Source organism: Brassica napus, chromosome C1 (assembly GCF_020379485.1).
Source record: "Brassica napus cultivar Da-Ae chromosome C1, Da-Ae, whole genome shotgun sequence".
NCBI lineage: Eukaryota > Viridiplantae > Streptophyta > Magnoliopsida > Brassicales > Brassicaceae > Brassica > Brassica napus.
The window spans coordinates 1,650,684-1,789,025 of record NC_063444.1 but is presented as its reverse complement, the minus strand read 5'-3'; the positions used below and the strand labels follow the sequence as shown (position 1 = coordinate 1,789,025).

At 34.4% G+C, this 138,342-nt stretch overlaps 20 protein-coding genes and 2 pseudogenes across 30 annotated transcripts; 15 read left to right on the top strand and 7 right to left on the bottom strand.

Moving 5' to 3' along the window:
- The first annotated feature begins 15,128 nt into the window (after positions 1–15,128).
- Positions 15,129–16,740, top strand: BNAC01G02980D. Its single transcript, XM_013810433.3, has one exon. The coding sequence runs from the start codon at positions 15,674–15,676 to the stop codon at positions 16,571–16,573; it is 900 nt and encodes a 299-aa protein (XP_013665887.1). The 5' UTR covers positions 15,129–15,673; the 3' UTR covers positions 16,574–16,740.
- Positions 16,741–19,052: 2,312 nt separating this feature from the next.
- Positions 19,053–20,424, top strand: LOC106370444. Its single transcript, XM_013810454.3, has one exon. It carries the CDS (start codon positions 19,180–19,182, stop codon positions 20,020–20,022), a length of 843 nt encoding a protein of 280 aa, XP_013665908.3. The 5' UTR covers positions 19,053–19,179; the 3' UTR covers positions 20,023–20,424.
- A 451-nt stretch (positions 20,425–20,875) lies between these two features.
- Positions 20,876–21,839, top strand: LOC106354277. Its single transcript, XM_013794182.3, has one exon. It carries the CDS (start codon positions 20,913–20,915, stop codon positions 21,666–21,668), a length of 756 nt encoding a protein of 251 aa, XP_013649636.1. The 5' UTR covers positions 20,876–20,912; the 3' UTR covers positions 21,669–21,839.
- Positions 21,840–22,721: 882 nt separating this feature from the next.
- LOC106370455 lies at positions 22,722–25,333 on the top strand (annotated as a pseudogene).
- A 1,051-nt stretch (positions 25,334–26,384) lies between these two features.
- Positions 26,385–28,616, top strand: LOC106350859. The gene is made up of 7 exons (XM_013790768.3): positions 26,385–26,614; positions 26,715–26,847; positions 26,998–27,101; positions 27,174–27,345; positions 27,429–27,569; positions 27,646–27,734; positions 27,812–28,616. Exons 1-7 carry the CDS (start codon positions 26,523–26,525, stop codon positions 28,401–28,403), a joined length of 1,323 nt encoding a protein of 440 aa, XP_013646222.2. The 5' UTR covers positions 26,385–26,522; the 3' UTR covers positions 28,404–28,616.
- A 472-nt stretch (positions 28,617–29,088) lies between these two features.
- LOC106351245 (ganglioside-induced differentiation-associated protein 2-like) lies at positions 29,089–30,349 on the bottom strand. Its single transcript, XM_013791098.3, has 3 exons — positions 30,107–30,349; positions 29,766–30,030; positions 29,089–29,669 (listed from the first exon to the last, which is right to left on the bottom strand). The coding sequence occupies exons 1-3, from the start codon at positions 30,231–30,233 to the stop codon at positions 29,450–29,452; spliced, it is 612 nt and encodes a 203-aa protein (XP_013646552.2). The 5' UTR covers positions 30,234–30,349; the 3' UTR covers positions 29,089–29,449.
- Positions 30,350–30,535: 186 nt separating this feature from the next.
- Positions 30,536–32,976, bottom strand: LOC106351013 (thiol-disulfide oxidoreductase LTO1-like). Of its 6 annotated transcripts, none has more exons than XM_013790994.3 (8): positions 32,771–32,976; positions 32,468–32,699; positions 31,968–32,224; positions 31,759–31,871; positions 31,516–31,663; positions 31,290–31,427; positions 31,098–31,213; positions 30,536–30,622 (listed from the first exon to the last, which is right to left on the bottom strand). In XM_013790994.3, exons 1-7 carry the CDS (start codon positions 32,870–32,872, stop codon positions 31,124–31,126), a joined length of 1,080 nt encoding a protein of 359 aa, XP_013646448.2. In that variant the 5' UTR covers positions 32,873–32,976; the 3' UTR covers positions 30,536–30,622; positions 31,098–31,123. The 6 variants fall into 6 exon arrangements, 4 of the variants coding, with proteins under 4 accessions (XP_013646448.2, XP_013646382.2, XP_013646315.2 ...); XM_013790928.3 differs by lacking the exon at positions 30,536–30,622 and adding an exon at positions 30,768–31,021; XR_007318228.1 differs by having other exon boundaries at positions 31,098–31,427.
- A 174-nt stretch (positions 32,977–33,150) lies between these two features.
- On the top strand, positions 33,151–34,100 carry LOC106370466 (senescence-associated protein DIN1-like). Of its 3 annotated transcripts, none has more exons than XM_048745096.1 (5): positions 33,151–33,386; positions 33,465–33,655; positions 33,742–33,812; positions 33,886–33,943; positions 34,023–34,078. In XM_048745096.1, exons 1-5 carry the CDS (start codon positions 33,229–33,231, stop codon positions 34,076–34,078), a joined length of 534 nt encoding a protein of 177 aa, XP_048601053.1. In that variant the 5' UTR covers positions 33,151–33,228. The 3 variants fall into 3 exon arrangements, with proteins under 3 accessions (XP_048601053.1, XP_048601052.1, XP_013665934.2); XM_048745095.1 differs by having other exon boundaries at positions 33,152–33,386; positions 33,886–33,939; positions 34,023–34,100; XM_013810480.3 differs by having other exon boundaries at positions 33,173–33,386; positions 33,462–33,655; positions 33,886–33,939; positions 34,023–34,100.
- Positions 34,101–38,903: 4,803 nt separating this feature from the next.
- Positions 38,904–39,640, top strand: LOC106351512 (small polypeptide DEVIL 17-like). Its single transcript, XM_013791329.3, has one exon. It carries the CDS (start codon positions 39,269–39,271, stop codon positions 39,458–39,460), a length of 192 nt encoding a protein of 63 aa, XP_013646783.2. The 5' UTR covers positions 38,904–39,268; the 3' UTR covers positions 39,461–39,640.
- Positions 39,641–39,649: 9 nt separating this feature from the next.
- LOC106351347 (serine/arginine-rich splicing factor SR45a-like) lies at positions 39,650–41,675 on the bottom strand. 2 transcript variants are annotated; one of them, XM_013791186.3, is made up of 7 exons: positions 41,533–41,675; positions 41,429–41,454; positions 40,996–41,136; positions 40,816–40,918; positions 40,572–40,721; positions 40,191–40,260; positions 39,650–40,102 (listed from the first exon to the last, which is right to left on the bottom strand). In XM_013791186.3, the coding sequence occupies exons 1-7, from the start codon at positions 41,533–41,535 to the stop codon at positions 39,876–39,878; spliced, it is 720 nt and encodes a 239-aa protein (XP_013646640.2). In that variant the 5' UTR covers positions 41,536–41,675; the 3' UTR covers positions 39,650–39,875. The 2 variants fall into 2 exon arrangements, with proteins under 2 accessions (XP_013646640.2, XP_013646704.2); XM_013791250.3 differs by having other exon boundaries at positions 39,650–40,093.
- A 310-nt stretch (positions 41,676–41,985) lies between these two features.
- Positions 41,986–46,087, bottom strand: LOC106351615 (phospholipase D delta). The gene is made up of 10 exons (XM_048745093.1): positions 45,022–46,087; positions 44,768–44,884; positions 44,359–44,553; positions 43,968–44,273; positions 43,817–43,885; positions 43,559–43,706; positions 43,248–43,396; positions 42,997–43,146; positions 42,690–42,890; positions 41,986–42,525 (listed from the first exon to the last, which is right to left on the bottom strand). Exons 1-10 carry the CDS (start codon positions 45,961–45,963, stop codon positions 42,229–42,231), a joined length of 2,574 nt encoding a protein of 857 aa, XP_048601050.1. The 5' UTR covers positions 45,964–46,087; the 3' UTR covers positions 41,986–42,228.
- A 1,612-nt stretch (positions 46,088–47,699) lies between these two features.
- Positions 47,700–54,933, bottom strand: LOC106351723 (DNA-directed RNA polymerase II subunit RPB1-like). The gene is made up of 14 exons (XM_048745088.1): positions 54,651–54,933; positions 54,259–54,522; positions 53,881–54,183; positions 53,645–53,803; positions 53,416–53,577; positions 53,110–53,330; positions 52,887–53,028; positions 52,469–52,804; positions 52,086–52,372; positions 51,735–51,993; positions 48,600–51,664; positions 48,421–48,492; positions 48,080–48,279; positions 47,700–47,988 (listed from the first exon to the last, which is right to left on the bottom strand). Exons 1-13 carry the CDS (start codon positions 54,732–54,734, stop codon positions 48,114–48,116), a joined length of 5,520 nt encoding a protein of 1,839 aa, XP_048601045.1. The 5' UTR covers positions 54,735–54,933; the 3' UTR covers positions 47,700–47,988; positions 48,080–48,113.
- Positions 54,934–55,386: 453 nt separating this feature from the next.
- LOC125580863 lies at positions 55,387–58,416 on the top strand. The gene is made up of 3 exons (XM_048746110.1): positions 55,387–55,394; positions 55,619–57,985; positions 58,095–58,416. The coding sequence occupies exons 1-3, from the start codon at positions 55,387–55,389 to the stop codon at positions 58,414–58,416; spliced, it is 2,697 nt and encodes an 898-aa protein (XP_048602067.1).
- A 102-nt stretch (positions 58,417–58,518) lies between these two features.
- LOC106370484 (probable prolyl 4-hydroxylase 8) lies at positions 58,519–60,597 on the top strand. 3 transcript variants are annotated; one of them, XM_048745091.1, is made up of 8 exons: positions 58,522–58,836; positions 58,917–59,007; positions 59,148–59,245; positions 59,324–59,421; positions 59,702–59,831; positions 59,926–60,113; positions 60,196–60,284; positions 60,358–60,597. In XM_048745091.1, exons 1-7 carry the CDS (start codon positions 58,640–58,642, stop codon positions 60,267–60,269), a joined length of 876 nt encoding a protein of 291 aa, XP_048601048.1. In that variant the 5' UTR covers positions 58,522–58,639; the 3' UTR covers positions 60,270–60,284; positions 60,358–60,597. The 3 variants fall into 3 exon arrangements, with proteins under 3 accessions (XP_048601047.1, XP_048601046.1, XP_048601048.1); XM_048745090.1 differs by having other exon boundaries at positions 58,519–58,836; positions 59,148–59,421; positions 60,368–60,597; XM_048745089.1 differs by having other exon boundaries at positions 58,520–58,836; positions 59,148–59,421.
- A 4,857-nt stretch (positions 60,598–65,454) lies between these two features.
- Positions 65,455–66,983, top strand: LOC106354303 (annotated as a pseudogene).
- LOC106351933 (aconitate hydratase 1-like) lies at positions 66,932–71,918 on the bottom strand. Its single transcript, XM_013791670.3, has 20 exons — positions 71,749–71,918; positions 71,559–71,663; positions 71,314–71,474; positions 71,149–71,241; positions 70,881–71,066; positions 70,632–70,793; positions 70,319–70,463; positions 70,069–70,211; positions 69,930–69,986; positions 69,749–69,828; positions 69,594–69,669; positions 69,198–69,383; positions 69,026–69,093; positions 68,831–68,949; positions 68,618–68,739; positions 68,439–68,537; positions 67,865–68,344; positions 67,686–67,784; positions 67,346–67,588; positions 66,932–67,266 (listed from the first exon to the last, which is right to left on the bottom strand). Exons 1-20 carry the CDS (start codon positions 71,750–71,752, stop codon positions 67,198–67,200), a joined length of 2,697 nt encoding a protein of 898 aa, XP_013647124.2. The 5' UTR covers positions 71,753–71,918; the 3' UTR covers positions 66,932–67,197.
- Positions 71,919–85,685: 13,767 nt separating this feature from the next.
- Positions 85,686–87,346, top strand: LOC106352044 (NEP1-interacting protein 1). The gene is made up of 5 exons (XM_013791757.3): positions 85,686–86,108; positions 86,269–86,447; positions 86,545–86,628; positions 86,719–86,886; positions 86,961–87,346. Exons 1-5 carry the CDS (start codon positions 85,949–85,951, stop codon positions 87,081–87,083), a joined length of 714 nt encoding a protein of 237 aa, XP_013647211.1. The 5' UTR covers positions 85,686–85,948; the 3' UTR covers positions 87,084–87,346.
- A 964-nt stretch (positions 87,347–88,310) lies between these two features.
- LOC106352144 (pentatricopeptide repeat-containing protein At4g35850, mitochondrial) lies at positions 88,311–91,602 on the top strand. Its single transcript, XM_013791849.3, has 13 exons — positions 88,311–88,547; positions 88,689–88,833; positions 88,932–89,094; positions 89,234–89,299; positions 89,386–89,483; positions 89,588–89,705; positions 89,796–90,002; positions 90,109–90,185; positions 90,404–90,497; positions 90,733–90,798; positions 90,925–91,002; positions 91,091–91,192; positions 91,274–91,602. The coding sequence occupies exons 1-13, from the start codon at positions 88,520–88,522 to the stop codon at positions 91,370–91,372; spliced, it is 1,341 nt and encodes a 446-aa protein (XP_013647303.2). The 5' UTR covers positions 88,311–88,519; the 3' UTR covers positions 91,373–91,602.
- A 79-nt stretch (positions 91,603–91,681) lies between these two features.
- Positions 91,682–93,470, bottom strand: LOC106352248 (ras-related protein RABB1b). The gene is made up of 6 exons (XM_013791940.3): positions 93,232–93,470; positions 93,017–93,156; positions 92,721–92,803; positions 92,148–92,352; positions 91,957–92,025; positions 91,682–91,882 (listed from the first exon to the last, which is right to left on the bottom strand). The coding sequence occupies exons 1-6, from the start codon at positions 93,275–93,277 to the stop codon at positions 91,790–91,792; spliced, it is 636 nt and encodes a 211-aa protein (XP_013647394.1). The 5' UTR covers positions 93,278–93,470; the 3' UTR covers positions 91,682–91,789.
- Positions 93,471–96,720: 3,250 nt separating this feature from the next.
- LOC106352351 (aspartyl protease family protein 1) lies at positions 96,721–99,438 on the top strand. Its single transcript, XM_013792026.3, has 10 exons — positions 96,721–97,261; positions 97,404–97,539; positions 97,642–97,877; positions 97,954–98,178; positions 98,253–98,388; positions 98,452–98,525; positions 98,608–98,707; positions 98,802–98,859; positions 98,942–99,013; positions 99,088–99,438. The coding sequence occupies exons 1-10, from the start codon at positions 96,936–96,938 to the stop codon at positions 99,318–99,320; spliced, it is 1,596 nt and encodes a 531-aa protein (XP_013647480.1). The 5' UTR covers positions 96,721–96,935; the 3' UTR covers positions 99,321–99,438.
- Positions 99,439–101,954: 2,516 nt separating this feature from the next.
- On the top strand, positions 101,955–105,517 carry LOC106352459 (la-related protein 1C). The gene is made up of 6 exons (XM_013792115.3): positions 101,955–102,660; positions 103,106–103,613; positions 103,684–103,810; positions 103,903–103,993; positions 104,554–104,625; positions 104,918–105,517. Exons 1-6 carry the CDS (start codon positions 102,229–102,231, stop codon positions 105,173–105,175), a joined length of 1,488 nt encoding a protein of 495 aa, XP_013647569.2. The 5' UTR covers positions 101,955–102,228; the 3' UTR covers positions 105,176–105,517.
- A 2,943-nt stretch (positions 105,518–108,460) lies between these two features.
- Positions 108,461–110,812, top strand: LOC106370503 (protein FD). Its single transcript, XM_013810506.3, has 3 exons — positions 108,461–110,050; positions 110,155–110,232; positions 110,398–110,812. The coding sequence occupies exons 1-3, from the start codon at positions 109,412–109,414 to the stop codon at positions 110,467–110,469; spliced, it is 789 nt and encodes a 262-aa protein (XP_013665960.2). The 5' UTR covers positions 108,461–109,411; the 3' UTR covers positions 110,470–110,812.
- The last annotated feature ends 27,530 nt before the right edge of the window (positions 110,813–138,342 follow it).

The following is a 138,342-nucleotide window of genomic DNA, read 5'->3' as shown; positions in this document are numbered from 1 at the left end:
ACCAATTTAGGGAGTATTATGAAGTGTTACTAAATTAATTGACAAAAAATTAAAACGATGTCCATGTACCGTGAAATATAGTTTAATATAAATTAATACAAATGTAGAATGTGTTTAGAAATTTTAAAACAACACTAAAGATCATATGGTTCAGTATATAGAGCATTTACCGAAAAGTTCAATATTTTTGTAGGCTTTAACACATAGATTTTGAGAAAAATTCAAAAATATAAAAAAATTGTTTTAACGTATATTTGCATCCTTCACTAATATATGATGAAGGTCAAAGAGGTTTGGAACATTTGTTGTCTTCGTTTCTCTAGAAAATAACGATTTTATAGTGGTTACTCCACCAAATTAGGGAGTATTATGAAATTTTACTAAATTAATTGACAAAAAATTAAAACGATGTCCATGTACCAGGAGTTTAATATACATTAATTCAAATGGAGAATGTGTTCTGAAATTTTAAAACAACACTAAATATCATAGGCTTCAGTATATAGAGCATTTACCGAAAAATTCAATATTTTCGTAGGGGGTTAACACATGGATTTTGAAAAAAATTCAAAAATATAAAAACTGTTTTAATGCATAGTTGCATCCTTCGCTTACATATTATGAAGTTTAAAGAGGTTTGAAACTTTTGTTGTCTCAATTTCTCTAGAAAATAACGATTTTATAGTGGTTAGTCCACCAATTTAAGGAGTATTATAAAGTCTTACAAAATTGATTGACAAAAAATTAAAACGATGTCCATGTATCATGAAAGAGAATTTAATATATATTAATACAAATGTATAATGTGTTTAGAAATTTTAGAACAACACTAAAGATCATCGGCTTCAGTATATAGAGCATTTACCGAAAACTTCAATAGTTTCGTAGACTTTAACACATAGATTTTGAGAAAAATTCAAAAATATGAAAATATTATTTTAATGTATAGTTGCATCCTTCACTAATATATTATTAAGTTCAAAGAGATTTAGAACTTTTGTTTTCTTCGTTTCTCTAGAAAATAACGATTTTATAGTGGTTAATCCACCAATTTAAGGAGTATTATAAAGTTTTACTAAATTAATTGACAAAAAATAAAAAAGATGTCTATGTACCGTGAAAGAGAGTTGAATATACATTAATACAAATGTATAATGTTTTCAGAAATTTTAAAACAACACTAAATATCATAGTCTTCAGTATATAGAGCATTTACCAAAAAATTAAATATTTTCGTAGGGGTTCACACATAGATTTTGAGAAAAATTCAAAAATATATAAAAAAACTGTTTTAATGCATTTTTGCATCATTCACTAACATATGATGAAGGTCAAAGAGGTTTGAAACTTTTGTTGTCTCCATTTCTCAAGAAAATAGCGATTTTATAGTAGTTAAACTCCATCAATTTAGGGAGTATTATGAAGTGTTACAAAATTAATTGACAAAAAATTAAAACGATGCCCACGTACCATTAAAGAGAGTTTAATATACATTAATACAATTGTAGAATATGTTTAGAAATTGTAAATCAACACTAAAGATCATAGGTTTCACTATATAGAACATTTACCTAAAAATTCAATATTTTCGTAGGCTTTAAAACATAGATTTTGAGAAAAATTGAAAAAATATGAAAATATTGTTTTAATGTATAGTTGCATCCTTCAATAATATATGATAAAGGTCAAAGAGGTTTGGAACTTTTGTTGTCTCCGTTTCTCTAGAAAATGACGGTTTTATAGTGGTTAGTCCACCAATTTAAGGAGTATTATAAAGTTTTACTAAATTAATTGACAAAAAATTAAAACGATATCCATGTATCATGAAAAAGAGTTTAATATACATTAATACAGATGTAGAATGTGTTTAGAAATTTTAAAACAACAATAAAGATTATAGGCTTTAGTATATAGAGCATTTACCAAAAAAAAAAAAAATTTCGTAAGGGTTAGCACTTAGTTTTTGAAAAAAATTCAAAAATAGGAAAAAATTGTTTTAATGTATAATTGCATCATTCACAAATATATTATGAATGTCAAAGAGATTCGGAACTTTTGTTATCTTCGGTTCTCTAGAAAATGACGATTTTATAGTGGTTAGTCCACCAATTTAGGGAGTATTATGAAATTTTACTAAATTAATTGATAAAATATTAAAACGATGTTGATGTACCTTGAAATAGAGTTTAATATACATTAATACAACTGTAGAATGTGTTCAGAAATTTTAAAACAACACTAAAGATCATAAGGTTCAGTATATAGAGCATTTACCGAAAAATTCAATATTTTCGTAGGGGTTGACACAGAGATTTTGAGAAAATTTTAATATTATGAAATTTTTTTTTAATGCATAGTTAAATCATGCGCTAACATATGATAAAGACCAAAGAGGTTTTGAACTTTTGTTGTCTCCGTTTCTCTAGAAGATAACGATTTAATAGTGGTTAATCCACTAATTTAGGGAGTATTATAAAGTACCATGAAAGAGAGTTTAATATACATTAATACAAATGTAGAATGTGTTTAGAAATTTTAAAACAACACTAAAGATCATAGGATTCTGTATATAGAGCGTTTACCAAAAAAAAAATATTTTCGTAAGGGTTAGCACTTAGTTTTTGAGAAAAATTCAAAAATATGAAAATATTATTTTATTATATAATTGCATCCTTCACAAATATATTATTGATGTCAAAGAGATTTGGAACCTTTGTTATCTTCGGTTCTCTAGAAAATGACGATTTTATAGTGGTTAGTCCACCAATTTCGGGAGTATTATGAAATTTTACTAAATTAATTGACAAAAAATTAAAACAATATTCTTGTACCATGAAATAGAATTTAATATACATTAATATAAATGTAAAATGTTTTCAGAAATTTTAAAACAAGCTTCAGTATATAGAGCATTTACCTAAAAATTCAATATTTTCGTATGCTTTAACACTTAGATTTTGAGAAAAATTCAAAAATATGAATATATATTTTTAAGGTATAGTTGCATCCTTCACTAATATATGATGAAGGTCAAAGAGGTTAGGAACTTTTGTTGTTTCCGTTTCTCTAGAAAATAACGATTTTATAGTGGTTAGTCCACCAATTTAGGAAGTATTATAAAGTTTTACTAAATTAATTGACAAACAATTAAAACGATGACCATGTACCATTAAAAAGAGTTTAATATACATTAATACAAATTTAGAATTTGTTTAGAAATTTTAAAACAACACTAAAGATCATAGGCTTCAGTATATAGAGCATTTACCGAAAAAATTCAATATTTTTGTAGGTTTTCAGAAAAATTCAAAAATATGAAAATATTGTTTTAATATATAGTTGCATCCTTCACTAATATATGATGAAGGTCAAATAGGTTTGGAACTTTTGTTATCTTCTTTTCTCTAGAAAATAGCGATTTTATAGTGGTTACTCCACTAATTCAGAGAGTATTATGAAATTTTACTAAATTAATTGACAAACAATTAAAACGATGTTCATGTACCATGATTGAGAGTTTAATATACCGTAATACAAATGTATAATGTGTTCAGAAATTTTAAAACAACACTAAATATCATAGGCTTCAGTATATAGAGCATTTACCGAAAAATTCAATATTTTCGCAGGGGTTAACACATAGATTTTGAGAAAATTTTAAAATTTTAAAAATTTTGTTTTAATGCATAGTTGCATCCTGAGCTAACATATGATAAAGGCCAAAGAGGTTTTGAACTTTTTTTGTCTCCGTTTCTCTAGAAAATAACGATTTAATAGTGGTTAGTCCACCAATTTTGGGAGTATTATAAAATTTTACTAAATTAATTGAAAAAAAATTAAAACAATGTCCATGTATCCTGAAATAGAGTTTAATATAAATTAATACAAATGTAGAATGTGTTTAGAAATTTTAAAACAAGCTTCAGTATATAGAGCATTTACCGAAAAATTCAATATTTTCGTATGCTTTAACACTTAGATTTTGAGAAAAATTCAAAAATATGAATATATTGTTTTAATGTATAGTTGCATCTTTCACTAATATGTGATGAAGGTCAAAGAGGTTAGGAACTTTTGTTGTTTCCGTTTCTCAAGAAAATAACGATTTTATAGTGGTTAGTCCACCAATTTAGGGAGTATTATAAAGTTTTACTAAATTAATTGACAAACAATTAAAATGATGCCCATGTACCATGAAAAAGAGTTTAATATACATTAATACAAATGTAGAATTTGTTTTGAAATTTTAAAACAACACTAAAGATCATAGGCTTCAGTATATAGAGCATTTACCGAAAAAATTCAATATTTTCGTAGATTTTGAGAAAAATTCAAAAATATGAAAATATTATTTTAATATATAGTTGCATCTTTCACTAATATATGATGAAGGTCAAAGAGGTTTGGAACTTTTGTTGTCTTCGTTTCTCTAGAAAATAGAGATTTTATAGTGGTTACTCCACTAATTCAGGGAGTATTATGAAATTTTACTAAATTAATTGACAAACAATTAAAACGATGTTCATGTACCATGATTGAGAGTTTAATATAAGTTAATACAAATGTATAATGTGTTCAGAAATTTTAAAACAACACTAAATATCATAAGCTTCAGTATATAGAGCATTTACCGAAAAATTCAATATTTTCGCAGGGGTTAAAGCATAGATTTTGAAAAAATTTTAAAATTATGAAAATTTTGTTTTAATGCATAGTTGCATCCTGGGCTAACATATGATAAAGGCCAAAGAGGTTTTGAACTTTTGTTGTCTCTGTTTCTCTAGAAAATAATGATTTAATAGTGGTTAGTCCACCAATTTAGGGAGTATTATAAAGTTTTACTAAATTAATTGACAAAAAAATTAAAACGATGTCCATGTACCATGAAATAGAGCTTAATATACATTATTACAAATATAGAATATGTTTAGAAATTTTAAAACAAGCTTCACTATACAGAGCATTTACCGAAAAATTCAATATTTTCGTTGGGGTTACCAAATAGATTTCGAGAAAATTTGAAAAATATGAAAATTTTGTTTTAATGCATAGTTGCATCATTCGCTTACATATTATGAAGTTCAAAGAGGTTTGGAATTTTTGTTGTCTCCGTTTCTCTAGAAAGTAACGATTTTATAGTGGTTAGTCCACCAATTTAGAGAGTATTATAAAGCTTTACAAAATTAATTGACAAAAAATTAAAACGATGTCCTTGTACCTTGAAAGAGAGTTTAATGTACATTAATACAAATGTAAAATGTGTTTAGAAATTTTAAAACAACACTAAAGATCATCGGCTTCAGTATATAGAGCATTTACCGTAAACTTCAATAGTTTCGTAGGCGTTAACACATAGATTTTGAAAAAAAATTCAAAAATATGAAAATAATATTTTAATGTATAGTTGTATCCTTCACTTATATGATGAAGGTCAAAGAGGTTTGGAACTTTTGTTGTCTTCGTTTCTCTAGAAAATAGCGATTTTATAGTGGTTACTCCACCAATTTATGGAGTATTATGAAATTTTACTAAATTAATTAACAAAAAATTAAAATGATGTCCATGTATCATGAGTGAGAGTCTAATAATATACATTAATACAAATGAAGAATGTGTTCAAAATTTTTAAAACAACACTAAAGACCATAGGCTTCAGTATATAGAGCATTTACCAAAAAAAATCAGTATTTTTGTAGGTTTTCAGAAAAATTCAAAAATATGAAAATATTGTTTTAATATATAGTTGCATCCTTCACTAATATATGATGAAGGTCAAAGATGTTTGAGACTTTTGTTGTCTCCGTTTCTTTAGAAATAGCGATTTTATAGTGGTTAGTCCAACAATTAAGGGAGTATTATGAACTGTTACTAAATTAATTGACAAAAATTAAAATGATGTCCATGTACCATGAAAGAGGGTTTAATATACATTAATACAAATGTATAAAGTGTGATGAAATTTTAAAACACTAAATATCACAGGTTTCAGTATATAGAGAATTTACCAAAAAAATAATAATGTTTTCGTAAGGTTTAACACATGGATTTTGAAAAAAATTAAAAAATATAAAAATATTGTTTTAATTTATAGTTGCATCATTCACTAATATATTATGAAGTTCAAAGAGATTTGGAACTTTTGTTGTCTTCGGTTCTCTAAAAAATAACGATTTTATAGTGGTTAGTCCACCAATTTATGGAGTATTATAAAGTTTTACTAAATTAATTGAAAAAATTAAAACGACGTCTATGTAGCATGAAAGAGAGTTTAATATACATTATTACAAATGTAGAATGTGTTTAGAAATTTTAAAACAACACTAAAGATCATAGGCTTCAGTATATAGAGCATTTACCGAAAAATTTAATATTTTCGTAGGCTTTTTAACACATAGATTTTGAGAAAATTTTAAAAATATGAAAATATTGTTTTAATGTATAGTTTCATCCTTCACTAATATATGATGAAGGTCAAAGAGGTTTGAAACTTTTGTTGTCTCCGTTTCTCTAGAAAATAACGATTTTATAGTGGTTAGTCCACCAATTTACGGGATTTATAAAGTTTTACTAAATTAATTGAAAACAAATTAAAACAATGCTTATGTACCATGAAAGAGAGTTTAATATACATTAATAAAAATGTAGAAAGTGTTTAGAAATTTTAAAACAAAACTAAAGATGATAGGCTTCAGTATATAGAGCATTTACCGAAAAATTCGATATTTTCGTAGGCTTTAAAACATAGATTTTGAGAAAAATTAAAAAATATGAAAATATTGTTTTAATGTATAGTTGCATCATTCAATAATATATAATGAAGGTCAATGAGGTTTGAAACTTTTATTGTCTCCGTTTCTCTAGAAAATAACGATTTTATAGTGGTTAGTCCACCAATTTACGGAGTATTATAATTTTTTCTTAAATTAATTGACAAAAAATTAAAACGATGCTCATGAACCATGAAAGAGAGTTTAATATACATTAATACAAAAGTATAATGTTATTAGAAATTTTAAAACAAAACTTAAAATCACAGGCTTCTTCAGTATATAGAGCATTTACCAAAAAAAAATATTTTCGTAAGGGTTAACACAAGGATTTTGAGAAAAATTAAAAAATATGAAAATATTGCTTTAATGTATAGTTGCATCGTTCACTAATATATTATGAAGTTAAAAAGAAATTTGGAACTTTTGTTGTCTTCGGTTCTCTAGAAAATAACGATTTTATAACGGTTAGTCCACCAATTTCTGGAGTATTATGAAATTTTACCAAATTAATTGACAAAAAATTAAAACGATGTTCATGTACCATGAAAGAGAGTTAACTATATATTAATACAAATGTAGAATGAGTTCAGAAATTTTAAAACAACACTAAAGATCATAGGCTTTAGTATATAGAGCATTTACCGAAAATTCAATATTTTCGTAGGGGTTGTTAACACATAGATTTTGAGAAAATTTTAAAAATATGAAAATTCTGTTTTAATGCATAGTTGCATCCTTCGCTAACATATGATGAAGGTCAAAGAGGTTTGAAACTTTTGTTGTCTCCGTTTCTCTAGAAAATAACGATTTTATAGTGGTTAGTCCACCAATTTAGGGAGTATTATGATGTGTTACTAAATTAATTGACAAAAAAAATAAAATGATTCTCATGTACCAAGAAAGAGAGTTTAATATACATTAAAACAAATGTAGAAAGTGTTTAGAAATTTTAAAACAACACTAAAGATCATATGCTTCAGTATATAAAACATTTACCGAAAAAATCAATATTTTCGTAGGTTTTAACACATAGATTTTGAGAAAAATTCAAAAATATGAAAATATTTTTTTAATGTATAGTTGCATCATTCACTAATATATGATGAAGGTCAAAGAGGTTAGGAACCTTTATTGTCTCCGTTTCGCTAGAAAATAACGATTTTATAGTGGTTAGTCTACCAATTTAGTGAGTATTATAAAGTTTTGCTAAATTAATTAACAAAAAATTAAAACGATGCCCTTGTACCGTGAAAGAGAGTTTAATATACTTTAATATAAATGTAGAATGTGTTTAGAAATTTTAAAACAACACTAAAGATCATAGGCTTCAGTATATATATGATATACCAAAAAATTTAATATTTCCGTAGGGGGTTAACACATAGATTTTGAAAAAATTTTAGAAATATGAAAATTTTGTTTTAATGCGTAGTTCATCCTTCGCTAACATATTATGAAGGTCAAAGAGGTTTGAAAATTTTGTTGTCTCTGTTTCTCTCGAAAAGAACGATTTTATAGTGGTTAGTCCACCAATTTAGGAAGTTCACCAATTTAGGAAGTCCACCAATTTAGGAAGTATTATATAGTTTTACTAAATTAATCGACAAAAAATTAAAACGATGTCCCTGTACCTTGAAAGAGAGTTTAATATATTTAATACAAATGTTGAATATGTTCATAAATTTTAAAACAACACTAAAGATCATAGGCTTCAGTATATAGAGTATTTACCGAAAAATTCAATATTTTCGTAGGAGTTAATATATAGATTTTAAGAAAAATTCAAAAATATAAAAAAACTGTTTTAATGCATTTTTGCATCCTTCACTAACATATGATGAAGGTCAAAGAGGTTTTGAACTTTTGTTGTCTCCGTTTCTCTAGAAAATAGCGATTTTATAATGGTTAGTCCACCTATTTAGGGTGTATTATAATGTGTTACTAAATTAACTGGCAAAAAATTGAAACGATGTCCATGTACCATGAAAGAGAGTTTAATATACATTAATAAAAATGTAGAATGTGTTTCAAAATTTTAAAACAACACTAAATATCATAGGCTTCAGTATATATAGCATATAAAGAAAAATTCAATATTTTCGAGGCTTTAACACATAGATTTTGAGTAAAATTCAAAAATATGAAAATATTGTTTTAATGTATAGTTGCATCCTTCACTAATATATGATGAAGGTCAAAGAGGTTTGAAATTTTTGTTGTCTTTGTTTCTCTATTAAATAACGATTTTATAATGGTTAGTCAACTAATTTAGGGAGTATTATAAAGTATAACTAAATTAATTGACAAAAATTTAAAACGATACCCATGTACCATGAAAGAGAGTCTAAGTATAATACGAATTTATAATGTGTTATAGAAATTTTAAAACAACACTAAAGATCATAGGCTTCAATATATAGAGCATTTACCAAAACATTCAATATTTTCGTAAGGGTTAATACGTAGATTTTGAAAAAAATTAAAAAAATATGAAAATATTGTTTTAATGTATAGTTGCATCCTTTACTAATACATGATGAAGGTAAAAGAGATTTGAAACTTTTGTTATCTTTGTTTCTCTAGAAAATAGCGATATTATAGTGGTTAATCTACCCGTTTAGAGAGTATTATAAAATTTTACTAAATTAGTTGACAAAAAATTAAAACGATATCCATTACCATGAAAGAGAGTTTAATATACTTTAATACAAATGTAGAAAGTGTTTAGAAATTTTAAAACAACACTAAAGATCATAGGCTTCAGTATATAAAGCATTTACCGAAAAGTCAATATTTTCGTAGGCTTTAACACATAAATTTTGAGAAAAATTCAAAAATATGAAAATATTGTTTTAATGTATAGTTGCATCCTTCACTAATATACGATGAAGGTCAAAGAGGTTTGGAACTTTTGTTGTCTCTGTTTCTCTCGAAAATAACGATTTTAAAGTGGTTAGTCCACCAATTTACGAAGTGTTATAAAGTTTTACTAAATTAATAGACAAAAAATAAAAATGATGTCCATGTACCAATAGTTTAATATATTTTAATACAAATGTATAATGTGTTCATAAATTTTAAAACAACACTAAAGATCATAGGCTTTAGTATATAGAGCATTTACCGAAAATATCAATATTTTCGTAGGGGTTAACATATAGATTTTAAGAAAAATTCAAAAATATAAAAAAAAAACTGTTTTAATGCATTTTTGCATCCTTTACTAACATATGAAGGCCAAAGAGGCTTGGAACTTTTGTTGTCTCCGTTTCTCTAGAAAATAGAGATTTTATAGTGGTTAGTCCACCAATTTAGGGTGTATTATAAAGTGTTACTAAATTAATTGGCAAAAAATTGAAACGATGCTCATGTACCATGAAAGAGAGTTTAATATACATTAATACAAATGTAGAATGTGTTTCAAAATTTTAAAACAACACTAAAGATCATAGGCTTCAGTATATAGAGCATTTACCGAAAATTCAATATTTTCGTAGAGGTTGTTAACACATAGATTTTGAGAAAATTTTAAAAATATAAAATTTTTGTTTTAATGCATAGTTGCATCCTTCGCTAACATATGATGAAGGTCAAAGAGGTTTGGAACTTTTGTTGTCTCCGTTTCTCTAGAAAATAGCGATTTTATAGTGGTTAGTCCACCAATTTAGGGAGTAATATGATGTGTTACTAAATTAATTGACAAAAAAATAAAATGATTCTTATGTACCATGAAAGAGAGTTTAATATACTTTAATACAAATGTAGAAAGTGTTTAGAAATTTTAAAACAACACTAAAGATCATAGGCTTCAGTATATAGAGCATTTACCGAAAAAATCAATATTTTCGTAGGCTTTTAACACATAAATTTTGAGAAAAATTCAAAAATATGAAAATATTGTTTTAATGTATAGTTGCATCCTTCACTAATATATGATGAAGGTCAAAGAGGTTAGGAACTTTTGTTGTCTCCATTTCGCTAGAAAATAACGATTTTATAGTGGTTAGTCTACCAATTTAGTGAGTATTATAAAGTTTTACTAAATTAATTAACAAAAAATTAAAACGATGCCCTTGTACCATGAAAGATAGTTTAATAAACTTTAATATAAATGTAGTTTAATATACTTTAATATAAATGTACAATGTGTTTAGAAATTTTAAAACAACACTAAAGATCATAGGCTTAGTATATATAGGATTTACCTAAAAATTCAATATTTCCGTAGGGGTTAACACATAGATTTTGAGAAAATTTTAGAAATATGAAAATTTTGTTTTAATGCATAGTTCATCCTTCGCTAACATATTATGAAGGTCAAAGAGGTTTGGAACTTTTGTTGCCTCTGTTTCTCTCGAAAATAACGATTTTAAATTGGTTAGTCCACCAATTTAGGAAGAATTATAATGTTTTACTAAATTAATCGACAAAAAATTAAAACAATGTCCATGTACCATGAAAGAGAGTTTAATATACATTAATACAAATGTATAATGTGTTCAGAAATTTTAAAACAACACTAAAGATCATAGGCTTCAGTATATAGAGCATTTACCGAAAAATTCAATATTTTCGTAGGGGGTTAACATATAGATTTTAAGAAAAATTCAAAAATATAAAAAAAACTGATTTAATGCATTTTTGCATCCTTCACTAATATATGATGAATGTCAAAGAGGTTTGGAACTTTTGTTGTCTCTGTTTCTAAAGAAAATAGAGATTTTATAGTGGTTAGTCCACCAATTTAGGGTGTATTATAAAGTGTTACTAAATTAATTGGCAAAAAATTTAAACGATGCTCATGTACCATGAAAGAGAGTTTGATATACATTAATACAAATGTAGAATGTGTTTCAAAATTTTAAAACAACACTAACGATCATAGGCTTCAGTATATATAGCATTTACCGAAAAACTCAAAATTTTCGAGGCTTTAACACATAGATTTTGAGTAAAATTCATAAATATGAAAATATTGTTTTAATGTATAGTTGCATCCTTCACTAATATATTATGAAGGTCAAAGAGGTTTGGAACTTTTGTTGTCTTCGCATATCTATAAAATAACGATTTAGGGAGTATTATAAAATTTTACTAATTTAGGGAGTATTATAAAATTTTACTAAATTAATTGACAAAAATTTAAAACGATGCCCATGTACCATGAAAGAGAGTCTAATATACATTAATACAAATTTAGAATGTGTTATAGAAATTTTATAACAATACTAAAGATCATAGGCATCAATATATAGAGCATTTACCTAAAAAATCAATATTTTCGTAAGGGTTAATACATAGATTTTGAAAAAAATTAAAAAATATGAAAATATTGTTTTAATGTATAGTTGCATCCTTCATTAATATATGTTGAAGGTAAAAGAGATTTGGAACTTTTGTTATATTTGTTTCTCTTGAAAATAGCGATATTATAGTGGTTAAGTCTACCAATTTAGAGAGTATTATGAAATTTTACTAAATTATTTGACAAAAAAATAAAACGATGTCCATGTACCATGAAAGAGAGTTTAATATACATTAATACAAATGTATAATGTGTTCACTAATTTTAAAACAACACTAAAGATCATAGGCTTCAGTATATAGAGCATTTACCGAAAAAATCAATATTTTTGTAAGGGTTAACACATAGATTTTGAGAAATTTTTAAAAATATGAAAATTTTGTTTTAATGCAAAGTTGCATCATTCGCTAACATACAATGAAGGTCAAAGAGGTTTGAAACATTTGTTGTCTCCGTTTCTCTAGAAAATAATTATTTTATAGTGGTTAGTCCACCAATTTATGGAGTATTATAAAGTTTTACTAAATTAATTGACAAAAAATTAAACGATGCCCACGTACTATGAAAGAGAGTTTAAAATACATTAATACAAATGTATAATGTGTTTAGAAGTTTTAAAACAAGCTTCAGTATATAGAGCATTTATCGAAAAATTCAATATTTTTGTAGTTAACACATAGATTTCGAGAAAAATTCAAAAATAAAAAAAAAATATCTTTTTAATGCATTTTTGCATTATTCACTAACATATGATGAATGTCAACGAGGTTTGGAACTTTTTTTGTCTCCGTTTCTCTAGAAAATAACGATTTTATAGTGGTTAGTCCACCTATTTAGGGAGTATTATGAAGTGTTACTAAATTAATTGACAGAAAATTGAAACGAAGCCCTTGTACCATTGAAGAGAGTTTAATATACATTAATACAAATGTAGAAAGTGTTTAAAAATTTTAAAACAACACTAAAGATCATAGGCTTCAGTATATAGAGTATTTACAGAAAATTTAATATTTTCGTAGGCTTTAGCACATAGATTTTGAGAAAAATACAAAAAATATGAAACTATTGTTTTAATGTATAGTTGCATCATTCACTAATATATGATGAAGGTCAAAGAGGTTTGGAACTTTTTTTGTCTCCGTTTCTCTAGAAAATAACGATTTTATAGTGGTTAGTCCACCAATTTATGGAGTATTATAGAGTTTTACTAAATTAATTGACAAAAAAATTAAAATGATGCTCATGTACCATGAAAAAGAGTTTAATATACATTAATACAAATTTAAAATATGTTTAGAAATTTTAAAACAACACAAAAGATCATATTCTTTAGTATATAGAGCATTTACCAAAAAAATCAATATTTTCGTACGGGCATAGATTTTGAGAAAAAATCAAAAATATGAAAATATTGTTTTAATCTATAGTTGCATCCTTCACTAATATATGATGAATGTCAAAGAGATTTGGAACTTTTGTCGTCTTCGTTTCTCTAGAAAATAGCGATTTTACTGTGGTTAGTCCAACAATTTAAGGAGTATTATGAAATTTTACTAAATTAATTGATAAAAAAATAAAACGATGTCCATGTACCATGAAAGAGAGTTTAATATATATTAATACAAATTTAGAATGTATTCAGAAATTTTAAAACAAGACTAAAGATCATAGGCTTCAGTATATAGAGCATTTACAGAAAAATTCAATATTTTTGTAGCGGTTAACACATAGATTTTGAGAAAATTTAAAAAATATGAAAATTTTGTTTTAATGCGTAGTTGCATCCTTCGCTAACATATGATGAAGGTCAAAGAGGTTTGTAACTTTTGCTGTCTCCGTTTCTCTAGAAAATAACGATTCTATAGTGGTTAGTCCACCAATTTAGGGAGTATTATAAAGTTTTACTAAATTAATTGACAAAAAAATAAAAAGATGTCCATATACCATTAAATAGAGTTTAATATACATTAATACAAATGTAGAATGTGTTTAGAAATTTTAAAACAAGCTTCAGTATATAGAGCATTTATCGAAAAATTCAATATTTTCAATAGATTTTGAGAAAAATTCAAAAATATAAAAATATTTTTAATGCAGTTTTGCATCCTTCACTAACATATGATGAATGTAAAAGAAGTTTGGAACTTTTGTTGTCTCCGTTTCTCTAGAAAATAACGATTTTATAGTGGTTAGTCCACCAATTTAGGGAGTATTATGAAGTGTTACTAAATTAATTGACAAAAAATTAAAACGATGCTCATGTACCATGAAAGAGAGTTTAATATACATTAATACAAATGTAGAATGTGTTCACAAATTTTAAAACAACACTAAAGATCATAGGCTACAGTATATAGAGCATTTATCGAAAAAATCAATATTTTCGTAGGCTTTTAACACTTAGATTTTGAGAAAAATTCAAAAATATGAAAAAATTATTTTAATGCATAGTTACTTCTTTCACTAACATATGATGAATGTCAAAGATGTTTGGAACTTTTGTTGTCTCCGTTTCCTTTGAAAATAGCGATTTTATTGTGGTTATTCCACCAATTTAGAGAGTATTATAAATTTTTACTAAATTAATTGACAAAAATTAAAACGATGTCCATGTACCATGAAAAAGAGTTTAGTATACATTAATACAAATGTAGAATGTGCTTAGAAATTTTAAAACAACACTAAAGATCATAAGCTTCAGTATATATAGCATTTACCTATGTTGTTATGAAAATCAATACTAAAATAACTAACTATTCAATTTTCTATCTTTACTTTTTTCTTCAAAAAATTATTAGATAGTAACCATTTATAAATATCATTTCATTCACCACAAAATAAAATCATATATAATATAGCTTATATCATTTACCTATGTTGTTATAAAAATAAAAAAAATATTGTTATATACTTCGTTATATAACTATAACATATATATATATATATATATATATATATAGAATAAAGTATGAATTAATTTATCAAACCAAAATTACAAATTTATCATTTATTAGTACATCTTTGTATATATATATTAATCGCAATTAATTATCTAAAGATTCCTCCTCTGGTTATTTACTTATTTATATAAAACCATCTGCTAGAGAACTAAAAACAAAGAAGCCCAGCCTTGGTTCTTTGAAGCTGGACTTCTTAAGATCTCTTAACTTAAATCTAACCTGACAAGAAAAAGTAGTAATTTTTGTTAATCAAGAAAAAATAGGTTACTGACAAACGACCAACCAACTGACTAGAAAAAATTAGTATGTAGCCAAAGTTGAATGTATGCACAAGAAGAAGACAAAGATGAACATGACTTACAAGAGTCACTGACCAGTATGTAGCCAAAGTTGAATGGATGCATAACAAGAAGACAAAGAGGAACATGAGTTACAAGAGTCACTGGCCATTACCTGATGATTAATTCATGTTAGAAACAAACAGATCAGACTAAGTGACCCATGTTCTTCTCACATGTTCCCACGTCGTTTAACCCGAGAATTCCTCTGTTCTTGAGCTTCTCCGTACTATATATAACACGGTCAAGAACCTTAATAGAGCATCTCAACCAAAATATAGAGTTCTTAAATAATTATTCATGGAGGGTTTAGATTCAGTTTTCCTATCTGATCGAACCACACACCAGCCGGTTCGATCTGTGAGTCTTCCTACAAGAATCCATCCACTTTCTGTTAAACTCAGAGCAGCCTTGAACCGGCTCAGTATCTGGAGGAGATCCTCTTCCTCAGTCTCAGTTTCAGCTTCTTTCGGGTCCGAGACGCTTCTCGTTGGACTCGCGAACCTCACCGAGCTCTACGGCTGCGTCCACGAGCTACTCGAGTCTTCTTACGTGAGAAACACTCTTCGTCACCACCATAAGGGGAAACTTCTAGAAGATTCTTTAAATGGATCCATTGTGTTGCTCGACGTGTGTGAGGCCGCAAGGGAGGTGATTGTCACGATGAGAGAGCACATGATGAATCTCAAATCAGCTCTTCGTAGGAAAGGTAGCGTAGAGAAGGAGGTTAGGGCATATGCTAACGTGAGGAAGAAGGCAAAGAAAGAAATCTCCAAACACCTCAATGGACTTAAGAAAATGGAAACTATAGATATTTCCCCAAATATAGATCAAGATCCAGCGGTAGCATCTACGAGTGTTCTGAGAGAGACGATCGAAATCTCTGTCTCGATTCTCAGGCATCTTTTGTTGTTCCTATCGACAACACCACCACCATCACCACCTCCAGCAAGGAAAATCAAGAACATCATTGGTCTTTTTCCAATTCCTTTAGCATCGAGGTCATTGGCAGATAGATATCTGGATCTGATAAAAGAAGTGAAAAGTCTTGACGATGTCTTTTTGGGCTCTCTTGAGAAGAACAAGAGGAGAGATATTGTTGAAGAGAGCTTTGGTGATCTGGAGGCAGAGCTGGACTCTGTTTTCAAGTGCTTAGTCAAGAACAGATTATTGTTCCTTAATATCCTAAGTAACTGTTGAGACCTGAGTCTTTTTTTTTTCTCTTTCTTTTTGTCAATCAGATGTATACATCTCTGTCCTCAATCCTCATGTTGTTTCTCTTGCAAGAAAAAAAACAAGAATCTCAGTTTTGCACTATTGTAAACCGGGATTGATCTAAGTGTAAACCGATTTTTATATCATCTAGACCTCATGTTTGTACTAATGTAAAATAAAATATTAAACTCATTTAATCATATAATAAAATATTGATGTTAAGTTTAAGGATTATTTTAGGCATCTATAATATTATTTGTGAAGTTATTTTTTCAACAAAGATATCATCTAGTTAATGTTAATTTATTATGGTTGAGATGTATTATGGTTGGGTGTCTACATGTGTGACACTAATTAATGTTTTACCAAAAATTAGATTCCAACCTGGGTTTTTTTTTAAATGGTCGACAGACTGGTGATTTGCATAGCAAATACTTCTTTCAAACTTTTAAAACGATGTGCATAAAGTTCACAAATTATATATATCAAAATGTAAGAGTAAGATTACATTAGCTACTAGCTAGAGTGACGAGATTCAGTGTTCATCAATCATCACAGCTTAATTGTTTGTAGAATAGCATTTTCTGAAACACACGACTCTACTTTAGACACTTATTTTATTTCTTCTAGCTAGCTCTTATCCGAATGATAATTGGTGTAGGAATCTGATAAAGTTAAAGCAAGATCATTGGCAACTTTCTTTTGTTCTTTTGTAACCGATTTTCATAACATACTTTCTTCTAGCTAGTTCTTATCCGATTGATAATTGGTGTAAGATTCCTACAAGTTTAGCAAGATCATTAGCAATGACGTGGAACATGCAAGTACTCTCTTTATCTATTCGTAAAGGAATGTGTGTTTAGTTCTTTATACATTAAGACCATTTCCAATCCCACTTTATTTTTTACCTTTTATTTCATTTTAAAGTAAGTTTTACTCCAACTCTATTTTATTTTTGAATTCAAAATAAAACAATGAACAGTGTTGCTTCAAATTTGAAAATTTACGGTACATATCTTCATTTTTTGAAGATGAACTTTTTCATTATATATTGGTCCTTAACTTTTATTTATTTTTATCTTTTGCCAAAATAAACTATATCTTTTAATATAATCCAATTAATTTCAAAATTTCGACAATTATTTTTATCTAATAAGATGTTTATATAAAAAAAACATATGAATATTTGTTTTAAGAACTTTTTAACTCGTTTTAAAAGAATCAAAGATAAATAAACTCATTTCTTACTCTAAATACTTTTGTTAATCAATTATAAAGTTATATATGGTGTTTTTTTATACAAATTATGATGTTTTATGTTTGTTTATTCATGTTATGTAATAAATTTATTATATGAAAATATTAAATAATGATTATGTTGGATTATTGTTAAAACAAAATAGTTAGGTAAAATAGGTAAATATAAAAAAATATAAGGTTTCTATTAATAATTAATGATAAAGTGGAGATGGAATATATTTGGAATATTCTTTTTATAAGAAAGAAATGGAACAAACTTGTGGAGTGAATGTTAGTTTCATTTTTTTTATTTCGACGAAAGTGAACTTTTGAACATAAATAATAACATTAGCATAGCGTGATGGAACATGGAATAATTGGTGCCCACACACCTAAAAGCAAAACACAGTTCAACTAAAAATGTTAGGCATTTTACACGTGTACCTGGCGCAAGGGACAATATACGTGGGGCAAATCCATGATATGGATATTTTGTGATATGAATCTACAAATTAAGCATAGCGTTTATACACGTGTAATAATACAAATCAATAGTAGTCTCAGAGAGTAACCATTGCTGGAAGATTTACTATTGTTGGTCAATTTAAAGATACCGTCTCGCTTGTCAAAAAAACATCTTTTAGTTGAGAAGTCTATTTTAATTGTGTCAACTATAAAATATGATGATTCAATTTTAAATTATTTTTCAAAAATATATGCGTCTATACGAAGTCAGACATGCTAAGCGATATGATCATCAAATGTTCTTCGTTTCTAATAAATATACACGTTAGTCAATCAGATTACAGGAAAAAGTGTGTGAAATCACGCAAGTAAATAAACTCAAAACCCGTGATCCTCTTGGACGTGTCATAATGTGAGAAGCCATGCAGAGGAACTTATATAAAAACATTATTTTATTTCCCTGTACAAAAATCTCTTCGTAGTAAGCAACCTTCTTGAATATGATTGGATAATATAAGGTTGAGGAAGATCTGGATCTAGTAACCTACCGAGATAACTTTATGACCGTCGATACTTTTAAATTTAAATATAACAAAAAATGTGTATTGATAATGTGGCGAAACCAGCGACACCACAAACGATGACTCATCAGGCTTTACTCTGTGGCCAAATAATTTGACCAATATAATAACCCGACAGCTCAGAAAGTCACAGATTTGCCAGTGATAATCGGACCAATAAAATTTAACAATTCAATTATTGTTGGTTGTATAAATATGCATGTGTACATCGAATTGGATAAATCAGATCGATCAAAGAAAGGGAAAAAAAAACTCAAAACACCTTTATAAAAAAAACACAAAAAGGAGAGGAAAAAAGTGTTGAATATGACTATCAAGAAACAACTAAGATCCATCAGTTTACCTTCAAGATCACATCCGAGCACGGCAGGGATCGAGGAAGCTCTTAACAAGGTTAAAGCGATTAACACCACGCCGGGTTCTTCAGAATCAATCTTGACGGCATTGGCTGGTTTGGAGGAGCTCTATAATCGTACGGAGGAGTTTCTTAAAATGGGTTCGACTCAGCGTGTTATGTCGTCGGATGTATCAGAGTTTATGGAGGAGATGCTCGATGGGTCTTTAAGGCTAATGGATATATGCAATATCTCTAGAGACCTCATGGTGGAGACTCACGAACATGTTCGTGGTGTTCAGTCATGTGTCAGACGCAAGAAAGTAGCCAGAGGAGGAGCTGATCAACTCGATGTCGCTGTCGCTGGCTATGTCAGATTTAGAAAGAACATGAGAAAAGAAACTAAGAAGGTTCTTGGATCCTTGAAGAAATTCAATGGAGAGTCATGTTCATCGTCGTCGGGGGTAAGTGATGGCCAACAAGATGAACACCTTGCGGCAGTTATAAATGCGATGAGACGAGTAGTTTCAGTTAGCGTGTCGGTGTTGAAGTCGTTCTTGGAGTTCTTGTCGGGACGAGAAAGTAACATTAAGAGCAAGTTGTCTTCGGTACTAAAGAAAAAGAAGGTTCATCATGAGGAGACGAAGAACGAGTTGGAGAGTTTGGGTTCATCGATATGTTGCTCTCGTGATGACCTACAAAATAAGCTTGAAGAGGTCGAGATGAGCATTGACGGATTCGAGAAGTATCTAGAAGGTTTATTTCGAAGGTTGATAAGAACACGAGCCTCGCTTCTCAACATAATCTCTCATTAAATTCTAAATTATGCATGTAAACTGTAAAGTGGTAACTTTCGTAGGCATTCGACTTTAGAGAATTTGCCGAAAAAATATTTTGTACACTAATCAAACAGATAAACGTAGAAGATAATTAAATACATTTTGTAAAAATAGATACAATACAGGTATACATACAAGCCATCGTGTGAAGAAAATGCAATGGAACGATAATTCAAATGACAACACCAGTTTCTTGAATTAAAATTTAAAATTGGAATTCGTATTTTTTTTGTCAACAATTGGAATTCGTTTAGAACGCTATTATATCAGATTTTCCAAAACAACAAACTCTAAGGATTTTATCAAAATTGTACTAAAAATCAAGAATAATATATAATATATACCAACCCGATTTAATATTAAAAATAAAGTACATAGCCTAAAATTTAGAATCAAAATGTAGCAAAAAAATAGTTATACAGGAAAAAACTAGTTTCAACCTACCAGAATTCAGTTGACAAAAAAAAAACCTACCAGAATTCATAATATTCTTATGTCAAAATAATAATAAAATCATGATATTCTTAAGTAGTGGCTAAGCGAATTCAGACCATGTAATGAACATGGCCCACAAACAATACTAGCACAATCAATGATGTATATGATTTCAGTTCTCAATTTCCGGTTCATTTCGACCGACTGAAGAAACCAATTTATATATGGCTTACCATTTCATATCAATTTTCGGTTTTTAACTGGATCTAACGGACGCAACCTTCAAATGAAAAGGCGGGAGAGGCCAATAGAGAGATATAGACATCAGACACAGGATGCGGTAACGGTCATAACCGTCATGTGATCAAAGAAACTATATAAACACCATTTCGGTCTCAGCAAAACTTATTACTCTCAACAAAGTCAAAATCATGAGTGATCCCGAGAAAACAAAAGTGAACACTGAGGAAAGAATTAATGAAAATTCTGATGAAAGTGATTACCTCTGGAGCGATGAAGAAGAAGAAGGGGAGATGCGCGAAATAGTTCTCGCCCTTCCCGCACTGAGTCTTAGTGATGTGGATCAGGTAACCCGTCAAAAAGCCGTCGCTGCGGCTGACTTATTGATTGCTGCCGCTCAAGAAGCGGCGGTGACAAAAGACAACATGGAACAAGAGGTTGGTGGAAGTGGTGGAACAGTTAAGAAGAAAAAGGCTCGTCGTCCAAGGACGGTTATGTTGGACGACTTGGCAGATGTGGCCGGCGCGTCCGGTTCTGAAGCCACCGTGTCTGCTGGAGAAGAAGAGCCGGCAAAGAAGCCTAGGAAGAAAGGTTCTCCTAAGTTGATCAACCCACCTGAAGGTCCTCCTAAATGTAACGTTTGCGGGAGAAGTTTTCTTTCTTGGAAAGCCGTCTTCGGCCACTTACGGGCTCATAGAGACCGTGGTTACTCTGGCTTCTTACCTCCCCCCACATTTAATGCGGCCGTGGAAGCATCTGGCGGGGATGTTGCTGCTTCTTGCGGTGGTGGAGGGTTTGGTTTAGGCACTGGGGGATTGAAAATCGATTTGAACGCTGACCCAATCGATGAGGAGGAGGAGGAATGTGGAACTACTACTCCAAAGTTTGATCTCAACAGGTCACCACCACAAGATGAAGAAGATGCAAAAGAGGACAAAGCCGAGTGAAGGCTCTGCGTGACCTAAAACATTTGAATTTTCTATTTTCTTGCTTAATTTAAGGTTCTGCATGCAAACATTATTCTTCCTTGTCCACATTGTTTTCTTCGGTTTGTTTCGTTGAAGTACACAATAACTACATTCGTATGGATTTTTTTTTTAAGAACCACATTATTCGTATTGTTGCTTCTTAAATTATCTCGTTTGCAAATCCATTGTTGTAGTATTGTAATATTTAAAAATTGCAGCACTGGAAAGGATTGTTCAATACGCGAGAGTCGGAGACTTAATTCTTTATAGCATTTGTAGGCATGTTTTGTTTTGTTTTTTTTTTTTTTTTTTTTTTTTTGTAGGCATGCTGCTTCAAGTTAATATGTTTCTGTTTGATAAGTTTTATTATTTTATTTTTTTCCTTTTTTAATACTTGTCATTAGACAAGCGAAATAAAAAGCAAATATTTTATCTGACGTAAACATGTGAAAAAAATATATTTATGAAAATAAAAGACTTAAATATTATTAAAAACAATCTTAAGTAAATTTTTATATTCTGATCGATAACATTTCATTATTAAATATAAATTAAAATAAAATAAAATAAAGAATACGGTTGGATATGTGAACCTATGTGTACCATAATTTGCACTGAAAATAGAAGAAATAAACGTGAGTTATACAAGAAAAAACTCGTAGTTTTTCAATGTAGTTATTTACTTGAAAAGTAAAACGAAGTAAAAACACATATTCCATTTTCTTCGCGGCTGAGAGATATATCCTAGCGGCGCTGAGAATTCGTGATATTATGTCAACAAATTGAGCAAACATAAACAGTTCGAATTCACATATAGTATGTAAATGGAGCAAATCTAAATAGTTCAAATTCACATACAATACATGGATAAATATTAAAAATTATATGCATATTAATATGTGATATCTTTTTTTCGTAAAAAACTTTTTAATGCATATTGATATAGTATATGTATTGATTGATGAAAGCTAACTTCATACTCTTGAATTACAAACATAAATGCAACATAATGAGTACCAGTATTTCATCTGTCCTGATTAGACTGCCACAAGAACGGCTGTTATAGTTTCGCGGAATGATTGGTACTATATGTAAATGTTAAAAAAGCTCATTTCTACGATCAAATACATCTGTTACGTATGAATGTTTGCAACTAGCAAACATATAATCTGAAATCATATGCTCCTCTTACACGTGTTGTAATGCAAGACGCAATGCATTAGGCAATCATAGAGAAACATTAGTCTATTTTTTGACGAATATGTCTTTTCATTATTTAGAAAAACTACATAGGAGGAAGATCTGGATCTCGCTACCTACCGAGACGATTTGGTGACTATTGTTTATTTGAATAACTCGAAAGGTCAATTGATTATGTGGCGAAACCGGAGGCATTACAGACGATGACTCATTAGGCTTCATCTCTGTGGCTAAATAAGTTGACCAATGATATCGTCCGACAGCTCAGAGTGTCACAGATTTGCCAGTAATAATCGGACCAATCAAATTAAATATTTCAATAATTGTTGAAGTTTTTTTGTTGATGATGTTAGAAGACCCTATGCTATAAGATATGGTTCCGACTGTGATTCTCCAGCGTGTCTGACACATGTAAGATATGTTCAATACTGTGTTCTCAGCTTTTTCTTTATAATTTTTAAGTGCAACTTGTGGCATGTGTGATTTTTTACTCGTATTAAGTAATCTATATATAAAACGGCGAGTGGAGACCGAGACTTCTCTCTCTCCTCTGTGAGATGAGATGAAGCTTTCACGGGGCTCTATCGACGGTTTCTGGTTCTTGGCTTTGATTCTGGGAAGCGCTGCTTCTTAGGCAGGCTTCACCGGCTCTGTTTCCGGGAGAAAGAGGCTTCTATGGCTTCGTTCCTCGCCGGCTTATGAGTCCGAGGTGTGGAGGTTCTGTGTCTTGCACCGTCGGTTTTTGATTGTCACCCCTTTTCTTAAGGGTGTGACTTTAGCTTTGTTCTTGATTCATCTGTTCTTCGTTTGGTCCCCTCTGAAGAAATCTCGAATAGATCGAGTAATTATCTTCGATGGTGTTGACGACAAACAAGATGAGATGTGGGATTGATTAGCGGCTTGGAGGCTTAGGAAGAGATCTCGACATGGTTCGACAGAAGCTTTCCGTCAAAGGAGCTCGGCCGTAGGTGGTGGTGGTGAGATCGGGTACGGTTTCCGGTGTTGGGTTGCATGTTTCCTCCGGCAATGGAGGTTGGAGAAGGGATCTGGTGACACGTGTGCCTCGCAGTTGAGGTCTCAACACGTGCGCCGTGCGTTGGCGTTTGGGGCGGTGGCCTCCTGTTTTTTGGGCTTGTTGTTGGGCCGGTTTTAAGATTTTCGTTTTGTTGAAATTAGGTTTTGGGCCTCTTTTGGGCTTTAGTTGTTATGGTTGGATTTGGTCCAGTTTAGCTTTTTCATTTATAATAATATCAGTCGGCAAAAAAAAAGAAGACCCTATGCTATATATATGCATGTGCAGGGCAAGTTGTATCAAGCAGATATACCAAAAAAAGAAAGAAATAAAAAGATCAACACATTTATCGACCAAAAAAAAACACAAAAGATGGAGAATATGCTAATCAAGAAACAATTAAGATCAATAAGTTTACCTTCAAGTTCGCATCCAAGCACGAGTGGGGTGGAGGAAGCTCTTGCTAAGGTCAAAACAATAGACACCACGAAGAGTTCATTCGAGTTGATCTCGACGGGGTTGGCTGGTTTGGAGGAGCTCTACGATTGTACGGTGAGTTTCTAAAAATGTGTTCAACGCAACGTGCCATGTCTTCCGTTAGATCAGATTTCATGGAAGAGATGCTCGATGGGTCTTTGAGACTAATGGATATATGTAGCGTCTCGAGGGACCTGATGGTCGAGACTCAAGAGCATGTTCGTGATCTTCAATCATGTGTTAGAAGGAAGAAAGTAGCCGGAGGAGGAGACCAACTCGACGTTGCTGTCTCGGGCTATGTCAAATTTAGAAAGAACATGAGGAAAGAAACTAAGAAGCTTCTTGTGTCCTTGAAGTCCATCGATGGAAGGTCAAGTTCATATGATCACGAAGACGAACATCATGTGGCGGTTATATATAGATGCGATGAGACGAGTGGCTTCTGTTGGTGTATCCGTGTTGAAGTCGTTCTTGGAGTTATTGTCGGGACGACAAAGTAACATAAAGAGCAAATTGGCTTCTGTACTAAAGAAGAAGTGTAATATTGAGGATGCCACGAACGAGTTGGAGAGATTGGATTCCGCGGTTAGGGGAGAATCATGCACTCGTGATGATATACAAGAGAAGCTTGAGGAGGTTGAGATGAGCATTGGCGGGTTCGAGAAAAATTTAGAAGGGTTGTTTCGAAGGTTGATAAGAACAAGAGCCTCGCTTCTCAACATAATCTCTCATTAGAAGAATTTAAAGCATGTAGACCTCATTGGCATCCGACTTTAGAGAACTTGCCGGAGGGATGGATATCTAAGATTTTTGTATACTAATTAAACTGATACATGTAGAGAGGCATTTTCCAAAGAAAATAGAAACAGTTTTGCAGTTATTTACCTATGACAAAAAAAACTTTGCTGTTATATATACCCATGAACGTTATGAAACAACTTAAGAGCAATCTGGTTGCGAGATTCTTAGAGCATCTTTAAACCTACTCCATGATGAGATAAAATAGAGTATGAAATAAACAATGCTCCAATCTTATCATATTTTCATTCTATCATGTAGTAAAATAGAATATATTTTTTTTTGTTCATTGCTCTAGTATAGAGTAAAAAATAAAATAGGATTACAATTTTTAACTTTATATTCCATTTAATTTCATTTTGGAAAAAATGAAGTTTTACATTGAAAATATTCTTATAAATTAACCGGGACTTCTAGTTCTGGTGGTAAAGAGCCCACGGCTGTGAGTTCCGCTATTGGGTTCGAAACCCGGCCACTGGGGAAATCACATGCGGACCCTCCAGCGCCCGAGACCGAAGACCGTTCACAGTGAGCCACATGGTGACACCCTGGCAGTGTCCTTGCTCGCTTCAGTCTCTAGTCTGGATCACCTTGGTGAAGTCATGATACTCAGTTATCAAAAAAAAAAAATGTTCTTATAAATTTCTCACAAGCTTATATTTGAAAACCTCATTGTATTTACTTTCTTCCTTTCTATCATCATTTTTTATATCATAAAATACTTATATGAAATACTTTCAATATATAGAAGTGTGCTAAGACTCATGCGATCGATAAGATCATAATTATATACTGGACAATGTATAAAGTTATACTGAATAGAAAAGTGTGATAAGGTCAAAATTTTATATATGGTAAAAGAATTAATATAACATTGAACAATAAATATGAAATCACATAAATTATCGCATATAAGTATATAACTAAGGGATAGTCAAATCAAATTACACATAATTTCGTAAAATCTCTGTATAGAGTTAAATATGGAAAACCTTCCAAATATAGACAGGCCAAGATTTGTACGTTAGTTTAGAAAGAAAGGCTCAAGACAATGGTCCAGCCCATTACATCAAACGCAATTATATTATCAAGTGAAGCTAAACAAATGATTAGGCGTTGCTTAGGATACTCCTTCGGTTCGAGACTAATGAGTAACGCGTGTCAAAGATAAAACGGCTATATTTGACAATGTCAAAAAAAAAAAAGGTGGACCAGCTAATAGAGTAAGTCGGTGGGTTCTCGTGGGACCCAATAGAGCGTTAATCTCATTTACATACACACTCACACCTTCCTTCTTCAGTCATCGTCCTCCAGTGTCAGAGAAGAAACGTTGGTGGTGAGAAAAAATGACGGCGGCCGGAGTAGCCTCGGTTCAGACGAAGAAGCTTCTCAAGTTCAGCCTTTCTCTCTTCCGCCGCGGCTTCAACTCCTCCAAATGGTAAAATCTTGAACATTCTTATAGATTCTCTTACATAGATAGCAAGATCTGAATCGTCTGATGAATCTGTTTTTTATTTATTTGGTCGGAAAAAAAAAAGCAAAACGGCGGCGAAGATGGCTGTAGCTAGAATAAAGCTTCTGAGGAACAAGAGACAAGTTGTGGTGAAGCAAATGAGACGTGACATCGCTCTTCTTCTTCAGTCCGGTCAAGATGCCACCGCTCGAATCAGAGTATTTCACTTTCTCTCTTGTCTGAAAGACCAAAGCTCTTTACCCTTTTTCTATTGTCTGAAAAAAAGACCAAAGCTCTTTATTTTTTTCTATTGTCTGAAAAAAAATCTGCAAAAAAGACCAAAGCTCTTGACTTTAATGGCAATTCAGGTTGAGCATGTGATTAGGGAGCAGAACATCTTGGCGGCTAACGAAATCATTGAGCTTTTCTGTGAACTCATTGTTTCTCGACTCACTATCATCACAAAACAAAAGTAATGTTTCATATTCAGTTTCAAAGTTTGTGTCTTTTTACCTAAAACTCAATTTGGGGTTTTTTCTTTTAGGGAATGTCCTGTGGATCTGAAGGAAGGCATTGCGAGTTTGATATTCGCTGCGCCTAGGTGCTCGGAGATACCTGAGCTTGGAGATCTGAAAGACATCTTTGAGAAGAAGTACGGAAGAGATTTCGTGTCTGCTGCTACTGAGCTGCGTCCTACCTGTGGCGTGAACCGGATGGTAAGGGGAGAGAGTTCATTCATCATATCTGATTTGCTTAAACAATGACATGACGTTTGATGACTCTTGTGATTGTTTTGTAGCTGATTGATAAGCTTTCGGTGAGGCATCCTGGTGGAGAATTCAAACTTAAAATCATGAAGGAGATTGCCAAGGAGTTCCAGGTTGATTGGGACACTGCAGAGACTGAGCAAGAACTTCTCAAACCTCAAGAAGCAACCATTGTATATGTCTCTCTTAATCTCTCTCATTTTTCTTCTTAGAATCTTTTAAAACGTGTAATGTCTCTTGTATGAGCAGGATGGTCCACGTGCGTTTGTTAGCGCGTCAAGCTTACCAGTAAACCGTGCTTCTGATGAACCCATTGATCCTACCAAAGCTGTGCCGAGGTACATATTCTTTTTTTGTTTCATCAATGTTCAGAAAAATGTAAGTCCTTATGTTGTTTTTTTTTTGTTACATTCAGATCGAGTAGTAGCATGAGCAGCATCAACACGCATTATCATGACACCGAGTCAGCAGCTGAAGCAGCAGCTGAACTAGCCAAGCAGGCGGTTGCAGCAGCACAAGTAGCCGCCTTGTTAGCTAACAGAAGAGACAGCAGTAACAGCAACAAGGAGTTCTCTGTATCCTCCTTTTCGTCTTTGGATCATTCAAGGAGACGATCTGAAACAAGCTCCTACTACTACGCTAAACCTTCCGTAGCAAACAGAAGATACAGCTGCAACAATCCAGGTGTAAATGAAGAAGACTACGCCAAAACGGAAGCAGAAGCGAAGGGAACAATGAGGAGGAGACACACACTTCCTCCTCCTGCGACTACTGAGGTCAAGTTTGATGAGTCTGACTACTACGAGGAAGATACAGAGCCGGAAGAAGGACCTTTACAGAGACGTGCTTCTTCCCTCCCGCCAGACAGAGCACCACCTCAGGCTCCTCAGTCTGCTGAGTCTAGAAGGGACTCGAGCGGTCACCATGTTCACCCAAAGCTTCCTGATTATGATGAGTTGGCGGCACGTTTTGACTCTATCAGACAGAGTAAAGGGCCACTGATCTGAAGCGGGGAACTACTTTTACTATATAAGTAGAAAGAATATCACGTATGGGGATTTAATGCAAGTATTGTGTTTTTACTACATTGGTTGGTGATTGTGTATGAAAGAAGAAAGAAGAAAGAAGCATTACTTTTTTGTTGTTGTAATCAATAACGCTTGTAATCAATAACGCGATTCGCTTTTGTTGTGATTTTATCAAAGACTGAAGTTAAAAGAGACAGAAATCGAAATAAGAATTGGATACTCTCTACTCACAATCTTATCTTATCTCAAGATCATTGTATGTGAATGAACATTCATATAAACCTTCATGTAGAGTACAATCAATAGAATCACCTCTAGTGAACAAAGGCACACCCTCCTTTTGCTTGTGAAAGAAACTAACAAACTGATCAAAACATTTTGTTCATCTTATACTATTTAAATAGTACTCTTAGAATTAATTTTGTTCATATGTGGCATATTGTAAATTATGTCTGGGCTAGTGAATATTATGAATGTTTGGAGAATATGGATGTATGGAGAATTGTATCTATTTTACAGATGAGGAAGATAAAAACAATGTTAAAGTGTTCCAGCTTGATGATGGTAGGTGGTGTATCACTGAGATGGTGAAAGTCCTCCCTTTTCTATGAGAATGTTGTTGTAAGAGGTATTTTATAACAACTAATAAAAAAACTTGTGACACTAGCATAAATTTTTGTTTTTTTGAACTAATGTTACACTAACATATTATATTAACATATTTACACAAGATTTTCGACAGCAACCCACAACGACCACCACTAAAGAAAAGATCTGACAAATTTCTCAAAAGAAACACTGAAAACTATTAAAAACATAAAAAAGAACAGGTTCAAGGAAAATCTAAAGATTCACAACCTTTCCTTATCCAAACACCAACAGCTTTCTTTTTCTTTTTCCGTAAAAAAACGCTCACTGGCTGCGAGAAGCACCATCTATTCGTGACTTCTTTTTGATATTTTAATCGGTATATTATATGGTTTTAAAAGATACGATCAGAGGATCTGGTGGGTGTATTCTACACGCTACGAGATACACCTCATGGAGAAACTGGAGACCGATGAATCTACGGCGGCTCCGGCGTAAACCCTAGCGTGATCGCTCTCCTGACCGTAATCCATCATCGGACGGAACTCTAGATCGTCGTCGTGGTCGTAAACAAACTCCGGCATCTCTACCTCGTTCCTCCTCACGTGTTCCCACAAGTAGTCAACTCTGCTTATGTACCTTAGCTTCCCGTACAACCTACCGTAGCCAATCACCACACCAAACAAACCAATCAGTATGCAAAAAAATAAAATATATATATTCGATTTCGAGGATCCAAAACGAGAAACTCACCCGCCGGAGAAGAGGAATCGGCCGCAAGTGGCGAGGAAGAGACGCGACTGGAGGCCTGGGTGGAGGAAGTAAACCTCCTGGAGATTGTCTCTGACGTTAACCGGAATCGCGTCGTAGATCGCTCGCAGAGCTGAGATTCCGGGGAAATTCTCGCTCCTCTGCACGCCGGTGTGGACGTAGAGCACGGCGAACGGTTTTCTCCCTAGTCGAGGGAAGATCTTCTCCTCTAGATACTTGTTCAACACATCCAGTGATAGAAACCGAGCTGATTCGAGAAAATTTCAAATTCAGATGAAAGATAGCAGATGAAATCAATATAGAAAACGAAAACAGATCCAAACCTGGAAAGAATTTGCCGATAATCCGAAGGATCTTACGGCCGCGTTTGTCTCTGCCATGGATCTTGAAGATCTCGAGCTTCTCGATCAGCTGCTCTTGCTCAATCTCCGAAATCTGAGGTGTCGTCATCTTTGAAAAATCAGTTGAAGAGTGCGGCGAGTGAAGGTGGATGAAGAACTGATGGATTTTAAAGAGATTTCAAAGGGCGAAAACTAAAAATGTGTATTTACTGGAGGGGTTTAATGTGAGAAACGACGTGACTATTACGAATATTCTATAGCATCTTCCCTTTTCAACGTGATCGTTCTCACCTCTTCCGTGGGTCCAACACTCATTACCTGTTTTGCCCTTTTTATGAGCTTTCTTGATAAGCAACTAATCTGACCCCTTCATTCTCTCTACATCTAACGGCTACTGCTTTTTTTTCTTACTCTTTTCCCGCGCGAGCGTTACTTTACGTTACGCCTCGTCACATTCATTAGAGGTTTGGATAAAGATTAGCCTTATTTTTGGCTCATCTGTTGTTCAACAAAACCCAAGTTAGCAATTTAGTAATAAATATCTGGATGTTCATATCTATCCAATATTTTAATCTTTAAAAAAGAAGAAAATAGAATATATTGCCTATCCAACGAGTCATGTATCTGCCATGGATCATCTATCTACACGCATATATAATTCATTATGTAAATACAACATACATACATGTGTGCTCTTAACCTCACTTCTATTCATTACACATTTACACCATAATACACCGATTTACATTCTAGGCTTATACCATAAAGACATGACTAGATGACTGCAGGTTCTCGGATTGCTAGTAGAACCCAACAAGTTTTGGAACCTAATAATCTTTATATGATAGTGTGATTCTCTGGTGATGGCTAAGTGATAGAACATGGAGTTATAACCTCCTGTGGCAATAATAATAATCACTTGCAATGGCACAGAGCATCCTATAACCATCGGTATCAATAAAAGAGCATTCACCTCATATTCCTGCAACTATACAAATTTTACTGAAGTGGTTTGGCCTCAGTTGCCTGATCAAGGCTGAATCCAGACATCTCCGCTAGTTCAGCGAGTTCTACTTCTCCGCTTAATACCTAAACAATAAAAGAGGTGAAATAGGAACTGACATGTGATGAAAACTCGTGCCAAGGATTCAGAGGATTTACTCACCTGACCATTTATCATCCATGTGGGGAATCCTTCGATCCCAACATCTGAACATGCCTTGAATATCTTAGTTCCTTTCTTGTAGCCTTCGGGAAAACATTCCACGTAATTCAGTAGCTTTGCTGCTTCTCTTCCAAACATCTACAGATGGAGAGAACTTACATAGTTACATGACAAGCGCATAAAACTGATTACTTGTAAACCAATGTAAGTACCTAGTAGTACCTACCTCTTTTTGCTCTAAGCAGTGAGAACACCAGAACGCTCCATACATTTTAGCTCCAATGGAGTTTAGATGTTTTGCTAACGCTATAGCATATGGGCTCGATAATGTAGTGATCTCTGTTGAATAATATGGCAGCTCAATGTCACCTGAGCTGCAAGGAGTGAACACCAAAGACGTATATTGGAGTTAAGAGAAACTACTTGTAAGAAAGGATTAATACATGCCATCGGACTCAACCTGGATTACCTTGAAGGGATTGGTCGAGCAGTACTATATGAAGCAGTCAAAGAGGCAACTACTATGAGTGCCAAGCATATCTGCAATCCCACAACTTGCTGTATCTCTTGCAACTTCACATCCTACCACATGCACGGAGCAAATAAACATAATCCTAACTTAAGTAATCATCTTGACAATTTACACAAAATGTAAGAGAAACGGATATAAAGGGATACCTTTACAGCGAGGAAAAATAGAGTAAACGATAGGAAAGCAGATACTAGGCAATAGAGGCACGATGATCCTGAGAGTTTTGTGTTAAGTATATACAGGAAGTACGCACTAGCAGATGCCATCGTAGTTGTGGCGGCAAATAACGCAAAACGCCCATTGGTCTTACTAACTCCAAAGGGTAGATTCCCTTCCGCAAGCTGTGCACTCAAAGCTGTTACTAAGCCATACATAACAAACCCAATCACTGGCAGAGGAACACCTGGCAAAATGCAAAAGAACAGTCACTGAGTTCAGCTTTCAACATGGAGCATGCTATTCATTGACACAGCTCATAGCACAGATTCAATATTATCACATTGAGAGTGATTCAATCAGAATCTAATCATGCCTATGAGATCAAATACCATGAATACAAATCTTGAACTAAGCTACATACAAGTTTCCAGGTTAGTCTAAGCTCAGGACTATACATTAATCACACATTAAAGCGATGTATAGTTACCAAAAACAAGGGCGTAATCGCTGTTCAATACATCGCCGCAAGTACCACCACCAACGGGGCAAAAGGCATCGGATCCGGTCAGTTTCAGGTAGGTTAAATACGCGGTGTCTAACATCCCGATACCGCCGAGTCCGGTGAACCAGCTGTACATCGAACTGTTAATAGATACCGAATCTACACCATCATCCGACTCAGACGACGAGCATTTGATCGGGAATCTCCGGCGAGAGACCTGATTAAGAACATCTGACTTCAATTAACCAATCACACTACCATCACACACGAAAATGAAACGAGATTTACCTCGAACCGTCTTGGATTGAGAGCCGACGACGAAGGAGGAAGCTCGCGGAAGCCGAAACGAAACTGACAAGACGATACAGGGATAAACCTCGCCATCATCATCGGCGTCGTCGAACAATCGCTAATCCGCCATCATCACAAAGCTTCCCTTACTTTCACTCTCTTCCGTTTCGTTAATGGGCCTAAGGCCCATATATTATTTAGATCTGGGCCTTAATAAGAAACGTATAGTAGCATCTAATCCGAGTCAGCAAGTTATCCATATTACGACTTACGAGGTAACCGAGTTGGACTTATCATCCATACTCCGCATGGCTTACATGTTGGACTCGGATAGATCTTCTAGAACTGGCTGACGTGTCACTTGTTCCATATCCTTTGGCTTTGCGTCTGTATATATATACATAACATGCACGAGAAGTATAACTCAAAGTATCTACAAACACAAGAATAAAAAAATGGAATCTGCTTTAAACACAACCACACGAATCGGAAGCTGGTCATCGGTTATATCTCCACCTCTAGAAGTGTGTAGATCTTTCAAGTGGAAGCTATCAACGGCAACAAGGAGAGTCGTCGTCGTCGTTGCAGATCGTCAGAACTCAAACTTCCGATGGTGACCTAACGTTTTGTAATCTCTCTTAGCATTAGAGGAAATGACTTAATTTATTAAATTGTTTTTTTTTTGAAGAAGGAAAGTAACAACAGGCAGAGCAAATATTGCAGCGGAAGCAGCTAGAGTTCCAACATCAGTACCGGTGAGAGTTGCGCGTGAGCTAGCTCAAGCAGGATACAAATATCTCGACGTGAGGACACCAGACGAGTTCAGCATCGGACATCCGTCTAGTGCTATTAACGTGCCTTACATGTACAGAGTCGGATCAGGTTCATTTTCAAACCGACCTTTGGTTTCCTCTCTATAGTATAAAAAATAGTTGAAATTAACACCAAAGCTAAATAAAATGTTGCAGGAATGATCAAGAACCCGAGCTTTTTAAAGCAGGTCTCGTCCCACTTCAGGAAACACGACGAGATCATCATTGTAAGCTTATACTTTAGCAAATTTCTAGTAATAGTTATGAACACAAAATCATATTATAAATGAAATATTATAGGGTTGTGAGAGCGGGGAAAGATCTCTCATGGCTTCAACTGAACTTCTCACTGCTGTAAGTATGATTCATTTATGTGATAGTATTTGTTAAAACAGAGAAAGCGGTTTTAATGATGCCTCGTGTGTGTGTATGAACAGGGTTTCACCGGGGTTACAGACATTGCTGGAGGATACGTTGCCTGGACAGAGAATGAACTACCAGTAGAAGAGTGAAAACAAAAACAAAAACATAAACCTATCCCTTTGTAAATTGCAAATAAATAATGTATATGTTCTCAACAAAAAAAAGTGTATGTATCTAAATGGCACTACCAATTGATATAAAGTTTCACTTGGAACAAAATATCATTACCGCTCAGTGATTCGTTTCTCAAAATAACACTGTTATGAAAACGAATACAGTGAGAAAAAAAAACAGAAGTTATAAAGAGATTCCTCTCCGTTAGATACAAAAACTACACAAAGGAAGATGAGAATAGGCAACATGTTTATTTTACTTGAGCGGAGAGAATGGTAGCTCACGGAGTAGTTGCATAAGCATTTCTAAGATTTCTCCAAAATTGGGCCTTTGAGCTGGATCTTGTTGCCAGTATTGTAATAAGAATCTCCCTAGGATAGATCTCTGGATGAATGGAACAGATTGGATAATCCGTGCAGAAACGAATCCGAAGACTCAAGCTTCTCAAAGCCTGTGGATTGATGTGGGATACAAGAGAGTTGGCTCTTCTCCTGATACTCCTAGATACTCTGGTTCAGATATGACACATCAAATCAGAAAATCCTTGGGTTGCTGGATATTACACACCAGCCATGAAAGTCGATTTAGAGATTTCAATAAGAAGAGACATGTTTTAAAAATGAAAGATGGTTATCTCATTACTGATTTTCGACCAGAACATATAAGACCAGTCTAGACAAGGACTTGTACATGCACAAGGCCTTGGGAAAATAAAACAACTTAACTCCTTTGTCCCCCCCATACCTAAAGACATAAACTAAAGACAGTCTGAAAATTTAAATAAAAGACATAACATGAACTTAGATAGACTATAGGAACTTAGGTAGATTAATACTCTGGCCTTGAATCTTGATTTTCTGGACTCCTGAGAGGTACCCCCCTTTAATTCCCAGCTTGGTTTACTCGAATATCTCTCCTGGTTGGGCTGATAGATGCCTTTTCTTCAAGAAGTGTTAATCCGGATGCAGTGTAGGCGGTCGGACTTGTAATTGGCATATCTCCTAAACCATTAATCCTTTTGGTATGAAACCAATTCGCCGCGTGCTCTGGTTGAGTTGAGAATCTAGAGAAGTTGGTTTCACGGATAAACTCTTCATGGTTGCTGAGATATTCTCTTTGGACTGAACGTATGTCACTGCTGGCTCCAATGTAACTGGTCTCTGCAACTTGATGAAGGTCTGGCCCAACTACAGTTCTGAATGCTGCTTCACTGGTCAGGATCATATCAGGTTGTGTTCGGTTGAAGTCCATAGGACTGTTTGTTTGGCATACGCAACTTCCTGTAGCTGCGGCTGTGTCTTGTTTGTTTGGTTGTTGTTTGTTTTGCAAACACAGCTGCATGAGGGTCTGCCAAACGAACATTCCTCAATTATATAACAACCTTCTTTTGTCAAAAATCTTAAGCTAAATTAAAACAAAAATGATATATCAGAATATCTATCACAAAACAAAGTTAAATAATACACAAGTCTTAAATAAATTAAACAAATATTTCAATATCACATAAAAATGATAATCAAAATTATAAGTAAAGACAAACCAAGTCACTGACTAAAATATTTAATATTGTAAACGACTTCTACCATATTGATGTTCTTAAGCAAAGTTTCCATCGTTCTATCAACAGGTCGGTTCACATATACAACAACTCAGACTCATTGTACAACAAGCTCTTAAAGTATGGAGGAAAATAGAGATACTCTTTGGAGAACGCCAACAGCCGCTTCTGAGTTCTTACAAAGATACTCCCTCCGTTTCTAAATGTAAGTAGTTTTAGCAAAAAAACGTTTGTTTCACAATATAAGTAGTTTACATATTTTAATGCATATTTTTCATTTATTGGATATTGTGTGACCAATGAAATAATGTTAGGTTTTTAATAATTGGTTGAATTAATTGGTTAAATAACATATTCTTTTAAATAATAATTTTCTAAATATTCGTGCTTTTAAGCAAAACTACTTACAATTAAAAACAGAAACAGATGGAGTATTTGTTAGGGCCATATTCGTTCGGTGTGCCCAACTAGCCAACTAGAGTCTACAGGAATAAAATGAATCAGCAGAGATAGAAAACCTACACTCACTCTCAAGACTCTTAACACAAGTAAATAAAGTGGTAACATCCGCAAAGTTAAGATATAAGCTTTTAATGACGACAAGAAAAAATGTGAATGGATCCTATAACCTTATATCCATATCTCGGTTCTGTAATTAAGAATCACAAAATGTATTTGTATAAAATAATTTTATTCTTTTTCAAGAAAAAACAAGAATGGAGGAATATTCATAGCTGTCAGAGGAAGTGTTCATGCGTGGCAAAAATCAATCAAACTATCAATGATTGTTCACTGATTTTTTTTCTCCTCCAGGTACTTTATTCTCTTCCACCAGTTCATGCTTGACGTTTTTCTGCGTTCCTGACGACGCCCTTCTTTAAAACTAAAAAGCAAATTATATTAATCTCATTTACAAATTATATTAATCTCATTATTTATAATTAATTACCAAAAAAAATTATATTAATCTCATTTATATATACTTATAAATAATACAAGTAGTGCGTATTTAAAAATGAATAGTAAACGTCTCATTACATTTATCATATGGAAACATCTTATTTGATCTTCAGTTTTCTTTATCACATTACTTCTCCCATATACAAATTAACGCAAAATCATTTGTCGAAGAATTAACGAATCTACACAGAATTACTAAACTAATTAACAGAAATTAATGTTCAAAAAAAAAAATTTAACAGAAATCCATTGCTAATATACCCCTAAGAAAAAAAATACTACCGGTCAGTGAGCTTAAGCTATCATTATAATCAAAGGATGATCACGTGTAAGGAAGAGATAAGCCGTTGTCTCATCGGGTACGCTAAAACCACCTGACACGCGTTTTTGGTAGGTTGATAGAATCCTGAAAAAAAAGTTTTAACAGTTTTTTACCAAAAAAAGTTTTAACAGTAAATTAATAACGTGAAAGAGTGTATAAGAGCAGCTTCATCGGTTGGAATCTAAAAAACGTTTTTGATAAAAAAATATTGTTATTTTAATTAATTTTGCTTAATTAATTAAATTTAAATGTGAATTAAATACAAGAGCTATTTATATGTTGACAAGTGGTATGAAAAGTTTTAATACGGTTCCCATATGTTTTTAGTTTTTTTTTTTTAACACTGGTATTTTATAATGTGAAGTTTAGAAAGAACAAACTGCCTCCCTAACAACACATACCTCATTAACAGAGGATTAGAGTAACATGTTACCAAAATTAAAAGAAGAAAAAAACAGAAAATAAAGAACACCAGTAAGTGTCCAAACAAAGCATGAACAAAGGAAACATGCTAGAGGCTCGTCAACCAGTCATGGAGACTCCATTGACAGCCTCTGTTCGGATAGTGGATTAGTAGCCAGTGGGGACCCAAGTCGCAAGATAAGATTGGTAGCGATGAACCCGCGTAACGCTGATAGCAATGCTCGTAGCAACACCATTTTTATCGAGAGATATATGCTCTAAACTCTAATCATCAGATGAGCTTAGCTCCTTTCTCCGGCATGAAAGAAGGAAGCTTTATGTAGTATGTTTGCCATCAAAGATCCAAGATTAGGGGACAAACTATTAAAGCATAAACGAACTTTTCAAACAGCTTGGTTCTTCTAATATCCACAGTAGCAGCCTGAGAAGAAACCAGCTGGAGATCCGTATCTGCTCCGAAAAAATTGCGGTAGAAGCAAATCGACACAAACCGTTGCTCCATAAGGATCCGGAAATAATGACAAAACCGTCGCTCCCCCAGGAGCACAACACCTTCACTAGGTAAATCATACAGAGCTGAAGCCAAACCAATTCCACCCTTGTAGTTGATCGAAGAGAAGCCATCATCCAAGAGATTTAAAGAAGCCAGAAGCTAGAAACAAGACACTTCAAAAAAGAACCACACAATACTGAACTAACCTGTAGCTTGAGAAAAATCAAAGCAGAGTAGCTAAACCCATGGGATCGAAGAGAACCCCTTACCCAAACCGGACTCATTCAAAAGGAGGAATAAAGCGCCGCATAGAACCGCTTCAACCATTGAAGCAAATGGAACAGGAGCGAGGTTGATTGACGACAACGAGGATCCAAAGAGACATGTCTGAGCAAAGCTTCAACAAATCCGATGGAAGAATTAACACCCTAGATCAGAGCCGGCTTAGTACTGCACCGCGCACCAGAAAGAAGATCCGGATCTGTTCAAACCAACAAACGCATCACTGGGTCTTCGACGGAAACAAACCATCACTCACCATCTCATAACCGCCGAAACACCTCAGATCGAACAGAAGAACCTACTATAAGACAGTAACTACCCTCTCACGGCACCGACGAGACTCGCCGGATGCCGGAGAGGGCCAATCGGAAATCTCTTTTTTTTTTTCTCTCAGGCGGCTGCTAGGTTCTCGATTTTGTTTTGACCGAATGTTTTTAGTTTAGAACTCTTCTCGTTCTCTTTCCTATTTTCTTTTGTGTTTTGATTTTTTTTTAATTATTAGAACCCTGTAAAAACTCTGGGACGGAGGTGTTGTAAAAATGGTATTCATTACATCATAGCTGTCAAATGTTTCCTTGCACGTAAAAAAAAAAGAAAGGTTTCCTAGCATTGTCATTGTATATGATTTATCCACGTTGACAGCCGTAACGATGTGACATCATTAATATTGACAATATGCAAGAAGAGTGCATACGAGACTTTATAGTATCTTTTAGTTATGGTATATATTTACTCAAAGACAATGATTCCTACATTAATAACCCGGTTTAAAACAACAATGATAAAGCGTAGTGTGGAATTATATAATCGCGCAAGTACAGAAGCAAAATGAACTAATGGGTTTCTAAGAGGATACGTGAAATTTTTAAAGAGAGGTTAACGACGTTTAACGTCATCGCATCATCATTGCTCCACCACTCTTCTATTTATAGTCTTTTTTATCATTTTATTTATTTTCCTCTCCACTCTTTTGGTCTCTTTCATTTGCTTCTTCTTCTCTTCCATCATTTCTCTGTTAAAAGAAAATATCGTCTCTACAGAAAAAATAAAATAAAGAAGAACATAAAAAGTGTGAAGAAGCCAAGTAAATAAGAGAAGAAGAACAAACATGGGCCAATGTTCATCGACCACAAAGATGAGGAGAAAGAGGAAAAGAGAAGAAGAAGGTTGTAGAGAATCATCATCAGTGGAAAGGAATAGAGGATGTTTAGCGATGGTGAATGAGAGGCGTTCTAGGTTCTACATCGCCAGGAGATGTGTTCTTATGTTACTTTGCTGGCACAAATACGCCAACTCTTGATTATCAATCAGGTTTTGTGTTTTTATTACAAGTAAAAATAAAACACACGTACATATAATTCGCTGTTGATAACTTTTTTGTTGTCGTCTCTGTTCATAGCTTGTGTTTTTGAGTTTTGATAGTTTCAAGCTTTACTCTTGTAACTCCACCCTTTTGTTTCAAACAATTATTTGCAAACAATCTCAAAAGTAGCATAGAGAAGATATTACATTATAAGTTTCACTTCATTGTGTTCTGCAGCATACATAAAAGAGAAAAGGCACATAAAACCATACTTGTCACACAACAGAATCTCTGTAATAATTTAAAGATGATGAACAATCACACAACCTAAACCAACAATGAAGTTTTTTGGATTACTTTGTTAAGAGAGAGAGCTACACACACAGGTCATTTCGAGCCACCACGGACGGGGTTAATACCTTCTCTCGGACCTTCTCTCTGGGCTTCTTCCATAAGGAGAGTAAGACCGATCTCTTCTAGAACTTCTTCCACCACCACGAGGCGAATACTCACGTCTTGGTGGTGACCTCCTTCCACCACCACGAGGTGAGTAGTCGCGTCTTGGTGACCTACGGTGTCCGTAATCATCACGATCATAGTGCCTCCCTCGACTGCTACGGCCATCTCGGTCTTTTTTTTTCCACAGCACGAAAAAGAAGAGTACAGAACAGTTAGTAACCTTTTCATTTGCTAAGTGCATCAATAATTTTAATAGTTGTTGACTTACCATTGTCTCTGGAGCTTTTCAAGCCAAGATAGTGGCCAGGGGTGGGAGTTCTGGGGCGCTTTCTTCGGGACTGAAGATAACACAAAGTACATAAACCTCATGTAAAAAAAACAAGATGCATCCTAGGCTGAAGAAACACTTGACTTGTACTAATAGTTGTTGTCACTTGATAATGTCCTTTGATTAGTTGATAGTTGAAGCAATATAGTTGATTAGTTGGATTTGGTAAGGATGAGTAGTATCATCTTTGATTGTTGCCAACACTAGCTTGACGCAATATTTTTTTTCTGATTAGTCAGAAAATCTCCAAGTTAAACAAAATAACTATATCAAACTTATCATATTGGTACCAAAATGAATTGAGCATGAAGTTAATGTTACCCTTTCAACAGTGATGTAACGGCCTTCAAGTACAGATTGGTTGAGATACTTGATGCAACGGTCAGCGTCTTTAACGCTATCCATCGTAACAAAGGCAAAACCACGAGACTCACGGGTGCGCGGCTCCATTACAAGAAAGCAAGACGCTACCTGTGGGCAATCAAATTAGTCAAATTAGCTTAAGACAAAACAGATTAATGAGGAAGGAAGGAGAAACAGGGTTTTAGATATATGGTTATATCACCTTGCCTTCCTTGGAGAAATGAGCTTCGAGATCCTTGTCAGTGACTCTTGTGGATAGGCCAGTCACATAGAGAGTGGTACCAGGGTTTTCAACTTCAGACCTCCTGTTCACCAAAAAGCATTAGAAACCACCAATGACAATGCAGACAGAGATGGAGAAAAGAAGGCTAGAGCAGCTAACCTTCCACGGTTTCTTGATGGAGATATAGGCCTTGGCAAAGATCTTGACCTTGACCTTGACCTAGCCCTCGGCACGGATCTAGACCTGGACCTGGACCTGGAAAGGGACCGTTCTTTTCGAGGTGAAGGAGACCGTGAATCTCTGTTTCAGAAACCAGGCAAAAAAAAGTATTACAGAACATGTGTTTTGTTGTCTGTACAAAACCTCAGTAAAGACATGTTACTTTGACACACCTAACATGACAAGGCATCGACAACATATGATTCAAGTACAGAGAATCTTTAACAGGTCAACACTCGCAAGTCTATTCATCAGATTCGAATTCTTAACCAAGTGTTAAATGAAATTCAACATTTTAGAAATAGTTTGTAGTTTTACAGCTATGAACAACGCGAATATATTAAGAAAAAAAAAATATTTGAATCTCTCTAACCTTTCTTCGTGACGGCGAGAATCAGCCTGCAAAAACGAAACAAGTACCTCAAATTTCGTCAGATATATCAAACTACGAAGAAGAAGTGTGTACTGTAAGCTTACCATTGCGGGAGAAGCAGGTAGACAAGTCTCAGGTTGCGATCGAGATTGAGATAATTAGGGTTTTTACTGTAAACTCCAGTTCCTTTCCTTGTCTTTTAGATTCATTATTATTCTTAAAATTTTTATATTACATTAGTAATTGCATGTGGCAAGCCTCACGTTTCTTATGGTGTATTCCGTAACCAATCCGGTTTGTTATTTATTTTATTTTTTTTTGGCTCTAGCGCATTCTTCCACTCGGTTTGGTTTAATTATCGTTACACTTGATTGAATGATAAACAGAATCGAACAAGAACCTCTATTTTTGTTTTTTTTTCCAAATTGAAATTCATTCCTAGGATAGTTTAATACTGGCAGATAAAAATATCTCCAGAACCAAGAGCCCAAAGAACATGCACTTAGAAGCGGATAACAATAATCTGGATAAATTGATGCTACCCTCGGCACGACATAAGAACCAAACACTTGTAGTTACATTCATTTGAAATTATATTACAGTTTTATTATTAATTGAGAAAAATAAGAAACACAGAGAGCATCCTTACGTAACTGAGATTTGCCTCCATAGTCCACACACACTACTTTTTTGACGACAAATCACAAAAGAATTAAACAAAACAACACAGTTAAATGTACACAAATCACACAACACTCTCAGCTTCTTTTTTCTTCAGGATCGAAACGAACAATGTTACATTACGTGGTTAGAGTATCAGGGAGGGCCATGGAATGAGCTCCGATGATCTTGCCACCAACATCTGGGAAGCTGTCGTAATCTGGAAGTGAGCTCACTTTACCATCACTGTCTACTTGTAGAGGATATTTAATCAAGTGACCTTGCAGCTCCGAGAATTTAGTATTTGTGAACTTTTTCCAGTTTCCTTCAGCGATTTCGTTCACGTTCTTGACGCATTCTAGATCAGAAGGTTCCACGAACTCATCTGCGGTTTTGCCTAAGTGCTCTGCCCATAGTGACATTCTGTATCCATACACCTGTGGATAGAGAGATATCAACGCACCTGTAAGTTAAATTCAAGTTTCTATACTTGATTACTTTACAACGAGCATAAACACAACGTCTCTAGCATATCTGAAGCTAACTTTTGAGGTTTTGTTAAGGTATATATGATGATGATGATGATAGGAAGAAGGCAAACCTGGCCACGTGGGTGTCTTCCCTTGTTAGTCCATGTATGATGGGGTTGATATGCACCCATGGCTATTTCTGTATCTTTCGTGCCGGCCATTGATCTTTGGTTGATATTAGCAGATCCCATGAGTACATACTCATCATCTACTATCATCCCCTTCGCGTGCACATAGATCATAAAACGCTGGAACTTATACGAATCCGATACCTGAAAACGCAGTCAAAAAGATCATAAGTACTTTTGATCCACTGATTACTACAGGAAAGTGTATATATATGACTCCTCTTCTCTATGAATGATATGAATATTATACCGCACTGCCATTTGTGGCTGGCATATTCTCTGGAAGTTGCTCTCGTTTACCAAGGCAGTAAAAGTTAAGGTAATCGAGAGGATGAGCATCTGACTGCACTGCTTTCAGTTCTCGTACTATGACATCATACATCATCTGCATAGTTTGGCTCTGCAAACAAGATGGTTTTTAGCAAAAAATGTTAGTTTCTCTTGTAAAGAATTGGAAGAAACTACATTATAATATCAGTGCTAAAAGTCTTGAAGTAATACCTGCCAATACAGAATTTCTTGCACAGGTCCAGACTTTGGGTCCCCCTCAGGCCACAATGGTATAACGACATATACAGCAAATCTTTCTTTAGCTCTGATTTTACTAACAATCTTTAGTGCCAACTCCATTGGAATAAGATTGTCAGCTCCTGCTCATTCAAAAGAGAGGGAACATTCACTTCATTCACTTTTGTATACACAGGAGAAGGAGAATCCATCCCAGATGTTGAGAACTATGCTAGAATACAGCCTATTCTAAGTGAGCATTTTAGTTCCTAGTCTAAGAACTTTCTTCAAAGATCAAGACGTACCTGCATCTTTATAATTAGGCCAAGCATAAGACGAACCAAGGAAATACTGATTCTCGATGTATATGAAATGCTGAGCAGATCTGATTGTCTGGATGTATGCAGTCTGGATGCTTTTATCTACTACAAGACGCTTGGCACATTCCAGATTCTGCAGTCAAAAAGAAATTTTCAAAACTTAGTACACAATGTGGCGACAATAACTATTGTATTGTCAAGGAACATTAGTAATAATAATAGCAACTAAGTTGATCTACTAACTTGTGCCTCAGCCTCGTCTTCATATTTCGGAAATCCTTTCACGGATCCTGAGTCGATAGAACGGAATACCTGGAAGTCAAATGGTTGAATCAAATCGCCATAACAATTCATTACATGATAAAGTATTGTTTGGAAAGACATTTGTGAATACCTGAGCATGCCAATTCTCAGGATCATCTTCTTTGGAAACATAAACAACTGGATCGTCCTCCGGGACAATTGAGGTACCATCCTTCAGAAACTTAAACACTGGACTTAGAATCCATGATATACGTCCTATCCGGATCAATGCATCATCTTGCCAGTGAGTTTTTCCCTTTAGACGCAAGCTAAACTCCTTCCATCGGGTCGCTTTTCTCCACCGCTGCTCAAAGTTTATGAGAACATCATACGCCGCAGGGCCGTCTAGCCTACAGTGCAAATCGTGCCACGGTTGCCTTGGAGCCTTGGTAGCAGCCTGAGGAAGTTAAGCAGAAAACGAATCCAAATCAGGAGTCAGTACGGTTAAAAACGACCAGCCAATAATTACATACTGTACTCACTGGAAATGTAGGATTGTGAAAATCATCCTTGAATACAGTGTCAAGATCGTGTAGTATCCGGTGGTCAGGTGTGTCGTAGCGGCCGTCACAAAGATCAATACCTCCAATGAAAGCTGTGATCTTGCGATTGTTACCAACAGCCTGAGTATCTACAAGAACACACTTCTGATGGTGCGTGAAGAGAGTGCCAACAACCTGACAATTAAAACGAAGAATCAAACCTGAGAGAGATTAAAGGAAAGTCCATGAAAAGAACATGTACATACGATAGCCAACACTAACTAGATTCAGTGCATTTCCAAGAACATCTCTTATAATTGACCGCAAACATACATATTCACTAATCCTATCTTTGCAATTAGCATCACTAAACTATCATGAACATATATACTGAAGAGCTAGGACTTGCCTGTTGTTTAAACAAACCAAGCTTACTACTAGCATAACGAGGTGACAACACACATATCACAGAAGAATGCTTGAAAAACTTCCTAGTCTCTTCATCATGCGTCCCCATAACTCCAGGCTGCAACACAAAAAATGCCATACAACATACTTAACATAGGTAAATCACCAATTGCGTCATCATATAATCTCTAATTCTATTAGATACGACGATTAACATAGCCTATCGAAACATAAATGATATAGCCTAACACTCACCGTGCTAATCCCAAACTTATCATGAGAAGTCTTATCATCCCACACAAGCAGCAAAACTCGAACACCTTCTTCGGATTTATACTTCAGCAACTCCCCAAGCGTCAAATCACCACCTCTCGGTAACTTCCTCGTAGGCTCCCTAACAAGCCTCACCTTGTGGAACACCGACCACCCCACGATGTAAATCATATGGTGCGCCTCGGAGACGGCGTAACAAATATCCTCCCAGCACTTGCCGTGCTTGTAAACCTTCCCGTTATCCAATCCAACCTCCGGCAACGTCCCGTCCATCACGTGAGCGTCTTGGTAAAGTCTCACCTTGCTCCCTTTCCTCACGGGGAAGTAAGTCCGTTTCACGCCTCTCCGATCCGGATCCCCGGCGATTCCGCTACGGTACGTCTCGATCTGGTGGAACGGGGTGAACTTCATGTCGACGTAGAGAGCCGTCTCCTTCTTCGGCGGTTTCCCCGACGCGCCGAGGACGGGGAACCACCCGGAGATCCGCTGCCCCGAGGCGATCTGGTGTACGGGGATCTTCGCCGTGCCGATGATCTGCGCGCCGAAGACGTCGTCGTCCTTGACCTGGAACTCGAGGTGAGGCATCGGATGCGCGACGGAGATGTTGAAGTGCTCGTCCCAGAGAGGATCCTGAGAGTTTTTCAAGACGCGCGTGCGAGCGAGAGTCGCTTGAGGGACGACGACGGTTACGTAGGGATCGCTGGTGATGACCTTGCGGTGGCCGCGGATGTTGCGATCGCCGCCGTCTCTGTTTCTTGGATCTTCGTCGACTTCCGGAGGTTTGGCGCATGAGTTGCAAGCGGTGAAGCAGCGGCGCATGCGATCGGAGAATAAGTCCATGTTAGGTAACCTCCTCGCCTGAACGATTTTGAGATCGAGGTCGCCGTGGAGAAGCATCACGTCGTCGGATACTTTCTCCGCCATGGCTAACAATAAACCGAGAGCCCTAACGAATAAGGGCTCGGTTTGTTGTTGCTGCTGCGGAAACACAGAGATGAATTTGAATTTTCTTTTTTTGATTAATTATTATTAATAATAATAGTATTTGTTATTTTTAGGTGATGATGATATGAGGGAGAAGAAGGAAAGGGACGGAGGAAGAAGAAGAAGGGACACGTGGACGCACGACGTGACGGGAGTTGTTTACCTCCGTGTAGATCTGTTGAGAGAGTTTGTTGCACACCTTCTGCATTTTTGGCTTCTTTCGAAGACAAATCTCTAAAATAGCATATTTCTAAGTTTATATCACAAAAATAGCACTCTAAAATTAAAATGACTAAAATAGCACATTTCTAAGTTTATCTTTTGAAAATTTTAATTTTTTTATTTTTCAAAATTTAAAATCTTATCCTCAAAACTTCATTTCTCAACTCTAAACCCTAAACCCTAAACTCTAAACCCTAAACCCTAAACTCTAAACCCTAAATCCTAAACCCTACCCTTTAACTCTAAACCCTAAGTTTGTGACTTTTGATAAAACATTAAATGCTATTTTTGTGACTTTTGACTTTAAATGCTAGTTTGAGAACAAAAACTTGATTTAGTGCTATTTTTGTCTTTTTCTCTTCTTTTAATTGGTAAGAGAGGGCTTAAACACTTTGTTTAATTAGTTCTTAATTAGTTCAGAAGATCCACCGATTTTAGAATGTTGTGCGAAGATCTTTCTACATTCCTCTTAAGTGTAATTTAATAATGGAAAAGGGTGAGTCAAACACAACAGCAATGCGATTATCTCAGATGTGTCCACCATATCCATTAAACTATTCTTCAAAGGTTATAATCATTATTAACCAGACTAACTCTATAAGATTAAGTAAGTGGTGGTGGATCTAATAAAAACCCCTTTAGTTATGGCGAATGTAACTAGAAATGATTTTGCTATCTGTCTTTTCTACGATCAATTTCACAAAACAAATATAACATGGCTACTAAAAATTGATGACATGGCTTCCGAAAAAATATGACATGGATAATCTCATTTAATGTTGATTTATATTTTTGGCAAATTTATTAAAATATGGTAATAATTCATATATTACATTTAATATTTATATTTTTTTTGTAACTTTTTTTAAATATGTTAATAGCTCATACATCATCTATAAATAAATATATTCATAAATAACATTTCAAATTTTGAAATATTATTAATATTGTATAATTATACAATTTGTATTACTAAAACTTTCAAAAATTTCTACAATTTTTTAAAGATTTAAATATCTAATCGTAATATCATTAGTTTTTTATATATCTACAAATTTCAGAATGTTGCCTCAATATCTTTCTGCATTCCTCTGAGTGTAATCTAATAATGGAAAAGGCTTGAGTCAAACACAACAGCAATGCGATTATCTCAGATGTGTCCACCATATCCATTAAACTATTCTTCAAAGGTTATAATCATTATTAACTAGACTAACTCTATAAGATTAGGTAAGTGGTGGTGGATCTAGTAAAAAACCCCTTTAGTTATGGCGAATGTAACTAGAAATTAATCGAATAAAACAAATGTAGAATCTGCGGATAAAGTTTTTGATTTTTTTAATTCACATTGGAAAATCCAGTCGTTTAAACTTCAAAGTGGGGCACATGCCAATCAAATACTCTTGTCGGAACAAAGTATTTGTCCGATTCAAATCATCTCAACGAAGCAACAGTAACATAAAAGAATCCTTTCATAGAGTATTACTTTCTGAAATCGAACAAGCAAGAAGTACTCAACAACCAGACGAGGAACCCAAATCCATATGAAGTTTTCCCATGAGAGGATTGTATCCATTGGGCAAATATGGGTTTTTTGGGGCGATGTTACATAGCTTTAATGGTACGTTTAGAACAAATTTAGAAATCATGAAAAAGAGGATACTAGGAAAACAGTGTCACAAAGATATCCACTGTGGAGATGCTTTCGAAACGCTCTTTCTTCCTTTTTTTTCTCAACATGCCCTGCTGGTTATACGAAATAACATGTGGCTCAGATTGTGGCTAGTACGAGTTTTAAACCCAATGGTTCCAAAAGGTTTAGACGTTACGTTACCTAAAACTTATATATAACGTCTCTCCTCTCCATTTCAAGGGCTGCTTTTACCATCCTTGCTGGCATCTTCTCCAGTCTTGTCATTTTCATAGCCTTCGTGTGGTGTATACTGACCGGTGGATGAAGAAGAATAGCCAGGAAGTGTTGGTGAGTAGCCTGCGCTTGGGCTGTAGTCAGGGCTTGCTCCTGAGCTGTATGGGCTGAGACACATTTAACAGCAACAACAACAACAAACCGGTTACACTTTATTACACAATTCAAATGCCAAAAGACAATAGTTGGTGAGCATTTTCAAATAAGATCGATGCATACAACGGATTAAAGTGTATTAAAATTCGAACCTGCTGGGACAGTGTGTTGGACTTGAAGGTGAATACGATGGAGAAGTGGGCGAGTACGATGGTGATGTAGGGCTGCAGAGTAAAATTTGATCAAAAGAGTTAACAAATTGAGAAACGACAAAGCATTAGAAAAGTTTTACAGAAGTTGAAACACTGAAGAGCGGTTTACTACTACTCACCTGTAGTTTGGTGATGTAGGACTGTAGCCAGGGCTAGCTGGTGATAGCCTTGCATCGCTAGGAGAGTAAGCCAAAGATGGACAATATTTAGCAGACTGAGGATTGTAGCTTGGAGACGTAGACCCGTAACTAGGTGAGGTTGGACTGTAGCTTGGTGAAGTTGGGCTGTAGCCAGGAGATGTAGGGCTGTATGCGGGTGAAGTGGGACTGTAAGAAGGCGAAGTTGGGCTGTAAGATGGTGAAGTAGCGATGTAAGATGGAGAGGTGGGGCTGTATGCAGGGGAAGTAGGGCTGTAAGCTTTGTGAGCCGGTGATGTCGGACTGTAACTTCGGGATGTCCGACTATAATAGCTAGGGGAAGTGGGAGAATAGGAAGGACTTGTTGGGCTAGAGCCAGGAGAACTGGGACTGTAGTAGGGCGAAGTGGGACTGTATGTGGGCGAGGTGGGACTGTAGTAGGGCGAAGTGGGACTGTAGGTGGGCCTGTAGATTGGCGAAGTGGGGCTGTAGGTGGGCGAAGTGGGACTGTAGGTGGGCCTGTAGTTGGGGGAAGTGGGACTGTAGATGGGGGAAGTGGGACTGTAGTAGGGAGAAGTCGGGCTATAACCGGGGGAAGCAGAACTTTGTCCTGGGGATGCTGGGCTGTAACCTGGAGATGAAGAAGGTGAAAAGGCCATTCCACTAACATACGGAGAGAACTGTGCGTCTGACGTTGGCGACGATCGCACATTTGGAGTCAAGAGGTAGTTTGGTGTCATCATCATGCTTTCATGATAAGGAGTGCCTGAAAATGGTGAGCGAGCAGGAGTCATTCCAACAAACTCCAGGCCATCCATATAGCTAGGGAGCTGAAGTTCAATAGCATTCTTCAGCATCTCATCGTTCAGATACAGCTCACAATCTCCTGTTCCAATTGGTGCAAGCTGGCCAAGCATTATATTCTCGGTCACGCCACGCAAGCAGTCCGTCTCAGCATAAGCCGCAGCATCCAGTAGAATATCAACCGTTTCTTCAAACGAGCACCTCATCAGAGGGCCAGTGTCGTTTCTGTTGATCCCATGTCGAGTGATCGCCATCAGATGACCACGATAGGTCATCGTATCACACAAGATGGCAAGATGACGGTAGTTCACATAGGAGCCATCAAAGGATATCACAACTCGAAGCTCATCCAACAAAGCACGGCGAACCGCCTCGATTCCGAGAACTTCCATAATCTCAATCAAGTGATTGCTGGTTGTCCTCTTTGGATCCACATCTTCGTGGCACATCACAGCCAACAGATTAACACCTTCTGTATCTAACATCCACTCTTCAGACGTCTTGAACCCTTCCTCCTCATCAAACTTGCTTTTCCTAACCTGTTTGATGAACACCTTGTTGATGTCTGGAATACCCCTCAGCGCCATCTCCGTCAGCATGTTGCTCTCAATCTTTTTAAGGAACACATCATCCTCAGCTGATTCATCTTGCCCTTCTCCCTTTGCTCCCTCATCGTTCATAATACGAATCCGAAGGATCAGTTTCTCAGCATTGTCGTCATTGAAAATGCAAGTCAGATCATCATCAAACTCAAGGTTGATCTTCTCAGCAATATCCGCCATACTCAGCTTCTTATCGACCATCATCTCGCGGTTCAGCTCTATACGAAGCAGCCAAGGAGATATTTTATCCGGAGAAACATCTTCATCAGGCATTTCGTAGTATGACCTCACAAACTCATAATCTTCTTCTATTATAGTACTCATCGGATCCGGGTCATACCAGACCTCCGTAGCTTGAGTGACACTCCTGAGAGTAGTATACTCCAAAGCACATTGAACAGTTTTGGCCCCTTCTTTTGATCTGCTAGCTTCCGGTGTGAGGTAGACAGATAGAGAAGGTGTCTTGATCCGTTTAGCAACGTTAATAATCTCTCGCAGCCTTGGAACACCGAGGGTAACATTCTTCGCACTGACACCAGCGTAATGGAAAGTGTTCAGAGTCATCTGCGTAGCAGGCTCTCCAATAGACTGAGCAGCAACACAACCAATCATCTCCCCGGGAGATACAAGCGACTGCACAAATCTCGATTCTATCTCACCAATAACCCACTCAAAAGCCTCGCGGCTGAGCTTGTACTCCTCCAAAACTCTTTTACTAGCGAGAGTGCTGCGAAGCAAAATGTTAAAGAACAGCGTGGCGTTTTTCTGAGCTTCTACACTCAGTGCATCTTCACCGGGAACAACCAGCAACCTCTCCTGTAACTTATCAACCGCATCAACGATTTCAACCGGGTGCAAATCCGAGATCTTGCGTAAATCAATCTTGAAAGTCTTCTGCGCATTCCAGATATGCCTCTTGATGTTAACAGGTAACGGCCAAGTGCTATCACCGTTTGTAGCAATCTCAGTGCCGAGTTGGTATCTGTCAGCCTCAAGCTTCTGATACTCAGCATCAAACACGTCACGCAGCTCCCGGATCCCTTTCAAGTCCTCAAGATGTTCGTCGCTTAGGTAAGCTGGATTCCAGTTGACGTCATCAATCTCGTACTTGAACGTCCTGTCGAACTCAGACTTCTTCATTTTCAAAGAGTCCAGCTTCTGTGACTCGATCCACACAGCGTCCATACCATCTTCCCCATAGAGAAACTGAATAACATCGCCCAACGAGTTTCTCACCGTCCCGTCATATTTAACCATAATATCCTCCATGGCCTTGACCAACCGCCTCTGGATGTATCCAGTCTCTGATGTCTTCACAGCGGTATCGATAAGACCTTCCCTTCCTCCCATTGCGTGGAAAAAGAACTCCTGGGGAGTCAACCCACGCAGGTACGAATTCTCCACGAACCCACGGCTCTCTGGACCGTAATCATCTTTGGTGAAATGAGGCAACGTCCGCCCGTCGAAACCAAACGGGATCCGTTTCCCTTCCACGTTCTGCTGACCAACGCAAGCAGTCATCTGAGAGATGTTAATGAAACTTCCTTTGGATCCTGCTGTCACCATGGCCTTGAGGTTGTTGGTTTCTGCTAAACTCTTTTGAGCACTGCTTCCAGCATCGTCACGAGCTTTATTCAAGACCTAAAATGAGCAGTAAGTGAGTCAGCATAGATCAGAAAACTATATTATTATCAAGCTATATTTAATATACCTGATTAACTCTGTTCTCAAACGTCTCTGTCATAGTTCTCCCCGGCTCAGGGTCCAGTTTCTTTTCCTGGAACTGACGGATAAGATCTTTCACAGCAGTTTTGGCAGTAGATATAGTCTCGTTAATTTTCTCCATCGTCGACGAATCAGCAATAGTGTCACCAATTCCAATGGTGAAACCATTCTGCAGTAGCCAGTAGTTGACAAGCCATTGAGTATGGCCAAGGAATTTTCTAGCTGCATCAGGTCCAACTTCTTCCCTACAAACCACGTAATAAAAAAAACAAATGAGCGCATGAAACCAATTAATGTTAATATTTTTGTGATAAGTTAAGAAGATGCATAATCTTACCAAATGACATGCACGAGACTTCCGTTACCGGTACCAAGGGTCTTTTTGCAGAGAGTTCCAGCGAGAAGCTCCCCTCTTTCAATTCTCACTTGAGTATCCCCTGGACTTATGTATCCCGTCTCTTGATCTGAATGCCATGCAGAGTACCTGAATAGATTTATCTGCTTTGGTATGATAAGATTAAAGACTTGTTTGCCAGTCCAAAGAGGACGAGGCTTCAAAATTGCGGGAGCTGGGACTTTCCCATCGAAGTCTTCCCACCACATAAGCGTATTCATGAATACATCCTGAAAAAATGGAAAAAAAAATTTAGCATATCCTTTCATTAAACAGAGAGATTTTAAAAAAAAAAATAGAGAGATTTTTAAACAAGAAGTGGTTACCTTCTCAATGAAGGTATCTCTCTTTGTAATTTTACGGCATCCTAGAAGTGTATCTTGCACAATACCCATCACAGGCCGATTCGCCTGGGGGGAGACTATACATTTGGGAACCATCATCAGCTCCAACACCTCGGCTCTAGTCTCGAATGACTGTGGTACATGCATGTTCATCTCGTCCCCATCAAAATCAGCATTGTAAGGAGAAGTGACAGACAAGTTCAGTCGGAAAGTGGAGTATGGCATGATCCTAATCCTGTGACCCATGATAGACATCTTGTGAAGACTTGGTTGACGATTAAACAGAACAAAGTCACCATCAATTAAGTGCCGCTCCACCTGTGGAAATGAAAGCATAGAAGAATTAATACTTCCAAAAAAAAAAAAAAAAATTTGTGCCTTGAGTGGAAAGAATAAATACTTTGTATCCAAGTTCCAAATGATGATCACTGCTCTTCTTAAGGTAACGAAGGTCTAGTCTTTGGCCATCATCTCTAATGATATATTTAGCTCCAGTCTTGCCAGGTGGAGGATGTGACCCATTATCCACCAGCTCCTTTAATCTGGCAATAGAAATGTTGTCAACAAACATGGAGAAAAAATACTTTCTCAAGATAGAAATAAACACCAGAAACAATAATAACCTTTCAATGTTATATGGAGTAACTGTTTCAGGGTATGTGAGATTCAAGGCTATACTCCACGGTACACCAAGTTCATCGATATTTATCGTTGGATCCGGTGTAATAACAGTACGTGCAGAGAAATCAACTCGTTTTCCCATCAAATTTCCCCTGATTCTGCCTTCCTTCGCCTTCAGTCTACTACATATTGATTTAATGGGCCTCCCTGATTTTTGAGTAGCCTGAAAAAAAATAAAAAATAGGCCAAACAGATCAAGCAACGTCTGTATGTTTCAGACCAGATCTTGAGGGATATAAAAGCATTACCCTTGGCTGTCCAGGCAACTCGTTATCAAAATAAGTTGCTATATGAAACTGCAAGAGCTGTGTGAACTCTGATATAATATGAGCTGGTGCTCCACTTTTCTCCTGTCTTTTCAAGTTTTCGTTGTGTCGGATAATCATTGCAAGCTGATGAGTCAAGTCATCCTGCACCAACAACAACACATTCAGTTGGCATAGTGAAAAGGCAAGTTGAGATATGAAAGTGACTTACCTCACTTCTGGAAGTAGCATCCATCATTACAGATGGTCTAACAGGGGGTGGAGGGATAGGAAGCACTTCTAGAATCATCCAGTCAGGACGAGCATACTTGGGGTTGAACCCTAGGAGTTGACAATCCTCATCGCTAATCCTCTTTAAAACACTCAAAACCTGCAAAAAAACTCACATGCCATCAGATTAATTACCCCCAAACATTACATTCTAAATATAGAAAGAAAAAGACAAACCCTGTCAGCACCAAGCGTCTTTTTCATTTCTGCACGCTCTGGAAGCTGGTCCTGCTCGTCGTTCTTCTTCCTCGTTATTTTATACTCAGCAATCATCTTCATGCCCTCGATAGTCAGCTTCGGTTGCACTGCACCACATCCACCACGGATCTTCTTCACGGGTCCGTCCATGTCTTGGCTTTGAACGTCCTCGAGATTATCGTCATCAGCACATTTAGTCTTGTTTTTGCACGCTTCCAGAATCTTCTTAAGTCTATTCTTGGGGTTCTTTATCTTCATAGCCTGTTTAAACTTATGCTCCTCCTTCACGAAAAAAAAGAAGAATAAATTAACACAGATGCAAAGCAAAACAAGATCAGTTTCGTTTCATCCATATACCTCATGAGCTAAGATCTTGGAGCAATTGAAGCAAACGCAACGCATGATACTCAACACCGTTTTCATAAAACCGACGTGGTACATAGGCTTAGCGAGCTCAAGATGCCCGAAATGCCCAGGGCACTCAGCCATGTTAGCCATACACGTCTCGCACTTCACCTTCCGATCAATCGTACCGAGACGAGCATCGCTCAATCCTCCAACCTTGGGTTTACCTTTCTCGGTGGTCTCACTATGCTCAACGTGCATAACAGACATTTGCCTCTGAAATAAAAACAAAAGGCCGTTAGAAACGAACTTTCGTTACTGTTCACTCTCAGTTCAATTTCTCAGCCGTCTGTTAGACGGCGGAGCAAATGAGCTTAGCAAATGTAAAGAGAATGGAGCATTACGATCTCATCGGGGCTGAGAATCCCAAACTGGACCACACGGACTTTTGAGACCTCAGCCGGAGAGAACGGGAACCGTGTATCCATGACGGCGAAACTCCGATCAAAGGAAACGGAACCCTAGAAATTGGTTATCAAAATCGATTAAAAATGTTCTTAGTGTTTCCCTCGCTTTTTGAATTTGTTTGAATATGTGAAGAGTCAGTTTTACAGTTTACTTGAGCTTAATTTTTTTTTTTTTTGTCTGACACGACCAGATCTGGATTTGCTCTCGCGAAGATGCGAAGAGAGGTATGAACAAAGAGAAAGAACTGATACCCTAAGCCTCTTATTTATAAAGAAGTCAGCTCCTCATTAGTCGGTTGTTGTTAAATGGGCCGCAAATGTCTTAGGCCGGTTAAATGGGCCGCAAATGTCTTAGGCCTTCGTTTCCTTTTTAGAAACTAGGATCCAAAATTCTACGCTGACCAAGGAAACATGACTTTGGTTTATCAAGATCTCTATCGGTTTAGTTTGTTTGTACTTACTATTCATTTCCGGTTTAGTAAACCGATACAGAATATTTTTTAAGCAGACAATAAAAATTTAACATTATCAGAAGACAGTTAGTAGATTTCTCAAAAGAACAATCAAGCTCTACACATCATAATTGGTTTCTCAAACTAAAAGTGTTGCTGGACTTAGTCCATATTCTTAACACTACAATAAGTAGGGTTAATTATAATATTTTTTTAGAACAATGAGCAGGTTAAACTAAGAGCAGGTTAAACTAAGAAGTGGCTACAAATCTACAATACCTGATTTTTTTTTTTTTTACAATACAATACAATACATGTTTTTTTCTGTATCAATTGACAAGTTTAATTAATACATGATATTCAGCTACTAGTTACTACAAGTGTCTCAAAACTATAAATGAAGGAAATGATCTTTATGCTAGAAACAATAACCTGATAAGTATGCACTTATAGGTTGAGAAGCCACTCTCTGTATCTAACTAACACGTTAGATACAGAGGAGATCAAAGCTGCTACCTTTACTATTCATCCGGACAAAGCTCCTGGACCCGATGGTTTCTCTGCCAGCTTTTTCCAAGCCAATTGGGAGATTGTGGGACCATCAATCATCAGGAAAGTTCATCTCTTCTTCACCTCAGGAAGTCTCAGACCCTCGCAAAATGTTACTCATGTTAGACTAATTCCAAAGCTGGTGGGAGCAAAAAAGATGACAGACTATCGTCCTATAGCGTTATGCAATGTCTTTTTCAAGATTATTTCAAAACTCCTAGCACTACGTCTAAAACAAGTTCTCCATCTCATTATCTCAGAGAACCAATCAACATTTATTCCTGGAAGAGCTATTGCAGACAATGTACTGATTACACACGAAGTTCTACAGTTTCTAAAGACATCACAGGCACAAAAACGATGCACAATGGCAGTAAAGACAGACATGTCTAAAGCATATGACAGAGTTGAGTGGACTTTCATCTCAAAGGTGCTTCAACGCCTAGGTTTTCACTCTAAGTGGGTAAATCTAATTATGCAGTGTGTGTCTACAGTTTCTTACTCCTATTTGATAAACGATTCAGTACATGGTCTTGTAAACCCTAAGCGAGGAATAAGACAGGGAGACCCACTCTCCCCGTATTTATTCATTCTCCGTGGTCAAGTATTATCCGGTCTATGTCAAAAGGCGGAAAGAGACGGTACCTTTCAAGGTATCAAAGTGGCAAGGGGCAGTCCAAGGGTTAATCATCTGCTTTTTGCAGATGATACCATGTTCTTCTGCCAAACGTCCCAGGCCAGTTGCAACAAGCTGAAGATCATCCTTGAGAGGTATGAGAAAGCTTCGGGGCAGAAAATAAATGTCGATAAATCCTCCATCACGTTCTCATCAAAGACACCACCTGAAACAAAAAGAAGCGTTAAAGAAACTCTAGGAATTGACAAAGAAGGAGGATCAGGAAAGTACTTGGGACTACCTGAACATTTCGGGAGGAGGAAAAAGGACCTATTCACGGCCATAGTGGATCGCATCAGACAACAAGCTTCAAGCCGATCAACGAGACACCTATCCAGAGCTGGGAAGCTCACTCTGTTGAAGGCGGTGCTGACAGCAATCCCCACATACACCATATCTTGCTTTGAGTTACCTGTCAGTTTGTGCAAAAGAATTCAGTCAATTCTAACTAGATTTTGGTGGGACTCATCGGATGGGACAAGACGAATGTGTTGGGTAGCATGGGACAAGTTGACCAAACCAAAAGACAGAGGAGGACTAAGACTTAGAGACATACAATTGTTCAACCAAGCTCTTCTTGCTAAGCAAGCTTGGCGACTGCTTACGAATCCGGAATGTCTCCTAGCCAGGGTTCTACTAGGAAAATACTGCCACAAGAGGTCATTCTTAGAAGTAGAACTACCGGCAGTGTGCTCTCACGGGTGGAGGAGTATTTTACATGGCAGGGACCTACTTAGAGGAAGAGTAGGTAAAGCTATTGGTAACGGGATCAACACTAAGATTTGGAAAGACTCTTGGATTTCTCTAGACTCAGAGCTGAAACCATACGGACCCATACCAGATCATGCTCTAGACCTAACAGTGGCTGATCTCCTTACGACAGACATGAAGTGGAACAAGAAGAGAGTGGAAGAACTCTTACCTCAGGTGGCTACAGAAGTTCAACTCCTTCATCCTGGCCATGCAAACACAGAGGATATCTTCATATGGCAACCGCTACAGTCTGGTACCTATACCACAAAGTCTGGTTACTACGCAGTTTCTACAAAGGAGTTAACACCTCTCGATGAGACCACAGAAACATTTGGATGGATAAAAGATGTCTGGTCTGCAAAATGCTCACCAAAGATGAAGCTTTCCTTGTGGTCAATCATCAACGAAGCCATACCGCTGGGAGAACAACTGCAAAAACGTGGAATTAACTCAGATGTGCAGTGTATCAAATGTAAAGGTAGTGAAACGGTGATGCACACCTTTTTCTCTTGCCCTTTTGCCCAAGAAGTCTGGAAGCTAATCCCCCTGAGACAAGTAGTTCACCTAGCTACGGACATAAACTTCAAGCAAGCTCTAGTTGAATTCAGGACCGCAGTCTGTTTGCCTCCATCAGGGATTGCAACGACGGTCCTCCCTTGGGTCCTTTGGGCAATTTGGTCGACTCGAAACTTGCATGTCTTTGAGAATCGGATTCTATCACCTATGGAAACCGCGACAAAAGCTCTGAATCTAGGAAGAGAATGGAACAATGCACAACAACAGATTCAATTAATCGGTGAAGAAAGTGATACTTACATCAAGAAGATCGACAGGAAACAATGGTGAAAGCGGCACCTACACGACATGTAGATCAGATGCGGCATACGATAAGAGATCAAAACGGGCAGGAATCGCTTGGATCTTCTCTAATGGAAACGGAACTCACCTCAGCCATGGTTCAGCTACGCTTGAATCGATCACCACACCACTAGTAGCGGAAGCAATTGCGCTCCGATTTGGTCTCCTCTCTGCATTGGAACTTGAGCACCATAAGCTCAAAGCTTTCTCTGACAACCTAACGCTCATCAGAGCCATCAACAACGACATGCAGGTAAAAGAGATCTTTGGTATTGTCAAAGATATCCAAAGGATCTCATCTGCGTTTGTCGAGATATCGTTCTCTCATCTCTCCCGATCGCTGAATGTGGAAGCGGATCGTTTAGCAAAACTCTCTCTATTTTCTTCTCGTGTATGTGACCCATCCATGGACTAAAACTACTTTGGGCCTGAGGCCATTTTCTAATTTAAAAAGCAAGTGTTACAAAAAAAAAAAAAAAAAACTAACACGTTAAAGAAGAAAACAAATTCATTTACTCATAACTTAGCTTTCCATATTCAAATGCATGTTTTCAGTGTAACGTCTTTTCTTTCGGTTTCATTAGATTCTCTACGGTTTTTTGAAAACTTGTAGACAAAAACAAACAATCCAATCAAGAATGGTGAAGAAACCGAAGCACCTTCGTCCTCAGCCGCGTAAATCTTCATTGACGACGCATGCTTTCACATTTCTCATACTTGCTCTCTTCTCCATTCTCATCCTTCTCGGTCTCGGGATCTTTTCACTGCCCAGCACCAGCATGATCTCTTCAAGGCCGGACGATTTCACCACTGTTGAACGGACTAGCGAGGATAGGTTAGAGAAAAGGGTGTTTTTGAGTTTTTGTTTGCACATGTGGAAGTGATTGAGTTAATAACTTTGGTTTTGATAAGCAGGGAGAGTTATGGAGACGAAGAAGGTAATGGTGAGCGTTGGCTTGAAGTTATATCGTGGGAGCCTAGAGCTTTCCTTTACCACAATTTCTTGGTAAATTTGTTTCTTCTCTAAGATAAAATTTAGACTTGTTATGTGCTTAATATTCGTGTAGTTAAGATATTTCTTGCAACTCAAGCTATTAGTCTTTGTTTTTTAACCTTAGGCTCTGTTTTTCTTTGAATTTTGTAAAGACGAATGAAGAATGTGAGCACTTGATTAGTCTCGCAAAGCCTAATATGGCGAAGTCAAAGGTGGCTGATGTCAAAACTGGAAGGAGCAAAGACCGCAGGTTCTGTACTCTTTTTCCCCTTCAAGTTGCATCTGGAAACTTCCTGAATTTTAAATATCAAAATGCGTTGATGTGCAGAGTACGAACAAGTTCAGGAGCTTTTCTTAAAACTGGGCATGACGAAATAGTGAGAGAGATTGAGAATAAGATTTCAGATTTCACATTCATACCTGTAGGTATGTGGCTTTGCTTCTAACTTGTCCAAAACATGATAAATGTTTAGATTTTTGGAATTCTTGAAATTTTGAAGGCTATAGGAACTTAGTAGATGTTTCAATAATAAAAAATTAAAAATAAAAATTAAAAATTTGGAGGACATATGTTTATGTATTTTTTTTTCAAAAAAGTTAGAGGGGTTATAAACCAATGTTTGACTTGACTATGTCCAGGACCGGCCATGTAGCTAGTCTGCGTTTTCTTGGGGAGCTAACTTGTAAATTTGCAATGTCAGTGCAGAAAATGGAGAGAGTCTACAAGTTTTACACTATGAAGTTGGGCAAAAATATGAACCTCACCATGACTATTTCACAGATGAGTTGAACGTCAAAAGAGGAGGGCAAAGAGTTGCTACTGTCCTTATGTACCTGTATGTAAACTAAACCATTTTCATGCATGCACAATCTTTCCTACTATCTATGCGTTAGTTAATCTTCTTTATTTGCTTCTATACATTACTTTAGCTCGGACGTTGATGAAGGCGGTGAAACAGTTTTCCCTTTAGCCAAAGGAAATATTAGTGATGTCCCATGGTGGAACGAGCTCTCACAATGTGGTAAAGAAGGACTCTCTGTTCTTCCAAAGAAGAGAGACGCTTTGCTCTTCTGGAGCATGAGGCCTGATGGGTCACTAGACCCTTCGAGTTTGCATGGTCAGAGGGAGATATAGCATGCCTTTCTATGAAATTTAAAATTACTAGAGATCTAAAACCAAAACTCCTTTGATTGGTTCAGGTGGATGTCCAGTGATTAAAGGAAACAAGTGGTCATCAACTAAATGGCTTCACGTTCACGAGTACAGGAATTGAGTAAAAAAAGAAGAGGTAAGCTCTTAACCTCACTTTAGTGATGATTTTTTTTTTTGCACTGTCTCAGATTGTTTTATTGTTTCTGTAGTCTTTTGCAGGTTTCCATGATCTCATCTCACCAACATCATCATGTACTAGTATGTGTATCACCAGCAAAATCACGTTCTGGGCTTTAATTAAGTAAAACTTACTTATGTAGTTAATGTTACCTTTTTTTTTCTTTTGGAAACACAGTTAATGTTATACCTTATGAAGTATTTTATTTCTTACCTCTATTATTATATATAAAAAACGGTCTAATGATCAATTTAAATACTGTTTTTAATTATTGTATAAAGAGATATATAGAGTTGTGTAGCTATCCTCTTTTTTGTTATTATCACTCACAAAATTCAACTTAGAAAGTAAACCCTAGATAATATATAAAGCCTCAATCGTTTTCTTCATAAAGTTCGCGCTTCATGTACGAGTTCATACCCTAATTCGATTCTCTTGCGAATTCACCATGTCTACGTCGACTTCACCGTCTACTACCTCACTGTATCTGAAGCAGAGGATGCACAAGCTAAAGATATATGGAGTTTCAGACCTTATGCAGCACATCGACACGTTCAAAGAAACAATGGGTGGTTCAGTGACCGTGAAAATTGATGACTTTAATAATTCATCAATCTTGTTGTGTTCTCTTCCCCCTCTGTTGACAGCACTTACGTGTAACATGGAGAAGGTTGATGCTTCCTTGCGCTTTCCTCATGAGCGTTGGCCTGAAGTAATCTCAATGAAACCTAGAGCTTTCCTTTACCACAATTTCTTGGTAATTCCTTCCCTTTTTTTTAATTATTCTTTTGGGACAAAATTTCGATTTTAGATACCTTATTTGGTAGATGAGACTTTGCTAGTTCATATAGCTTGTCAGACAAGTTAAAGAAACTAGAACTTGTCTAGGGTTTGTGCTTTAGATCTTCTTACTTACAACTCTCCAGTTAAAAAAAAACACATAGGATCAACTCTTTCTATCATGAGAAAGAATGTAATAACGTAATCTTCGGGTTCATCTTTTTGGATGATTTATATGAACTTGAAAGGTTTAGGGTTTGATCTAATGCTACATTTCTATAAATTTTATGTAAAGAAAAAAGCTTCTTAATTACAACTTTCCAGTAAAAAAAACACATATGATCCACTGACACATGTTTCCCTTATGAGAAAGAATGTAATAACGTAAATCTTCGGGTTCATCGTTTTAAATGATTTATAAGCACTTGAAAGGTTTAGGGTTTGATCTAATGCTATGCTTTCTATAAATTTTTATGTAAGAAAAATGAGGAATGTGAGCACTTGATTAGCCTCGCCAAACCTTATATGAGGAGGTCATTGGTGAGTGGTTACGGAGGGGGAAAACAAAGCAGGTTCTGTAAATTCTTTTCGTTTTGTTTCTCCCCCTCGTCAAGATTTGAGATATGGAAGTGTCCATTAATGTGCATGCAGCGCGAGAACGAGCACGGGAAGTTTTATTAGTAGAGGACATGATAAAACTGTGGAAGAGATTGAGAGGAGGATTTCAGAATTCACCTTCCTTCCTGTAGGTGTGTGATTCTTTCTAATTAAGGATATTGTTGTTACAGACTTCCCTAAGTCCAGTGGAGGACTATCTGTTTCACCAAAGAAGGGAGACGCTGTACTCTTCTGGAACAAGAGGCCTGACGATTCTCAAGACCCTTTGAGTTTTCATTGTGAGAGAGACAAACACATTGACTTTCTTTATGCGTTTCGTAAATCATAGTACTATTACCCTTGTTAACTTGGTTTGATGAGGTTGATTGATTCAGCTGGTCGTCCAGTAATCAAAGGAAACAAGTGGGCAGCAACTAAATGGTTTCACTCTCAGGAATATAAAGGCTCCTACACTAATACAAAACAATCAAAATAGCTTGTTTTGAGAGGTAAGTAGGCTCTTGACTTCACTTTTTGATGACGAATCCTTTGGATTGTATTTAATGTTTCTGTCGTCATTTGCAGGTTTTCATGATCTCAAACATGAGATGTCACTGGAGTTAACCTCTTTCTCAGTTGAAAAGAAAATAAGAAACCCATTATTTCTGTGCTTATCTAATTAAGAAAATATATTTTTTTTCTCAGTTTTTACGCTATGAAAACATGATTTATAATTCTATCAATGCGTCTTACCCATCATTTGGGCCGGGTCGTAAAACAGAAGAGTTGTCATATTTATTTTAAAACGCATTGACAGTGACAATGGTTCTAGTTGACTAGCAAAAAGCAAAAGATGAAGTAAAACAAACGAAGCACAGTTAAATTAAACGCAACTCTCCAGCTGGTATAGTGGCATAGGAGGTCCACCTGGAGTGCCCGCTCCTGGATTCGAGTCTTGGCCACTGTAGATTTTATATGTGGGCTGCAGCACCCGAGACCGAAGACCGTTACACGGTGAGCCACATGGTGACGTCCTGGCAGCGTCCATGCTCACTTCGGTCTCTAGTCTGGACCACTTTGGTGGGGTCAGGATACTCGGTTAACAAAAAAAAAAAAAAAAAATTAAATTAAACGCAACTCTCATCCTCCTTCATGAAAACTTTATTATTGCAACAAACCTTCTGGGTACAGAAAGCTCTCTGGGCGCTTATCAGTTTTAAATAATATCCCTCCGTGATTGAAATAAGCCACTCCACCAAATCTTTGTTTGATTCAGGTGGCTGTCCGGTGATTAAAGTAAACAAGTGGTCATCAACTAAATGTCTAAATGGCTACACGTTCACGAGTTCAAGAATTGAGTTAAAAAAAAAAAAAAAAAAAGAGGTAAGCACTTAACCTCACTTTAGTGATGAATCCTTTGTATTTTCTCGAATTGTTTTAATGTTGTATGTCGTCTTTTGCATGTTTCCTTAATCTCTTGTCACCAAGAACATGTACTAGCAAAATCGCGTTTTCTTGCCTTTAATTAAGTAAAACTTAAAAAAAAAAAATTAAGTAAAACTTTCTTATGTATTGTTAGAGCATTCCTAACTGTGGGTATATATTACCACTAGGTGTCTTCCTGCACCATGTGCAGAAAAAAAATTTTAAATACTTTTTAACAGATAAATATAAATTATATTTTAAAATAAAATTTTATTAATATTGTAAATTTTCTTTTTCGTATCAATATTTTAATATAAATTTGATTAATTAAACATAAAAACAATATTTAAGAATATGCATGTATATATTTGAAATTATAATCTTAGATAGATTTTTCTATCTATTTATTTTAATTAAATATATTAAATAAATTTGTAAAAGTAGCATAATTACCAAAAAATTAAAATTAATCAATATTTATAAAATTTGTAGATATATAAGAAAATAATAATTTTACGATTAAATTTTTATAATTTTCTAAAAAAATTGTATACATTTTTGAAAATTTTAGTAATAAAATTGTATAATTTAAAAATATATAATTAAATTATATTTTGAAATTTTTATAATGCCATATTTTAATATATTTATTTTAATGATGATTTATGAGTTATTTCCATATTCTAAAAAATTTCCAAAAACATAAATTGACATTAAATGTAATATATGAGTTATTATCATATTTTAAAAAGTTTACCAAAAATATAAATTAGTATTCAATGCAATTGTCCATGTTATATTAAGCTATAAGACATGTCATCAATTTCAGTAGACATGTCATATTTGTTTTGTAAAACTGATTGTAGAAAAGATATGTGACAAAATAACTTCGCAAATATAGTCTAGGGATCTATATGTAAGATCTATAATTTTGTTACAACTTAATTAATAAATAAAATTTAAGTCACTAAAAAAGCTAAGCCAATCATTGAATAACATTTATGCGGAGAGTATGTAAGTTTTTTTTTGTTGAGGTCCTAGATAGAGGACCATTCCTTCCTTTCTCTCCACTTTTTTCTAACACATTCATTTATTTTACCATTTAAAGAGTTTAGATATCTATCTAAAAAACATGGGTTGAGGTTGCCTTTACCTTTTGAGAAACATTACAATTTGTTTTCGTTTAGAAATAAGTTGATTCATTTAATTATATAATAAGCTTTTTATTAAACTAACCATAAATTCATTACTAATGTGCTTTATTATTTTCTTAAATAAAAATTACGTAATTGCCTAATGTGGCTAAAGTATATATGACAATTAATAATTTTGAATAATAAAAATTTGATAAAAAATAGTTTATCTTCTATCATATTTGTTTAATTATATACTATTAAAATAAATTAAACAACCACATTAACCATATAATAAAAATTGACTATAAGTTATTAAAAATGTTAAAAGTCTCAAATTCAAATTTTGTGATTCATGGTTTAAGAAATTTGTTATGACAAAATACTAATGATTACAAAATCATATAAGTAAAAAGTCCAATTTAATTAATTATTAAGATTAAAGGATATATATATCATTTTAAAATAAACTATATACCATAAAATACATAAATATTTTAATTGCAAAATTTACTTTGAAATTGTTTTTGATAAAAGTTTTGAACAAACATTGACAAATTAATTTTTTTTTGAATTATAAATTAGTAAAACTATTAGTCCCACAATAAAAAAATTTATTATCCGTAATTTAAAATTTTTGCTATAAAAGATACAATTGATAAAAAAAACTATTGAGTAAAAATCATTATTTAATAGACATTAATATTAAAAATATACTATGTATGTTAATATTATTTAAATTAAATTATATATCCTATCAAATAAAAAAATATTGGTTGGATTAATAAAATTGATTTATATGTTTGCACTAATTTAATTATATATGTAACATTTACTGATTTTTAATTATTTAATATATATATATTTATTATTTTATAGTATGTAAAAATTGTAATACATAAAATTATTTACATATAATGTTCATCCCGCGCGGGTCTTATAATCTAGTAAACTATTAAACAAACAAAAGAGGCATGTCTTATCGATCAATTTTACATATTGTTTTCAATTATTATATAAAAAGATATATAGTGTTGTGTAGCTGTCCTCTCTTTTTGTTATTATCACTCACAAACTTAAAAAAAAAAAAAGTAAACCCTAGATAATATATAAAGCCTCAATCGTTTTCTTCATAAAGTTCGCGCTTCATGTACTGAGTTCATACCCTAATTCGATTCTCTTGCGAATTCACCATGTCTACGTCGACTTCACCGTCTACTACCTCACTGTATCTGAAGCAGAGGATGCACAAGCTAAAGATATATGGAGTTTCAGACCTTATGCAGCACATCGACACGTTCAAAGAAACAATGGGTGATTCAGTGACCGTGAAAATTGATGACTTTAATAATTTATCAATCTTGTTGTGTTCTCTTCCCCCTCTGTTGACAGCACTTACGTGTAACATGGAGAAGGTTGATGCTTCGTTGCGCTTTCCTCATGAGCGTTGGCCTGAAGTTATCTCAATGAAACCTAGAGCTTTCCTTTACCACAATTTCGTGGTAATTCCTTCCCTTTTTTATTATTCTTTTGGGATAAAATTTTGATTTTATATATACTTTATTTGGTAGACGAGACTTTTCTATCTGCATGCTAGTTCATGTAGCTTGTCAGACAAGTTAAATATACTAGATCTCGTCTAGGGTTTGTGCTTTAGATCTTCTTACAGTAAAAAAAAACACAGAGAATGTAATAACGTAATCCGGCTTCATCCTTTTAAAGGATTTATAGCAACATTAACAGCTACAACCTCTCCAAGATTCTAAAACAAAAAAAAAAAAAAATATTATTATAATATTTTACTTATACAGATTCTTAAAATTCCTGCAGTGAGAACCCTTTGCTATTCTCTCTAATTTAATTTATTTTTCATTTTTCTTTAATGGTGAGAACTCCTTTTATATTGGAGGTACTCTAAACACTTCAAAGGTTTAGGGCGGCTCATTGATCTTATGCTCTGTTTAATATGTAAAGAAAAATGAAGAATGTGAGCACTTGATTAGCCTCGCAAAACCTAAGATGGTGAGGTCAATAGTGAGTAATGCGATAACCGGAGTGCAAGGAGTAAGCAGGTTCTGTATACTCAAAATCTTTTTGTTTTGTTTCTCTCCCCTTGTCAAGATTTTTAAATAAGAAAGATTTGAGATTTGGAATTGAAGTGTCCATTAATGTGCATGCAGCGGGAGGACGAGCACGGGAAGTTTTATTAGTAGAGGACATGACAAAATTGTGGAAGAGATTGAGAATAGGATCTCAGAGTTCACCTTCCTTCCTGTAGGTATATGATTATTTCTAAGGATATAGTGTTGCTACTCTTTGACCCCCACTTTGATGGATTGGGAAGAATTGCTACTTTCCTTATGTACCTGTATGCTAAACCATACAACCCCTTTTTATATATAATAATCTTATATGTCTCATGATCAGTCACAAGAAGCGATATTATCTAGTGAGTAAGCAAGTAAGTTAGTAATCTTCTTTCTTTTAATGATTAATTAGGTCAGACGTTGACGAAGGAGGCGAAACAGTCTTCCCTAAGTCCAGTGGAGGACTATCTGTTTCACCAAAGAAGGGAGACGCTGTACTCTTCTGGAACAAGAGGCCTGACGGTTCTCATGACCCTTCCAGTTTGCATGGTGAGAGACAAACACAATTGCCTTTCTTTATGCGTTTCGTAAATCATAATATTATTACCCTTTTTGACTTGCATAATGAGATTTAAACATTTGATTGGTTCTCAGCTGGTCGTCCAGTAATCAAAGGAAACAAGTGGGCATCAACTAAATTGTTCCAATTGACTAGGAAGAAGCAAAACAAAAAAGAAAAGAAAGCAAAGTTTAAATTAAACGCAACTCTCATCCACCTCCATGATAACATTTTTATTGCAACAAACCTTTTGGGTACAGAAAAGCTATCTCTGGGGCTTACCCGTTTTCTTATTGTTTGATCAGGTTCCTGATCACGTATTGCAATATCCCTCCGTGATTGAAATAAGCCAACTCCACCTGCCATTCCGAATTCATCTTTAATAATACTCATTACCACTCTGCTTTTAAAGCTAGAAAATAGATCATCTTGTTTTACCTCTGTGTCGAATCGAAGTGTACATGTGAAGGATTTGCCATTGTTTGTGACTACCGTTACATCTTGTCCTGGTTTGATCTCACTAACATTGTTTGGGAGCTCAATGGTGTAAAGCTCCTCCCCCGTTAGGCCTAGAGTCTCAGCATCCTCTCCTGTCTTGAAGCACAACGGTATGATTCCCATTCCCACCAGATTGCTTCGGTGGATTCTCTCAAAGCTCTTTGAGATCACAGCTTTCACCCCCTGTAGTCAAAATATTAAAGAAAAAAACACATAAAATGTAAAAAAGGTGTTTGTTATTAATGAAAAAACGAAGCATATAAGAAAACCAGAAACGTACCAGAAGCATTGGACCCTTAGCAGCCCAATCACGAGAACTTCCACTTCCATACTCAGCTCCAGCCAAAATGATTGTGTCACGTCCTTCGTTCCTGTATTTCTGGTACACCACACAAATAGTGAATCATCAAGACCAGTAATTGCGATCAAATAGAGGAACAAGGAAGTCTGGGAGTGTACCATGGCAGCATCAAAGACAGAAAGCTTCTCTCCACTGGGAATGTGAACTGTCTTGGGACCAACTTCTCCTTTCAAGTGTTTGTTGACTATACGGATATTGGCGAAAGTGCCTCTCGCCATAATCTCATCATTACCACGGCGACTCCCGTAAGAGTTGAAGTCTCTTCTATCCACACCACGTTCCATCAAGTACTTAGCCGCGGGACTGTCCTTGTGGATGCTACCAGCTGGTGAGATGTGATCAGTGGTAATACTGTCTCCGAAATTGAGCAAACAGTAGGCGTCCTTCACACCATGTGGACCTGGTGGAGACATGGTCATGCCCTTGAAATAAGGTGGCTCGTGAATGTAAGTTGATTTCGGATCCCACTCGTAGAGTGTGCCTGAAGCGACAGATAACTCGTTCCACATGGAATTCCCTTCGGTGATTGCTTCATAAGTGGCTTTGAACATATCAGGAAGAACACTAGCTTGCACAACCTGAAAGAAAATTACGAAACAGAGAATTGACTTCCCTTCCATTTATAAAATTTTATTGTTTATGTATTACACGAGCAGTCCGCAATATATTTACCTCGGCCACTTCTTTGTTAGAGGGCCAGATGTCCCTGAAAAATATCTTTTTGCCGTCTTTACCAGTTCCAATGGGCTCCGTCTCGAAATCAATGTCAACCTACAAGACCATTCATGGTATTCATATAACATATCAAGAATGCTTGATTGTTAATGGTTTTAGAGTTAGCATTAACGTACAGTGCCAGCCAGTGCATAGGCTACAACAAGCGGAGGGGAAGCTAGGTAGTTTGCTCTTGTTAATGGATGAACACGTCCCTCAAAGTTTCTATTCCCGGACAACACAGCGGATGCCACCAAGTCTTGTACACATACAGTATAAAAACATATTAGTTTAACCTTCGAAAATTCAAGTGAATAAGTATTTTCATCATCAAGTACTTGAGGATTTACCATTATCAACTATTGCTGAAGCCACAGCTTCATGGATATCCCCTGAGTTTCCGATGCATGTGGTGCACCCATAACCAACTATACTGAATCCAAGCTGATTCAAGTACTTCTGCAAGCCACTGCAAGACTTGAAACTCAGGACCACACGATACAGAGAAATATATAGCATAACATTCAGTGGTTTATTTGCAGTACCTCTTTGCCAAGTATTTTGTTACAACTCCGGAGCCAGGAGCAAGACTAGTTTTAATCCATGGTTTAACCTAATATTGGAGAAATTTCAGATACTTTTATTACTTCCACTGACAGAAAGGTTTGAGAACAGGATCACACAGAAGAAACAGCCAGAAAGGCACAGTAGTCAAACCTCCAGTCCTAGTTCGCAGGCCTTTTTTGCAACCAAGGCAGCGCCAAGCATAACACTAGGGTTTGAGGTATTTGTGCAACTGGTGATTGCTGCTATTACAACATCTCCATGTCTAAGCTTTGCCGGGGTCCCGTTAAAGCTGAACTCTACAGCCTTGCTCTGTGCTTCTTTTCGTACAGCAAACCCCTGAAAATATCATGGATTCGGTTGAATCACTAACCACAATTTTTGTGTACTGGGACTAAATTATAAAACCAGAAGTGTTGCAGGACACAGTTGTCTATTGGAGCCATTTAAAGGCTCAAACACCTCGCCATAACACCTACTATTGTTTGAAAACCACAAGTAATCTAATTAGGAATTTCTTTTGAAAAGAAAGGAAAGGAGAGTTCTAACCTTGAATCCTACTCTGCTATCCAAGCAAGAATGCCAGTCAGCTTTCATTTCCTTCAAAGGAACGCGATCATGTGGCCTGTATTGTGAATAGAGAATAAAGGTTATAAGTAGATAGATCCTAGAAAACTTATATAAAATAGATTCGCTACTAGTACCTCTTCGGACCAGAAACACAGGGCTCAACATCCTCGAGATTCAATTCCAGATTTGAGGAGTATACTGTCTTACTCGCCGGCTGAGATGAGTAAAGAGTTTCCGAGTGGAGAATATGTTATGTTCTATGATAGACGAAAATAGACATAAGAAATGAAGCATCAGAGATGCGCAAGGTTTTACCTCACTGTAGTCCACAAACATCTTGTTTGCTCGCAGATATGCCTCTATCATAGCAACCTGAAATCCAACTCATAAATCACTAACCTGATGAAACGCAATATCAAAATAAATTATGGAGATTCCCCTCGCAACCCCTTACAGTTTCATCGCTCCTGCCTGTCAATTTGAGGTACTGCAATGTGACATGATCGACGGGGAAGAATCCCATGGTTGCACCATACTCAGGAGACATATTAGCAATTGTAGCACGATCAGCTAAAGATAATTCTCTCATCCCTTCCCCTGTTGTAGTAAAAAAAACAACGGATGCATATATGAGTTAGCCTAGCTCAGTCAAGTACTGGATAGGTACAGAAATGACAAATATCAAATATTTTTCAAAAATGTACCGTGGAATTCAACAAACTTTCCAACTACTCCATGTTTCCTCAGCATCTGAGTGACTGTTAAGACCAGATCAGTGGCCGTCATTCCATCCCTCAGTTTTCCCGTTAGCTTGAAACCCACAACACCAGGCAGGACCATGCTCATTGGCTAAATAGAAAGAGATAAATTCATGTTACAGTTTATGAGAGAAGAAACTTCAACAAAGTGTTAAATTTTGAACTGCCAGAGAATCATCCCTTAAATATGAACCAAAGTTTCAGAAACAGTTCAGGCAGTTAGTTCTGAGTTTCTGACAGAAAGAGCATATAATTTCACCTGACCAAGCATGGTAGCTTCGGCTTCAATACCGCCAACTCCCCATCCAGCAACACCCAGTCCATCAATCATAGTGGTGTGAGAGTCAGTTCCAACAACACTGTCTGGGTAAAGAAGTCCATTTCTGTTGAAAACAACTCTGGCAAGGTACTCTAGGTTGACCTGTCAATCGCAAAATAATAAAAACTTATTCTATCTAAGCATCAAACAAAAAACTAATTCAGTTATTTCTGAACCCTTATTGCTTACTTGATGAACAATCCCAGATCCAGGAGGTACAACAAGCATGTTGTCAAAAGCATTGGAACCCCACTTAAGAAAAGCAAACCGTTCTTTGTTACGCTGGAACTCGAGCTCCATATTAGCCTGCACTGCGTTCTCTGACCTCGCCACATCCACTTGAACAGAGTGATCAATGACAAGATCTACAGGGACCTACATGCATCAAGACTAAGAATCAAATCTTGTATCATACCACAAGGAACACTATGATATCAACCAATCTAAATCAACTAACCAGAGGATTAATCTTATTAGAATCACCACCGAGATTGTTCATCGCATCTCTCATGCAAGCAAGATCAACAACCGCAGGGACACCAGTAAAGTCCTGGAAAACAAACAGAAATCAATCACAAGCATTATCTCATAAAAGATTGTTCATCTAATAAGCTGCGTTTACCTGAAGAAGCACACGAGCAGGCTTGAAGGGAATCTCAACCTGTTTGGGAGAAGTATTCTCCCAATCAAGAATCTTCTCAACATCTTTGCTCTTAACTTGAAACTCATCGCAGTTACGTATCGCCGATTCGAGAAGGATCCTAATCGAATAAGGTAGCTTATCTGCATCATCCACAACAACAACAACAACATTTCTCTCGATCAATTTTTTGTTCGTAGCAAAGATCAGGATCGAAGCAGACTCACCGATCCTCGGATCGTTGAGAGCAGGCAAGCTGTAGTAGTTTCCGAACTCGCCACCACCAGGCTTATCCAGCGCCTTCAGTATGCTGCGGAAAGGATTCTCGGAAGCTGAAACGCACATCGCAAACAAGAGATCGAATCATATCATATTGGATCATAAACAAAAAATGGAGAAAGCAGATAGATCGTTTACCCATGGATGGATCGTTAGAGCTCGGTGTGGAGAAGCGAAGCAGAGAGAGATCTGTGTTGAGGGGAGAGAGGAGTTAGTGGAGTTGGTGAGGCGATGAGTCAGCAGCTGAGAAGGAAGGATCTTTTATTATATGAAAGATCCGTGGCGCGTGGGGGGGGGGGGGGGGGCTCTTCTCGTCACAAGTGTGGCTGCTTGCTTTTTATTTTCCTTTTTTTGTGAATATTCATTGCTTTTCTTTTTGGAACAAGTGAATTATAATATTTATTTTAATTTGATTTTTATGTATTTTTTTCCATCTAGAAATTTATATTAAACAGAGCTAAAGCCCAAAATTGTTTTATACATTATGTATTATTATCCTCCGCTTTTTTTATGTATTATTATCCTCCGCTTTTATTTCCTCAAATAGATAATTCTTCCGATTACCTTTGAATCATGTGCAAATAAAAAAAATATTAAAAAAAAGTTAAAATTGTTTTATACATTATGCTTTAGTAAATTTGGGCCCATTACAGCAAATCAGATTAGCAGATCATTTGGGCTTAGTAAAACAAAAACCTACCCAATCTACAGCTGAGGGCTGGGCTTGTTTAGCCCTCCTTGTTTAGGATATGATTAGATAAATGTGTTCTTAGTAATCCATTGAAGAACATAGTCCATCAATAAGAATTATCTAATTTATAATTATTAATGCATGATCCATCATTGCTCAGTTTATCTGCATTTTTTAAGAAAAATCTCACCAGTTTTGTAAGTCCATAATCTTAAGCACTTCAGTGTATTTATCTAACAAAATGCATTAATGGTTTGGTTAGTTTCTTTTTTTTACCAGACTAGAAAGAGACTCATCTGATTTCATCTTCTCTGTCGGTGGTGTACTTTCTTTCAGTCTCCATCTCGATAGTTTGAATGTGAATAAACTCATATATGTACAAATATGTTTAGATTCATGGAGTGATTTGACTTGGCGATGATTGCATACAAATAAATAAAGGAGTAGATATGCAAGTGGGGCTGGGTTTTTTTTTTTTGTCAACAGTGGCTGGGTTAAATTATCGATCACGTCAATACAAAGATAGTACCGGTAAAACGTGACCTGGGTGGGTCACCATGTAGATAACCTACCAATCATATATACTTATTTTTCTCTTCTTTATTTTCAGTTGGCTTTTATCTTCAGTTTTTTTATGGATCAAATCTTCATTTTTATTATAGCCTTGTAGGTCAAACTTATCTGTTACTTTCACTTTTCAATCGATTGGCCAAAAGAAAAAAACTTTGTATAAAATGCTAAAAAGTCATGCTGAATCTCAAAATAACAAAACATCACGAACACACCGAATAACCTTTTTTATTATTTGAGAAGCATTTTAAACAATTAACTTTATCACCGTGTATGATTAACAAAAATGTCATTTCCTATGTGTCATTATGAGAATCATTCTCACACTCTTTATTAAATAGTCCTCTATTGCCTAGACTAATTACATGTAATACAATTTCTCATTAAATTTAATAATATGAAGAGATTATATTACTATACTATATGAGTTGTGATTGCATTACTAAAAACTTAGACAATACCCGAGATAACCATTGCATGAAAACATAAGTAAGCTAAATTTCGTTCTTCTATTGGTCAAAGCGAGACGTAACCGATGGTTATGCCTACAACATTATCTCTCTTTGATCAGTGAGAAGAAGCCTTGCATATATAACATGAAACATTTCAAGGTATAGTTACTCACTTCAATGGATTTTAATAATTATCGAACAAAACATATATAGCCACAAAATGAATGGCAAAATATAGTTATCTGTATTTTTAGCATAATATTAGTGGATTGAGCGATGTGTATGCTTCATTATTTTACAAATTTTTAGTATAATATTAGTGGATTCTTCGATGTGTATGATGTATTATTTCATAGAAGCTATCATACATAATTTTTTTTTAATAAAAATTGGTGGGATTTTGACTATATATATACAATTCATGTTTTATAAGATTCATGTTTTTTACAATTCATAAATAAAACATGACATTTTTTTGGACTGGAAAATATAAACGATTCAGAATTACGTTCTTCTATAAAACTTCCTTATGTGACATTTATTTTGATTAATATTTTTGGATTATTATGGGATACATGAAATTTATTTTGGGAATTTATTTTAATAGCATCAATATAAACGTTTTTATATTGTAAAATCAAAATGTTGTCTATAAAAAATCTATTGAATATCTTGCTTGATTGTAAAATACATCTGAAAAGGAATTTCATATTAATTTTTTTCAATTCCTTAAATTTTGCAACAAGACTTTTGATTTTGAAATTATATTAAATGGTAACAGACATTAAATTTGGTAATTTATATCATTCATCTCTGATTAAGTTTAAAGTCAAATATCATTTTATTATGGACTTCCTTTATTTTCCCTCCTTGCATGTAAGACTTTCTACAATTGTCTGGAAATCTAGGATTATAATGTTATGCGAAATTAATAGGATTATCTGATATTTGTAGTCACAAATGATAGGGTTTTGACTATATATTCGATTCATATTGTTATAATTTGAATATTCTTTACGATTTATGAATGATACATGACATTTTTTTGGGTCTGAATGTATAAACGATTCATAATTATGTTCTTCTATAATTATTTGGTTTGTGACATTTATTTTGGTTTATTTAGAGACAGTTATATATGTGAGTAAAATTTAATTTGAAACTGGAAAATATAAAAAAATTATATTGTAAAATCAAAGTGTCATATATAAAAAAATTATAAGCAATCTTGAGTGATTGTAAAATACATTCAAAAATTGGTGAAACTGTATTAAAAATTTCTGGGTTATCCCTTAATTTTGATTACAAGACTTTTGGATTACGTAATTAACATAAATGTTGACAGACATTAAATTTGGAAATTTATTTTTTTTCGATTCAGTTTAAGGAATATGTCATTCTTAATGTAGACTTCCTTAATCTTTTCCCTATGCATATATTACTTTATATACTTGTATGGAAATCTACTAACAATTAGGGATTTGCAACATTGCTTTATGGCGAAAATTATTTATTTTTTCAAATCTCGTGGGTCAAAACCCAATCAGTTACTATATATATATACCATATCATCCATATAGCTACAATATCACAAACTACACGTTTCAAAACTAGCCAAAATATATTAAGCATGAATTGTATTTCTGACTTGAAACCAAAAAGTCTTTGTGGAAGATTATGGTGAATGTCATAAAACTTTGGAAGCAGTACTAGGCTGCAACTGGAGAAACCATTGAATGGTTTTCGTAGACGAAAAAATTAGGTTTTTTTATGATGTATATTCTTTAAATCATAAGCAAATTATGTGTTTATTATCTGATGCTTTCATTTGTTATTATATTGTAGGGAGACAAAATTCATACATCGGTTAGAAATGACTGGTTTCACAGTTTGATCTTTTAATGAGACAACAACGTTCTAAGATTCTGTTTAATTTTTCCTTGACACCCTCTTGCGATAACATATAAAGTTATCTGAATCATATGTTGTTTCCAAGATTGAACTGATCAATGATTGTAACTACATTTGTCTAGCCAACTTCCGTTAGATCATTTTTGGTCTTTCTCATCCAAAGTTCTATGTTGGTATGTTCATGATATTTGACTATGTGTATATAAACTCATCTTGTCTATGTGTATATAAACTCATCCAAAGTTCTATGTTGGTATGTTCGTGATCATTCTTGGAGTTATATTTTATTTCAGTATGCAATTGCTGCCTTTTATTGATAACAACTATTTATTTTAAGTTTACTACTATCTTTTTATCATCAATTATCAACTTTATCTTCCATGTGATTGTTAATAAATTTCAAGCAATATATATTAACCATAAACGATAAGGTCGGAATCTAACATGTGATTGTTAATAGATTACTTGGTTGACAAGGTAATCTATTGTATTTATTGTATATACAATAGATTAATAGGAGCTGATATTATATGTATATTTTGCTAATATTTTTCATATTTCATAATAAGGCCGACTTAAAAAGGTTACTAACATTGATAAGATTTCCAAAATTGTCTTCGACCCCATTGGTGTTCCAGAAATTGATGCTTTAAGATTGAGGTAATACATGCATTCACATATTTTGTTAAATAATATTTTTAAATTCTCTAGATGATCTCTTTGCTATTGCTCATAATAGGATTGCAAACGAAGACTTCTGAAGACATTATTGACAGCAGTTACTTTGTCTATATTTTTAATTTTCTTTTGTTTTTTATAAATTGTTCCTTTTATATTTTATTAGACTATTGCTTATGTTTCATTTAATATTATATTTATAATTTACCCGCATGCAAACAAATATACAATTTAATTTTAATGGCCATCGCATATAAATTTATAATGACATACTAAAATTTCTAGCTATAATCCGTATTTTCTTACATGTATTTTTTTTACTATGCCTTTAACTTTTATTATGTCTACATATTAAAAGTTATAATACTTTAATAATTTCTTCGCTCCGTACGGACGCGGATTATCACCTAATATTAGTATTAAAATACATGTACATGTACACGACACGCGACGCAACCATGTATCATGCATACGCTTAGATTTGAATTTAATCACTGCAATACTCATGGGACCAGCTGCCGAACCAGTGATGAGAATATTAAAAAATGCTTGCAATAAAATGATATCGGGGAAGATATTTTTTCGTCGATTTTTCGTCAACTATAGGAAACGGTGGAGTATGTATTTTATAGGACGTGTTGAAAAAAAAAAACTGGAAAACTGGAGTCGGTTGGTATAACTTCTTTAGTCAAGAATAAAGACAATTTTATCATTTATGCCCATATCCTGACAGAAAAAAAAAATCAATAAAATATGAGCTATATATTTTTGTAACTTAATAAATGGTCACCTAAATTTGGGTATTCAAGATTGTTATACAACAATTTTGAATAGGTTCAAGAATAAATTTCATATATCAAAACGATGCCACATTTTATGTATGGTGTACCAACATTCATTGTCTCAGATCGGTTATTAATTTATTATTGATGATTTTTTAAGAACATGCATGGTATACGTGAAAAAATATTAAAGTATCTCGTTAGCAACGGATTTTCGAAAGTCTTCTAAAAAAATCTACATCTACGTTTACACACACAAACACAAGAAAAAATCTGCATCTACACGTATTTGGACTCAAAAATAATTCTGAGTTCTCTAATTATATGCTGAACAGAAACAGGTAGAAGCTCTCTACTTGATTTAGAGACATGGCAGGTGATGCAGAAACACAAATATCAAGCATCAAACGCCATGGTGAAGTTGTTTATAGCCTGCTTCACCTCAAACACACGGCTCAGGTTTGATGTATTCCCATACACCTTCTTCAACGTATCCCACAGCTCTTTAGCTGATTCACAGTAGCTGTATGCATCTAGAATCGCCGGCTCAAGTGAAGCATGCAACGGGTTCTTGCTCAACGTCGGATTTGGCTTCTTCAAGCATCTTGAGCCAGACATCACCACCGTCCAGGGAGTTCGAGACTTCTCACATAGTTTAGACCATGATTAACCCAGATTCTTAGTTAAGAATCCCGCTCTAAAAACTTCAGGTTAATCATGCTTTTAGCAAAAGCAAAGATGCTTTACACATGTGAGATCAGCCATTGGATCGATTTAAACCTGGTCTTGCTCCTGTATTGACTTCACATGCTTAGCCTTATCCTTAGAGTCTTGGAAACCCTTGTATCCTGGACAGCGACTTTGGTTCCATCGTTTAAAATCCCACGATACACAATCCCATAACCTCCTTCTCCGATTACATTCTCTGATTTTCGCCACGACATGGTTGATTTTGCCACGACGTGGGTGATTTTCGCCCACGAGGACTGTCCGTGGGTGATTTTCGCCCACGAGGACTGTCCGTCAGTACACATATCAGCACGTTGGCCCTTCCCGTGGACTATCCGGGTGATTTTCAGCATTCAGGTACAAGTGCAAACAACATATCAAAATATAAACGTGGTGTTTTGCATGAAACCCTACGAAATGTCTGAATATAAATGGATTGGTAGACCACGATACATACACGTACCTAATAGATATATGGCAATACAGAAACGGTAAGAGAAAAGTATTTAAATTCCTTGAAAATGCGTACACGTATGTAAATAACTTTATACGTAAAATACGTACGTACGATATACAGTCATATTTAATCTGCAGTCATTTAGCTAGCTTATTGTTGAGAATGGTAAGGTGGTTTGGTCTGGTTCAGTGGTTCGAGTACGCAACCAAGAGATAAGGATGAAGCTGGTATGGATAAGTCCCGATGATTATGTGATAGAGTTAAACTGTTAGAGTATCTTGATAGAATATCTCTCTGTAACAAGTATATATGTATGACTCTCAATCATGGAATACAAACACGATTAAACACAAATCATTCTCTCTTAGTTTTCTTGGTATCAGAGCCACTCTGAAGATCTATTTGGGCTCGTCTGAGAGAGAAAGAAACGTAAAACAAAATGTCAAAAACAGATGTATCAGTGGTCGCCAGTGGTAGCGTGGAGTCGCGTATGACTTCACCGTATTTTCTTGCATCATCAGACAATCCAGGAGTGTCAATCTCGCCGGTGTCGCTGAACGGTGAAAACTACGCCGAGTGGGCGTCGGAGTTGGAGAACGCGCTTCGTGCCAAGCGCAAGTTCGGATTCATCAATGGTACCTTGTTGTTGCCAGATGAAAAGGAGAACCCAACGGAGGCAGAAATGTGGAGAACGGTCAACTCAATGATCGTGGGGTGGATTAGAGCATCGATATCCCCTGCGATCCGTTCGACGGTCACGTTCACAGCTGATGCTTCGAAGATGTGGGGAGACTTGAAGAGGAGGTTCTCTGTTGGAAACTCGGTTCGGGTTCATCAACTCAAAACTGAACTCGCGGCGTGTAAGCAGGAAGGCGCGAGCGTTATGGAGTACTTTGGGCGCTTGTCTCTGAAGTGGGAGGAGCTCCTCAACTACAAACCTCTTCCCACCTGCACGTGTGGAGCATCAGACAAGGTAACGTCTGATTACGAGGAAGAGAAAGTGCACATGTTCTTGATGGGGCTAGATGAAGCAAGATTCGGAAACGTATGCACAAACATCATAGGGCTGGAGCCGTTACCGGACCTAAACTCTGTGTACCAGAGAGTAGTGAGAGAGGAGAGACGCCTCCAGACATCTCGAGTCGAAACGAGACAGGAGGCAGCAGGGTTTCTGGTTAAATCGGAGTCATCACAGTCGGAGAACCATCCTAACGGTGGAGCTATCGCGGCTGTTGCAAGAAGCAGAGGAGGAATGGTGTGCTCTCACTGTGGGAGGACAGGCCATGACAAGAAAGATTGCTGGCAGATCATCGGTTTTCCAGACTGGTGGACCGAGAGAAACCAAACGGGAGAACGCGGAGGTCATGGCAGAGGCAGGGGGCGTGGCCGAACTCTGGCAAGGTCCAACGCAATGCAGGCTGCAGGCACCGCAGGACAAGGAGTTCCAAGCTTGACGAACGAACAGTGGGCTTCGCTAGCTGCGCTCCTTGAGCAACAGAAGCTGACTCCAATTCCAGATAAGTTGAATGGTAAGATTCAAATTGGAGAAGTGATTCTCGACACTGGTGCATCTCACCACATGACGGGGGATGTACGTCTACTTACAGATTTACGTAAGATGGTAGGCTGTCCAGTACATTTCGCAGACGGGAGCCAGGTCCAGGCTACTCAGTCTGGAATGTTGAAATTGTCAGATAAGATTGTCTTAGAAAATGTTTTGTTTGTGCCGAACTTGAACTGTACACTCATGTCAGTTGCTAAGTTGCTCAGACAAACAGGATGTCTGGCTGTGTTTACTGATACCTTATGCATTTTGCAGGACCGTTTTACGAGGATCCTGATTGGAGCAGATGAAGAACGGGATGGTATCTATGTTTATCGGGATGTGACAATGGCGCGAGGACTCTGAGTTAAGGCTGCAGAAGACAAAACTCTTTCGCATCGTAGATTGGGACATCCTTCATTTGGTGTTTTGGGATTTTTGCCTTTTGTTTCTGGTGTTCTAGATAATACTGATAAGTTTGGTGGTTGTGGAATTTGTTTTAAGTCAAAACAGACTCGCGGGGTGTTTTCCGAGAGTTTTAATAAAGCATCTGTTCCGTTTGAACTAATACATGTCGATTTATGGGGTCCTTATCGAACAAAATCATCTTGTGGTGCTGTCTACTTTCTCACCATTGTAGATGATTTCTCTCGAGCCGTATGGATACACCTACTCCTCGAGAAGTCCGAGGTAAAGACGATTCTGCCTAACTTCTGTCGTCTAGCACATAGACAGTTCGGCAAGCTAGTCAAGACAGTCCGAAGCGACAACAGCATAGAATTCATGTGCCTCTCGAGATACTTTGCGGAGAATGGAATTCTGCATCAAACCTCGTGTGTAGCAACCCCACAACAGAACGGAAGAGTGGAGAGGAAACATCGTCACATCTTAAACGTTTCCAGGTCTATTATGTTTCAGGCCAACCTTCCGATCAAGTTTTGGGGTGAGAGTGTGCTTACTGCTGCCCATGTTATCAACATAACCCCCTCGAGCTTGTTGCAAGGGAAAACCCCATACGAGTGTCTGTTCGGAAAAGCTCCATCCTATGCCAACATCAAGACATTCTGATGTCTTTGCTTTGCGCATAACATGCAGCAAGACAAGGACAAGTTCAAGGCTCGAGGCAGAAGATGCGTGTTTGTGGGATACCCCTTCGGCAAAAGAGGCTGGAAATTGTACGACCTAGACAAGCACGAGTTCTTCACGTCACGAGATGTTGTATTTGACGAAGCAGTCTTCCCGTATCACACTGATGCGGCCCATGCAGATGTCGAACTGGTCAGAGGAACTGAAACCCTGGAACCGGTGCTCGAGTTGAGGGGGAGTGATGATCTCGATCACGATGAGACGATGGTGATCCCTCCAGCTACTGCAGGTGCAGAGCGAGGTAACACATTAGCCGTAGAACCAGCGCACGTGACTGCAGCAGAGGAGACAACTGGTAAAGAAACAGAGGCAGTCGTGGTAGCAGAAACTGAGACCACATCAGTGAGTGAAGCTGCGGATCCAGCTTTAGGCAGAGGGCATCGTGTGTCTAAACCATCAGTCAAACTACGCGACTATGTCACCTACAATGCGCATTGTCACCCTGATAAACACCAGAACCGTTCGTCACCAGCTCCGTCAGAGCCCCCTGAAACGCGTCCAGGTATGGTTTCCTCATACCCACTCTCTGCTTATGTTACTGATGTTGTTTTCTCTGAGAAACATCAGGCGTTCCTGGCGGCAATCACAGAAGCATCACCACCGCATAGTTACAAAGAGGCCGTGCGTGATCCTTTTTGGAACAACTCCATGGGAACGGAAATGGCAGCATTGGAAGAGCAGAGAACGTGGGATGTCACCGACTTGCCGAAAGGAAAGAAAGCGTTGGGCTGCAGATGGCTATACAAATACAAATTCAACCCCGATGGCACAATTGAGAGAGGCAAGTCGAGACTGGTCGTGTGCGGTAACAAACAGATAGAAGGAGAAGATTACGAGGAAACCTTTGCGCCGGTGGCCAAGCTCACGACTGTGAGAACGCTGTTTGAGGTGGCGGTTGCAAGGAATTGGGAAGTGCACCAGATGGACGTGCACAACGCATTTCTACACTGTGATCTGGAAGAAGAAGTGTACATGAAGATGCCTCCTGGATTTGAAGCTAGTGATCCCAATAAAGTCTGCAGGCTAAGGAAATCGCTGTATGGACTGAAGCAGGCTCCTCGGTGTTGGTTTGCCAAACTGACGACTGCACTCAAGCAAGCCGGGTTCAAGCAAAGTTACTCAGACTACTCCTTGTTTACATACATAAGACAAGGCAAAAGTCTGCGCGTCTTGATATACGTTGATGACCTCGTCATTGTGGGAAGTGACCTCGACATGGTGACCAAGTTCAAGGCTCACCTGAGCAAATGCTTCAAGATGAAGGACCTTGGTAAGCTGAAGTACTTCTTGGGCATCAAGATAGCTAGAGGACCATAAGGCATGTTCCTTTCGCAGAGAAAATATGCAATTGACATAGTATCTGAGGCGGGGCTGCTAGGATGCAAGCCAGTGTCAACGCCAATGGAGCATAACCATAAGCTTCTCTCCGACAATGGACCTTTCTTCAAGGATCCAGCAAGGTTCAGACGCTATGTAGGCCGTCTCGTGTACCTGACGATAACTCGTCCTGAGTTAAGTTACGCAGTCCACGTACTCTCTCAAGTGATGCAGAAGCCAAGAGAAGCACACTGGGACGCGGTCGTGCGAGTGCTGAAATATCTGAAGGGATCTCCAAGTCAGGGGATCATGCTGAAGGCAATCAGTGACCTGCATATTCGAGCGTTCTGCGATGCAGATTGGGCGTCATATCCAGTAAGCCACCGATCATTGTCCTCCTACATTGTCTTACTAGGCGACTCACCTGTGTCATGGAAAACGAAGAAACAGAACACTGTGTCGCACTCATCGGCGGAGGCTGAGTACAGGGCAATGGCTGCTGCACTGCGTGAACTGAAATGGTTGAAGCGGTTACTGTCGGATTTGGGAGTTGTACACAAGTCACCCATGGACCTGTTCTGTGATAGTAACGCGGCATTACATATAGCCGCAAACCCAGTATTTCACGAGAGAATGAAGCACATAGTGATTGACTGCCACAGCGTCAGAGATGCAGTCCAAGATCGACTCATTGTTACGAGACATGTCCACACCACAGAGCAACTGGCAGACATAATGACCAAGGCGTTGGGGAGTGTACAGTTTCATTACCTACTCAGCAAGTTGGGCGTTTGCAACTTACATGCTCCAACTTGAGAGGGAGTGTTGAGAATGGTAAGGTGGTTTGGTCTGGTTCAGTGGTTCGAGTACGCAACCAAGAGATAAGGATGAAGCTGGTCTGGATAAGTCCCGATGATTATGTGATAGAGTTAAAGTGTTAGAGTATTTTGATAGAATATCTCTCTGTAACAAGTATATATGTATGACTCTCAATCATGGAATACAAACACGATTAAACACAAATCATTTTCTCTTAGTTTTCTATCATTCTCAACACTTATCGCTTGCACGCACAAATATTATCTGATCCATTTTTTGTTTCGTATAACAATAAACTATTGTTCATATCAACGGAACTTCCTATAAAAGGAAAGGCAAATCAAATAAGTTTTTCTTTTTCCTAATCAACATTATTTCCGCGTGGTAATTGAAAGTGAGTTATAACTAACGAGTAATTGTTGTCCTAATCCGAGAATAAATGACTGCCAGAATAATATAATAATATATACTATCTTGTATTTTATGTCACCACTCACCAGGTGCCCAAGATCATCAGGCAACCAATATTACGTCAAAAACCTTTATTGTGTTTATAAATATTATGTCATGAGGAGTATTTACTAGTATCTATTCTGTTAAAATGAACATTTACTAGAATGTATGCATTTTAAAATGAACCATTACTAGAATGTCATTAATTTTAAACATATCACTTAATTATCATCATTTTTTTTTGTTGAATATAATGTTAAATTTATTCAAAAAAAAGCTTTTGTACATCATGTGTAACATCTGTGTTCTAAACTGAAAGAGATAAACTTTCCTAAAGCATATTATCCTTGAGAAACAAACCAGAACTGCAGAAGAGCTTCAAGTCTGTTGTTTCCTATAGTGTCGATGGATAGACATTTGTTCTTCACTTGGCGAAATGCCTATCCATCGACCAAGAAACATCCTATCTATTATACCAAATAAAATCCTATCTATTATACCAAATAAAATCTCTTTCCCCGTTTAGGCCTTAGCCACCAAACTATATTTAAATATTTAAATAATTCATTAATTATTTATTATAGTCTGACCAAATCGGTGAAAGTGGGAACGGTTTACCACATTCTTAAATAATTAAACAACTATAAACATGTAAACCAAGTATAAACAATTATATATGTTTATAAACAAGTATAACCATGTAAATAATTAGCTCTTTGTTCATCATCTGAACAAACCGGTTCAATGTAACTTTGGGAGCGATTTAACTAGCTGTGGACATTTGGTTCTCAGTTTCGATTCCAATTCGGTTCTTCGGTTTTCTAAAAAAAATTCTAAAGACTTATGATCCGTTCAAGTATTTAGAAAAGTTGGTTCGGTCTTTTTGGTTTTTGATTCTGTCTGGGTAATAAAGATAAGAACCGGATTTTACCAAAAAAAGATAGGAACCGGCTAATATCTGATATAATTTTGAACCTCATTTAGTTCCAGTTTTTTATGGTTAATCCGGGTTAAAAATTCAAAAAATTAGACTTTTGAATTAGATATCAGATTTTTTCGTATTTTCAAAAATAAATTTTGGATAATTTAGACAATTTTAAGTTTTCAGATAAAGGAATTATATTAAAAAAAAATCAGATAAAAATTCTTCTGGAAATTTGATTTTTTTTTTATGTATTTTGGTTTATTAATAGTATTCTTAAATTATATGAGTATTTTAAAAATAAATTTAGTTAACATTTATAAGTATGTAAATTATATTATAGAAATTTGGGTACTTATTTGATTCTTGGTTCGGTCCGGTTTTTTGGTTATAGAAATTTAAGATCATTCGATTAATTGGTAAGATCCAAATCCAAAGCAAACCTCTTTTTGGTTCAGTTTGGTTTGGTTCGGTTCCGGATAAATGTGTCCATACCTATATTTAACATATTCTTATTTGTACACAAGAAGATTTATATATATACCCAAATAAAAACTTCAAACTTTTTGATCTCATATTTTAAATTAAGAAAATGAGATACACACATCAATTTATATTTTCCACAACAACTCCAAACTTTTTATCCCTTTATATAAAAATACCCGTGAAACAATAGGATATTCCATAAAAATATTGATTATCCTATAGAAATAAATCACTATCTTAAAATACCATAAAATCCTCATTTTGTTTTCATATTTTAGTTTATAACAATTTTAATACACGAAATCAAGTTAGATTTTCCATAGCATAACAACTCCAAATATATTACGCTATTGTGTTTGAAAAAATATATATACATTTTAAATATGGTTAATGTTAAAGATATTTGCTACTAATGACGTAAAACAAGATTTCTACGTTTATAAAATTGAAATCAAACATCTGTGCGGTTGCGCGGATCAAGATCTAGTTAATTATTATAGTACATTGATAATATGTGTATAAAAATTCATAAAAAATAAATAAAACGCAAAAGACTAAAAATAATATATCTAGTTTTAGCAACAAGATTTTCATTTTTATGTAAGTAAATAAAGTAATTTAATAATACATACTATATTCGAACTATAATAAATTAAATTTTGCTATTACACTAAGCAAGTGGTTTAAAAACATTTCACTGGGTCATAACTCATAGGTATAATTTCTAACTACTAATTAGTACGTACTCTCTCTCTATATATATTAATTTTAGCTAAAAGCATTAATATATAAAAAAATACATTTAAAAAGAATCATTTAATATATAAATTTAACTAATTATAAAAATCTTACACAACTTAGTTAGTCACGTAATAATCAATAAATACAAAATCTATATTTAAGATGTTAACTACTTATATTTTAAAACAAACAAAAAAAATATTTTAAAAACTATTTATACAACAAATCAGAGGGATTAATTATATGTTTTGTAAGAGTATTACAAAAAGGTAATGTCCGAATATAATTATAAGTTAAATATTATTATTATTTTTCCGCTCAGCTGAGCTTGCGCGATTTTTATATAAGTCGTGTATTTTAAACACACTGGATCATGGCAGGGAAAAGCCTAGAATTTACTTCACCTACTTTGAGGTAAAATTTCTCGAGCAGAGCTTTAATTGCAAGTAGGCCAGTCATCGGATCTTCTTCTCTCTTAAGAGCTAAGCAATAACCAACCCCATCCATCTCCCTCTCTCTATTTCTTGAATAAACTCTCTCATCTCTCTTGAATAAGCTCATCTGCTCTGTTTCTTTCTTTCTTTCCTTCTCTTTCTATACAATAGGTTTAATCTTTGGAAGGTTCTGAAACGAAACACAGAATGGCATCTTCTTCTAGATCTCAATCTGGGTTTTGTCCTCTCTCCCCGTGTCCCTCTCTCGGTAACTTCGTCGAACGGATCAAAGACGCGTGTCGTTTCCTTGTCTCTGCTGTTCTTGGCACAGTTCTCTCGGCGATTCTGACCTTCTTCTTCGCTCTAGGTCTGCCTCTCGTCTTCTATGCACATTTCAAAACTTGTTCTTTCCGTCTTTAGTCTCTATGTGGTGAAAAGTATATTCCTTTTGGATTGATTTGATCAGTTAAAGTCTTGGGGTTTATGTAAAGCTTATAAAGTTGTTTCCTTTTTGATCTTCTTCTCAGTGGGAACATTGCTTGGAGCAGTCACAGGAGCCTTGATAGGCCAAGAAACAGAGAGTGGTTTCATCCGAGGAGCTGCGGTTGGAGCCATCTCAGGAGCTGTTTTCTCCATCGAAGTCTTTGAGTCATCTCTTGTTCTCTGGAAATCTAATGAATCACGTTTCGGTTGCCTCCTCTACTTGGTGAGAGCTGAGTTCCTTTCTGAAACAACTCCTTCACTCTGTTTTTTTTTAGTAGTGTAGATTGATAAATGATTCTTTGTTAATGTTTTGGTTGTAGATTGATGTCATTGTTAGTCTTATAAGTGGTAGACTCGTACGGGAACGCATAGGTCCAGCTATGTTAAGCGCGGTTCAAAGTCAGGTACATTTGATATATGTACTATTATTGGTTGCATTAACACAATGAGATGAATCTCTCTGGACTTCTTGATCTTATTCATGTGTTGATCAGATGGGAGCTGTGGATGCAACTTTTGATGAGCTCTCTAGTATCTTTGACACCGGTGGCTCAAAAGGATTAACAGGAGACATGGTTAATAAAATTCCCAAAATCAAAATCACTGGCAAAAACAACTTGGATGCTTCTGGCAACAAAGACTCTTGTTCTGTCTGTCTTCAGGTATTTTTTTTGGTCCTAATCTCTTTATGTGGGAACCAAAAAATGAGTACTAATTTATTGTGTGAATATTGCAGGATTTTCAACTTGGTGAGACTGTAAGAAGCTTGCCACAATGTCATCACATGTTTCACTTGCCTTGCATAGACAATTGGCTACTCAGACACGGATCATGTCCTATGTGTAGACGTGATCTCTAATCTCTCCCTTTCTTACCATTTGCACAGTCTCCATCTCTCTCCTTGACCTTTCTCTTGTTATATGTATGGTCGTGATCATGTGGTTAGTCTCTCTCTATATGTACAAAGAAAAAAAGAAGTTTTGGAGCTTTGAAAACTAGAAAAACTCAACCAAATCCATTTAATAGATTGTGTGTTGGTCTCACCAAACTTTTGAATATGGTTGATTTTTTTTTCCGCAATATTCTTTAAGTTATGACGTGAAGGAAATACATTGAATTCTATGTGTGGAATCTGTTGGCTCGTGGGCCTCCAGGAGATAATATCTTGCCAAATCATTTTTTTTTTCTTGATTTGCTTTGTTAATTAGCTCTAGCATTTAAGCAAACATGTTTATTACTCACCAAACACGTCATTAATTACAATGTCAGTTTTAGCTAACGCACTCATTACGTGAGACTGCCTTTCGTTGCCAACTATAACTTGTAAACATAATTGGATATATGGTTTATGTTGATCAGTCCGTTTAATATTTATTTTCTTACACCATCAGGCATCAGTATGTTGTCTTCTAATGATGCTTGTTTTTTTTTCCCTTACATCTTCCTCATGGTTCTTGAAGTTTTAGTAAAAAGGTTTAAATCCAAATGATCCAAAACCACAATAGCCTGTAACTCTTCTAGGACTTGAAAATATGGACCAGATGTTAAAAGTTTCCTATTTCCTGTAAATAATTCTATATTTAAAGACTTTTTAACGTTGTATACCTAGGACTTTTATAAAGTTAATTGATTATTTTTTAAATGTGAACCACATCTTTTTAAATCACGAGGAGTAAACTAGCACCTCTCGAGTCATTTTACAAAAAATCTATGTCTTAAAATGAAAAGTGTTTTTATAAGGAAAAGTCATCACAACAAAGTTATTTCTAACATTTGTACAAAGACTTGATGAAATAAATGTTTGAAATTCGTTTATCAAAACTAAGTTGTTTCATCAGTTCCCACGAGCTTTGGTTAGAGTTATTTTCTTGGTCAATAATTTGCACAAATTAGTTGTATTCACGTGATATTCCGACAGATTAAAAAATTATAGTTGGGGAGGTCCCCCTACTGTAAATATCGTTTTCTTCATTCACGTGGCGGAATCGCAGTTTGATAAACCGCCACGTCATAATTTTGGATAATTGGTCCACAAACTTAGTCCATTAAGGGCCCATATAAACTCCGCGTTGATAATATCAAAATCTATCTTATGCTTTAGAAAGCGCGATCCGTTAAACTAGAACCGGTTAATACCCGGTTCGATAATTTTATTTATTTCCCGAGTTATTGTTAACCACCTAAACCCTGAGCTGCTATTATATCCTCTTCTCCGACGGCGGAACTCGATTATACAACTCTCCTCCATCTCGTCGCCTCAGATTCACTGAGCTTCGCCGGAAAATCTCCTGAGCTATGAAGTTCCTCATTCAATCCATCGCTGGTACGCTTCCCTGTACATTACCGATAGATCCTTGTGGCTAAACCAGATAGATCACATTTTCATTTGTCGATTGCTCGATCCTTCTTCGTCGCTACTTTTTTCGTGTGCGTTCGATCGAATGTATTTACGTATTGCTTACAGGGAGGAATCGATCTCTGGTTCGAGCTCTGGTTAGTCGGCGTTTCTTCGCTTCTTCTTCATCGCCGGAGGAACTCGCGAAGAGAAATTACGCCAACGATCTGTCGGAGTACAACTCGGTTGTCAACTCCGTCACAGCTCAGCGCAGGTTATTATTTGGCTAGCTTGCGTTTCATTTTTGTATTTGATGGATTCTTGAGTTGCTTGATTGATCCTTGCGTGTGTGTACATGTTGTGTTTGTGTAGGCACTATCTGTTGAGGGATGTGTATGATGATATGAAGATAGATGGTGTGCAGCCTACAGCTGATATATTCCATTCGTTTGTTGTGGGAGTGATGAAGGGTGCTCGTTTAAGTGATGCTTTCTTTTTCCGTGAAGAGATGAAGTCCATGGGGATTGCTCCTGATGTATGTCCTCTGATCTTCCTGGTTGGATTGTGTCAGTTCTTGAGAGTCTAGTATCAGCAGATTGAGTGATTCCTTGTCCAACTGTTTAGGCTTTATAGAGTGAGTTTGTTCATTGTTGACTGAGCGTTTCTTCTTGTAGGTGAACTTGTACAACTTCTTGATTTCCACTTGTGGTAAATGCAAGAATGGAAAGGAGGCGATCCGAGTATGTTTATCTTCCCCTTTGCTTTCGTATATATATCTTAATCTTTCATTCATATACCAACCTTTTGGTTTGTCTCTTTTTGTAAGGTCTTTGACGAGATGAAGAGATACGATGTAAAGCCAAATGGACAGACTTTTGTTTGCCTCCTCAATGCCTGCGCTGTTTCTGGCCATTTAGATCTTGTGTAGGTTACTGCTAATAAACCGATTCGATTCCTATTTTCTCTATTATAAGTAAGTTATGCGTGATCTAACCTTTCTTTCGTATCTGACTTGGAATAATGGTTAGGTATGCGATAGTTCGAGATATGACTGCTGCTGGTGTTGGTTTGAACCAGTTCTGCTATGCAGGACTCATAACTGCACATCTAAACAAGGAGCCTAGACCAGAAAACCTTTCCACCAAGGTAACCTGTGAAGGTTTCCTGTTGATATTTTCATTTTAATTTTTTTTCTTTCAGTAGGTTTTCTCATATCCTCTCTTTTTTTCTCAAAAGATTCTCGAGTTGGTGGAGCAGTCGAAAGGCTGGTCATCAATTGATTCATCAAGGAAGAGTGCAGAGGATATGATGTTTAGCATCAGCGAAGAAGAGCTATACAATGTTCCGACCGCTGAATATTCCCACAGGAGCAGGTTTCTGCAGAGGAATTTGACCGTGTACCACGTAGCATTCAGTGCGCTCGCTGATATAAAGGATGTACAAGTAAGATGATTTGTGTTTATTCCAAAATGTCCTTATTTTGATTTTTGAGGGAACGTTCTGTTGTGGGAGTAATAAAAGCATCTGACCAAGTAACTCTCAATGGCAGGCAACGGAAGCTCTTCTTGAGATGCTTAAGAAAGACGGAAAGAATACGGATACTTACTGCGTGGTACAAATTATGAGGTACAAATAACAGAGCATGCAGTGTGATTCTTTGACTGAGTGTATTAGACTTCACTTTTCTGTGCCAGTATATATGCCCACAAAATCAATTGGCCTAGTATATTAATATGCGATTATGTAGAATGCATTTAGATGTTAAAGCATTTGTCATTATCATAGGTTTAGTTACCAATTTAACTTTTTGTTACTTGTATATTAACACCATAAACTCTACGCAGGTGCTACCTACACTCGAAAGACTTTAAAAATGGTCTTAAATGGTTTCAAGATTACATGAACTCAGACAAAACCCCTGCCATGGAACTCTACACGGTAACTATCATCTGACCTCATCATTGGTGTTTCGAATTTTAAATGAAGAGGAAACTTTTTCTTTTCTAGTGCGGGAATGACAACTTTGATAAAATAATTTTATCCTTTTTATAATCTTATTCCCAACAAATGATTACGAAGATGGATCCATATTACGCTTCTATGTCCTGTTTTGCGTTCAGCATATCTTTGGGTGACCTATATAAATTTTATTTGTTGTTGCTCGCTTCTACAGACTCTTATAGAGGGAGCAATGACAGATTACACCGAGGAAGGAATGAAGATTGCTCAAGAGACTCTGGTAAATGCTTATAGTCTCGGCTGTACTGAAAGACGAATCCATGCGATAAATTCGCTCTGAGTATATGGCCACTGGCCAATGATAGATCCTTTGCCTGTAGAACTGACGACAAAGTCATAAATGCAGGTCAGCATGAACGATCGAAATTTCTTCTTAGATGCAAGAACTGGAAGTAATCTGCTACTCAAAGCTGCTGGTGAAACGGTAAGACCCTTTGGAAACAAACAAAAAATTGCTGTAAAGAGTTTCGCTTAGTGATAGTCAAAAACTCTGTTCTTTTTTTTTACGGCAGACCGGAGGGTACACGGTTGCCAACATGACCTGGGATCTTATGCAAGCTCGGAATATTCCACAGACACTAGCTTCTGTTGAAGCTTACTACAAGGGACTGAAAGTAATAAAATTAAGAACCCTTTTTCTCTCAATCTTCGAAGGAGAGGATTAGTTATTGATGTGGGTTTTTTTTGTGGTACAGGAACGTGAAATACCAGAGGATGATCCGAGATTGATGCTAGTAACGCGTACATTCAACACCCTGAAGCGTCAGCAAGGGACATTTCTTAATCGACGTTAAAGCACAGGGACCAAGAGGACAGTTTCTTCGTTTTCTGCCTTTATTTGATTATTATGACCTCTGTAAACCTTCCCGGTATGCCTTTCAATCAGTCTTTTAGATGAATAAGGAGACTTTTCATAAGAAGAAACTTTAACTATAGGATTCTTCAGATGTTAATCTGATTTCAAATTGCTCTTCAACCTTGGAGATCTTTGTCTTTACGTACAAAGTAAGAAATTGATTTAAAAGATGCAAACGCCTGTTTGGTTTATAAAGATCAGGCTGTACGATCTCAAATGCACCAGTTTGGTATTTTGGCAAGGAAGATACGAGAAAAAAAAAACTATACAATCTGGTGTATCCATTTGCAGAGATTAATAAAAGCAAAGTAGTTTCTGAATCACCAAATTACATGAGATACATCTCGAGGTCTCTTTAACCACAACAGCCACCTCCCTGTGCGATCGCACCGTCTCTTCCTCCAGCTGCGCCTTGAGGACGCCCGTAACCAACCTTAATGCCCGATGACTGCAAAATCCAAAAGAGATTGCAACTCATTGTAACACTCACAAGATTACAACACTAGAAGATGTTACGGTTACCTCGTTGGATACATCAAAGACACCGTCCTGAATATTCTGGAGGATCTTTCCTGCAGTCTTTATGAAGGCCTGTAGATATACACATAGTACATGTTAAATTCAGTAAACGGAAGGCATATTCTCCATAGCTCTCTATTATGACAGCTAAATAACGGAATTCGGATAGATAAATTGTAAGGTAGTATCACTACCTCCTCAACGTTCTGAGCAGTTCTTGCAGATGCTTCTAAGAACAAGAGCCCATGTTCTTTGGCAAACTGTTCTCCTTCCTCTTTGCTAACAGCTCTCTTGTGAGCAAGATCGCATTTGTTCCCAATCAGCATAATACTCATGTTAGGATTAGCATGTTGCCTAGCATCCTCTAACCAGCTCGCCAGATGGTTAAACGTCTCTCTCCTAAAACCAAAAGAACAAACTTTTGAGAACAAAAAGATCAAAGAATGAAAAGCTCCAATGATTAAACTCTCCAAATCCATCTTTTTCGTCGTATGCTCTTCTCAAAAATCCAAAACAAAGGAGAAATATATTATTTTTAGAAAGATTCCAAAACCAATTGTTTTGCTTAACATTCTACTGCTAGAGCATTGCCATTATAGCCAAGAACTTTCATTCAGATCACAAGTAACTCCCTAAAACAGTTATATCCAACCAATTCTCCTGAGATTCTAAGCTTTAACCCTTTAGCCAGGAATATAGAAGCAATAAATTCCAAAAGATTCAGGCTTTGAGAAGAAAGTATATCGTGATTAAAAAGAGTAGTAAACCTGGTGATGTCGTAGACAAGTAAAGCTCCAGCAGCTCCTCTGTAATACGACCTAGTGATGGATCTAAACGACTCTTGTCCAGCCTACAACCATCACACGTTTCGTTAAATCATAAACATACACAACACAAACACATACACTTAATGAAAAGAACCGTCGTGTTAGTGATTAACTTTCCAATTATAAATAATCTCTCAATCAATAATATAACCTATTAATTACGACAATTAATAATCATCTCTCAATCAATAATATAACCTAACTAGACGAAACGAAAGAGAGAGATAGAATCGTACGGTGTCCCAGATTTGGAGTTTGATGGGACGACCATCGACGGTGACCATACGAGCACCGAACTCGACACCAATGGTGAGATCGTGGACTGGCTGGAACCTCTTGTCAGTAAACTGCAGAAGCAAGCACGATTTCCCCACACCTGAAACCGAAAAAACCACATGTAAAATTAGCAACCAAATCGATCTAGTATGATCGGTGGTGGAGGCTGGCTCACCTGTGTCGCCGATGATTATGTACTTGAAGAGGTAATCGTAAGACATGGCTCTGATGATGATGAATGATTGTTTTCGAAGAAGAGATTGAGAGTTACAAGTCACCGACGCACGCGCTTTTTCGGTTTTTTTATTTGGCGAGGCTTCTCGATGGGGAAGTCATCTCCTCCTCCTCCTCATCTTTAACTTAATTATTAAACAATAGAGGGACCCGATGGAAAACAAATAGTTATGTAATATGATAAATATTATAATTAATCATGTAAAACAAATAGTTATGGGGAAGTCATCTCCTCCTCCTCCTCATCTTTAAATTAATTTTTATATAAATAGTTGAAATATTTGAATGGTCCAAATAAATAGCTGAAATATTTGAATAGTTGAAAAAATAATTTAATAGTTGAAAAAATAATTTAAACAACTTTCTAAGAGGGGTCCAAATTAAAAAATCACATATGAATTAAGTAATGACTTCTATTTTAACAGTATATAGATATTTTAAAAACTTTTAGAAGCAAAAATGAAAACGTATCTCTGCAACTGATTAGAGGATTGGTAATTATGGACAAGCTGTCCTTATCCAGCAAAATAGTTTGATAAATGGGTTAAACATATATCAAGATAACCCACATTGATCAAACTCGTTTCACTTTCATTTAACCTAACTAAAATTGCATGCTTGACACATTTTAACCCAACTTGGACAGTGTCGACGGAGCAGTTTAATAGGCCGGCCCAACAAATTTTAACCCAACTTGGCCAGGACCGATTCTGAGTGGATTACAAAGCTTATTCTCAACCCAACTTCGACTGGGAAACTTACACGGTTACAAACCTAGTTACACCAGAACCTAAGCTGGACTTATAATCTACTAGTTTCGTAGTTCCGCCCAAGCGCGGAGCCGGAGACAATGATGATGCTTAGATGGGATTTTGATGTTTGTTTTGTGAATATTTTTTGTTCGGGTTTTAACCAAAAATGGTCAGGATTGAAATTTGTAAATCTCCCAGCATAATTGAATTGATATAAAAATGATTAGGAATTCATATACTTTTGATATTTCTATATATTATTTTAGATGATGTTATCGAGTATTTGTGTTATTAGTGCTTTCATGTTCAAGAATTTTGATCGACATAAAACATAAGAAGATGATAATGGAGTTGAAGAATACGAAGATTCGCTGGTGACGAAGCTCTGGAGGCTCCCCGGAGATGAATCCAAGGCGGAGCTCAAGGTCGACTTCACGCCATCATCTCACATGTGCTCAAGCTCAACGTCACACCATCTTCGCAATCTCGCCGTCATGCCATCAGCTCGAGTTCACCGTCAATCTAGCCTAACAGAGAGCATGAAGATTCTTCCCAAATCTCCATTATTCTTTTTCGTTTCTTTCACTTTTAATCTGCCGACGCATGGATCTCATATGTTTGTGATGGTGAGATTTAATGTTCTTTTGTGAGTTTGATACCTAGAAGATCTGCATATATTCTAACGGTTTAAAAAGCCTACGACAAAAAAAAAAGAAACTGCGCAGCTGATATCACTCAATATGCCTTCAATTTGAAATATTCAAGTTTTAAAAAGATCTTACCATTGCTTCTTATATATTTTCATCATTTTATTCTCACGGCATAATGAAGCAACTGTTTTTGTGCTTCTAACGACATCGGATCTCCTTTTTTCTAGTTCAACTCACTCACGCTGAAATGCACGATAAGTCGAAATTGAACAATCTGCTGATGTTACCAACTTTCGTTACTCTGTATTCTCCCTTAAGCTGTAACCAGTAGAGGAATTGTTGAGAGTTTTAAAGATGAAGGGATTCTTTGTTTAAGATGAAGTATGTATAAGGAGGATTTAAGGAGGTGTTACGAATCAAGACCATTAATAATGAATTGATTTAAGATGGGGAAATGGAGAAATTGACGAAGAAAAGCTGTTTCTTACTTTCTTGGAAACTCAAGAGTCAAAACCCATTTATCATAACATAATATCGAACCTTTTTTATTTTTTGAAGAAGTCCATTTATCATTATCATATGACATTATATCGAAAAAATGAAAAAATAATTTATTTTGAGTGAGACCCATATAATATGGCGGTTGCGTGGCTTGAACCCACAAACTGGCGAACTTAATTAGAAACCTTAGACCACTTTGTTAAAGTGTATTTTGTTGTTCATAGCCATTTTACCAAGACTATAGGGTTTTAAAAAAATAAACGCGGGTCCACAAACCTGCTGACATGGCACACCGAAGAGGCTTGAAATTGCCTCATTATAATGTTAGATTTTCCAAAGTTCCAAGTTCCCCCTGTAAGTTTGTATAATCTATCCCAATGTTGAAGAAATCACTAGACAATAAATAAGCATTCTATACAGGATTATCGATTAGGCAGATAATACAGAGTTTATACGGAGCCTAGACGTTAACCAATTATTAATGTATTTTATATCTATTTTACATTTATATAAGATATTTTAATTTTTAGATTTATTTATTAAACTATTTTTATAAATTAAATATACAAAACAAGAGAAATTAAATAAATTTATGGATTTATACCTAGGTCGCATAGAAACGGAAGCGAATACTTGGAAACGAAACGTTTCAAAACGTGGATCATGCTTTTGAGTTTTTTTTTTTGCTTTGGAAACATTTTAGAAACATCTATAAATATATATGTAACTGATTAATAATTGCATTCATTTTTATTATGTTTAGTATATCTTAGAATACAAATAAACAAATAGTCATTCTATTTAATCATACGGAAAAAATCATCATTGTACATCAAAATCATATAAGAAATTCAAAATAACAAAAACTCAATACTTAAAAAGAATGAAGAGTGCCCTGCCCCCAGCAATCACCTACTCAGTTCTAAATAAAGAAGCGTGACTTTACTAAACAAGCAAGAAAAACCCTTTCGCACTTCTTAGTAAAGCGTAAGCGCCTATTAAATAGTTTAACTAAAATACAAATCATAACCAATTGGAAAGTTCTAGCGTTTTCATAACAGAAACGCAAGTTTCCAAAACAGAAACGTAAGTTTCCACTAAGTTTCCAAACTGAGATTTTTAAGAAACAAGTTTCCAATGCGTTTATTCGAGTTTCCGAGAAATTACGATTCCGAAACGTGAAACGTACATTCAACCGAGTTTCCATGCAACATAGATTTATATTAACATTATTACTTAATTTAACAGAATTGAATTGATTTAATCCGGTTAAAATCGATTTTAAATCAGTTTAAATCAGATTTTAAGAAAATTATCATTTAAACCGATTTTTTAGAACCATGATTTACGGAGAGTATTACATTTGTTTTTGGTTACAGCAAATAAATCAACTGGATCCACCATCATCACTTTAAGCATTAATTAATAATCATTCATGGGATTAAGAAGTCAGAATAAAAACAGAAATTAGCAGGCGGGACCCACTTTTCTTCCAACACATGGACTGTTACTCACTCACCTAACGAAGAAGACGAATAACAAAATAGATCTCTCTCTCTCTCTCTCTCTCTCTCTCTCTCTCTCTCTCTCTCTGTTTCTCTTCCTCGCAAAGTCTACATCTTTTTTCCTCATTCCTCAAAATACCTAACTTCGATTTTCAATTTACTCCTTGATTTTACCAATGTCATGATTTTTCCCGAGAAAATAGCACAATACTAGAAGAAAACGAGAATCGATTCACAATGTCGGCGTTTTTCTTCAAGACCACTCTCTTCTTGATCCCGGTTCTGACGCTGCTACTAACCTCCCCGAGCTGCTCCAAAGCTCGAATCTTCACCTTCGAGATGCACCACCGATTCTCCGACGAAGTCAAGCGCTGGTCCGATTTAACCGGACGATTCGGTAGCACTTTCCCCCCTAAAGGAACCTTCGAGTACTACAACGCCCTCGTCCTCCGCGACCGCCTCATCCGCGGCCGCCGCCGCCTCTCCGATTCCGAGGAATCCGAGTCGTCCGCTCTCACTTTCTCCGACGGAAACTCCACTTCTCGCATCAGCTCCCTCGGATTGTAAGTTCAAGAGATTCTCTGTTTTTTTCAGTGATAAAGTTTGATCCTTTCTGATTGTAAGTTCGATTCTGTTCTCAGATGCTCTGTTTTCAGTATAAAGTCTGATCCTTTTTTTCACCTGTTTGCATGTTTTGATGTTAAGTTTGCATTACACGACGGTGAAATTGGGAACTCCGGGGATGAGATTCATGGTGGCGCTCGACACAGGGAGCGACCTCTTCTGGGTGCCTTGCGATTGCGGCAAATGCGCACCTACCGAAGGACCTGCTTACTCTTCTGTAAACGTTTTTTTTTTTAATTCAACGCTTTAACTTTACTCTGCTGCTTACGTGTCTTTTACCCACTTTGATTGATTCTATGTGTGTGTGTGGGTTTAATAGGAGTTTGAGCTGAGCATTTACAACCCTAAACTCTCGAAAACAAACAAGAAAGTCACCTGCAACAACAGCCTATGCGCGCAGCGTAACCAGTGCCTTGGAACGTTCAGCACTTGCCCTTACATGGTCTCTTACGTCTCCGCTCAGACTTCCACCTCCGGTGTTCTCATGGAAGATGTTATGCACTTGACTACGGAGGATAAGAGCCCTGAGCGTGTCGAGGCTTACGTCACATTCGGGTTAGTAGCAGCATCTCTCTCTTCTTGTGTGTGTGTTTTCAGTTTTACTGAAGAAAAATGTGGGATGTGTGTGCAGATGTGGACAGGTTCAGAGCGGTTCTTTTCTTGACATTGCGGCGCCGAATGGTTTATTCGGTCTTGGTATGGAGAAGATATCGGTTCCGAGTGTGTTGGCGAGGGAAGGTCTGGTTGCTGATTCTTTCTCAATGTGTTTTGGACATGATGGAGTTGGGAGGATTAGTTTTGGGGATAAAGGTAGTTCTGATCAGGAAGAGACGCCCTTTAATCTCAACCCTTCTCAGTAAGTGGTGGTCTCATTCACTACTTTTATCAGATTTTGCCAAGAATGCACATTTTTAATTTCATTTGTTGCAGTCCGAACTACAACATCACGGTGACTAGAGTACGTGTGGGGACAACTCTCATAGATGATGAGTTTACAGCTCTGTTTGACACTGGCACTTCATTTACTTATTTGGTGGATCCCATGTATACATCAGTCTCAGAGAGTGTAAGCATCTAAACGCCAATAATATTTCTCATAAGAGTCTATGAATCACATTGTTTTCTTCAGTTCCATTCTCAGGCTCAAGATAAGCGCCATTCACCTGATCCGAGGATTCCCTTCAACTATTGCTATGACATGAGGTATGAGTTTGTATCTATCCACAACATTCAATGCGTCTTTGTCTCCTCCACTCATATCTAATCTTGTAAACTGTGTTATCAGCTCTGATGCGAATGCGAGTTTGATACCGAGTTTAAGCCTCACAATGAAAGGAAACAGCCACTTCACCATCAACGATCCTATAATAGTCATCTCTACCGAGGTCATTCATTAGTCTCTCTCTCTCTCTCTCTCTTCTATACTTCTTTCTCTATCGTTCACTCTCCTTCTCAACAGAAAATTTGCATTTTTCACAGGGTGAGCTTGTATATTGCCTGGCCATTGTCAAAAGCTCTGAACTCAACATAATCGGACGTAAGATCAGCTTTTCTTTTTCATGGATCATGAAATATCCTTTAGATAATGAACTCACGTTGTGTACTCTTTAATGAAACAGAAAACTACATGACGGGGTATCGTGTAGTATTCGACAGAGAGAAGCTCGTATTAGCTTGGAAAAAGTTTGACTGTAAGTTTCTTTCTTCCTCTAATGTTTTTGCTAGAAACACTTATTTGTGTGTACTGACTTATCTCTTGACGCAGGCTATGATATTGAAGAGACAAAGACAACTCTTACCGGAGCAAACAAAACAGAGGCGGTGGCTCCGGCAATGGCAGCCGGGATAAGGACTCATAATAACAACTCCTCAGAGGAGCTACACAGAACAAACCAAACCAACTCCGAAAGTAGCTCATCTTCCACCAACCAAAGATTTAAAACAGTAACGCTATGGTCTTTCTTCAGATTTTTGTTCATATTATTTCCACTTTTATAGAGTTTAGTTTGTAGTAGTAATCTTCTTAAAAGTCCAATCCAAAAAACACACATTTTGTTTGTATCATAATGAGATTATAGAGATCAGCCTCTTCAGGAAATATATGTTCTTCCTTCCACTCCTACCACTCTTTCGACTCTAGCTTTGACAGTTTCTTACACATATCACTCTTATTCAACTCTATTAGAACATTATTGTCAGATAACACATATCCAAGGCGTAAACATGATTGCACCAACACGAGTCCATGACCATGTCTGTACAGATAAGGGAGAAGATTCACATTACAGATATTTGTATTTCACAGAATGTTTTGTATACTGTTTTTAAGAAATGTTCAATTTGGTGTAATATTGACATTATTTTGGTCAGCAACCAATATACATTTTAAACCAAGATGACAACATTACTAGGCTAGTAATAATCAACTAGGATAAGAAATGCGCCTTGCGCAGGATGAGTTTATTTGTATATATTATCGATAGTTTATTTTATATATTTGATCATTTTATTTATATAGATAAAATATTTTTGTTGTTATTATATAATTTCTTTCCGATTGATCAGATCAATTTTTATTAAAAATAATGGAACAAAACTATAATTAATACATCATGGGTTGATCGGATTGAACATTAAACAAATTATCACATAAAAACTTTATTTTTTCCATCGAACACATTCTTGAAAAAAGTGAACAGTATTGTTTTCACACTTGAATTATTTTGACTTTTATCTTCCATATGATTTTGAAAGCTTTCAAATCAACCATCGAATTGATAGATGTCATTTTAATGTTTTTAGTCGTATACTTAAGGAAAACTTAAATTTTTTTAATTTAAAGTTGTTTTAAAAAATTCAAAATATAACATATAAGAAAAAATCTAATTTTTTTATTATATAGTTAATGTGATTGTTTATTTTTTTAATAATATAAAATTAAACAAAAATGAAGATGGATGCAAAAATTGTTATCAAATCTTTATTATTCATAATCATTAATTGTCATATATATGTAAATCATATTAGGTAATTCTGTAGTTTTTATTTAAGGAAAGAATACACACTTCTTATATTTTAGGTTAATATAATGTTCTCTAGTGGGACATTAAACAAATTATGACATAAAAACCTTATTTTTTCCATTGAACACATTCTTGAAAAAAATAAACAGTATTGTTTCCACAGTTAAATTATTTTGACATTTATATTCCATATGGTTTTGAAAGCTTTCAAATCAACATTCGAATTGATACATGTCATTTTAATGTTTTTAGTCGTATACTTAAGGAAAACTTACATTTTTGTAATTTAAAGTCGTTTTAAAAAAATTCAAAATATAACATATAAGAAAATTCTAACATATAAGAAAAATATAACATATAAGGTGTCCTCATTTTTGTATTTTAAAGTCGTTTAAAAAATATATATATAACATATAAGGTTTCCTCATTTTTGTAATTTAAAGTCATTTTAAAAAATTCAAAATATAACATATAAGAAAAAATATAATTTTTTATTATATGGTTAATGTGATTGTTTAATTTTTTTTAATAATATAAATTTAAACAAAAATGAAAAATGATGCAAAAATTGTTATCAAATCTTTATTATTCATAATCATTAATTGCCATATATATATAAATCATATTAGGTAATTTTGTAGCTTTTATTTAAGGAAAGAATACACACTTCCTATATTTTAGGTTAATATAATGTTCTCCAGTGTTATATAATTATGAAATAATGTGACACCATTAGATTAAACTATACTTTATATTAGATGCTTTAGAATTTTTTAAAATGGAATTTAGAAGGCATTTAGAGTGCCACCTAGAATTTAGGGTTTTTTTTAATTAATACAAAATTAAAGTTCTAATTTTTCAAATGCTTCTCAATTAATATACAGGGGATGATTTAATAGTAGTCAAGTTACTTATATTTGAAACAATAAGAAGTCTTTTTCTTAAACTAATAACTAACAATTATCAATAACCATGGATGTTTTCTCCCAAAAGTCAATAACCATGGTCCATGATATATTCACTGCCAAAACTGTCTAAGATTATAGTTAGTAACATTTATAAATGGTAGGTACAACAAATCTCCATCATAAAAGTAATAAATTTAAAACTTTGAAAATATAATCGTCAAGATTAACGTTAGAACAGTAAGAATTTTTTTTTTTTTTTTGAACACAGAACAGTAAGAATTAGAACCACATCTTCTGAACTAATTTTTTGAAAAAATTATAAAAAGGTCAAAAGTTTTATTTTTAGTTTCGTTTTTTCACACTACAAACCGTTTTGACCAATCATTTAGTGACACGTTTGATGATTGTCAACTTACTAATCCTCCCAGAGGCTCATCAGCCAATAAGATTCAGAGTAAGACAATGTGTTTTTCTACTGTGTTAATAAACAAAGGGTAAGTTAGTAACTTCCACGGCGACGGGTAAGCAAACAAAAAAGAAGAAAATGTAATAAAAATGTGTTTTTTTCTACTGTGCTAAGACAAAGGGTAAGTTAGTAACTTACTACTTCCACGACAACCGGTAAGCAAACAAAAATCAAAACGGAAAAGAAGAAAATGTAATAAAAATGGAAATATATATAAAAAAAAGAATAAAAACGGAAGAAAACAAAAAACTAAAGAGAGAGACTAGACTTGCTCTTCTTCATCGTCTTCTCCTTCTGTGGAAATTAAATTTTTGTTTTTTGGAAAAAAAATCGCCCAGTTTCCATTTTCGTCGCGCATTTAAGTCAAATCATAACGCTAAACTCTCTGAATCACACGGAGGCTTCGTCGGATTATTATTTCACAAGCTAACTCTCTTCTTCTCCAGGGTTGTTTAGATATTTTACTATCGATCGGAGCTCATTACCAAACCCTAATTTTTGCCCCGTTGATGATGGCCTCCGCCGCTTCTTCTACGAGCGAGAATCGCGGCAGCCCCGCGCAATCACGCCGTCCCTCTCCGTGGAGTCAGATCGTCCGCGGCGAATCAGAGCCGCGGACGATCTCCTCCTCCGCCGCTCCTTCCTCTCCTCAACGCAGAGATCCGATTCCTTCTGCGTCCGTTGCTCCTCCACCTGCTCCGGTTGCCGGAGACGATAGATCGGAGGAGTCTGGTGGTGCTCAGGGAAATGCAGGGAAGAAGCCTGTTTGGAAAAGGCCATCTAATGGTGCTTCTTCTGAGGCTGGACCTGTCATGGGAGCTTCGTCGTGGCCTGCTCTTTCGGAGACTACCAAAGCTCCCTCCAGCAAATCTTCCTCCGATTCGTTAAAGAGTCTCGGCGATGTACCTTCTTCCTCATCGGTGGTGGTTACCGTTTCTCAGGTTTGATTGATTCTCATGACTCTGGCTTCGTGTGATTGATGAAAGTATTTATCTTTTTTTTTATCCGTTTGTTGCGAAAATGACTAGAGATTGATGAAGCTTCTTTGTTGTGTGGTTGCTATCAACTTTTATAGCTTTTGATTGTTTCTTAATCTTCGCTGCTGTTGGATTTTTACTGCAATGTATCATCAGCATCTGCATATGTGTGTGTTTTAATATCTTCCTATTGGATTGCAAATGCAGTTTTAATCCACTGAGTTCTGTACCATCAACGGATATGAAACTCTTTAGATGTTTCTTCTGTTAAAAATCTTTTCTTTTGGATTTGTAATGTCAAAATTCTTTCTTTCTTTTTTTTTTTTAATGTATGCCTTCACTTATTCATGTGGATGGTTCTTGTTATCCTGATTTAACAATGAGAATGCTTGTGTGTCTTTTGGTTTAGGGAAATGCAAATGCTTCTGTTCCTGCACCAAAGCAAGGTGGTCGTGCAAACCCTAACCCAACACCAAACACCTCGCGCCAGAGATCATTTAAACGGAATAACAGCGCTTCTGGATCCGCTGCTAATGGTTCTAATTCTCAACCATCGCCGCAAGGTCCACTTGTCGAAACGCCTTCGCACAACCCTTCTCCTAGAGGTCAAAACCAGAGGAATGGCTCTGCATCGCAAACCCACGGTGGTGGTAGTGACAGCTTTTCACCACGAGACTCTCACAGGAACCAGAATGGTAACCATCACCACCACCACCAGAGTCATGGTGGCAGGCGCAACCAGGAGCACGGGAATCAAAACTGGAATTTCAGCAGAAGCTTTAATGGGAGAGCACATTCACAAAGAGGTGCCCCAGCATTTGTAAGACATCAACCTCCACATATTCAGTCAATTCCTCCTCAGTTTATGGCAGCTCAGCCTATTCAGCCTTTTGGCGGGCCTGTGCCTTTCCCTTCTGGTGAGACACATTGAAAGATCACGTCTTTGAATTTTTGTTTATTGTTTTTTCTAATGCGTCTTCGTTTCAGAATTGGCATCTCCATATTATCCCCGTATGCCTTTCATCGGCCCTCTCTCGCCTGGTCCAGTCTTTTACCAAGTCCAAGATCCTCCTCTAAACGTTAAACTACAGAAGCAAGTACATTATTATTTTAGGTAGTTCCTTTTGTATTGAATCTCTCTTATTCGTCTCATTTCTCTTCTGGGAAGGAGTAATTTAGATGCCATGTTACTTTTTTTTGTTACAGTGAAGAGAATTTGATTAGAGACACGTATCTTCGTGGGCACATGGATGATCAGGGTTTTGTTCCGCTACATGTGATTGCTGGTTTCAAAAAGGTAAATTACTTACTGGATGTGCCGTCATGCATGTTGGCCTGATTCACCTAGCTCTGATAATGATATCTAACCACTGCATGTTGTTTCATTTCAAAGTTCAATTACTAGAGTCTGTAAATTCACCAGAACTTTTCTTAGGCTCAAAACTGAGGATTAGGGTGAACTTGTATTCAGTCTAGTAACACCTTACATACATTTTGTGCGGTTTTATATAAAGCTGTTCCATGCATGTACATACTCTCAGCAAATGGAATCTGATCTTTAAGACAGGTGATTCGTATTACCAGTTGATGAACTATGTCCCACATTTAGAAATTCGATCATGAATGCTTTTGCTCCCGTATAAATGTGTTTTTGTACTGTTAAACTTGAAAAGGCATGACTAATTCGCTGCTCACATGACTCTATCTCATTCTCACCAATGTTCACTGCTTTCGTTCTTCCTTCTCTTAGTCTAGTTACTATAACACTTTGTTGCTGAGTACCATATGTCCAGGGTTTTTGTGTTATTCTCTATGAAGTGTAGCTATCTGTGTTGCCTCTTTTTTCTCCTTATTCAGGTTGCAGAACTTACAGATAGTATACAGCAAATAGTGGAGGCTCTACAAGGTTCACCATTTGTTGAAGTGCAGGTACCTATTGTCTATATATGTCCTTTAGTGTGTAAATTTTTGAATTACATTGTCTTTCTTGCAAAGTAGAATGGTAGTGACTAAAACATTTTCATTAGGGCTTTTGTTCATTATGAGAGAAAAAGCTTATAATAACATGCATTTTAACTGTTTGAAGCTGAAAATATAGAATTATTGTTCGTCTCAACTCTCAAGGCATGTATATTGTATGGCATTGATATTTGGTTTCCTTGTTTGTTTTGAAATTATTTGCTTTTATTTGATTGCAAATGCTTTTGTTGCGGCTTGTTAGGGTGACAGAATAAGGAAGCGCTATAATTGGCAACATTGGTTGCTTCCTGAAGATGCGAGCCTTCAGTTTGTTGATGCAGTAGCAAGCGGAGTTGGAAACTTGTCGATTGGTCAGAGCTCGCCGGATCCAATTGGTGGTCCAAGCAGCCAGTTGCAACCTGCGGGAGCAGAAAACAAAGCTGCTTCAGATGGTCAGCAGCAGTTTTCTGTTGTTAATCCAGTGAACAACCTCAATGGCTCAAATGGTGCAAACCGTTGAACCATCATGTTTGGAGCTGTTGGTTAGTGTTGGACATGAAATATATTATTTTGTCCTGCTCGGAGTCAGGAAAAAACAAAAATGAAGGGGGATCAAAAAAGAGAGAGTAAAAGGTAAGGCATAAAACCAAAAAGAGAAGAGACCCCACATGAAAAAAGAATCAAACATTTCATAAACTTTGGCATATTTATGGTTTCTTTTCTTCTTGGTTTTGGATGTTTTTTGGATGCTAGTAACTTTTTTTGTGTGTTAATGCTTACTTTGCTACATATGATGGTCATTGACAGTTGCTTGGAAACCATTGTTATGGTCTTGGGATTTATCGGTTTTGCTTGCTTAGTACCTTCTCGAGTTTGTTCCCCTAATCATCAGCTTTGTTTCTATTTCAAAATTTCACTTGTTGATGAGAACCGTCTAAGCAAAGAGAGTTAACTTCAGAGTCCTCGTGAATCTCTCATTCCTTCCTCAGCAGATTAAAATGCGTCGGAAAAAGTAAAAAGTTGGTAAAATGAAGCAATAGCAAAACAAGTGTACCTTTGGTCAGTCTTTACCGGTAAAAGTGTGGACAGAAACAAGATGCCATCAAAAACATGTACCAAATGGCATCGTCTCGTTTGCTTGTGTATTGCTTTGATGTGAATAATGCAAGCACGTGTTTCACGCTCTGCTTACGTTGCATTGTTATGTAGGTATGAAATGAATCTTTGAATGGGCAAGTCGCTATATAATTAAACAATCTAGTAAATTGTTCACAGAGTTCTTAGTAATTAATATTCTATCGTTCCAAAATAAATGATGTTTTGGAAAGTTTTTTATATTTCAAAATAAATGATTTTTTGATATATTTATATTAATCTTAGTTTTATTGTAGACAATAATGTTTTATATTTATTTTTAAAGATTGACTGAATTTATTTTGATTTATATTTTTAATGTTAATTTTTAGAAAAAATGTATACTTTATTTTTTGTGAATTGAAAGTATACGCCAAAACATCAAGTAATTTGAAACAGAGAGAGTATCAACGTAAATAAACATGTGTGACGTAGAATCTCGTATTTCATTTGCAAAAATGAAAAATAACACTCAGTTTCTTTCTCATAAACTCATAAGTTTGATATACATCGATTTTAAAATATTACTAGACTATCGTGAAGTATTCAACTATTCATATTTCAAAAGTGAGAATAAGCTTAATAGCGTAGACCGTGACCTTGTTACTTGTTTAGCCTTTTACATTGTATGTACGAACTCGTATTAAGATATTTGGTCTTCCGCATACTATTGTAGGTTAGGCAGTTTTCTTAAGAAAAGTTCTATATAATTGCAGCGAATTAAGTTTTGCGTACTAATACCTAACTAACATAACAAGATATATATATCTTTCTTCATAAATGAAACTTAGACTTTACTCGGACCTCACTCTCGCGACTTAGCTGAAGCCTAAATGATCTAGCAGTTACCACCATTCAAACTTTCAAAGCCATATAGGCTCTCCTTAATCTAGCTAGCCATTTGTACACAAGCACAGAAACACTTCACATCTAACAAAATATTCTTTATGTTCACCCAAATGTGGAAAAATAAAATGAAACAACCCAATAGATAACCCAAAATCAGAATTATTATTGATTCTAAAAACTCTAATTCACAAAACAAACCAAATGTATAGAAACTTGCTCAATTCTTCTTTGCCATTTCGAGATGTCAAAGTACACATATCCAAGCATTTTGCAGTTTCCAACGGTTAGCATTCTTTTGAATCTTCCAACTCCACGTTTTTCGTTTATTTATTTTATTGCTAATTTTAGTAGTAAATTATTACAACTACTGTATATGTTCGTACAGTCTATAGACAACCTACGGACAGGTGATTATTGTACGGACTAGTGGAACTAAAAGAATCCAACGGTCATAAGCTCACGGCTCAGTCGTATTGTTCGTTGGATTATAAATTCAATGTATAAAACGAAAATCGATAAATACGAGTTTATATCATCACATCAATTCACTTGTCCTGACTTATTTCGAGTCTATCAACATCTTTTCTCTGCAGATAACTTTACTTTTGTAAACTATTTACATCCCCCTTATGTCTATCATTTTAATTTTCAACCAACTTGAGATAATCTTAATATAGCATCATGATAGTTCAAAAACTGGAATATGAACTTAGTAAGGTGTTATTTTAAAACAATTTGGTAATAACCACAATTATACTGGCAAGCAAATTATCCGTTTTATGTGCATAGTTTTAAAGCAGCTCAAATAGATTTGTATGTAAAATTAGTTAAGTAGAATAGATGGTTTATTCAAAAAAAAAAAAAAAAACTAAAGAGATTTGATGGAGTTTGGGACAGAGCATCATCGTGCTAACACCTGTTCACTCCCCAATAAGACATGACATGTCACACTCAACTTTATTTTTAAAAATGATAATTACTCCCCAATAAGACATGAGCATCATCGTACAGCTCACAAGCCTGCATAGTTTAATTACTCAACTTTATTTTTAAAAATGATTTGAGAATATATAGTAGTATAATACATATATAAATTCCTTTTATTTAAATGTTTCATAAATTGTTGGCTCGAATCTAGAGAAATTATCAAAATCTTGATGTTGACAAAAACATATCACCCATTTGGTGTTTTATCCAACAACGTTTGCAAAAAATTACTACATTTTAAAAATATAGTATGTTGAAATATGTAATAAACTCATATATAAACTGAAAAATAAATTTACATAGTCCCGCTGACCATCCGGACTACCTTAAATGATAAGAATACATGGATGCTGTGGGCTTCGTGAAATTAGCCGGTTGACCTCGATCGCCGGATATCAAAAGTTATAAAAAAAAGTAAAAAAATTTTACATAGTCGGGAAAAGAGATCAAATCCAGGTGTATTGATCTTTTCTTGAGCAGTAGAACTGTTGTATGTGCTCCACCGTAATGGAATGTGTGTATGTTATACAATGGCTAGACAAGTTGTGCCTAATATAGTTTTGTTTCTTTATGCAAAAAAAAATATAGTTTTGTTTCGCGAATGTTTATATTAATAAAAAAATTGTTTTAGAAATCATGAATTACATACATAATTCTAACACGATTATTTTAAAATATTTTTGAGATTTTATCTATTCTTTTTTTTTGAACTACCGATTTAGGTATTCTTATTTTCAAAATATCGTTATTTCAATATTGTTTTGATATTTTATCATTTCTTTTAGAATTTGAAACGTATTCGATCAACTCAGTGGCACATATGATTTGTTTTCACTTTTCACTAACTTCATTAAGAAACTCCTTCATTTATGGTTAATTTACTTGTTCGAGTAAAAAAGCAGATTTTGAAGCTTTTAAAAATGAGTTAAAAATTTCGGCCACGAGATGAACATGTATTTCTTCCAACATTTTTAAAGATGATGATTGAGTTAATTTGTTCAATAACAGCTTCCAACGATGAGACATTTCCTTGAGAGCTATTTTTCATTTATAAAAATTTGCTCAAGACATCTTATCTATTAAAATCATATGTGCAAAGAGATGAATTATCATGTGGAACAGAATCTCAAAAAAGAAGAAGCTTATACTGTGTCTATTATACTATCAACTTGTGGTAGATAAAAATGCAAGACTAGATATGCACTTGGAGACTGAGATATACGAGTATCTAAATATCTGGAGGTAGATCATGTAACGTATATAATTAATGAGCAAACGATTATAAACATATAAAAGTGACACTTGAAATTGATCCAAAAGGATGTGATCTTTAAGATGGTGTTCAAGAAAAAAAAAGGGTTGTGATCTTTAAGAAAAGAGGTGAGATTAAACGAAAAGTTAATTATCTGCTTGCCTTTTCTCAAGCATCTCTTCCCCACCCATTCTTTACATTTAAGGATCATGACAATAGTTAACTAACTTCACTTTGAAATTATTAACAGCTTTTTATCTTTACACAGCTTTTAAATTAAAGACATCAAAACCTTACTTACATAGTTACCATTTTTTTTCCTTCTTATCTTAACATATTTTTTTTTATATTTGACTAGTTTAATCTCTCTTCTTCTGGACCCCAACCATCATTCAAGAAATGACCGAAGAAAGTCAAGAAGCTCTCTGAGCTCTCTACTCACTACTCTCTCTCTCTCTCCGCGTAGGATACAAGACTTTTGACACCAAAGCCTTAAAGCTGTGTGCCTCTGTGTTGTTTTGGTTCTCTATTCCAATGATGTCATCAGCAAGGCATCAGAGAAACCATAGAATCTCTGCTACAAACAAGAACAAGATTCTCAACACTGTTTCCTCCATCTCATCCTCATCATCTCCTTTACACTCATCACAAGACTCTCAAGAAGCCCAAAAGAGTTCTTTAGTCACCATGGAAGAAGTTTGGGAAGACATCAACTTTGCTTCCATCCACCACCTAAACCGCCACAGCCAACATCCACCAGACAACCATCAGCCAAGATTCAGGAGCCATAACCACCAGAACCAAAACCCTAACTCCATCTTCCAAAATTTTCTCAGCAGACCTTCGAACCAGGAACCAACCATACACACAAGCCTCAATGGAGATACCACCACTGTCTTCAGCAGCTCTCCTTTGGCACCTCCTGCAACTGTTCTTAGCTTGAACTCCGGTGCCGGCTTCGAGTTTCTTGATAACCAAGATCCTCTTGCTACCTCTAATCTGCATAGCCACAATCATCTCACAGACGTTCCTTCATTCAACACTTCTCTTGAGGATTTTACTTGTTTTGGTAAGAAAAGAGGTCAAGAGTCCAATGAAGGTTCAGGGAATAGAAGACACAAGCGCATGATCAAGAACAGAGAATCTGCAGCTCGTTCCAGAGCTAGGAAACAGGAATGTGCCTCTCCTCCTCTACTAACCCTTCTACTCCAAAAAGAAATGTGGTTTTGCCATCAAAATGCTTTTGTTTTTTAAAAGGGTTTGATTATCATTTGCAGGCTTATACAAACGAGTTAGAGCTTGAAGTTGCTCACCTGCAGGCAGAAAACGCAAAACTCAGGAGACAACAAGATCAGGTAAACAAACAAGCAGAGAGAAAGTTCTTATTGTTTTTTGCCCTTAAAAGGAAATAGACATTCTCTGCATTACTTGTAGTTTCATTGTTTTACACATGTTTTAGTCCAGTGACATGTTCAGTTGTTAGATACTAATACTTAAGTTCTGTATGTGTGTGTGTGCAGTTAAAAATGGCAGCAGCAAATCAGCAACCCAAAAAGAAGACACTTCAACGGTCTTCCACATCTCCATTTTGAGAAATCTACAAGTCCTTATCTCTCTTTTGGGGATTGAGAATTTTTCATGAAGAAGTGAAAAAATGGAAAAGTTTGTGTACTTTTTTTTTATATTAGACATAAGTATAACTAAGCTAAATTTGTAGAACTAAGATCTTGCAGGGTAAGGAAGTAGTAAAAACAGAAAGAGAAAAGGATCTTTCCATTTCGTAAGGCACAGGAACACCTGTCCTGGGCCTCTCTCCTCCTTGTTCTGTCATTTTCTTATTCAAATCCCTTTCCACTTCTGTACTAACTTGTATTTTTGTAGTAATGCTACTTAGTACTCCCTCTTCTAATGCTAGTTTGAAAATTTTACCTGTTATGTTTTACTGTTTAACCCATTTGGTTCTCAAAAGAAGCAATGCTTTCAAGTGACCAATAGATAAAACAGTGTCCCACTTAAAAGAAAAGCTAGAGGGTGACCTATCACTGAACATTTATGTTTCTCCTTGCCTCATTCACAAAAAAAAAAATCAAATCCTTTGGCTGGCTACCATACCATCACAACAACTTGCACTATGATACTGAAACCTCCAAGCCAATGGGAATTAAGTCAGCCCACATTATTTGGTTGGTCCAAGAGAAAACATGGTAGGGTTGGTTATGTTCTTGGTCACTACTCTCTTCCCCCACGTTTTACTTATTCATTGTACTGAAAAGCTTTTGCTATACTAGTCATCATCAAAACACTATGTGTGTTTGTGTGCATTTGGTTCAAGTTGAAAAGAGAGACTGATGAGATTTTAGAGATTTACAAAGAGAATGTGAGGAGTCTTCATCGCTCACTAATGGAGATCTCCATCGTTGGCTCCATCAAATGACTCAAGAAGATGCAATAAACGTCTGACCCCCTCCTGCTTAAAAGGTTACTGGCTCAGGCCGCTCATAACCTGGTTCTGATCTCTCTGATCTTTATAGTTCAAAGTACCTACTGGTACCCTCTTTCTTTCCTTGTCATTTTGCTTTAGCTTGGTTCTCGGTTTTTACTTGTTCTTTTTTCAAACTTTGTATCTTAGGGGTTCTTCCTGACTCTTGGTCCTTTTTGGATCCTAAGACCAATTTATATGAAAATTATTTAAGAAATATCGTATGGAAAAAATATATATTATTGATCGAATTAATATATTTGGCTCTTAAACAATTTTTAAAAACTTTTTTTGTTAATTACATAATTTGTTTACTAATGAACTGATCCCATTTTTTCAAATATTTTAGGTCAAAAAATTATTTATCGCATAAAAACCTAACGTTTAGGCCAAAGAATCTTATACATTCTATTTTGTTACAATGAAACTATGCCAGCTCGGTTTTATATCATGAATTAGCAATTTAAAAGTTAATTATGGTTATGAGACGTTTACGTTCACGTTCCAATCCTATCTATCTTCGATATGTTTCTCCTTTTTGTGTCATTTTGGTTATTGCTCGATATAAATATTGATTTTTGAGTTTATTCTCATTTCTTTCTTTTATTTTGGCATGGGATTTAGAAAATGTTTAAGATTCAAAATTATTAAAGAGATACATACTTAGGTTAAGATCTGCGTCTTGTGTAGAATAAATACTTATTTTATATTTTTCTACATATTATGAAATAATAAAATAATAATAATATATCAAATAACTAAGAAATCAGTTACTATTATGTTATAAATTGGCTTGCACATATAAATCAAATGACCGCTCTTGTTTATTCGCAATCATTTTAGAATAAATAAATCAAAACAATCAATTTTATCTATCGTATATGATATATAATTAAATTTAAACGATATGAAGTATATATATATATATATTAACATAAACACCTGTTAAAATAAAATTATTTATTTATATGATTTTATTATCATTGTATCTTATTGTAGAAAAAAATTTAAACATTGATCACAAAAGTTTATGTGAGACTTTTAACAGTTTAGTAATTTATACTCGTTTTGAAAAATTTAAAATACAAAATATACAAAAAAACTAAATTTTTAATATATTATTAATGTAATTGTGTAATTTATTTTAATTGTAAAGAATTTAAAAAAATGATAGAAAGCATACAGATTATTAGCAAATCTCCATTATTTAAAATCATTAATTACTATATATATCATAATCACATTAGGTAATTCCGTAGGTTTTATTTAAAGAAATAATATATAATAAATAGCCACTTTGCTTTAGTTAATATCATATGATATCATATAGTTGGTATTAAATGTTTCTAGTGAGATATAAAAATTGAATTGGACCAACATATTTTTCAATTTCAATGTGAGACTGACACGTATGACTAATTAACTACCTAATTGATTGATACATAAGTAATGAGTCTTTTTAATTATTACAAAAATGATGTTACATCTTTTCAAATGTTCCTCAATTAATATATATGAGATTTAGTGTTAAAAAAAATGGAGATCTCCTTTTAGGGGGTGTTATTAGATTGTGTTTTATAAGGAGTTTTAAAGATTTGAGAGTTATAATAAGTCTAGTGTTATTTAATTAAGACTTTCTAAAACTTTGTTAAACTCTGGTGTTATTGGTTTATAAATTTGTAACAAGTACTTAAAAGTTTTTAAAAGTCTAGAGTTACTGGATTCATTATTTTACAAAATCAGTAAAAGTCTTGTGTTATTCAACAAAAATGAGAGTAAATGACTTTTCCACTGTTTTTAAATCTGTTGTTATTAGTTTATGATTCTACATACTTTTCTTTATAAAATCTACTAAGCAAAGTATGGCAAGTTAATCATGTATTGTGAAAGTCTTTTTAAAAATTGGATGAGATATAATTAAATAGTAGGTCAGCATTGTTTCTTCTGAAATCATCCCAAGTGAATCATTTTGCTTTGTGCTCCTCCACTACCAAGTCTGGTCTCCCACCATACAAAAAAACAACTTACCATATCATTAGTTCGTTATTCTTGCTTTCATGATCGGAAACCTGCAAGAATATCTCCCAATCCTTTGTGTTTTTCTCTGTTATTACAACAACTACAATTTGTCACAGGACACAGCCCATCACTTTTGCAAAATCTTCCGTCTTTACTGAACCAAAGGTTGAAGATCCAAATGGTTTTGGTATTTTTCTCTCAAATATTTAATCCTACTTAGGTAATGCTTGTGTTCTTTTTGGCATCCAAGTTTTTCATTGAGAACAAGCAATTTTTTTTTGCTCCACCGTGAACTTGTTTATTAAACCATTAGCACCACACCAATCTCGATGAATTGCATCAACAAGTAAATCGATCAGAAGTTCTGTTTCCTCTGGTCCCCATTGACTATACCCACCTTTTTCTTTATTCTTTTGTGAATCCTCCATTAGCTAGTTATATAATAATAATATCACAATATCAAATATGAATGAAGAACTAATGCATATAATTATAGAATTATACATGACATAAATGTACATCAAATAACTAGAAAGAAAGTCAAACTCTAATACGTACCTCAGAGCTGCAAATTTTGGAGAAGCTTCTGAATTGTTAAGTCTTCACATGGATATAATTTATAGAAAATGAATAGTCAATGCAACAAATAATGGATAATTCCGAATATGTTGCAACACAATATTGTAACACGATACTATCTATATTATGCAATACTTCAAGATAAACTCTACAAAAGTTTATAATTATCTCCTCCCAAAAAATCTACACTAATCTTTAAAACTTGTTGGTAGAATTTTTAAAAAATTTAAATTCTGTTAAAATTTGGTAAAAATTGTTTTTATAATAATAATAATCATCAAAACTCTACTAAACTCACAGACCAATAACAGCCCCTTAATTTCATTTCCTTTTCTTGTGTCTGCATAAAGGAGGGAAAGAGAAAGTGGTTTTACAAAAAAGTCGAAATCATTCTCTTTAAGTTCTTTACTTTCTTTATCATCAAAATCTAACATGTGGGTTTGAATGTGTTAGTTGCTACTACAAATATCTTTATTTCATAACCAATACAGTTCAATTTAAACGAAATGAGAATTCTTATATCGTAAATCATCACAATTTATTACGAGAATTTGAAACATATTTTTACTGATCATGGGACCACTTGTATTTATGTGCGTTAAAAGATAAATACAAATTTTAGAATGGTCATATGATCATCTGTCAGTTTCATGTAAGTTTGTAGCCTGAAGAGTAGATTTACTGACCAGACAACGACAAAGAGATAAACTTGACTACTTATGAGTAATGTCAAACCGACAAAAAGAAGATGACTTTCCCGTCCCCTTTTTAAATATTGGTATTTTTCCCCATTAGCAATTTAGCATTAATGTCATTTTAAACTGTAGAGATACCTTCCTTTTCTTCTTACTAGATTTTTTAACCGCGCTACGCGCGGATAAGATATTATATGTATTTATCAATTCTAAAAAATAATGTATAATATTGTATTATATTATTTAAAGAATAGAAAATAAGACTACATAACATAAATATATTTTTTATATTTTCTTTGTGGAAATCATTATGTTGTTTGATTGTTGTACTTAATTCACATATTTGCATAGATATTTGTGATAGATGAATAACTATATTTTTATTATCAGTAAATAATATATATTTATTATATAATATAAGAAAAATAGAATTATTTACTTTTTAACAAACTTGTCTCATGTTGGGGACTCGGTTATAGACATATCATATTCGAATGAAACATTTTTACACTTATCAATCTTCTTAACAATCAAGAAACAAATCTGAATATCAAAACAATATCTCATACGATCTCTTTGTGGAATAACTGCTCTGAAAAAATTGAATTTATGCATAAAAAAGGACTGGAAATGGATGTGCATATGTGTTATCTAAGTCAGCTTTACAAAAAACTATTTATAGTTCATATATCATTTATGTCCATCCTATTTTTTTGTCCATCATTTCTTAAACATCTTGAAATAAGTAATGCTAATTAATAATAAATTTTTTGCTCACAAAATAAAAATCAAATTTGTCTAATTATCGCTTAATTTGTCTAACTGATATATGTATTTCTCAATTCTAAAAAAATAATGTATAATATTGTATTACATTATTTAAAAAATATAAAATATGACTACATAACATAAATATATGATGACAAAAAAAACATAAATATATTTTTTAAATTTTCTATGTGGAAATCATTATGTTGTTTGATTGTTGTACTTGATTCACATATTTGCATAGATATTTGTGATCGATGAATAACTATATTTTTATTATCAGTAAATAATATATATTGATTATATAATATAAGAAAAATAAAATTATTTACTTTTTAAACAAACTTGTCTCATGTTGGAGACTCGGTTATAGACATATCATATACGAAGGAGACATTTTTGCAGTTATCAATCTTCTTAACATTGAAAAACAAAACTACATATCAAAACAATATCTCATACGATTTATTTGTGGAATAACTACTCTGAAGAAATTGAATTTAGGCATCAAAAAGAACTGAAAATGGATGTGCAGATATGTTATCTAAGTCTGCTTCACAAAGTACTATTCATAGTTCATATATCATTAATGTCCATTCTACTTTTTGTCCACCATTTCTTAAACATCTTGAAATAACTGATGCTAATTAATAATAAACTTTTTGCTGAAAAAAAATCAAATTTATCTAATTATCGCTTAAATATTTTATTAATATGGTCTAAGAAGCTTTTAAGTGATATCATAGTTTAATTTATTAGTTTTTTTGTTAATTTTTAGAGGTTTTTGTATTTAAGATTTTTTTCCATATTAAGCTTCTATTTCTTTCACGGAATTGATATATATATATATATATCATAAAAATTACCATCAAATCAGTTTTACTTATTTATTATTTTGTTTTAACGAAAATACACTTTTTAAATAATTTAATTTAAAATAAAATTATATATTAATTTGCTGTATTTTAACAATTTCATTGATTTAATTAATTTGCTTTGGTGGATAACTTAAAAAGTTTTCATATGAATCAGGGAAAGCAAGCTTATGTTGTTATATTATATTTATTTTGTGTATATAGAATCTATATATAATGCTAGTGTAATAAAGAAAGAACATTATTTTTTTGTAACTTCAAAAAGATACATTATTACAATTTAAAATGAATCAAAATTGAATAAAATGGTAATTAAATATTTGTAAATCTAATTGTTTAGTTGGATTCTCATGAAAAAAAAATCGATTGGTTAAACAAATGTTTCAAAATTTGTTGTGGTATTGTTTTGTCTATAAATTATAAAATTTATTGAATTAATATATTTAATTATTGCATCCTTAAATAACATTTTATTAAGACATTAGAAAAATATGTTTTGAGTTGTTTTGTCAAATTGTACAAAAATCTATGCTTTTTCATATTTGTAACTTCAAAAAGATACATTATGACAATTTAAAATTAATCAAAATTGAATAAAATGGTAATTAAATATTTGTAAATCTAATTATTATTTTTATCTTGTTTAGTTGGATTCTCATGAAAAAAAATCGATAGGTTAAACAAATGTTTCAAAATTTGTTGTGTTATTGTTTTGTCTATAAATTACAAAATTTATTGAATTAATATATTTAATTATTGCACCCTTAAATAATATTTTATTAAGACATTAGAGAAGTATGTTATGAGTTGTTTTGTCAAAATTTTACAAAAATCTATGCTTTTTCATATTTGTCACGAAAATTTATATGTTAAACTTACTTTTACAAAATCTTAACTTTATCACGAAAACAAAAATCTATGCTTTTTCATATTTGTCAACGTTCTCACACTTTCTAAGAATATATTAGCTTAGTCACTTACTTTTTTTTTTTACAAAACAAAGTATCGGAGTCTTGAAAGTTGAATTCATATTATTGTAAATGTACATAAGAGTTTGTGATTATATACTTAGTGGTTTTTGTATATGTGTTCAAGAAAGTTTCAATGGCTTAGTGGTAACTGTCCTATATATATATCATACTATCCCGGGTTCGATTCTCACCTTCGCATTGTTTTTTTATTTTTTACGAAAAATAAATGAGATGACATGGCAATTTCGGGTTATCTGATTGGTTGATTTTTCTATCCTATGTGGACACCCTCTCCATGGCTTATATCTCCCTTTTAGTATAGTATAGATTTGTTGTCCGTAGTAACAAACAGTTGTTTATGTAATGATTAATGAAGATGCCAATACATAAAGATAAAGACACTCTTACACTTTACAAAGTCAACGGATCTAAATATAAAGAAAAAGCTAAACTAAACACAACGACGCTTGTGGAAGAAAGAATTTCGACACTACTCTAATGTTTAGACAATCTAAAATGATTTTTAATGTATGTTTACACCTATGAGTGTTAATGTGTTATGACATATGAGTCATCAGTGATTCGTCATATATAGACTTCAGTTGCATCATATAACTCTTAAGTTATAATTTTAAAAATCAACATTAATTGATAGATACAACGAGGACTATACTTCACATGCAACCCAAATGCAACCATTAAGACTAATATGGCAAATAGCATGATGCAACATATACGAGTGTGTAAATGTTTAAAAGTTCTATTTGAGAAATATCCGCATGCATGTGGCACAATTTCAGTTGGATGATGATCAAGTTGACCCAGAGGAAGGAGATGTAAAAAGAAATAGAAACAAACAGAGACCAAGAAAACAAAAATTATAAGGAGAACGAGAAGTTGAAAAGTGTTTGTATGTTCGCTGTGGGCGGTACTGGCCTTGAGGGGAAGCCAAAGAAGCATTAGCTTCCGGCCTTCCATATTATTAACAAATATCGGCCCTAATTTCATTAAAATGTCTTTAGTAATGGTTTACTTAACATTGCATTTGAGTAAGGGGCATAGGTTCAAATAGTGGTGGCAGCCTATTTTTCATATTTTGCTTCCAGCCTTCTCAAAGTCAAGACCGGTGCTGGCTATGGGTATAGTCATATGTTCAAAGTGCATGTAACTTCGTATATTCCTTCGTTTCAAAAAGATAGGTGTTTTTAGAAAAAAATTTAACAAAAATATTTTTTATATGTTTTCTATAAAAAATTGTAAATTTTTTAAAAATTAATTGGTTTTATCGAATTGTTATTGGATAAAAATTATTGAAAATTAATTTTTTAAAAAAATAATACATATATTATAGTGATTTAATGCATTTTCTTAACATGTGTGAAGAATTAAAAAATCTATCTTTGTAAAATATAATGTAGATTAATGACATTAGTCAAATGGTTCGATTATTACGATTATCACCTTGATCCCAATCATGCTTTTATTTATTTTGCAATCGAGTATGCATTTATATCAACAATAATCTCTAGTATTACCAATATGGTAGTTATATCCCCCGCCCTTATGATAAACATAAAGATGATTATCTTTTTTTCTGTTCAACCATAAAGATATTAATCATTTCTTCAATAAACGACTACATGTTGTCACATTAATCAAAGCATAAGGGGATATTACTTGAACGCTTCTCTCTCTAATTTCAAAGTTAATGAGAAAAGAGAAAAGGACTCATCTATGGCTAGTTTCAATGAAACTCAGCCCGAGAGTTGATTAAAAGGCGTTAGCTACCGGATAAGACTTTTAACGGTCCAACATCTTATGCAATTATTTCTATTTTGACAACGAACTTAACTCATATGCTGAGTCAGTTGCACTTATTGTGGTTTAGTGGTCATGTGTGTTGTGTTCCTTTTTAAAAAGTGTAAGAGAGTAAAAAGATGATTTGCTTCCAAACGGCCCCATCAACCAATCTTCCGTCCATTCTCTGATTCTTAATTTGGGCTACGTAATTTTTAGAATAGTTTGAGCTGCTGCAAACATTCTTGGCAAATCGGACACTAACGGCTGAAAGAACGTGCACTCCCCTTGGAGTGAGCGTTCTGAAACTAGCGCCCCAAGAACCACCTCTTATTCATGTGTGCACTATCGAGACTGGTCTGGGGTCCAGGCCCGTCTCTGGGGTGTGCCCAAGGTGCTTTTGCATAGGATCCAAAAATTTTTAGACAATTCTAGTTATAATTTAGGGTCCGTTTTTCAAATTTAGGGTCCTTTGTCAAATAATTTTGTATTGTTCATACAATAGGCCTCCTAAAACTTTGAGACGGGGGAATAAAGTAAATATCTACGTTGCACAGAAGCTTCATCGGACGCCTGCTTCCCGCTTCGAAACCAGAAACGGAATCGGAACCTCATGGAAGCTTACGGAATCTCGCTTCCAAAACGCTTCTAAATATTCTCTTTAAAAACACGCTGGAAGCTTACGATTCCGTTTTGGAATCACGTTTCCATTTAAAAAAAAATACAATGTCTTATATCAATAAAAATATAAAAATATAGTTTTTAATTTATATAAAATCCAAAATTTTAATAGTATTGAATAGAGAGAATAAAAATATTAAAATTAATACTATAAATTATCTTTTACGCATTGAGGTTTATATTAAAGATAAATCATATTTTCAAATATATTATGTCAATTAATTATAAAGTATTAAAAATAATTAATATAATAATTTATTTTAAATTTAATTTATGTGTATTTTCACAGTTTTAATATGAAATCATTTCAAAATTATTATATATGAATAAATATTTTATTTTAAATTTAAATAATGTAATTTTTAGTTCTAGATTTTTTTAAAAAAAATCTTATATATGTGTATATATATATGTATATATATATATATGGATATACTTCCAACACGTACTCGCTTCCTAATTTTTCAAAGAATTTCTCTTATGCACTTCTATACGCTTCCGATTCCACGTATCCGCTTCCGTTTACATGTAACACATGTAAATGTGCTGAAATATTAAAGGGTGAGTTTTGACTTTGAATGGACAGGTAATCTCTTAATGAGATGAGACATGGATACACGCAGGTAGTCTCTTATGTCTGTATTCCTTTATTTTTTTCTATTACCGTGACCGGTCATAAAATTTTAGGACAGTAGGCGATTTAGTAAAAAAATTGATAATTATAAAATTACCACAGAACATTGCACATTTTCTTCATAAATAATTATAAAATTTGAGTTGATGTTTTCATCGTCAGGTCTTCATGTACTGCACCTGATGAATTCACCCCAAGAGAACAGGATACGCTTGTACGGCTGAACAAAGGTATGGTCCTCCAGGACCTCAATTATTATTGGTCTGTTACATTAGGGACTTACTTTAAAGAGAAACTAATCACGTGATAAGCACAAATTTCTAATATGCGATTTTTTTAATACAAATTTCAAAATTAAAATAATAAAGTTTCAATATTTTTTCAATACAAATTTAGAAATTATCATATTTAAGTATTTTCTATGTTCTATAGTTTAATTTTAAACTATATTAATATATAATATGAATGTCTAATAAATGAGATTTCATATTCATACAACTTATGATCATTTGTATCTTGTTATTAACAAAAAAATTAAACCATTGATCACAAAATTTTAGTGTGAGACATTTAACATTTTTAGTAATTTATAGTGGTTTTAAAAATTTAAAATATAACATATAAAGAAAAAAATTATTTTTATTATATGGTTAATGTGGTTGTTTAATATCCTTTAATAATATAAAATTAAACAAAAAAGAGTTAAGATACAAAAATTATTATCAAATATTTATTATTCATAATCATTAATTATCACATATACGTTAATCATATAAGACAATTCCGTAGCTTTTATTTAAGGAAAGTGCGAGAATATTCTTTTGTACACTATTTAACAATTTAATAGTTAGTTAATAAAAAATATAATATAAGTTAAGATGGACCAACTTATTTCTCTAATAATTCTGAATTTTATTCTCATGGTGACACGTGACTACAAAACAATGTTGTAATGTTTCCAATTAATATATAAGAGATTCTATTATCTTATATACTCTTGTTGTAACTTTACATTTTATTTAAATAAAATAGTTGTTAAAAAAAACTTAAGTTGTTAAGGAGGTTATTTCGGTTAATTCTATATTTTTTTGTGAACTTTATTTCGGTTAATTCTCCAAATTGATAAACTTTGCTTTTCTTGATTGTCGACATAAACGTCTGGCTCGATAAGAAAATGAACTTAGATAACTTTTTTCGTTTATTCACTTTGATTTTCTTTGGAAACAAAAAAAAAAATTTCAAGCTGGAAAGTGTTGAGGAATCAAAACAGATTCCACCGATCTTGATTCACAGATTCGTAAGCTATAAACGCACAACGATATGTTTTTTTTTTTTTTTTTTTTGAACTTCACAACGATATGTTAACCCGGTTCACCGTATTAAAGAACGGTTATATCCGGAGGGGATAACTCTCGCTCCCCAACTGCCTCCACTATATGTCACCGGAAACCACTTCCGGTGGTGGTGTGTACAAGCCATCGCTCACCCGCAAACCACAACCCGGTTTGCTTACAAGAGGAACAAGAAAAATGAAAGAACCCTAGAACCCGAGAATGAAACCTCCTCACTCTCTCTAGATCTCTCTTATCTCTCTCTCAAGAATCGCCATTGAAGAAGTCTTGAAGAAGCTTTCTTCGTTACTCTGAAGACGTCGTCAATCTCTGTTTTATTCCAGAAGAAGAGGCTTCCCACGTGACTCCAGAACAAAGCCCAAAGACTCTAAGTCGTCCAGTATCTTTCAAATATCTCTTCCACTTGAAACCCTTTTGTCCAGTTAGAGTATCTGATGCACATAGGCTTGACCACCAGCTCGTCTCTTCCTCTTCAAAGCCAACGACTTGTCCTCAGCACGAGATGCTCCTGAGATGAACTAAAGACCAAACCCAACAGAAAGTCCACAAAAAGAATAAAGAATTTCTGAAAGGCCATTATGGTTTGACTGTTTTTATGACCTTAAAAAAAAGTCAACTTTTAGTTATTGTAAGTAGGCCTGGGCATTTCGGGTATCGGTTCGGTTCGGTTCGGGTATTTCGGGTTTCGGGTAGTTCGGATAGGGGCTAGAGGATCCATTTAGTACTTGACCTATTTTCGGTTCGGTTCGGTTCGGATAGTTTCGGGTTCGGTTCGGTTCGGATAGTAAATGTAGGAACCGGAAAATATCCGAAAAAAGTTCGGTTCTCATTTGGATCCGGTTCGGGTTCGGATAGTTCGGGTAGTTCGGATAATTTGGATAAAATATCGGTTATTTAAGGTAAAATATCAAATAATTAAGATGATTTACATAAAAATTTGGATATTTTGGATTACTTTGGATATTTCAGATAAAACTATCCGGATACTTTCGGATACTTTCGGGTAGTTTGGATACTTTATAATAATTTAGTTATCATAAACTATTTTCAGATACTTTTAATAGAATTTATAATTTAAAATATATATTTAATGATGTTATATGTATATATAATTAATATTTTTATATATTCGGGTACCCGTTCGGTTCTCGGTTCGGTTCCGGTTCGGTTCGGTTATTTCGGATATAAAAATATAGGAACCGTTCGGGTATTTGAGGGTATTGGTCCGGTTCCGGTTTCGGATATTTCGGTTCGGTTCCGGTTCGGTTCTTCGGTTCCGGTTATTTTGCCCAGGCCTAATTGTAAGGTGTAGTCTAAATTGACAATAAAAGTATATAACTTGAATTGCTGGTCTAATGAATTTTAACTCTTATTTTTTAAAAATAAAATAAATATCTTACCTATAAATATTTTAAACATTCATCTTGTACTTGTTTGAAAATTCTTAAGAAATTCAAATAATTATTGTATTAATTATTACTTTCACCAAAATGAAAAATGTTAAAAGTTTTGAATGCAAATTATCCATACTTAGACGAGGGTTACAAAAAAACATAGCAACAAACAAAATCATACTAAATTTAAAAGAGGAAACGGGAGATGACCATCTCGTCGCTCTAGCAAAACTCGTGATACACAACAAACATCCAGAGTGTGTGTGTGTGTCTGTCTCTCTAAATGCAAATTGCCCACGTCTTCGAACCGTAGATCTGATGTTTGGATGGCTTTTTGAAGTGATTTAAACGGCTGAGATTTCTAGATAGTGTGTGGGACCCGAGGAAAGGGGTTAAACTTTTGTATACGTGCTGTAGGGATAAGAGAGAGAAGACATGAACCAATTGACCAGACTGATCATCCAGTAATAATCAGCAAATCTCTTTTTTATTATTCCACGACCATTATATAAAACTAACTTTTAATTTATGTGTTTATTACATGTGTGTTATTTCATACGTATCAGCACCATAAATTCTCTCACCTCATATATTAAAAAACCCTTTCTTAACTAGACTAATTACAGAATTTGCCATTACTCATTACATTAAAAATTTGGTATATACTTTAATCTTATTGACTAACAAAATAATTAAATCCGCGCCCTGCTTGGTACGCTTCAATTAGAAACGGCAAATTTAAATATGCAGAGATTTTATTGCCATAACCTAAGATTCTTCGTAATGATTGATTTCATTATATAGCCTGACTTAAATATTAATGTCTTTCTACGTAGTTAGACTACATAAAATCCATTGTGTATGTATGTATCTACATATCTACTTATATACTAGGTATTTTCTTGCACCATATGCAGTAAAATATTTTTTAAATCTAATTTATATTTAAAAATAAATTTTATTAAATATTATAGATTTTACTATTTTCTTACTAATATTTAATATAGATTTGATATATATTAAATCAATTTGTATAAAACTAATAAAAATAATATAAAATTATATAATTATCAAATATTTAACCTAAACAATAATATAAAATTTGTAGATATATAAGACTAATGATCTTACGATTAGATATTTAAATTTTTAAAAATTTGTAGATTGAAAACTTTAGTAATACAAATTGTATAAGTATACAAAATAATAATATTTCAAAATTTGAAATCTTATATATGAATATATTTATTTTATAGATGATATATGAGCTATTACCATATTTTAAAAAAATTTACCAAAAAGAAGTATCAATATTAAATGTAATATATGAATTATTACCATATTCTAATAAGTTTGCCAAAAATATAAATCAACATTAAATGAAATTATCCATGTCATATTTTTCCGGAAGCCATGTCATCAATTTCAGTAGCTTGTACAAGTATAAAAAATAATAATATTTTGAAATTTGAAATGTTATATATGAATATATTTATTTTATAGATGATGTATGAGCTATATATTTTTAAAAAGTTTACCAAAAGAAATATCAATATTAAATGTAATGTATGAATTATTACCATATTCTAATAAGTTTGCCAAAATATAAATCAACATTAAATGAAATTATTCATGTCATATTTTTCCGGAAGCCATGTCATCAATTTCAGTAGCCATGTCATATTTGTTTTGTGAAATTGATTGTAGAAAAGACATGTGGCAAAATCATTTGGCAAATATACTCTAGCGGATATGTTGCAACAACTCTTCTCCGTATTAGATAAAGATACCAATCACAATCGCAATGTTCAAGAATTATTACATAATGGCAAAATCTTATAGATATATACATACACCTTTTTTTTTAAATGACATAAAACTTGTAAATATATTATATTGTTAAAAGCTAATAATAGTTTCAAATCTCCTCCATTGCATGTTAACCATGTTTATCGTTTCCATAATTATCAATGCAATTGTAATCGATGATCATCTTATGATAGTTTAGATTCAAGGCAACACAAGTTAATACATTACATTTTCGATTTTTTCCATAATATATGATTCAAATTTGAATTGTCAATCACAGGATCAAATGAATTATTGTCAATGGCAATGTTAGCTTGATAATGGAAACAAAATTGACGTGAAAAGAAGAGTTTTCTATATAAGGGATTTAACGGATATTGCATCGTTATTATTTGAATACAGTTTCACCACGTCAAAGTTATTACGAATACATAATTATCCATCGTTGATTTATACATACTTTTTACAACAGAGGATATTTTTACATTAAATTTGCGTGACCAGATCTTCGTATTGTTACTTATTTTACGTACAAACATAGCACTGATTATCCATCGTTGGTTTTTTTTTTTTGAAAAGATCAAAATTGGTATGGTAATTATTAAATTTTTTTAATGAATTGATATTCGGGGTCCCTTGATATTTTTGGATAAACGCTCTAACAAAAAAAAGAAATTATTGAAATCATAAAACATGATGTACAATCTTTTTGGTTTGATTGAAAAGTCAAATTAGACTATTAATGTAACAAATCATTTATAATTCAATCATATTCGGTATTCAAACCTAAGTTTCCTTATCTTATTCATTTAATTTATAAAATTTAGTCTCCACATAAAAGTTGGACTACACATCGAAACTACTATAATCTTTTTCAACTCTAAGTTTATTTTCTTTAACTTTTGGACTATGATAAAGTTTATTCAAACCTAAGTTTCCTTTCCTTAATTTTTGTTTTGTTTTGGGTGATGGCACTAAAATTAAAAGAACTTAAATTGTGGGTCAGTAACACTTAGAGACAATCATGAGCTTATTTATGCCCGTATGATTTTCTCTATTCTTTTGTATATGTTTAATTGTGAGAAAATAAATATTTTTTCTCATTTTTTTGTATATGTTTCATGTACATTAAGAAAGCTGACCATATTATTTTCAACAATTAATGATTTGGTTAACTAATACTATGTTTAATTGTGAGAAATATTATATTCAGTTTTATTATTACTAATACTATGTTTATATATGTTTAGGTGGCCAACACGTACATCAAAATAATCTCATATATCATTAAAATTAAGTATTTTTCAAAATAAAAACAATTGTTTATATTAGTCTTTGCTTATTCTTATATATTTACTTCTACAAAATATACTTCAATTACACAAGTTTTTTTTAAAGTTGAAGCCTACTTTATATAAACTTACATGCAAAATTTCGTTCAGTTTTTCATTATATAATATATAATATTTGTTACTATGATTTTTAAATTTCTAATATCTATAAATTAAATTTTTTAATCTATTCTATTTTATTCACCCTACGCAGGGGGCAGGTTACCGCCTAGTAATAATATAAATCATCTGTATTTGTATTCTTTATATAAAGAGGCTGGAAATGGGGATAAACCCTAGTCCGTCTCTGTCGTCCGTCCCCACTGCCTCCACTCGTCTGTCTCTTGTTGCGTGTGAGAAAGTTACCTATCCAAGTCCGGAAAAATGGTAATTATAATCCTTCCTTATCTGGTGCATATACATTGATGAAACATTTGACTGTTACTGCTTTTATTCGATTGTCTTTTTCTTTTGTTAATAGTTTAATTGTTGTTGGATGTTAGTCGCATTTTGATATTAAATGTTTATTACCTTGGTCCTTGAGATATACACTGACTGTTTATTTATTTATACTCTTTTATTTTTGTTAATAGTTTAAGCGTTTTTGGAGAATCTTGTCAATAATATTTTAAGTTTTCTTTTTCGGATCTACGTGATATGTGTTTTATATTTTATTTTCTTCCTTATGGACTGACTGTTTAAGAACAGAATGTTTTGATGAGATCTCATATCTGATTTTAAACTGTACAGACTTCCTCCTCTGCCTCTGCTATGTCGTGGGATTTTGCAAAATCAGAAGGCACGACTTGTGAGTGGACAGAAGCCAAAGCCCTCTATCCTCTTCGAAGATTCATTCAGCTCTGGCCTGCAAAGCTTTCTCGGAGACCTACACCGGGTACTCTCGTTACCCTTGGGATTGTGATCTCGACTTTCTCGATCAACCAATCTGTCAGGTCACATGACAATGAAAAGGTTAAGGAAGAGTGCAATGCCCTCAGAGTCCTGGTTTTGAAGAATAAAAAGGAAATTGGTGATGTGGAAAGTCGGTTTAACCTTGCTGAGGAAAAGCTCATCAGTGTGGTGAAAGAGCTAGAGGTTGAGAAGGAGAAGCTTGAGAAGCTTGAGAAGGAGAAGCTTGAGAAGAAGAAGTAAATCCCTATCAGTCTCGTGTTCTTTTCTTCCCCCCCCCCTAAGTAACTGTGATTGTGATGATCTCTTAAAGACCTATGTAATAATTGTGATGATCTCGTACTTATGAAAATGGATAATGGTTTAGTTCTTTACGTCCGGTTATCAAAATTTGTCATGAGATGGACAAACTCTTCAATTAGAGTTAATATGAAGCATGAAAATGGACTTTTATAAACAAACAGGTTTGGTATTTGTTATGTACCAAGAAAAAAGAATGGAGAGTGGTTTAGCTAAACTAAGTCATTTTACAATCACATACATTTGAACCATGATCTCAATAGTATGAATTAGTTTTTCGTAATATTAATTGAATAGATTCAGTAATGCACTAGAGTTTGCTCACTGGTTTGGTTGTGTTAAAAGAAAAATTATAATGGGTCTTCTTTTTGTGGGTCTTTTTGTTCAGTGTAGTTGTAATCTTTTCTTTTTGAAGTGCTTCTTTTGTGCACCTCTCTTATTGCTTCCTAGTCACTGAGGTTCATAACGCTAAGCAAACTTGCTTATAGACAACTCTGATGAGGATGCAACGAATTGGAGAACCTTCTGCACATCATCCAACTTTAATCCCGCCACAAGTATAGTCTCTTGTCAAATTTTAAATGTTGTCTCAACCATCATTATCTATATCTTCATTATTCTTCATGATACATCTACTTATACTTATGAAAATGCTTTTGCTTTTTACCCGGCCTTTTCATCATATGCAGCGACTGATAGATAATCAACCCCTTCATTTTGAAAACGAATACACCAAAAGTCAGCTTAGAGAATCACTTCACCATAAGATGGCATAAAAACATGGAGAGATAGATTATTACCAACAAGTTTGATGTCCGTGTTGTCTACCAACCATTGTGCGCCATCCTTCTTGAATCCGACATAGCTTGTATCAAACTCCTCCTTGAACATAAGATGCCTGTAATCTATTGGTGAATGCAATTTTAGTGATGAACCATTGTAATTTTTTTGTGATGAATCATTACACTTGTTGCTGATTGTAGTCTTTAATGATAAATCATTGTAACATTTAGTGTTAACCAACCATCACAACCCTTACTCATCTATAAAAGGAGTTGTGGACATTGAAAAATCACAATAAAAAAAAAATCAAAACAATCACAAATAGACTAGGAAAGGGAGAGATTCATTGTAAAAAGATAATCAAAGATCTCTGAAGAATAACATAAATGTGAAGAACTAATTTTGTTATTCTTGTATCTAAATCTAAGCTTAGAAATTTTGTTTGAGAAACTGATAACATTCCAAAGTATTTATACTCAATACCACTTCAACTTTAAAAATGCTACTTAAAAATCTAATAAAAACCATTGATGATATCAAAAAGGTAAATATATAATTTAACAATGTAGTTAATTTTATTTGTATTAGTTTAATATAATAAGTGTTGGTGTTATTTAAAAACACTCCCGGAAGTTTAAGGTAACATTATAAATGAGAAGAGTCATATTAATATAAGTCAACATATGTTTATTACGATATCCATTTTTTTGATATTCTTTCCAAAAAACAGGTAAATAAATAAATATATAAAAATAGTAATTTTTTTTTTTGTTATTGACATAGAACTAGTAACTGTTTAAAAAGAGTACATAGTATGTACTACATACTGGTAATTATAATATTGTCTTTTTGATAGAAAATTTGATAAAATGTCATGCAAAAATAACTGAAATTTGTTAAAAATGTGGACCTAAATATTGTGTGAAAAATTGAAAATTGAAAGAAGAAACCTTAAAAGATAAAAAACGCACTTTTATTCAATAATTGTTCTGATAGAAATATTACTGGAACATAAATTTTTTTATAAATAACTTAGCTAAACGGGTAACAAAACATATTTTATTAATAATTTACTAAATGATTAGAAATAGAATGAGTTTCATTTTAATTAGTTTTAAATATTCAGTTGTTTTGAGATTTTAAAATAACTTAGTTAAACAAATAATAAAATATATTTGTACTAAATTATATTGCAACCAAAACTATAAACCAAATATAGATTTTTTGTATTATTGAGAAAGAAATATAGTTTCATGTAAGATAATTTTGTAACACATGTATTTGTTCAAAAGTAATTGTAATCATTTTTATATAGAAAATTATATAAAATGTAGCAAATTTATTTTTATAAAATGAGCTCATGTGCTATATGCACGAGTTCCTGACCATAATAGAAATTGGAAAATTACATGGCATAGAAAGGAAACCAATTGCACCGATCTTAAACCGGCTAAGTTGCTAAACCTACACGTAATTGTAGTTACCGCGAAAGGGCCCATCAATGAACAAATGCGACCCAACAGCTTACAATAAAAAGCAGGCCCAAATTGATCCTATATATAAAGAATAGATCTAGAACCAAGATCCCCAAATCAATCTTGAAAACCTAAGATTCCCCCAATTCGACGAGGAAGAAGATGTTGCGGTTCCTGGGAAACACCACCTTCACCTTGTATCTGCTTGTTTAAGTCTTTTGCTTTGTGTCTTTTTCACTGAGATTGAAGGAACAATAAATATGCACGCAGTAGTAGAGATATCATAAAAAAAAAAAAAGCACACCAAACCAACACAAACATCCATTATTATTACACAAATAAATAAAAGAGAATACATTAAATGACACTTTTTTTACTTTCTATTACAGTCAGACACTTCTGGTATATGACACTTTTTATTATGGGCCAGCGATATATTGTGGACAATTTTGCATTTAATGGAAACGATGCTTATGGATGAGTGATTTGTGCACGAGTGATGCGTGGTTGGATGATTTGTGAACGGGTGATGTGTGGATGAGTGATGAGTAATGTGTTGACATGTGATGTTAATGTGTTTATAGTAGATAACATGGACAAACTCTCTGTTTTGATTCCATAAAACTATACAATAACACATGTACATAATAAACTCATGTTACTAAAATTATACCATAAAACATGGACAAGGACTCTGTTATCTCCAATACAAGCACTGAGCTTCTTTAGCCCAATTGATAAATTATCTGCAATTTAACTTCAATCAAGATGAGAAAGAGATAATATTGTGAGTACGAGCGGAGAGAAAAATTGAGATAATATTACCTTCTGTCGGAGAGTAATAGATCTTGCATATCCGAGATTTTCGATCTAAGGAATTTGCACTTTGTCATGATGTGGATGAATGTAAATTTGATTAGAGTTGAATTTAGAACTCGAGATGATGAATAGAATCAAATGAATATTGTCCATGTCTACAACTAATTTATAATTCTGTTAAGATGTTTATATCCACAACTAATTTATAATTATATTATCCACTTTTGGTATATACGTCCACATTTAGTTTTGTTTACACATTAATATATATATAATGTATATATGAAAATTGATCTTAAAAGATTGAGAATTTTATATATAATTTATTATAACAATTATTTTGGTTTAATATATTTTAAAATTTGAAATAAAAATAAATAAAAACATAAAGTAAAATAAAATGAAATAAGAAGAGGAGGGAAATTCTCTTTAGTTTAGGGTCGTAAGAGTCTTTTTGATAAGAGAAAATGTCAAGAGAAAATGTCTCGAATGAAAAGTGTCTGTAATGTAATTTGAACGTGGAAAAATGTCCGTATTGTAAAAAATTGTAGATAAAACGAAGTCTAGTTCGAGTTTCCCACGAACAACACACAGGTAGTAGTAGCCTAGACATCAATCATCCTTCTTCTTTCCCTGAAATATAACACAGTTATTATTACACAACCAAGTCAAGGGATAAAACATAGCCTAGATCGAGTTTCACCAAACATCAAACAAACACATGCATACCAAATCAAGAAAATAAAAACACTAAGTTTAAACAAAACTTTAATTACCTTATCACGCTTAAGGTAAATTTCCCCTCGGATACGCTTTTCCTCGTCCTCCAAGAACTTGTGTACTCTTAACCAATGCTCTCTTCTCTTGTAAGCATCTGAAACATCCATTCATTGGAACGAGGAATAAGACATAGTTACAAGAATGTTCGAAATCCATACATACATGAATTCAAAGAACCTTATACTTATGATAGATTGGGCGAACCATCCTCCCATAAATACAAAACCAAGAACAAATTTGTTCTGCTCCTTCCACACATGCTTAAAACTCGAGGCCACGGGGGAAGAGGCGATAGATGAGAATCCCCTCCTAACATTCGCCAAAATCGTTTGTGCCTGTTTCTTCATCATCTCTCTCTTTGTTCCGCTGAATCCTTCCTCTTTGGTTGTGAAATTTGGGTTTCTGTTTTCCCAATTTTCTCCTCCTTTTATTTACCGATCCAAACGCGGCCCAGTTTATACATCTGGCCAAAATCACCTCACCTCATTTATGAACAGCAAATCCCTAAATAAAAACAATCTCAATAATTCTTACAAAGGATATATTAATCATCAGAAATGATTTTTAACTAATGTAAATAATTTATAAACCCATTTTATAATGCATCAACTGTTACTACAATGAATTATATACGTATATTATGACCTACACAATAAAAAAATAAAGCTATTTTTATCATTGATTAATAGGAAAATAAAACCATTATATTAGCTTTTATTAATTTTTTTTTAAAAAATAAATAGACACTTTATATTTTTTATAAATAAATGACCAATGAAAAAAAATTTATCAAGCATTATATAGACTTTCCATAATTTCTACAGTCATCCAATATAAATGATTATATGTAAAATTATTATAGATTATTTGGTAACTAATATTACTAATTGGTATTAGAGATTGTTTTTTTAACATGATTAAAATAAATAAAATTTAAAAATCATCAATCAATCAGATTATAACAAAATTTTACCTATGATGACACCTAAAACTAAATCATTAAAATAACTTCTCAATTAATATATAGAAAGATATTGTGAATTTATACATTTTCATATGCCTTATATCTTCTGTGAAATTTGTGATTACAAATCATCTTTTAAATATTATATGCGAAGTGATTTGTATATTTGATATCACCAAATGCAATTTCAGCAAAAAAAATATATTTCTTTTAAAAACGATGATATGGCATTAACATATACAATGTTTATTATAAAGATTTTGTTTTTTTGGCAAGGTTTTTCTAATATGACAATTACAATTAACTCATATATCACTATTAGTGTATTATTTTGTATAAATATTTATTTTGGCAAAACTATTTAAATATATTAATAATTATTGACTACTAACTCATATATCACCATCAAATTAATATATATATATATATATATCCCAATAATAAAAAATAAAGTAAATATAATCTATACTATTATTTGAGAAGTAAATTTGCTTATTTGTCACATTCTCCATGATTTTAGAGCTGAGTCATTAGTTTTAATAAATAATTTTAATTAAACTATAATTAAAATATAATTCATTATTTATCTGATTACAATTAATATTATAAAATTATCTCAAAACAATAAATGTAAAACGTTTTTGAAAAAAAATAAAAGATAATCTCATGTATTTATTTTGTGTTTATCTACATCTTTCTTTCTTATTCACTAATTTTTACAATGAGTAGTATATATATACATATAATAATTAGATTTGTCGTTATACTAAAATATTAAAAATAGGTTTATAAAAAATATCAAAAATTGATTTATATATTTTTGTAAGTGTAATAATATGACATGGAATATTTTTTCTAAATTATTAAATTTGTTTTAGTATTAAAATACTAAAAATAGGTATATAAGTAATAACAATAAATTTTATTTATATTTGTTTGCTATTCGTGATTTTTCTAAATATTTTTACTGGAATGGAATTATTTTTTAAAAATATTTTAAAAATATCTGTCTCTAAAATAGAATATTTTAAAAATATTAATTTAAAATGAACTCTACTTACTTTTAATTTTTTCAAGAATTTCAGAGAATTAGAAATTTGTTTAAATTACAATTTATTTAAAAGACTATTATGTTAAGAAAAATGTGATTCTATTTTTATAAAAATATATTTTCCAAATTATTATTTTTAGTTATAGTTATTAAAGTTTAAAAGTTAAACGAGCATTTTGAATTTTTTTTTTATGTTTTTATACTAAAAATACTATTTAATATCTATATTTAGAGAAGACAATAGCATGTCTCTATTTTGGATGAAAAATAGAGATTGACTATAACATATTTCCCCCCCTATTATAGCATTTATAATTGAATATAAGAATAGATGACAAAGGTTCTTATCCTATACATTACATATTAATGTTTTATTTTTTTATTTTGAGATTTTGTAGGTTTTGGTAATTTCAATGATTTGGTTTAATAACATCACTTTGTATTTTTGTATTAGCAGTTATATATATTTTTCTTTAATTGTATAATTGATTATAAATTAATATAATAATTTTTTTTAAAGATAATAACCTATTTTAAAATAATAAGATATTTACATTGTTGTCGAAAATAATATTTTTAAATTAATAAAATATAAAAATTAAAAAATTAAAAGATTCATAAAAATATTATAAATTTAATGTTTGACTTCAAAATTTTTATCTTGAAATTTAATAGTATATTTGTTAATAAATTTCTAGAAAAACATTATGCCCGCATGTGCAGACAAAACAATTAGTTACAAATATATGTTTATAAGAAGACTTTGCATTGCCTGGAAATCAAAGTGGGACATGGCTTCTGAAGGTATAAGTAAACCCTTCAAATCACTTACAAGTTACGATACTATTACTCAAATTATCTATACAGCATCAAAGATCTATTCAGAACAACCAGTGGCTAATGAATTCGGAATCTATTCCAGAGAACAAAAGAGAGGCCAAAACGTCAAAGAAGGAAGCTTCTTCCACAATCTTCCCTTCAAGCTTCAGAAGCTTAATATCAACTGGTAATGTACCAATCAATTCAAGAGTTTGAGGAATCTCGCTTCATTGGTTGTATTAGACTGAAAATTTTACCTTCCATAGCAGCTTGGGGATGTCAGAACAGGCAGATATATTTCAAGCTCAAAGATAAGTAGGTTCGTCCTGTCTTGGCAAGAGATACCTCTAACTCAGCATAGCCATTCTCATGAAACCACTTGAGATACTGCCCTAAACGCTTTCTACATATATACATGTTCCCAAGCAAGCTATGATTTCAATTTCTTGAATATTTGTCAGAAGAAAAAATTTCTTTAATGTTGGGTAAATCATGTGTGATTTTTAATTCAGCAATGAATTTTTTTCAATCGTGTCTCCTAACATCTGTCTAGCACAATGAGATTCAGTTCCTGTGCAGCAAACAACCATATTTTATCGAAGGAAAATTTGTAGTGGGATAAGTGAGGCATTCTCTGTAATATTTGGTAAGAAGAATATAACATATTTTTTAACTCACATTAAACAAAAAATTAGTATTTACAGTACTTTGTTCTTAACAAATGTAGAATTTAATAATTAATAAAATAAAGAAATATAGATAAAATAAAATTTACATATGCCTTGAAAACATAAAACTGGAGTCAAAATAAAATAATTTCTAAAGTTTTATAAGATTTTTCATTATCTACATTTTTCTGCAAAAAGAAAAAAATGTTTATTGAGACGAAGGAAATATTTGTTAGCTATCAAATTTTTTTGGCCCAACGATTTTTTTTTTCACTTGAAAATATATTAAAATAAAATATTTTCAAATGAAATACGATCGTAGCACCAAAATTATAACCGGCGGCAAATTACGGTCGCAATGGACATAGACAAATTTCATTAACATTATTGATGCAACGTGTCTTCTTATGTAGCACTTAGAAATATGTACAACAATGTCATGCCTCACCTTTATAGCATCTTTAATTGCTGAAGCTTGTAGATTAACATTCCTCCGTAATTCTTCTCTATTGTCCAGCAATTACACCTTTCTACAACATTGAGATTCTGTTTGATTTACCATGGTTGTGTTTCATGTGGCAAACTTTCACTATCCACATGTTAACGGGCTTCTCTACTGAACAATAAACTCTGAACGGACGTATTAATTGAATACTTCAAGAACTGGTCTTTAAACTCTAACCCACTGTTGAACTTTTGAAATGGCCAAATATAAGGCGGTTTATCAAAGTCACCATGATATTTATCATTCTCTTTGACCTTCCCTTTTCCTCTGTGCGATTCATCCCACTCATCTTATGAATCAACGGGTGTATCTGAATTCTCAACGTCCACTGGTGCCTTCTCATCGTCGATGTTATCATCTTTTTCTTCCTCTTGTAAACCATCCATGTGCTTCTTTATCTGGTACACTTTTCAAACCTTCCTCAAAAATTGTCTGAAACCGAACATCGTTACTAACATCAGCTTCATCAACGACAACGTCATCACCACCATCTTCATTAGCATTCAGGTTCTCATTACGGACAGATTCATAGCCAGATTGTCTCCTTCAACTATTTCTTTTTCAGCCTGATTATCATCATCTGATTCTTCTGGCTCATCGTCTTTTTTAGGCCTATCGACTTCATCATTCTTGCTGTGTTCCTCCTCTTCATCACCAACCTCTACATCATCTCGTTGTCCGCTTGATAAATGAATCACACCAGGTATGTGTTCTGAGCATTCATGTTCAACAAACACTTCGACAACTTCCTTCCCTAAATCGCCAACATACCGCATCATACCCATCTCTTCATCCATGCTATCATATACATACCTCAGTTTCTTCATCTCCTATTTTTCCAATTTGTACCCACTCAAAGCTAGTGGTGCTCTAATTAGCGCGTCTTCTTTGCAGAACTCAACAAATCTGTCCCACACTATCTCGTCAATCTTCCACTCTACATATCTGATCCCTAACTCATACAAGTAAGTACTCATAGTCTTCTTCGCCTATCTTCTTCATTGAACCACCAAAATGGATCTTCAATTCGATTTCCCTTGAGTCCCTGTAATCAAAGATGAATTCTTTAAGAGTTTTAAAAAGACAAAATTGATGAACAGAGAACAACGATGATCTTACTCCATTGTAGCTGAAGCTCATGAAATCTTGTTCTTCTCACTGACAATCCTCAGCCTTTGTTGTTTTTTTTAAATTTGAGCAAAATTTCGTCGTCGTTTGTTAATGACCTAAATCCCCAAATCGATTTTGGAAATAACAAAATTGGATTTTTTTTTAAGTGTGCCGTTTTTTAAATCAACAAAACGACATGGATTTTGGCCACGTCAACGTCATCAACAGTGCCGTCAAGTCGGGTTTCAAGATAAGCGCGGGGTTCGAATTTGGTGTTTGCTTCGACAGTTTTGATAGTTTGAGGTATTAAAGTGTCAGTGAAAAAATTTGGATGGATGTTTAAAGTGTTAGTATGTGTCACCTTAAACGTCCATCCATTTTGAAACTACATTCTGGTGTTCAGCCTTCATACTGTCTAAGGCCTGTATCAAGCGCATCAACTCCCTCTGCAGCATGTTCTTATGGAAAGGAAACCTAGACGGACATAACACAACAAGGGTGTCATGGGAAACAGTGGTACTAACAACAAGACAAGGTGGCCTAGGAATTAAAGACCTTCTAACCTAGAACAAAGCATGCTGTCTATGTCTCATTTGGATGTTATTCTTCAGGCCGGACTCTGTCTGGGTTCAGTGGTTCAAAGAGATCATCCTCAAAGGATCAATACATAACTTCTGGTCAACCTTAAACATCCATCCTTAGGCAGTATGAAGGCTGAACATCCAAAATGAGGAAAGAGGTAAAAAATGCTGAAAAAAGTTTTTTAAAAAATGGAAAAATTTTTAGTGTGTCAATACATAAATAGTTTCATTTGTATTAAAATTTCAATTTGTACTGAAATCTCTATCAACAATGATGCTGTAATAAAAAAATTTCCTAACCACTAATTATAAAATAGACGAAAAACTTTATTTTCATTTCAAGGTTTATTTTTGATATATCATCAAAACATTTCACAAATATTAACAAAAATAAAATAAACAAACAATACTCTTGCTATCGTAATTTTCAAAAAAAAATCAACAAAATTTTTAAACAAACAATATATTTGAAAATTAAAAGAAAAAATTGTATATATATATATATATTTGGCAATTTCTGAATTTCTTTATTTTGTTATTTACATAGTACAAACTTTAATTAGAAAAAAGAAATATTCGAAAAATAGATTTTAAATTAAAGCAGTAGAGACCCTTTCTCGTCATTTCGTCGTTTCTTTTCAAGACACATCACTATTTTTTAATACTTTCGTTTTTTTCGTCCATCTCTCTTTCTCACCTTCTTGACTTCTGTTCAGACTCTCACAGAGAGAGCGCGCCATCATCATATGTTAGTTAAGGATGCAACTATGCATTAAAACAATATTGTCATATTTTTTGAATTTTTTTCAAAATCTATGTGTTAACCCCTACAAAAATATTGAATTTTGGTAAATGCTTTATATATTGAATCCTATAATCTTTAGTGTTGTTTTAAAATTTCTACCCACATTCTACATTTGTATTAATATATGCTAAACTCTCTTTCATGGTATATGGAAATCATTATAATTTTTTTATCAATTAATTTAGTAAAACTTCATAATACTCTTTAAATCGAGGAATAACCACTATAAAATCGCTATTTTCTTGAAAAACGGAGACAACAAAGGCTGCAAACCTCTTTCAACATCATCATATGTTAGTTCAGGATGCAAATATGCATTAAAACAATATTTTCATATTTTTTAAATTTTTCTCAAAATCTATGTATTAACCCCTACAAAAATATTAAATTTTGGTAAATGCTTTATATATTGAAGCCTATAATCTTTAGTGTTGTTTTAAGATTTCTAACCACATTCTACATTTGTATTAATGTATTCTAAACTCTCTTTCATGGTATATGAGAATCATTAT

What these genes read in the sequence shown, in the direction of transcription:
- LOC106352144 (XM_013791849.3), top strand. Translation starts at nt 88,520, where the DNA reads ATGAAGTTCCTCATTCAATCCATCGCTG. An exon ending in CTGATATAAAGGATGTACAA is followed by an intron (nt 90,003 to 90,108) that starts GTAAGATGATTT and finishes TCTCAATGGCAG; the next exon opens with GCAACGGAAGCTCTTCTTGA. An exon ending in CTTACTACAAGGGACTGAAA is followed by an intron (nt 91,193 to 91,273) that starts GTAATAAAATTA and finishes TTTGTGGTACAG; the next exon opens with GAACGTGAAATACCAGAGGA.
- LOC106354277 (XM_013794182.3), top strand. Translation starts at nt 20,913, where the DNA reads ATGAGTGATCCCGAGAAAACAAAAGTGAACACTGAGGAAAGAATTAAT.
- LOC106351347 (XM_013791186.3), bottom strand. An exon ending in TCTCGCCGTCACGAAGAAAG is followed by an intron (nt 41,137 to 41,428) that starts GTTAGAGAGATT and finishes TTTCTGAAACAG; the next exon opens with AGATTCACGGTCTCCTTCAC. An exon ending in GAAAAGCTCCAGAGACAATG is followed by an intron (nt 40,103 to 40,190) that starts GTAAGTCAACAA and finishes TCGTGCTGTGGA; the next exon opens with AAAAAAAAGACCGAGATGGC.
- LOC106351933 (XM_013791670.3), bottom strand. An exon ending in TCTCAACGATCCGAGGATCG is followed by an intron (nt 71,475 to 71,558) that starts GTGAGTCTGCTT and finishes TGGATGATGCAG; the next exon opens with ATAAGCTACCTTATTCGATT. An exon ending in TGTGTTTCTGGTCCGAAGAG is followed by an intron (nt 69,670 to 69,748) that starts GTACTAGTAGCG and finishes TTCACAATACAG; the next exon opens with GCCACATGATCGCGTTCCTT.
- LOC106370466 (XM_048745095.1), top strand. Translation starts at nt 33,229, where the DNA reads ATGGAATCTGCTTTAAACACAACCACACGAATCGGAAGCTGGTCATCG. An exon ending in CATGTACAGAGTCGGATCAG is followed by an intron (nt 33,656 to 33,741) that starts GTTCATTTTCAA and finishes AAAATGTTGCAG; the next exon opens with GAATGATCAAGAACCCGAGC. An exon ending in CAACTGAACTTCTCACTGCT is followed by an intron (nt 33,940 to 34,022) that starts GTAAGTATGATT and finishes GTGTATGAACAG; the next exon opens with GGTTTCACCGGGGTTACAGA.
- LOC106352459 (XM_013792115.3), top strand. Translation starts at nt 102,229, where the DNA reads ATGATGGCCTCCGCCGCTTCTTCTACGAGCGAGAATCGCGGCAGCCCC. An exon ending in TGATTGCTGGTTTCAAAAAG is followed by an intron (nt 103,994 to 104,553) that starts GTAAATTACTTA and finishes CTCCTTATTCAG; the next exon opens with GTTGCAGAACTTACAGATAG. An exon ending in CACCATTTGTTGAAGTGCAG is followed by an intron (nt 104,626 to 104,917) that starts GTACCTATTGTC and finishes GCGGCTTGTTAG; the next exon opens with GGTGACAGAATAAGGAAGCG.
- BNAC01G02980D (XM_013810433.3), top strand. Translation starts at nt 15,674, where the DNA reads ATGGAGGGTTTAGATTCAGTTTTCCTATCTGATCGAACCACACACCAG.
- LOC106352248 (XM_013791940.3), bottom strand. Translation starts at nt 93,277, where the DNA reads ATGTCTTACGATTACCTCTTCAAGTACATAATCATCGGCGACACAG. An exon ending in AACTCCAAATCTGGGACACC is followed by an intron (nt 92,804 to 93,016) that starts GTACGATTCTAT and finishes TGATGGTTGTAG; the next exon opens with GCTGGACAAGAGTCGTTTAG. An exon ending in TCTTTGATGTATCCAACGAG is followed by an intron (nt 91,883 to 91,956) that starts GTAACCGTAACA and finishes TGGATTTTGCAG; the next exon opens with TCATCGGGCATTAAGGTTGG.
- LOC106351245 (XM_013791098.3), bottom strand. Translation starts at nt 30,233, where the DNA reads ATGACGACACCTCAGATTTCGGAGATTGAGCAAGAGCAGCTGATCGAG. An exon ending in TATCGGCAAATTCTTTCCAG is followed by an intron (nt 30,031 to 30,106) that starts GTTTGGATCTGT and finishes TTCTCGAATCAG; the next exon opens with CTCGGTTTCTATCACTGGAT. An exon ending in CGATTCCTCTTCTCCGGCGG is followed by an intron (nt 29,670 to 29,765) that starts GTGAGTTTCTCG and finishes TGGCTACGGTAG; the next exon opens with GTTGTACGGGAAGCTAAGGT.
- LOC106352351 (XM_013792026.3), top strand. Translation starts at nt 96,936, where the DNA reads ATGTCGGCGTTTTTCTTCAAGACCACTCTCTTCTTGATCCCGGTTCTG. An exon ending in TTTAATCTCAACCCTTCTCA is followed by an intron (nt 98,179 to 98,252) that starts GTAAGTGGTGGT and finishes CATTTGTTGCAG; the next exon opens with TCCGAACTACAACATCACGG. An exon ending in AACTATTGCTATGACATGAG is followed by an intron (nt 98,526 to 98,607) that starts GTATGAGTTTGT and finishes CTGTGTTATCAG; the next exon opens with CTCTGATGCGAATGCGAGTT.
- LOC125580863 (XM_048746110.1), top strand. An exon ending in AAGATCGACAGGAAACAATG is followed by an intron (nt 57,986 to 58,094) that starts GTGAAAGCGGCA and finishes AACTCACCTCAG; the next exon opens with CCATGGTTCAGCTACGCTTG.
- LOC106351013 (XM_048745094.1), bottom strand. Translation starts at nt 32,872, where the DNA reads ATGATGATGGCGAGGTTTATCCCTGTATCGTCTTGTCAGTTTCGTTTC. An exon ending in GCTCGACCAATCCCTTCAAG is followed by an intron (nt 31,664 to 31,758) that starts GTAATCCAGGTT and finishes CACTCCTTGCAG; the next exon opens with CTCAGGTGACATTGAGCTGC. An exon ending in ACTGCTTAGAGCAAAAAGAG is followed by an intron (nt 31,428 to 31,515) that starts GTAGGTACTACT and finishes CTCCATCTGTAG; the next exon opens with ATGTTTGGAAGAGAAGCAGC.
- LOC106351512 (XM_013791329.3), top strand. Translation starts at nt 39,269, where the DNA reads ATGGGCCAATGTTCATCGACCACAAAGATGAGGAGAAAGAGGAAAAGA.
- LOC106352044 (XM_013791757.3), top strand. Translation starts at nt 85,949, where the DNA reads ATGGCATCTTCTTCTAGATCTCAATCTGGGTTTTGTCCTCTCTCCCCG. An exon ending in TCGGTTGCCTCCTCTACTTG is followed by an intron (nt 86,448 to 86,544) that starts GTGAGAGCTGAG and finishes TTTTGGTTGTAG; the next exon opens with ATTGATGTCATTGTTAGTCT. An exon ending in CTTGTTCTGTCTGTCTTCAG is followed by an intron (nt 86,887 to 86,960) that starts GTATTTTTTTTG and finishes TGAATATTGCAG; the next exon opens with GATTTTCAACTTGGTGAGAC.
- LOC106351723 (XM_048745088.1), bottom strand. Translation starts at nt 54,734, where the DNA reads ATGGATACACGGTTCCCGTTCTCTCCGGCTGAGGTCTCAAAAGTCCGT. An exon ending in GAGATACCTTCATTGAGAAG is followed by an intron (nt 52,373 to 52,468) that starts GTAACCACTTCT and finishes CCATTTTTTCAG; the next exon opens with GATGTATTCATGAATACGCT. An exon ending in TTGAGAACAGAGTTAATCAG is followed by an intron (nt 51,665 to 51,734) that starts GTATATTAAATA and finishes TGCTCATTTTAG; the next exon opens with GTCTTGAATAAAGCTCGTGA.
- LOC106370503 (XM_013810506.3), top strand. Translation starts at nt 109,412, where the DNA reads ATGATGTCATCAGCAAGGCATCAGAGAAACCATAGAATCTCTGCTACA. An exon ending in GTTCCAGAGCTAGGAAACAG is followed by an intron (nt 110,051 to 110,154) that starts GAATGTGCCTCT and finishes TATCATTTGCAG; the next exon opens with GCTTATACAAACGAGTTAGA. An exon ending in TCAGGAGACAACAAGATCAG is followed by an intron (nt 110,233 to 110,397) that starts GTAAACAAACAA and finishes GTGTGTGTGCAG; the next exon opens with TTAAAAATGGCAGCAGCAAA.
- LOC106351615 (XM_048745093.1), bottom strand. Translation starts at nt 45,963, where the DNA reads ATGGCGGAGAAAGTATCCGACGACGTGATGCTTCTCCACGGCGACCTC. An exon ending in TTGGTTTGTTTAAACAACAG is followed by an intron (nt 44,554 to 44,767) that starts GCAAGTCCTAGC and finishes TTTAATTGTCAG; the next exon opens with GTTGTTGGCACTCTCTTCAC. An exon ending in AAGACGAGGCTGAGGCACAA is followed by an intron (nt 43,707 to 43,816) that starts GTTAGTAGATCA and finishes TTTTGACTGCAG; the next exon opens with AATCTGGAATGTGCCAAGCG.
- LOC106370484 (XM_048745090.1), top strand. Translation starts at nt 58,640, where the DNA reads ATGGTGAAGAAACCGAAGCACCTTCGTCCTCAGCCGCGTAAATCTTCA. An exon ending in GAACGGACTAGCGAGGATAG is followed by an intron (nt 58,837 to 58,916) that starts GTTAGAGAAAAG and finishes TTTGATAAGCAG; the next exon opens with GGAGAGTTATGGAGACGAAG. An exon ending in TCCTTTACCACAATTTCTTG is followed by an intron (nt 59,008 to 59,147) that starts GTAAATTTGTTT and finishes AATTTTGTAAAG; the next exon opens with ACGAATGAAGAATGTGAGCA.
- LOC106350859 (XM_013790768.3), top strand. Translation starts at nt 26,523, where the DNA reads ATGACGGCGGCCGGAGTAGCCTCGGTTCAGACGAAGAAGCTTCTCAAG. An exon ending in ATGCCACCGCTCGAATCAGA is followed by an intron (nt 26,848 to 26,997) that starts GTATTTCACTTT and finishes ATGGCAATTCAG; the next exon opens with GTTGAGCATGTGATTAGGGA. An exon ending in AACCTCAAGAAGCAACCATT is followed by an intron (nt 27,570 to 27,645) that starts GTATATGTCTCT and finishes TTGTATGAGCAG; the next exon opens with GATGGTCCACGTGCGTTTGT.
- LOC106370444 (XM_013810454.3), top strand. Translation starts at nt 19,180, where the DNA reads ATGACTATCAAGAAACAACTAAGATCCATCAGTTTACCTTCAAGATCA.